The sequence below is a fragment of the Falco biarmicus genome, chromosome 1, assembly GCF_023638135.1.
Source record: "Falco biarmicus isolate bFalBia1 chromosome 1, bFalBia1.pri, whole genome shotgun sequence".
In the NCBI taxonomy this organism is placed as follows: domain Eukaryota; kingdom Metazoa; phylum Chordata; class Aves; order Falconiformes; family Falconidae; genus Falco; species Falco biarmicus.
In genome coordinates this window covers 27,196,793-27,316,455 of record NC_079288.1, presented here as the reverse complement: position 1 = coordinate 27,316,455, position 119,663 = coordinate 27,196,793, and the positions used below count along the sequence as shown (strand labels likewise).

Below are 119,663 nucleotides of genomic sequence, written 5' to 3'. Positions count from 1 at the left end.
CTTTATTTTTCTTCTATGACTTTTGAGACCACCCTGGCTACAGAGGAAGGTCTTTTCTCCCTCAGAGATTGTCTTGGGTCACTGCTGTCTTACACTCTGACTGTAAGACCCCCTGAGGTTGCCCAGGTTGTTCACTGCCTTCCGATGTGTGGCTTTAGTTCCTTGCTCCATGCTCCAAACGAGACAAGAGGCTGAACTAGGCTGTTCTGCTGTGGGTTTCACTGCTGTTAAAAAAACTACCCACGGATGGAGCCTGCAGATGCAGGAGCTCCAGGGAGCCACATGCCTCCACAGCTTTGCAACAGCAGCTGTGCATCCTCGTGGAGCTGCCTCCATTTTAAGGCAGGAGAAAGGACATCAGGTCTGGGTACGTCTGCAGGCAGTGGAGCAGGAGCATCTCCGCACCTGGTGCTGTGCCTGGCTGGGGCATGGTGCAGAGCTCATCCCACAAGATTCACTGCTGCTGGCAGCAGAGACCTGTGGCAGCCCACGGCCACCTCTGTTTCCCTACGCAGCATGCAGGATTTTTGACCTCTGGTGTGGAAAAGCACTCCCACGCAGCTGCCAAGCAAACAGCAAGGATTGGGCCTTGGAAGGAGTCATTAAATTGCTTTGCAGGGAATTATCCCAACAGTGAGCTCTGTTGGTGAGCCATGGGCGGCCAGGCTTGCCTGACACTACAGGCGTACAAGATTTGGGGCTGTTTCACTGCACCCAGGGGTGGGACGGTGAGACACCAGCAGCACTGTGGGGCTGTACTGCCCCAGGAACAGCAGGAGACGCGGCTATGACTGCAATGGGGTGACTGGGCTAGAACAGGGACCCATAATGGCAGGGTGTGTGGGCAGCCTGAGTCCTGAGGGATGGCTGTGGGCCCTCCCTTCCCCATAAATACCACAGAGCTGTTGGGCAGTGTGTGACCCCATCATTGCCATCTCCTGGAGGGCAGCCTTGCGCTCTGGGCACTGGCTCCATCACCCTTACACCGCTCCTACATTGAGCACTGCCTGGACCACAGCGTCAGCTGCTGAAATGTCCTCGTTCCCTCTCTGCCAAGGCAGAGGGAACCCTTAAGGTTGCTGCCAGGTCCTGCCCCTCCTGCTTGGTTCCTGGGCTGCCCTGGGGACCCTGGGGCACGTGGCAGAGTGCTCAGCCATCCTGGGGCTGCTGGTGGGGGCAGTGGGGGTGGTGCGGTACTCACTGAGGGGGGCTGACAGGGCCATGCCAGCAGTGCCAGGCAGCTGCACACCACATTGCCTGCCATCAGCTCCCTGCCAGCTCTGCAGGGATCAGGGAGACAACAACCTGCAGCCGTGCTCCTCTCACCACCCCCAAATTAAACCCCACCACCACCAGCACTGCAGGAACGGGGACAGGCTGGTCCCACACACAGCCTGGGGCTGGCAGAGCTGTGTCCTGCCCAGCCCAGACACACACGGAGCTGGCAGGAAAGGGAGGGCAGGGATGTGCTGGGGAGAAGGTGAAGGACAGGCACTGGCATGACCCTGTAACCCAGCAGGCGACTCTCTGGCACCCCCAGACCTGCTTTCTAGGCTGGATCCAAGCCACTGCTGCACCATTCCCTTGGGAAAAAGCTCTGCCCTTGCCTGCACAGCCCTAGCCTGCCTTTCCCCGCCTTCCCCGGGGAAGGAAATTCTGGAAGAGGAGCCGGGTGGGAAAGAAGGGGAAAGAGGAGGTAACAAGGGAAGGAGGTTGTGCGAATGGAGCAGCCCAGGGGAGAAAGCCTGGTGCAGGCAGGGAAAAAAGCCCAGGCAGGCAGGGCAGAAAGACCAGTGCAGGCAAGGAAGAAAGCCAGGTGCAGGCAGGAGCTGTGGGCAGGAGGAGGAGTGCTTAGCTGAGGCACGAAAATGTTTTGACAGCAGGCCAGCCCTGACGTCATCCAGAGCTTTCGGTTTCTTAGGAAATGACAGACCCGGAACTCAGATCTTCTGCAATAGCTGGAAGAGACACCATGGCTGAGCAGCAGCCCACAGCTGACAGCCCCGGCAAGTTCTCCGTCATAATTAGGATTCAGAATAGCAAATCTTTTGCAGTGCCAGTGTCTCTGGACGACAGTGTGCACGAGCTTAAGGCCAAGCTGAGTGCATGGGACTCCTCCCTGACCCCCGACGGAGTGAGGCTGATTTACAATGGCCAACCTATGGTGGATGACATGACCCTGCGACAGTATAACATCACACCCAACAGCTCTTTGTTCTGTATAAGAAGATGTAAGTGCAGGGTGGCCTGGGGGAGGTGGGTGAAGAGCGGGGAGTGGGTGCAGACTGGGGTGTCTCCTGAGGAAGGACCCCTGGCCAGGACCGCAGGCAGGAGGGAAGGGGCAAGGCAGCTGCAGCTGTGTGTGCACCTGGGAGCTACCAGAGTGTACTTGCACTGGAAGGTGGGAGGAAGGCAGGAGGGAAAGGAAGGACTTTGGACCTGGAAGCTGAGCAAGAAATCTGCTTTCTGCATGGCAGTGGGGAGGGATGGAGAGGTGGAAGCTGGGAGTGTGTTCTCAGCCCCACAGTGTGCTGCTTTCCTGGGATGGGCAGCTGGGTGGGATTCCTGGCACTGGCAGCTTAGTGCGAGTGGGCACAAACCAGCAACAAAAGGTTTCACAGCAAAGGCGTGAAGAAGAGGGAGAGGGTGGGCAGAGGCTGGGATACTCCTCTGGACATGACCTGTCTCCTGAGGTCTCCTCTGCTTTGTCTTGCTGTTGCAGTGCGAGGTGGTGGTGGGTATGTTGACTATGCATCTGCATCTTCAGGTAAGGTCATGCCCTGGTCCTCACTGACAACCTGGTGCATCAGGGCTGGTGGAGCTGCACAGTGATGAGCGTAGGACCCCAGCTCAGTGGATAGTGGTGAGCGTGTCCCAGCTACAGTTCGTGGAGGAGAACATGGAAGTTGTGGTAGATGTGGGAGCATGCAGTGGTACATGAGGGGACCAGTGTGGCTAAGGTGGTCAGGAAGGGTGGGTGAAGGCTGTTTGAGGATGGCTTCTTCTCCCAAATATGAGGCAAAAATGACGTCTTCTTGTTGTTCTGGTCACAGGCTTAGCCCCACAGGCGCTGTCGGTAGGCTTGCACAAACCTCTGACAGACGAGGCCTCGAGGAGCACAGAGGTGAGGTCTTGCAAGACACAATGCCTGAGGCTGGGGTGCCTGAGCAAGGAGCGCTGCACCACAGGGCTGGGGAGGAAAGCACAGCTGTAGCATGTGGGCTCACAGTCTGCAACCCCCCTGCGGACGGCAGGCTTGACATTGCCCGCTGCCACTACAGCACCTCTCTGGGTGGTAGGAGCTGGTCGACACTGCCCTCAGTCCCAGGATGGGGATCCCACCATGCCGGCAGGTCTGGCAGGCACAGCTCCTGCACCAGCCTATTTCCCCCCTGCAGGAGTGGGGAGCAGGGCCAGTGCTACACTTGATGCCGGGGATATTGCTCCTGCTCTTAGAAGACCCCTCCTCCTGACTCCAGCAGTCAAGCACAGCTGGAGGAGAGAAATACAACTTGCGAGTGCTTTCCCCTATGTTTCCCTCTGCAGAAGAGCTATCGCTGCGTGAACCTGGCCTCACCACGGCCGGCAAAGTTCTGCTGCTGCATGGTAGAGGTAAGGGCTTTGCCGGTCCTGGCAGGGCACTGTCACACCCAAAGGAAATGGCACAGCAGGATACCTGGGACTGACCCTGGCTGTCACCTGGGAGGTTGGATGTGCCTTCAAAATCTGTTATTCACAGGAATTCTGCATCCTCTGGAAAAGTCCGGTCCCATTTGCTATGCTAACTCAGCACAGGCTGCCCCAGTTTTCAAGTTTGTGGGAAGACAAATTCCACTTCCTTGCATCCCACATTTTATTCTCGCTGCTGAATTTCATCTGCCTGTGGCCATTGTCCTCTCTGCTGATACACCATGGCAGAGGGGGGATAGACCAGGCTTCACTCACAAGAAAGTCAGCAGCCAACAACATTTTTTCCCTCAGGAAATGGAAACTTTCCTATCTGGAATTCCCACTTGCAAAATAAATCCTAAAAATGAGTAGGTGCAACATGTAGTTTGGGACTCTCAAGCTGCTGTGTGTCCACCTGTTATCTTTCCTACAGATGCTTGGGGGATGTATGGACTAACTGATGCCTTCCCCACCCCAGTGGCATCTACTTAATCAGTCCTCTTTGCTGTGCCTGTGTGCAGGGTACTTTTGGGCACTGCTATGGGGATCCATGTAAAAGGGGTCATGAGCCTCAGACATGGCCAATGCTTGTTTTGGATCCCAGGGCAGAGGAGCTGCCAGTCAATGATTTTTCTGGCCTCTTCACTGATGAGAGTGATGGCATTCTGGGCAGCGGGCAGCTGCTACTGATCCCCTGCTGCTGCTTGCGAGGCTCCAAACTCCCATGCCAAGCTACACTGTGCTTCATGGTAAATCCCAGCGTGTCTCCTGCAAGCAGCACCCAGTGCAGAACACCCTATTCAGTCCCAAACTGTCCACACTTTTGTTGCAGAATCTTCCAAAAGTGATGCCGGAGATAATCAAAGACTTTTCCGAGTTCCACACTGGGTACCGGTAAGAGCTGTCGGGTAGTGGGAGCACCTTTCAAAAGCCCTGTCTCAGGTGGCATAAGCCTGTCTTCTCTCCCACCTGCAGAGCTTACCTCCCTGGTGCAGGCATCTTCCAGTGCTCCATCACGGGCCTCAGCTTTGAAGTGAATTCAGAAGTGACCATCACCTACAGATATGACACCTGGACTGAGCACCTGAGCAAGGCTGACCAGGAAACATGGATGCCCGCTGGACCCCTCTTCCACATTGAGGTGCAGCCCAGGGTCGTGCAGACGGTGTATCTCCCCCACTTCATCTGCCTGGCAGGTACAACAGCTGCAGGGACCTGGGTCTCCCCACCCTGGCGACATATCCAGCTCCTTATAGATGTGTCTCCAGACAGGGCCAAATTCTCCCTTCCCTCTGAGGTCCTCTGTACTCCCTTGTGTTCCTCTGTTTTGCCTTGAAGGTATCCTTCATTCTTCTCTCACTTTCTATCAAGCTTTTCCAGTGGTCCCTTCCCCCGCTCCTGCTCCACACCACCAGCTCCTCCTTGCCTGCCCTCTCCTCCCAGCTACTGTGACGACCCCCATACACTACCCCAATCCAGCTGTAGATCAGCCCCCAGGCTCTCCTGGAGAGTTTCTCAGCCCTCTGCTGCATCTATGGCAGCTGTGGATGGCAATGTCTGTCTCTGCTTGGCTCCACTGGGACAGGAGCTGGCCGGCTGTGCCCACTCACAGGCTGGACCACTCTGGGGTGGGATGCAACAGGTCAGAGCTGGCCCAGGCAGAACAGCAAGTGGAATGAAATTGTCCATTTTCACTCAGGCAATATGAGGAGTCACAGGGCTTGGATCTGAGCTCTCTGCACTCTAGTGCTTTTAATGAACCACTGTTAATGAGTGGAGGAGGAGCACCAGCACCCATGGCTGGGCTGCAGAGTGTGCAGAGGAGTCCCAGTCCCCTGTGCTGGGGGGCCCTGACACAGGCACTGGGTGTGCTGGCTGAGGGACTCTTCTGGCAAATCCATGTCCTCTTCCAAAACAGAGCATGCTTCTTGTTCCATGGCTCCGTCTCCCACCCAGGGCCTAGCAAGCAGCCATGTCAGTCAAGAAGTGGCTCTACACACTCTTCACTGACACCGCTGTGCTAAGCCAAATGTTGTAATTATATTAATCTGTCAGGTTAACAGCTAAGTGTGCTCCAGAGATAATCCAGGTGACTGGCTGTCAGCAGAGCTCTCTGACCCAGTCATCCCTAGGGATGTCACCTCAGAATGTTTGGGCTGTTCTGGTGACCAAAAACTGGAGTGAATCACCACACAGCAACCATCTGCCTCCCTGGTGTGTGGTGGTGTGATGCTTGTATACAGGATGCTGCATGGGTGCGGTCTGACAATTTTCACGGTCCCAAGCTGTCACCTCCAGATACGAAGTTTTCTGAGCCTGCAGGAAGATTGCCAAAGGCCTGCAACTCCCTGCCAGACCCCAAAAGCCCAGGACACACATGGGACTTAAAGCAGAGCATGTCATTGTGTATGACGTATGTCTTCTTTCTGCTGCTAAAGCCTTAAAGAGGAGGCAGCCTGAGGTGGTACCAGGACGACTAACCAGAACCTCGGTGCCTTTGCTGTCTCTTGCAGAAGGTGTAAATACCAGCCTATGCTCCATTGCCCATTTTGAATCTGAGAGGATGACCCTGAAGAAACCAACCAGACTGATCGCTTTCTCTGCAGTCCTGGAGAATCCCAGCTTCTCACTGCTTGGGGTGCTTTGGAGGAAGTTACGTTCAAACTTAAATTCACTCCCTATGCACTCCTTGGTGCTGATCTTTCAGCAGCTCAATGCTGCAAATACGACTCTTCACCTCTACCTGATCCCAGATGACAACTCTGTGAAGCAGGTAAGACGGAGGGAGCTTTTCTGGGTTAAAAAAGGATATCTAGGGTGGCTGCAGTAGCGGGGACTGTATTTGATAAGCAGAGATGCCTCCCAGTTTTTCTGCCACCAGCATCTGATTCACATATGGTCCTGTGTCCCCCATCTCCCACCACAGGACAGCATCCTTGCTCCTGCCTCCTCCACTATCCTCTTTAATGGATGCCTCCAGGAATCTCTGTGTTTTTGTCCAGGACTGCATGTCCTAGCATGAGCGAAGCCATGGCACGGGCTGCTCTGCCACACAGAGCAGACGTAGGACTTGCTGGTGACTGCCAGGCATGACAATAGGTGGCTGCACACCAGTGGCTCTCTGTTGTGTGCAAGCCCTTACCCTCTTTCAGAGTGGCAGTGCTTTACGCTGCCCACGTTCCTGTCTGCACACGGTAGGCTCCTGCCTGCGCTAGCGGGAGCTGCCAGCCCCTGCGGCACAGCACTGCCTGTGATGCACACCCAGTAGTCTGCTCTGACTGGGCTACTCTCTTCTTGACTTTCCAAGGGCTACCCCAAATTCACAGCTCTGGTTGTTTTGTTTTCTTTTCTCCTTCCTGAAAAACAATGCTTGATGTTTACAGGCCATTGAAAAACAAGAGAGGAATTGGAATTCAAAGTTTATTCCCAAGCCTCCTCCACTCAACCCTCTGTTCTTTGGCTGCGTTTACCAGGTGATCAGTACAAAATTTGTGGTGATAATGCCTGAAGTAAGTGGGATTGTTCCCTTTTGTTTTTTTAAAGTGAAATAGAAAATAGAAGTCTCTGTCTTCAGCCATATTCTGCTACCAGAATCTGTCTCATGAGGCCCCAGAGCCAGAGGTGCAGGCAGCTGTACTGTTTACAAGTGGCAAAGGTATTTCACGATACGCATCCCCAGAAAGAGCAGGGAGCACACACCAAAGCCCAAAAGGGGCTGCATTTGTTTTCCCTTAGGGCAGAAAGCATGATGTAGGACTTGTTGGACTTACCACAGCTGCATATCAAGAAGAAATTTCAGAGGTGTTGACTCAGGTGTGGTCCCAAGTCCTTCATCTTCCTCTCCTCTGCAGTGAGTTTCCTTTAGCTTAGCAGCAGAACTGGAAAGACACTTTCTCTCTATGCCATGAGGATGTGACATGATTTCTTTCTCTGTTGAAACTCCATTTGAGGATTTCTGACTTTGAGCACCATGCCCTCTGGCAATCAGACTGCAATGGCTGGGAAAATCTGGGAAGATTTGGCCATTTAGTCCTTGTGGTTACTTCTTTTAGACAGAAACTTGGGACATCCTGAGAGCAGCTGATTGACAGTCCAATGGCATGTTCATGGCTGGTTATGAAAATCTCCTTTCATAGGTCTGCACTCCACCATGAAAAGGGAATCAGAAACTTAGGTCGGATGGGACCTCAGGAGGTCTCTGGTCCAACCTTTTGCTCAAAGCATGTGAGTTTTGAAGTTAGATCAAGGTGTTCAAGGCCATGTCCAGTCAAGGTTGAATATCTCCCAGGATGAAGATACTACAGCCTCTCTGAGTCTCTGGTCCAGTGTTGTAACACCTTCCTTGTGTTTTTTTTCCCCTGTTATCTAATTGGAATTTCCCTTGCTGTGCTCTGTTTGCCTGTGCCTGCTGCCTCTTGTCACATCACTGTGCACCTCCGGGAGGCTGGCTCTGTCTTTTCTTTAGTCCCCCTTCACACAGTTAGAGACAGTGATCAGTCCTCCCCGTGACTTTCTTTTCTCTGTGTTGAACAAACCCAGTTCCCTCTGCTTCTGCTTGCATATCGTGCATTCCAGCCTGGAGCTGGTCTTGCTCCAGGATGTCCATGTCTTTCTTGTACTGGGAAGCTCCAAACTGGAGCTGGTGCCCAAATGTGGTCTTACAAGCACTGAACAGAGGGAAAGAATCCCTGACGTCACTGTGCTGGCTGTGGTCTTGTTAATACAGCCTGGGGATGCAGACTGCCTTTGCTGCCAGGGCACACCACTGACTCCTGTTCAACTTGCATGCGCACCAGGACTCCCATCAGTTCTTCCCTGTGAAGCTGCTTTCTGTGTCCACCCAGAGCTCAGGCTCTTGTCTGGTGTGAGGCTATTCCATCCCAGACACAGGACTCTACATTTACCTTTGCCAAATTGCATGACCTTCCTGCCAGCTAAGTTCTCCAGCCTTTCCAGGTTCCTCTGAAAGGCATCCCTCCCTCCAGCTTATTCATCACTCCCCCTTGCAGCTACAAACCTCTGCTGAGCTGAGCACAGCCCCAGACAGGCAGGGCCTTCAGGTTAATTGCGAGAGAGTCTTAAACCCATGAGCCACAAGGTAGAGTTTGGGTTTCCCACTTCCTGGACTGACCAAGTGGTAACTGGTCACTCTGCCTTGAAGAGCAGTTGTGAAGATGACAGACCCAGGCTCTTGGCAGTGTCAGGCAAAAGCAGTAACAGCTGTGAAGTTGCAACCTGGGAATTTAAGGCTGAATGTTAGGAAAAAATTTATCACTTGGTGGAGATGCAGCCATCAGAGAAGGTTAGAAGGTGGTGAATCTCTGCTCTTTGAGCTTTTGAGTACACAGCTAGATAAAGTGCTGGCTGAGCAGATCCAGACTTGACATTGGTCTGTCTTTGAGAGTTACATCAGATAAGACACTCCAGAGGTCCCTTCCAACCAAAATTTGAGATATTGGCAGAACAGCAGAGTCCTGACGTACATCTTCCTTTTTTTCTTGCTGGTAAGGCCAAGAAACACAGGATGATGTGTGTGAATTCACTGCAGCTCCCCACAGTGAGAGGCTCAACTTGTTTCTTTACCATTACAGGCACACTTGCCGTTTTGCTACAAGAGTCCAAAGGAGCAGCAGCTCTTTGTTGAGATCTACATCAGGAACATGGCAGAGGAAATTGGACTCTTTATGACAGACACACGCAATGGCGCTGTGGTCTGGAGGGCATCACTGAGATCAGGTAGGACCAGCAGGTCCCTACAGGTGCTCATTCACCTTAGCAAAAGCAGAGGTGCACCACTCAAGCAGACCTCACCCATTTTGTGGTCATCATCCACCTGTCCTGCAGGGAAAGCAAACCATGGGTGTACAGCAACTGGCCACTGAAGAACAGGGATCTGAAAGGATACCCCAATGTCAGTAGGCTGGAGCTTCAGATTTCATGTAGAGTTTCAGATGCTGGGGTTTAAGAGAGCGTGACAGCACTATTGGTGTCTCTCTGTTCTCTTGGTTAATGTTTGCATAGAAATCTAACTTATTTTTAAAAGCCTGTTAATGTAATGAACACCCATGGATGTGCTAGTGCAAACACTCTGTGATGCAGACAAGGTAAGGAGAATACCAAAATGTTAGTGAAAATCAGCATCTTAAAAACCTACATGTTCCAGCCAGCACTACTCTTCTAGATTTGCTAAGTGCAACAGCAGTGTGTGAAACAACGCCCAGAGCATACAGGATCAGGGCAAGGCCAGGTGGACCAGAGTGCCCTCATCACGTGTCTCTGCTCACAGCAACATCACAAACATGGCACCCAGCAAGCCTGCTGATGGTGTGGGGACTGCTCTCTTGTGGCACCGAGAAACCATTGCTTACAGCTATTCTGCTTTAGGGCTGGCTGTGCTGGCTCGGGTCCCATGTAGAACTTCAGTCAGGACAGCAGATGATGGAGGCAGGAGCAGGGTTAGGAGTGGTGGGTGCCAAGACTCGTGTTCACGTGTCCTCGGGGAGGACAGAGGTGCACCCAGCTCCAAGAGCTGCAGGCACCTCACTTCCACGCCTCTCTGCCCAGCTGCTGCTGGGCCAGCTCAGCAGCCACCACACATACTGTTAACTTCAGGCAGCAGCACCCACCGGTGGGGTCCCCTGTGGGAAAGCTTGGCAGAGGAGCTGCAGGCAGCAGCATCTCACAGGCACAGGGTATGGTACTGCTCAGTACGCCTTGAGACCTCTTCATAGTTAGTCTAATGCAGCATCCCCTAAAAGTAACACCTACAGCCATGCAGAGCCCAGGACCTTCTATTGAGTTCTCCACAGGTGGGCAGGAACAGCAGGAGGAACACCTAAAGGCTTCATGAAGAATTAGGCACCTCAGGAAGGTGTCGTGGAAGATTAGGCACGGTCAGTTCAGTGGCAGCATATTCAGTGATCTCTCTCTCTCTTCCAGGTGATATTAATCTTCCTGCCTCTGTCTCCAAGACCTTCTCAGGTCAGTACAGTGTTTCAGAGCTGCATTCCTAGAGTTTGAATCTATTTCTTTGGAGCTCACCAGCCTCTGGTTTAAAGCAGATATCAGCCTCTTTTCCCATCCTTATGATAGTTTCTAGACAAAAAGCCTTGAAAGCTGCAGCCTCAAACTTTTGCTCCCCCCTTACTGGCAGCATGCTCTGTGCCACGTGGGTGGGTAAAGTGGCATGGTGCTGGTGGCCTTCCAAACTGGTTTGCCTTCTTTGGGGACAGACATGCTGTTGGTACAGAGAATGACTGCAGCTAGTACAGTTCATGGTCCACAAACACTATTTCATCAGTGTTCTAGCAGGTGGTACAGCTGCTGTATCCCATACAGCCAGCCTGGCGGCTGATGGCCCCTGTGCCGAACGGGAGCATTTTCCAAGGGACTGATGTCCCTGGGAAGGAGCCTGCGACCAGGCATTGGCAGAGGGGACAGCAGGGCCACCTTTACAGCAACTCCAGGAGTTTCTGGCCAAGGGGCTTTGCTTTCCACCTGCTTCAAATACAGTAACAACAACATGCTGCCCAGCAGTTCTACAGGTATTCTCCCAGCCTAATTTCTCCATGGCCACAACACTTCATCATTACCTCTTGCATCACATCTTACTAATGAAAGGCCAGATCCAAGAGGACACCCAGGCAGCTAAGTCACAGGTTGAGGCAGATAGGCTCAGATAGACACAAATTTGGACATTTCAGTGTTACTTCTTTTTGCTGGCCATGCATGCAGTCACCACATTGGCCTACAATCTGCCCAAGAGCACCAGGAGAGTAGGGTGGCAGACAAGAGCAAGGGCAGGACAAGGGACAATGGTTTTAAACTGAAAGAGGGCAGGTTTAGGTCGGGCATAAGGAAGAAATCTTTTACACTGAGAGTGGTAAGATGCTGGATCGGGTTGCCCAGGGAAGCTGTGGGTGCCCCATCCCTGGACACATTCAAGGCCAGGCTGGATGGGGCTTGGAGCAACCTGGTCTGGTGAAAGATGTCCCTGCCCATGGCTGGGGGTTGGACTAGGAGATCTTTAAAGGTCCCTTCCAACCCAAGCCATGCTGTGATTCTACAAGGAGATGCCTGTCTGTGTGCCCACTTCAGCCTTGTGTAGGAGGACTGGGTGGAGGTTTGGGAGGAGAAGCCAAGCAGCGCTGCCCACTGCACTGACCTGCAGCTTGCTCAGTGCCCCGCTGGCATTGGCTGCCTTTCTGGGCTCTGTTTCATTACAAACTGCTTGGCAGTCCTGTGAGATTTCAGAGCCTTGAGCAACCTTGTGCTCTGAGTTAGGAGCTCCTCACCTTGCAGGGCCAGGGGAAGCACAGTAACTTCATGCCCAGACACTGTAGGAATCCAGCTGGGGACAGTTGCTGGCAGCTGATGGGAGCTGCCACCTACCTCACCTCCCTCAGCTCCCGCCCCCTTCCTTGCTGTGCCTCCAGTGCTCCCACCACCGGTGCAGTGGGTGCCCATCCTTCTTGGTGGAGGAATGGAGACACGTGGCTGTGGGGCAGGGTGTACAGCCATGGTGTCCACTGTCTTAGGATGCCACATCCTGCAGCGTGGCACTCAGCTGTGGCTGCCTGGCCATGTGCAGCACAGCAACATGAGTTTGGTATCGGCTAGGCACAGCCTTCATGAAGAAGTACAAGACTGAGCTTTGCTCCAGGATGAGCCAGCTGTCTACCATTCTGCTACACTTACGGGATGTAAACGTCATCAACAGTGAAGAAGAAGAGGAGGTGCAAAGTCAAGTTACGCATCAAAGGAGGAACCAGGTTTTGCTGGAGCTTATTGAGAAGAAAGGGCTGGAGGCCCAGGAACAGCTCTACTGTATCCTCCAGAAGAAAGACCCATACCTCATTGCAGACCTGGAGAAGTCCAACTAGGCCTGGGAAGGCAGGCCGCTTTTGCTCCCATTTCTCAGCTTACGGGAGCAACAGAAGGGCAGTCAGGTTTAACAGCATATGGATCCTCACTTTTCAAGGCAAAATCCACAGTGCAAAGCAGCGATAAGCTGTCTGAACTGTCCGGTCTCAAGCCTGCCTTCCTTGGCTGACTCAGCTGCCAGCACTGGACAACCAGTGTCATGCCAGAGACTGGTGAGAAGCTGCTGGAACAAGACACTTTGATTCCTGGTCCAGTGCCAACACCTTGGACCTGTCTACTTCCATGAGACAGGGCCTCTGCCTCTCCAGAAGCTCCATGCAGCTGCTAGCAGAGGAGCTCCCATCGCAACAGATCCCTCCAGCTCAGCCTCCCTGTCCTCAGTGTCCACGGGCACCTCTCACAGCTGGAAGAGAGGAGCTGCTTTACCAGGCAGAGCTGTCTGCAAAGGCTTCTTCTCATGTGCCAGCCACAGCAAGCCAGAGATGTTGATGTGAACCCATATTAACATTAAACCTTCCCCTCGTTCTGCAGTCTCATTTACCCAAATGACTAAAACTCACTGAAGGAGCAAACAAACATCCTGACTCCAGCAGCAGCAGCTGTGTGAAGGAGCTCCTCCCAAAGAAGACACAAAAAAGAGCACAGATACTAGATAAAGGTTCATGCATCTTCAGGGAAACTCCAACTCAATGACAGCCCCTTTACTTCCAAAAGAAAATCAGCAGATTATTTTTATATCCTATTCTTTGCATCCATAAAGTCACTTCCTTTCTGGATCATGTAGATGCCTTCACTGATGGCATCCTCCTGCTGTTGAACACGCCAGTCAGGGCAGCAGCAGTCTGCTCTGGTGTCCAGTATCTAAGAGGTTTTTTTTGGTCAAGCTCAAGTGCAATTCAGACTTGCCTAAGTGGAAACAGCAACACAAAGGAGCTTCCAGGGAGCGTTGAGTGAAGCGGTCCTCACCGTATGCTCCATGACACTGCTGTCTTAAGTATTGCTTTATATTTATTCCTCCTCTTGAACCTGGAGCACATCGCTGCTGAATAATGCTATAAGAGTGTGTCTCTGCCCCGTTAAGGGTTGACGCTCTTCAGTGCAACTAGGGATAGTATGAAAAGGAGGAAGCTGGGAACAAGACCATGCAGGGACACAGACCTGACCAGCAGATGACAAGGGAGGCAGTGAAGGGGACCAGACATCACCACTCACACTAATTCCTTGGCTATCCAGAAACCACACTGGGGCTGGCCCTTCCAGGATGATCTGCCTGGGCTTCCCAGCTGCTGAGTGTATGATCCAGGGAGACCCTGGACATGGGCTGGGAGGGGTGCAGGAAAGGACCTGTGGGCATGGGAAGGGGAAGCAGGAGGAACAAAACAAGGGGAGGCAGAAAGTGGTACAAAAGGGGCCACTCAGGTATAAACCAGGGCTGGTTTGGCTGGGCCCTGTGCCTGATCACCACAGTCTGTCCTATCTTTTTATATTTTCTTATTAAATGTTTTTTTAAACTATTTGTCTGCCTTGCCTCACTCTGCCCAGTGCGAGGGTGTGCTGCAAGGGCCAAGAGCCAACTGCTGGTGAGACCTGGGTCTGATTCAGGGGACCTGGTGTCACTGCCTGGAGTGAGTGGTGTCCCAGTGCAGCTACTGGAGTAAGCGGGGTCTTTAACCTCCAGTCATGGGGTGGGGATGGTGTCCCCAAATCTAGGTACTGGGGGGACACACCAGTGCGAGGTGAAGGAGGGGCTCTGCGTAGCAGGAGCTGGACCCTGTGTCACAGCCTGCGTGTCTGGCGGGGGGGCAAGAGTATCTCCCAAAACCGTGGGGGTGGGGTGTGCCTGTGTATTCACCAGCAAAATTGGAGCTGGACCAGCTGCTGAGTGAAGGACCCACGGGGTGGGGCTGGGGTCCAGGCAGGGGTGCCGGGGAGACAGAGGGGCCACGCTGGCGCTCAGGGGACCCGAGAGCACACGTGCTTGTGAACCGCGAGCGTGTGTGTGCCAGCACCAGTGACCTCCCCCGCCCCTGCCACCCCGGAGGAGGAGGGGCTGGGGCCGGTGTGTGATTTGGGTCCTGCGCATGGGTGCTGATGACGGCAGCACCTTGCCTGTAGCCAGCTGAGTCCCGTCTGTGTGTCCTGCGTATGTCCCGTGTCTGAGTCCCCCGTCTGTGACCTGTGTCTGTGTGTCCCGTGTCTTTGTGTCCCGTCTGTGTGTCCTGCGTCTGTGTCCCATCCCTGTGCATGCCGCGTCTGTGCATCCTGTGTGTGTCCCATCTCCGTGTCCCATGTCTCTGTGTCCTGCATCGGTGTCCCCGGTGTCGATGCGTCCCACGTCTGTGTCCCGTGTCGCTGTGTCCACGCGCGTGTCCCGAGGACCCGTGCCCCGCTGCGGGCCGGCTCCGCGGAGTCGAAGGAGGCAGCCGCACGCCCCGGCCTGGGCAGGCCCCGGAGTCCCGCGCCGGGCAGGGCTCCCGGCGTCTCGGCGTGTACGCCCGGTCCCCTAGGCGGCTCCTCCGCCTCTCGGGGGCGGGAGGGACCTTCGCCGACCAAGGGGCGGCAGCTCCGCCACGGGAGCAAGGGGCGCCCACCCACCGCCGCAGCCCCGCAGCGGGCGGCACCGGGGGGCGGGGCGCTGCACGCGGCATTGGCGGGAGGTGCCGGTGGGGCCGCTCTCTGATTTGCGCTCCCGCCGCGGGGCGGGGTGGCTGCGCTCTCGCGGGAACGGAACGCAGCGCGGGAAACGCTGTGCGGGGTGGGCGGGATGGCGCGGGGCGGCGGCAGCGGGCACCCCGGGGCAGCGCGGTGGGGGCGCCGGGAGCCGGCGGAGGGGGCTGAAGGCGCGGCGGCCGGCAGGGACGATGGACCCGCGCTGTCCGCTCTCAAGCGCCTAGAGCGATCGCAGCGCACGGACCGGCTGGACGCGCTGTTCGGTTTCGAGCGGCCAGCGGAGCCCGGCGAGCGGACGGGATGGCTTATCAACATGCACCCGGTGCGGACCGGGGGGGCGGGCATCCGACGGAATGGAGTCCCACGGTGGAGGGGGCCGTCCCACGGGGGGGCCGGGGGAGGGGAGTCGAGTCCCACGGGGGGAAGGGAGTCCCACGGAGGGACGGGGGGGGCCCACGGAGGGACGGGGGGGGCCTGAGAGGTCTCGCAGGAGGAACTCCACTGAGTCCATGGTGTCTATGGGCAGACAGAGGTGCTGGACGAGGACCGGCGGTCAGTGAGTGCTGTGGACTACTACTTCATCCAGGAGGATGGGAGCCGCTTCAAGGTGGGTCCCTGGGGAGGCTGGGTGGGGCAGAGGGTCCCACGAGTGGACCCGCCACCATCACCCATCTGCTGTTTCCTAGGTGGCCCTGCCCTACAAGCCCTACTTCTACATCGCCACCCGGAAGGTGAGGAGGGGACCCTGGGAGGGCTGAGGTCTCCAGGGTACAGGGCAAGCAGGTCGCTGGGGAGCTCAGGACCTGGGCAAACTGCTTTGGGACCATAGTCTTTTGAGAGACAGAGCCATGCTGCTCAGCCTCTGTCTCTCATCAGGGCTGTGAGCGAGAAGTGTCCTCCTTCCTCTCCAAGAAGTTCCAAGGAAAGATTGCAAAGCTGGAAACCATCCCCAAAGAAGACTTGGACCTGGTTGGTATTACTCTGCCCTTTGTGCTCTTGAGTAGTGGGGGTTTTGTTTTGGACCTGAAGTAGGAAGGGACTGACTAGTGAAGGGAAACCATGCTTGACTTCAGCCTCTTAGTGCTGTTTGTGGTGCTTATCAGAAATGGGTTAATTAAGGCTAGTTGCTGATTGGTAGTAATTACTTTCCTTGAGCACATCAGCTGTTTCACTGTGTGTTCAAGAAGTTTATTTGCAGGAATTAATGATTGGAGGAGGAGAGGGTACTGTGGGAAGAGGAGGATGCTCATTCTTGACTTCTCTTCCCTGGGTTGAATCCTGCTTGTGGGCCTGCCTGCATGGGCAGCAGGGCTGGCTGGGCCCTTGCTGTGCAGCTCTTGAATTCTTCCCTGACATGCCCACCAGGGTCTCTTCTTGGTGCTTGACTCTCCCACCCACTGGCACCTTTTTTTGGCCAGTTCTTGCACCTGCATCAGTCTAATCTGCCTTCCCCACCCCCCCTTATGCTGACCATCCCTCAGTACTCATCTTCCCTGAGCTGGTGTCTTGCTGCTTTGCAGCCAAACCATTTGGTGGGCCTGAAGAGGAACTACATCAAGCTGTCCTTCTACACAGTGGATGACTTGGTGAAAGTGCGGAAAGAGATCTCTCCTGCTGTGAGGAAAAACAGAGAGCGAGACCAGGCGAGCGATGTCTACGTGGCCATGCTGTCAAGGTGGGAGCTCTGCTTAGGGTGACTGGTCAGTCCTTTGTGTTAATAATTGGATTCCCTTAACTGTTTCTTAGCTGTCCTCAGAGAGGCATTGTCCTGCTTGAGGTCTGACCCCAGCTATGCCTCTCTGCCACCCATCTCTGAGATGGTTCTTCTAGCTCAGTGCTGCACATCAAGAGGCCCAAGAGCCTCTGGGATGTGATGTGCTGTGGTGGTACCTCTGCCTTCCGGTCGAACAGATGCCCTGTCCCTGAGAAGGGATACCGAGAGGCACCGGGCAACCTTCTAGCTGTAACTAAAGTGGAAAAAAACCCCAACAAACATTTTCTATCTGAATAAAAAGCCAGGCACTTGTTTACAAGATTGGAAACACAGTTGCAGATATGAAAAAAAAAAACAACTTTGTTTTTGAAGTCAACCAGAACATACACATGAAAAATTTGCCCCTCTGGTTTCCTGGCCGTGCAGTCTGATTTCAGCTGAAACTTGAGGAAGAAGAATTGAGCGACAAGCACTCCTTGCTCACCTGGAAGGCATGCCATCCCTGTTCAAAGTGCTTCCCAGGTTGCCTTGTTGTGCTTAGACTCATTACCTTACTTATAAATCTAGTGCTGGCAGAACGATTCACTACACAATCACCCAGGGGTTTGTCTGGCTGTGCATCTGAGCAGACACAGCTCACAAACATGAGAAAAGGTGAATTGAGATGGGAGTGACAGGACTGCGTCTGCTGTCTGTTCCGGGGACACCTCTGCAAGCAGGGTGTGATTGCATGGTGGGGAACAGTTTCCTGTTCTCTCCTGTCACTGACTCCTGCTGCTGGGTGTCACCAGTGCCACATGGCTGTCCCTCGCAGCCAAGCATGTGAAGATGTGTGCTCCAGTAAGGCAGCTGCCTCGCTCTGCTCCTTGCAGCGCTCTGAGCGGAGGCAGCCTGAGCACAGATGAGGAGGGGATCTCCAGAAAGGTTGCCACCCAGATGGACAACATTGTGGATATGCGGGAGTATGATGTACCCTACCACGTTCGTGTCTCCATTGACCTGAAGATCCACGTGGTGAGTAAGGAATAGGGAAGCTGAAAGAGCTTCACTTTCCTGCTGCTCTACTCCTGAAGTGCAGGCAGGTTGGAAATGTTTTCTTTCCAGGATCTTTGTAAAGGCATTGGTGACAATAAGTTCATGTGTAAAGCTTAGTCCTGTACTGCTGGGCCTTCTCCTCAGTTAATGACATGCAGAAAAGTTAAATGATTGATGCACCACTGCAGTTTGAGCCTTTCTTCTGGGCTGCATTTAATTCATGCAGGACTGTCCCTAGCAGCCAAAGCGATGCGAGGAGCTGGCCCCACAGTCAGGCACTGCCCGCCCTCATCTCTTGACAGGCTCACTGGTACAACGTGCGATACCGGGGCAGCACTTACCCCCCTGAAATCACCTGCCGAGATGACCTTGTGGAGCGACCGGTGAGCATTGGTCAGGCAGGCATTGGTCTGACCAGGTGCACGGCTGCTGTGTCTGGTTTCCGATGTGCTGCTGGAGTCACTGTGGTGCGCAGGGGGAAAGCTTTGTTTCTGGGCTTGAGTAGTGATTTAGGGGTTGATAAAGAAGACAAATGACATGTCTAGAAGACATGGTTTGCTTGCTAGGCTAGCACTGGGCTTGATGGGAATTGCTCTTTACAGTCAAGTCATCTTTAGAATATTTTCTAATGGATTTGGTCCTGCTCAGGATCCTGTTGTTCTCGCCTTTGACATTGAAACTACCAAACTCCCTTTGAAGTTTCCTGATGCAGAGACAGACCAGATCATGATGATCTCCTACATGGTTGATGGGCAGGTAAGGGAGAGCAGAGTGGTTTCCTCCACGCTGCAGCCAGCAGCAAAGCTGGGGAGCAGGCCAGTGTTTCACCTCCACCCCAGCTTGCTCCAGGTTTGCCTTGCTGCCAGTGCTTGGTGTGTGGCTGTGGAAATGAAATTAAAGTCTGAATGATGCATAAGATAATTAGTTTTGTGATACCAGTTCAGGTTGCTGGTGTTCCTCTGAGGGAGCAGTTGTAACCTGGAGACCACAGGGACAGTCATGTCCTGTGTTGTCTCCCCATGGCCTCCTTAGCCAATGGTCAGCAATGGTTCAGCAGATGACTCCCAAACAGTTCTTCCCCCTTGACAGAGCTCTGGCTTTCAAGAGGAAAATGTCCCATTGTTTGGACAGCATTTTCGGGTTGCCTGCAAGCCAAGTCCTCCTAACTGCCTCCTTGTCACCTCCCTAGGGCTACCTGATCACAAACAGGGAGATCGTCTCGGAGGATATTGAAGACTTTGAGTTTACTCCCAAGCCAGAGTATGAGGGTCCATTTTGTGTCTTTAATGAACCAGATGAAGTAAGTAAGTTCTGCCCAGCAGACTTTTACTTGCCTGGGGCTCTTGTTGGCCAAAGAGAACAAATCATTTGGTAGGCTCCCTTGCTGGGAAACACAGTGGGTCTGGCAGGGCTGGTCATGCTTTCTTTTTCTGGTAATAAGGGTGATAGAGGTCAGGCTTGGGCTAGGTGTGGAGGAAAGGGGAAGGGTGGAGTAAACTGTATGGTATCCATGACCTGTCTGTGGAGGAGATGAAGTTACTTTATATATGTATTTCTTCCACTCTTCTGTTTCAACCTAGGCTCATTTAATCCAGAGGTGGTTTGAACATGTCCAGGAGACCAAGCCCACCATCATTGTCACATACAACGGAGACTTCTTTGACTGGTAAGATCAGGAATGAAAACTAAGCTGGCAAGGTGTCATCTGAGCTGTGGGGCAGGGTCAGGGACCAGCCTCAACATCCTTCCATAGTTCACACAGTGGTGATGATGTATGATCCATACCACCTGTCTAGTCAGTTTGAGCACCTCACAAAATCCTGTGGTCATTGGCTTGGAAATATGAGCTTCTGTAGCATCCCATCTGCTTGGCTGGGCTGCCTTAAACCCTTGTTGAGGTGGCAATGTTGGTGTAACAGATGACCCCAGCCTTGGGAGAGCAGGGAGAGGGTCAAAAGAGACCCGGAGGATTTTGGGGAGGGGGGTGCAGGCAAGCCTTGGGGAGGTGAGGGGAGAGCGACCATGTGCCTCTACCTCCTGGTGCAGGATGTAAGCAAGCAGCTTTGCTTCTTGGGTCATGCTGCAATTCTGTCCTGCAGGAAGTTTTGTCAGTGGCCAGATGGCACGGATAAATCACAAGAAAAATTCTTTAGATAGTTTCTAGCAAAGCAGTTGCGAAACCGTTGTTGGAGGTGAAGGGAAATGGCTGTTCTGTTCCTTCTTTTCATGCTGCCTCTTTCCCCAGGCCCTTTGTAGAATCAAGAGCAGCAGCTCATGGAATTAATATGTATCAGGAAATTGGGTTTCAGAAGGACAGCCAGGGAGAGTACAAAGCATCCCAGTGTATCCACATGGACTGTCTAAGGTACCAAATGCTGCTCCTCTACTCTATAACTGTGTCTTTATTTCTTGAATTTGTATAAAATACCTGCACTTGTATTTGAATACGGTCCTCCTGCCTTGTTGGAAGCCTTCATGTTTCACACCTCCCTAGGCTGGTGTGATAGTCCATTTCATGTCCTACTTTCCCTTGGCACTGTACGTACTGCAGAAGCTGCTAAGCCTTCCCTGTGAAGGGCTGTCAGGGCTGACTCTCTCCCTGTAGCCTGCTGGTGGCTGTCCTTGGGTGTTTGAGGTCAGGTTTGGGGGAGTGGAAAAAGGGTGGGATAAGATCAAGCCATTGGAGTAGGGAAAGGACTATATCCTAACCCAGCCCCCACTACAGCTAGAAGAGGAAAGACACTTTCTGGGTGCATGGGGCAGAGAGAAGTTGGGGGGTTTATGTGGGTTTCCTCCACTGGAGCAGTGTCTGGACTTTGGAGAGTGGCTGGCTGTCCTTGCAGTCCTGGTAGTGTCTCCTCCAGTGGCTAAATGTTTAACTTAGAGCCAGTGAGGGAGCTGGAATGTGGTAATTCTGAGCAGTGATGATGGTACGGATAGCGGGGTTTGTCCTGGTTGGGATTTAAGTGCATTGGTAGAAATGTAGGATATCTGAAGCTGAGCAGCCTCTTACTCATCTGTGCTTGGATGCTCAGCTCTCGGCTGTCCTTGGTGAGAGGTCCCTTTTGCAACTGAGGTCCTGTTTGCAAGCCTGAACCCCTTTTTGAAGGGCAGGGCTGGTTTCTTTGCATGAACTGGTATTTTCATGGTTCTGTCCAGGTGGGTGAAGAGAGACAGTTACCTCCCAGTGGGAAGTCACAACCTGAAAGCAGCAGCTAAAGCAAAACTGGGTTACGATCCAGTGGAGCTGGACCCTGAAGAGATGTGCCGGATGGCTATGGAGGAGCCTCAGGTATTCCCTCCAAGTGCTGTATCTCCTCTGAGCAATTGGAAAGCAAGCCTAGAGCAACTGCAATATGATTGCATTGTTAAAGTGTTACAAAATGTTTTTGCTTAATGCAGTGGGTTTTGCGAAATTAACTGCCTGCCTCCCCGATTGCCAATGCCTTAGAAGCAGTTAAGCTTGTGGGGAGAAAGGGATTTCTTTGAAGTGTTTCTAGCACTGGCATTGAGCTGTGTATTTTCTGTATTTATTTACATCAAGGCAAAGTGGCAGGCACCACCTAAATTGGAAATGTCACAAAGAGCCATGATTTGCTGGAGGGACAAGGAATAGGTTTAGCACTCAAGGTGTCGTGGGCAGGGGATTTCTGCTGGAGCAGCCTCCTGATTCCCATATGAGCGGTGTATGTGCCATGAGCTTATCCTCCCCATTTCTTCTCATACAAAGCTGATGTATCATGGTGTAATTAGAGCTAGAGCAGGATGTCCTCTGAAGCAAACAGATTATTCGTTACTACCTAGGATATGTAGAAATGCACCTTTCCCTTCTTCCTGCCGATAACAATCGTGTCTAGCAGGAAGCAATGAAAGATTGTCATTGAGCTACTCCATCACGTGTGATTGGGATTAATTTGCCTCATACCCTTCCCCAACAGACCCTGGCCACCTATTCGGTGTCTGATGCAGTTGCCACCTATTACATGTATATGAAGTATGTGCATCCGTTCATTTTTGCTTTGTGCACCATCATTCCCATGGAGCCTGACGAGGTGGGTGCACTCCTGAAATGACGATTTCTTTGTTGGGTGAAGAGCCACATCTCCCACACCGCATGGCTAAGCCATGGACCCGACTCCCACTGCCTGGGCACTTTCCCATCTGTGTCAGGGAGAAGGATGGATTTGGAAGCTACTCCTTTCTCTCCATAGCCCCAGTGTGTTTTGAGAGATGTGTCTAAGAACAAGAGACCTGAGGGTCCACAGTAAAGGCTGGAGCAAGAATGTATGGTTGGTGCTACATGCTCAGCCAGGATTACTTGTAGTCATGCAAAGCTGGGTCTCCTGATGGCTGTTGTCAGCTGTTGGGAGGATGTGCTAAGCATGTAGGAAATGTCCCTCTCTCGCCATCTGGTTTAGCTTACAAAAGGCACTTGACAGTGGAGTAGCATCAGGAGATGATGGCAGCAGGGGTCTGGAGGTCTTTGCACTGTCCATTTGGAGACAATGCAAAGACTGGAGGTCTTTGCCTGCTCTCCTCCCAGCCGACACAAAGGAGTCTGTGTTGGTTTCTCACTTGCTCCCATCACATTTGCCATGGGCTGCAGTACTATCTGCTGCATGGTCGCACGTGTGTCACCAGCTGAAACAGTCTGGCTTGCTGATGTGGCTGTAAGGCCCATCTGGTCCCACCAGTGGTGGTACAGCACTGCTTGCTGAATCGAGTTTGGGTTGGAAGGGACCTTCAGAGATCGCCTAGTCCAGCTCCCTGCCACAGACAGGGACACCTCCCACCAGCCCAGGCTGCTCCCAGCCCCGTCCAGCCTGGCCTTGAGCCCAGCCAGGGATGGGGCACCCACAGCTGCCCTGGGCAGCCTGGGCCAGCGCCTCACCACACTCTGTGTAAAACATTTCTTCCTTATATCTAAATCTACTCTTCTTGAGTTTAAAACCAGCTTTGATGTCTCTCCTTCAGGTGTTAAGAAAAGGATCTGGGACACTGTGTGAGGCACTGCTGATGGTTCAGGCCTACCATGCCAACATAATCTTCCCTAACAAGCAGGAGCAGGAATTCAACAAACTTACAGAAGATGGTCATGTGCTTGACTCGGAGACATATGTGGGAGGTCATGTGGAAGCACTGGAATCTGGTGTCTTCCGCAGTGACATCCCCTGCCGCTTCAAAATGGTAAGGGGCCAAGGCAGCCAACTGTTGTCCTCACGGAATGTGGCAGTGAGGAATAACATTCTGCTGGTGTTAACATCTCCCGCGTGTCCCTGCTGGGCTTGGGCAGACCTTGAGCACCTGAAGCTGCATGGAGCTGGGCTGGGGAGGATGTGGAGGAGGCCTCCAAGTGGCTGTCTGTGCTTCGCTGGGAGAGCAGGTGTCATATGTGTCACGTACTGGAAGCAAGCCAGACCTTGTTGACAGCAAGGGAGACTAGCGAAGTGGAGGTTTGGGTCTGGTTTTGAGCCAGTGGTTCTTGGAAGATATGCCTCTGTCCCCTGTCTTGTCCTCCCTCTGTCCTTCCACCCAAACTAAGCTTCTTCTGAACCCTTCCTGGGAGTCTTTCATCTCTTTCTGGTTCATGCTGCTGTCTCTGCAACCTCCCCCTTGCCCTGCTTCACTGCTATCTTGTGTTCATGGACTCTTTTAAGTTTTCAGATGTGGTTTCACTCTCTGCTGTGAGATGCGTCACACTTAGTGTGAGACGCTTTGGTGGATGGTGGATATGATCTAGTGAATGATCACAGGGGAGCACATACTGGGTATATAAAAGGATCTAGACTAAGTCTGATTCTTAGGACCCTTGCACCAGCCAGCATACAGCCGTGAGAGGTGCAGCACTACCAAACACAAATGCAATTGGCTGCTCATTAGCTGCCCTCATCTCTTCCTTTTGTTGCTTTTTTTTTTTTTAAATCTGACCTGGTGTCGGTGGTCTCAGCCCTGCCTGTGTCTCAGTATGATGCCCTACGCTGAAGGGCTGTGCTTAGAGCTCCTCAAGTCAGGCAGAGACATGAGCAGCAGGGCAGGAGCTGCCAGCCTGCAGCTGGGGATGGCTGCCCATGGTCTCAGTGCCATTCCCATGCCCCTGCAGAATCCTGCTGCCTTTGACTTCCTGGTGCGGCGTGTGGAGAAGACGCTGCGGCACGCCATCGAGGAGGAGGAGCGTTTGCCGTTGGATCAAGTCACCAACTTCCAGGAGGTACGTTGCCTGTGGCATGGCTGGGCTTGGCAGGGAGGGCTGAGTTGCAGCTTTAAAGTGCCTGTTCATCTTCATTTTGTGCTCTACTGAGAGAGACCAAGAAGCTTATCTATGGGCACCTGCAGAGTAGATGGTGTTAAGGGATGTTGTAAGCAGCCGCCACCTCCAGCAGCCCTAGCCAGGACACCCCTGCCCAGGTGCTGAAGTCCACCCCGGGGATGCAGGGTCTCTGTCCTGGATGAGGGATGCGGTTCCTGCTTTCCTCTTTGCATGCTCAACCAGGAGCAAAGCTGTGAGACAGGATTTAGTGAGAAGACAGACCCCTCAGATATCCCAAATACTTATGTTCCTCTCATTCACGACTTCTTAATGGCTACAAAGCGCAGGTCACCCCTCTCCAAAGCTGAGCCTGGAGTTTCTTGGGGGGCATCATCAGTTAGTGACTGAGGACTTCTGGTCTTTGCTGTTGTCTCCTTTAACCCATTTGTACTGAAAAGGTCCTTGATCCGAGTAACCTTTAGGAAGTAGTTGCTCTCACCTTTCACAAGTAAAGCCTACCTTGGAGGTCCAAAACCAAACCTAAAGTACTGGTTGGTGATCAAGGAGTCCTTCCTTAATGCTGCTCCTCTGGTCCTTTAAATCCTTCCCCAGAGTCTGTCCCTGTCCAGGAGTAAAGGACCAAATTCAACAATTATTTGACTTTTTGTCTCGCCACAGGTTTGTGATGAAATCAAGGTCAAACTGAATTCCCTGAAGGATGTTCCAAACAGAATTGAGTGTCCCCTTATCTACCATCTAGATGTGGGGGCCATGTACCCCAATATCATTCTGACCAACAGGCTGCAAGTGGGTAACATCAACCTCATCTCTCCTAATTTGTCTTTCAGATGACCTTAGTGATCCCTCTGATTGGATCCCCTTAGCAGCAAGGCCTGAACTTCTGGCTCAGGGCAGAGGGATCCTATAAGGCTGGGTGTGAAATTCACTCAGGCTGCCGTGATGCCAGCTGTGCTGAGGCTGAGCTATTGTTTTTGTGGGTGTTGTGTTCCTGAAAGGTTCTGGAAAGGAATGCTCACCGAGTACCATCTCTGATGTTTATGTCTATGCTCTAGTGCCACCCAGCACCTGTGCTGGCATGAGTTGTCATTTGGAGAGCTGTCCCCTCTAACACCTTTGTGTCTCTTGCTCATGTCTAGCCCTCAGCTGTGGTGGATGAGGCCACATGTGCTGCCTGTGACTTCAACAAACCAGGTGCCAACTGTCAGCGCCGGATGACTTGGCAGTGGAGAGGAGAGTTCAGTAAGTACAGTAAGGACCGTGCAGTCCAGCCTACAAAGATGGAGACTAATTCCTGCTTCTCCCTTGGGAAACTGATGGCTGCCCTCCTCCGCAGTGCCTGCCAGCCGCAGTGAGTATCACCGCATCCAGCAGCAGCTGGAGTCGGAGAAGTTCCCTCCCCTGTCCCCTGAGGGAGCACCCCGCGCCTTCCACGAGCTCTCCCGGGAAGAACAGGCCAAATATGAGAAAAAGCGGCTGGCAGGTAAAAAAAATAATAATAATCAAGCTCATGATCTGGAGCAGTTTTGCAACCTAGACTGAGTGGTGCTTACCATTGATTACCTCTCTTACAGCTGTGGGGTGGGTTCAGACTGGGTCTGCTCTCAGACAGCCCTTCTCAAGGATGCTGGGGGCTCCTGTGTGCTTCCCAAAGAGAGGTCAGGCACTGGTGCCTGTGTCAGTTTTTCTCCTTTTGTCTGTTGAGAGCTGTGGAGCTCTCCTGTTGAGAGCTGAAACATGAATGACTTCTCTTTTTTTTTTTTTTTTCTTTTTTTTTTTTTTTTTTTTGGAAGGCTGCTAGTTTAAGCCTGTTAATGAAAGGGAAACATAACGTTATCCCATCACCTGGCGTGCTACTCTTCAGCAGAACCATCTAGCTGGCTAGGGGCAGAGCCTGGGTTTGTGGATGGGCCATACATGCATCATGAGTTTTTCCCCCACCTGTCCCTGTTTCTCCATAAGGAGGTACTGTTTTCCTCTGTGCTGGTGCCTTCCTTCCGCTCCCTTTGGAGCAGGACCATCTCCCTGCTTACCTGTGCCTGATGCTTAGATGTCTCCCTGTTCATACTGTGCCCATCCTTGAGAAGCTCCCTCTGCCTTTTCCCTTGACTAGATTACTGCCGCAAGGCGTACAAGAAGATCCATGTCACCAAGGTGGAGGAACGAGTCACCACCATCTGCCAGCGAGAGAACTCTTTCTATGTGGACACAGTACGAGCTTTCAGGGACCGCCGCTACGAGTTCAAGGGGCTGCACAAGGTAGCAAGCTCAGTCTCTGGTTTAACTTGTCTTGCTAAGGCTGGGGACCTCTTATCTCTCACCCAAGATCCAAGCCCTAAAGGATTGCTCTGTTCAGCCTTCGTCTTTGAGAAGTACGTGGTGGAGCTCCTGACAGCTGTGGCTGCTGCCATGGCATTTACTGCCTCTGTGGTGCTGTCAGAAACAAAGCTGCATCTCCAGTTTTCACTGGGTTTAGCAAATCCTCATCTAGTCTCTGTTGTGATATATCTGATCTGGCTGGGTTCAGTCTAGACCTGGCTTCTCTGCTTGTCTCTTCATGTAGGAAGAAAGGTCTAGACCTTGCGTTAAGGAACCGTTGATTCCAGGAGGATGTTCTAGTTCTCTGCTGATTTAGGTTCATGCTAGAGGAGACCAGGGCACATTATTCTTGGAGTGTGTTGGAGGCAATGACAAGGCCCTAGGACTCTGCCTCTGGTGGAGTTAATTAACAAGCCATTTGCTTTGTGGTTACTCACCGCTGCCTCTTCTGCCATGAATCATGGAGCTGGCCAAGAGGCTTTTTCTGCACAGGTGGTTTTGCTATTTAGCCAGAACATCGTGGGCTGCTGCATGCAGCATGTTCAGTTCTGGCCTGTGCATGTGGCGCAGCACAGCTGATGCAGACAGGCAGTGCTGCTGGTGCTGATTGAACTCTGATCACAGCCAGATTACTATTGGTGCTGCAGGTTCCTCCTACTGTGTGGCAAAGTGCCTCTGGCCAACTCCTGCTCTGCTGCAAAAGAAAAGGGAATGTTCAGCTCATGCTACTGATCTTTGGCAAAGATACCATTCTAGAGTTGTCATGCTATACTGGGACAGAGGGGGAGCCGGTTGGATACCACCAGTAGCGATGTGTGGGATCATCCTGACTGCCTGTGGCTTGCAGGTGTGGAAGAAGAAACTGTCTGCCGCGGTGGAGACAGGAGATGCCTCTGAAGTGAAGCGCTGCAAGAACATGGAAGTCCTGTATGACTCCCTGCAGCTGGCCCACAAGTGCATCCTCAACTCTTTCTATGGCTACGTCATGCGGAAAGGGTGAGTCTCCCTGCTGGGTGATGCTGGGGTCCTCTGGAGAGGACCCTTGGAAACTGGGATTGTTCTAGGGAGACTGTCACTTGCTGCTTCTGCAGCACCAGGATGAAGGTGAGTGCTGCCTGCAACACTCTTCTCGCTTCTACCAATGACTTCTCATCCTAGAGACTCCTGCCAGACATTAAGTGTTGGGCATAAGTGATGGGAAGCCTGTCTGTTAGTGGGTGTCCAGCTTTTCTGAAGCATCATAACTAGGCCAAGGAGAACTATATACTGAGGGCCAGTGTTGATGGGTTTCTTGCCCTTCTTACTCTGGAAGTCCTCCTGCCCTTTCTGTAGCTGGGTTTGGGAGGGAGTGCTTCATGCTCTTCATTCCTCTGCTCACAGAGCTCGCTGGTACTCCATGGAAATGGCTGGCATCGTATGCTTCACAGGAGCGAATATCATCACTCAGGCCAGGGAACTGATCGAGCAGATTGGGTGAGTATGTGCTGAGCTGGGGAAGAAAGGTCTGTTTGCATCTGGGACAGATCTGGGAGCACATTGAGCTTTTATCAGTCAATGTTGAAGATTCAGATTTCTGGCACTGGTGTGGTTATTCTGTTGTATTGTGAGGGTTTGCTTTGCAGAAGGGACCAAGTGGATGAAACAGGCTGCTTTTGCCTTTATGTGGGACACAGAGCTGATCCTCACCCATCATACGCTCTCCTGACAGTGACCTTCCTTCTTTAGGAGACCTCTGGAACTGGATACTGATGGGATTTGGTGTGTCCTCCCCAACAGTTTCCCAGAGAACTTTGTCATCAAGTCAACCAATGCCAAGAAGCCAAAGGTGACAATCTCCTACCCAGGTGCCATGCTGAACATCCTGGTGAAGGTGAGCTTTGTACCCATCCCGGCCAGCTCTAAGTCTGGGGAAAAAGGAGGTGGAGGACTGATGATGGAGGAGGGCCTCTCCCATCTCTGCACCCTGTGTAGTGAGTGGGACGTTGGGGCTGATGGTTCTGCTTGCTGCACAGCTGCTCTCTGCCCCAGAGACCACCTGACAGCAGAGGGAGAGGCTCTGATGTGCCTGCAGCAGAGAGGGTGGTGTGTAAGAGGCCAGGGCTGATGCATGCTCACCTGTGCAGGCTGGGAATCTATACTAGAGCAAGGTCCAAACCCATCCTCTGCTTGCTCCAGGTTCTTTAAGACAAAATAACATAATTTTAGGGTCCAAAGCATTTTTCTTTTCAACAGGCAGGTTAGATGTCTTGATTTTTGAGTCCCAAACTGTGCTGTAGCTTTCAGAGGGGTGGTCAGTGTTCCCTTTGGGCAGGGTGTGCCCAGGGGGCATCTCCTGGTGTAACCAGCCCAGCTGTTGAGTGAAGCTGTTCTCCTGGGGCTGTGCCCATAGGAAGGCTTCACAAATGATCAGTACCAGGAACTACAGGACCCAGCCTCTCTCACCTATGTCACACGCTCGGAGAACAGCATCTTTTTTGAAGTGGATGGACCGTACCTGGCCATGATCCTCCCAGCTTCCAAGGAGGAGGGCAAGAAGCTGAAGAAAAGGTGAGACTTCAAGCTTGAAATATTATCAGTTTCCCCAGGTAACAGATTGAGGGTCTGTTTCCCTTCATGCATGCAGGGTACGTTGGTCCTTGCATCTGGAGCTGGCAACATGCTTGATTTGCTGGCTTTAAATGGGAAGTTCCTTACACTAGATTGTCTTTGAATCCAGTTATACACTTGCCTCCAGTGCCACGCTATGGCAATAAATTCTAGAAGATAACAGCAAACCAACGTTTCTCCAACTTGGTGACCAGACATGATCTCCTTGTTTGGCTCTGAGGTGTGCTGGAGAACTTTGACTTTCCTTCTGAGGACTTCCAATGCTGTTTATATTGAAGTGAATCCGTTTAAATTCACCAATTCCTGCCTTCCCAGCTCTCAGGAGTTCACAGACCTCCAGTAATGCTTCTCCTAGATGTTTCCCCTTCTCTGTCTGGAAGAAGGAACAGGTCCTGCCGTTATTGTCAATTTACTGGGTAGTTGTACTCAAACTTCACTGATCTCCTCCTAAATGGGAACACAAGCTAGAGCAGTAGCAACCACTAGCTGGAGGGGTGCCCACAGACCTGGGTCTGGCTCCCAGAAATGCTCTCTGCCCTCCTGCACCCTCTGTCCTTACAGCCTTGTGCTTAATGCCCCCTTGGATGAGCTTCAGCACCCACCATCTCCTGTCGGTGCCTTTCTGCAGGCAGCGATTCCCTGCCACAGGAGTTGAGGTCATGCCAGGAGCTGAGCAAGCTCTGTTCTTAGGAATGTTCTCTCGGGGGCCCGTTGGTTTCTTTTAGTGTGGGGATGATAGCAAGTACATTTATTTATTGGTCACTCTCCAACTAAAACAGCCTGGAGGTGGCTAGCAGGCACCATGGTCAGTGAAGGAAGAAAAGGCTGTGCTCACAGGAACGTGGTCGGGTGGGAGAAGGGCTGGCTAAGTGATACAGGCTTGAGTATCCCTTCTCTTCTCTTAGCTGATGCTCCCATGCATTTTTTCTTGAGATGTACAAATATTTGGGAGAGCTGGGAAATTAAAGGGAAAAAAAAAAGGGGGGGGGGGGGGGGGGGGAAGATAAAAGGAGAGAGGGTGTAGTGTTCCTGTAGTCATGTCATGGCTACATCCAGTTTCCTCTGAACTCCTTTGCCAGTGTGTGAGCTGACAAAGTTTCCTTCTTTTCTCTAAACCTCTTCCTAATGTCTTCCTCCATCCATTTCCCCACCTGGGGTCTCGCCTCCCGTCCTTTAATTGCATGCATTAGGATCATTCTCCCAATGTGTATGGATGAGCTGGGGCACAAGCTGGCATGCTTTTGCAGACCAAGTTGTAAGAGTGGGTAGAGCACCTCTAGATGTTCCAAGATGATCCTAGTGTTGAGCAGTGCGGCTCTGCTGAACGCGCCAGGTGGCAGCATGGTGGCATGGGGAGAAGCATCCTGGCAGGAGGGGCACCAGTGGCATCCTGGAGTATGTGTCCCTTGGTGCAGGCCAGGTTTTGCCCAGGCTCTATCCCCTAGGTATGCAGTATTCAATGAGGATGGGTCCCTGGCTGAGCTGAAGGGATTTGAGGTGAAGCGCCGGGGCGAGCTCCAGCTGGTGAAGATATTCCAGTCTTCTGTATTTGAAGCCTTTCTCAAAGGCAGCACCCTGGAGGAGGTCTACGCTTCTGTGGCCAAGGTGGCCGATTACTGGCTGGATGTGCTCTACAGCAAGGTAAGCGCAGTTCAGCATGTCTGTGCTCCCAAGGTGGAGCCAGAGAAGAAGTGGCAGAGCTAGTCAGGCACTGTGGGGAGGGTGGACTTCACTTGTGCAGAGTGGTGGTCCGCTGTGCCTCTGATGGTCAATTCCATCATATTCCTGCTGCTTCGGTTCTCTAGGGCTGCCGTCTTTCAGTGTGAGGGCTCTTCGTTCGGGTGTAACTGTGGGTGAGCAGTGTCCTTCTGCAGTCATCTCCTTAATGGAGCTGGTTTGGTGGCCCTCGTACCCCTCAGACACTGGCTGAGAGCATTTGCTGAGGCAGGGAATGACGGAGCCACTTGCCTGGGGAGTGTTTTATGAGAAGCATGGAGCCATCAGCTATACAATAACTGGGGAGAGCAAAGAAAATGTAAGAAACTGGGGGGTGAGAGAGACTGAGAGCGTGGCTGGGTCCTTCCATTTTGCAGTGACCTTGTACAAGTTCTTGGTGAGCCTAACTTGTGTGTGCTGCATAAAGCAGTGCTGCCACCCCTGTGGCATAAACCGATGCAAGCCTAGGATCCATGCTCTCCCTTTTCGGTAGGTCACGTCATGTCAGCAGCTGCAACAGGGAACAATTCCCAGGTTCCCCGTAAAGAGCCACATTGGCTGGGTGCAAGCACTCCCCATATCTGACAGCAGCAAGGTTCAATCATTAGGTTCTCACTAGCTTTGTGGTTTTTTCCTCCCCCTCAGGCTGCCAACATGCCTGATTCGGAGCTGTTTGAGCTGATCTCGGAGAACCGGTCTATGTCACGCAAGCTGGAGGACTACGGGGAGCAGAAGTCCACCTCCATCAGTACTGCCAAGCGCCTGGCCGAGTTCCTGGGGGACCAGATGGTGAAGGATGCAGGGCTGAGCTGCCGGTTCATCATTTCCAAGAGACCAGAAGGGTCTCCAGTCACTGAGAGGTAACTCCGTCTTGAAGGGCCCAGGATTTTTGAGTGTGGGTGCAAGCAAAAGGGGAAGGGCAGAATAGCAGGAGGCGAGTGAGCCAGGGTGGCGTGGCCAAGCAATCACCCGTCTGCCATCTCAGACTGAGCAAGGCTAGTGATGAGTACTGCTGTTACGACCACTGCGTGGTGGTCTCACAGGGGTAGGAAGAGAAGCTTTGGAGGGTCTCTGCAGGCTGGGAGAAGGGATAATGTGCTGCCAGGACCTTGCTCTGGGTGGGTAATAAGTGCTTCACTGCCTTCCCCAGGGCCATCCCTCTTGCCATCTTCCAAGCTGAGCCCAGTGTGCGCAAACACTACCTCCGAAAATGGCTGAAGAGCCCTTCGCTGCAGGACTTCAACATCCGTGCAGTGAGTGGCGCATCCCTGCAGGTGGCCCCTGCTCCAGGACAAGGGCTCATCCCTTCAGGGGCCCAACCAGGGCAGAGGCTACTCATGCTTGTGAAGTGGGGTGCTGGGGGTGGGGGTCCCAGGGAGATGCTGGATCCTGTGTCTAGTGGCCTGCTCAGCTTTCTTTGCTACCTGCTGCTCTGCCTTCTTCACAGATCCTGGACTGGGACTACTACATTGAGAGACTGGGCAGCACCATCCAAAAAATCATTACTATTCCCGCAGCCCTGCAGCAGGTACAGAGATGTGAGGGGGCAGGAGGAGGGCTTTGGTCAAGGGGCTCAGTGTGATTTGGAGATGCTCTCCAGGTAAAGAATCCAGTGCCACGGGTCCGGCACCCAGACTGGCTCCACAAGAAACTCCTGGAGAAGAACGATGTGTACAAACAGAAAAAAATCAATGAACTCTTCACTTCCGAAGGCAAGAGACAGGTAAAGAGGGCAACAGAAATGTGCTGGCTGTGCTGGTGGGGTTCTTCTGCAACCCATGTCCTCCTCCTTTTGTCCTTGCTCCCTCAGGTCCTTGCCAACCAGCCCCCGGAGGGGACACCCAGCTCACAGATGGGTGACATAGAGGACTTTGGGGCTGCCAAGACCTGTCAACCACTGGTTCCCATCACAAATAAGCGGAAGCGAGTCCCTGAAGCAGAGGAAAGCCAACAGATGTCTCAGTACCTGGAGATGTCCCAGTCCTGGCGAGAGATCCTGGGTCCACCTCCGCCCCTGGGCACAACCAAGGTAGGTGAAGCAGACTGGGGAGGAGATGTGCAGATGGGGCTGTGCTTGCCCACCCAAGCAACTTGGCTGCTGCCAGGAACAAGATGTGGGTCTCCTGAAACCTTCTGCAGGCACATGGCTCAGGGCTACAAGAAATATGACCAGGAGATGGAGAAATATAACCACTGATGGAGAAAAGGCGGGTGGGGGTGGCTTCACAGCTAGGGCAGGAATGTGATGTGGGAGTGGGGGATGGAGGGCTCAGTTGTATGACGTAGTACTGTGGGGCTGGGAAGCCTGTGTTGGTTTCTGGCTCAACTCCTGCATGCTGTCACCCTGCTCAGGACGAGCAGCTGGTCTGGCTGCGTTACCACCAGAAGAAGTGGGAGCTGCAGGCGCGGCAGCGGCGGGAGCGGCGGAAGAAGCAGCGGCTGGAGGACAGTGGGGTGACAGCAGGTGGAGGAGTGGTCCGCGATGCTCTCTCCAAAGGGCTCAGTAGCTACCTGCGTAGGACGGCACGCAGCATCCTGGATTTGCCCTGGCAGATCGTGCAGGTACTGGGGAGGGGACCTACCGCAGAGGACACCCTCGGGGCTTAAGCCCTGAGTTTACACTGTGTGGCCAAACAGTGAAGTTCAAGGACTGCTGACCCCAATGCCACTCTGGTGTTAGCCCAGCTGGGGCGGCAAAGCCTCAGGCTCACGCATGTCTGTATGGAGCCCACATGGTCATTCTTGGGGTGAATCTAGGACATGTGTGTAGATCTGTCAGTGGGGCAGCTCTGGTTCAGCCTGTGGACAGCACTATGCAGTAGTCACAGAACCACAAAAACACCAGCTGAGGTTGGAAGCAGCTCTGGGGTCCATCTGGCTGAACCCCCTGCTCAAGCAGGGCTACCTAGAGCCAGTTGCCCTAGACAGTGTCCAGATGGCTTTTGAGTACGTCCAAGGTATGAGACTCCACAACTTCCCTGGGCAACCTGTGCAAGGGCAGAGGGAACCTCCTGTGTTCGAGTCTGTACCTATGGCCTCTGGTCCTGCCACTGGGCACCAATGACAAGAGCCAGGCTCTGTCCTCTCTGCACCCTCCCTGCAGGTGTTCATGTAGATTATGTAGATTGATGAGATTCGTCCCACCTGAGCTTCCTCTGCTCCAGGCTTTCCTCTTATGAAAAATGCTCCAGTCCCTTCTTCATCTTTGTGACCCTTCACTGAACTCTTCACCATGCCCATGTCCCTCCTGTACTGGGGAGTCTAGCACTGGGCACAGTGTGCCTGTGATGGACCTAGGATTCCAGTGATATCTGGAAGCAGCCAACGTACAAACGCAGAGGTAGGGTGATGCCATCCAGGCATTTTCACAAATCCTCATTACGCATGGCCATCTGATCCCAGCCCCTTGTCACTCACTTCATCTTCCAGAAGGGCCTTCAGAGCTGCAGGCAGCTCTTGTGCAGGCAAGAGCCTGAGGTGGCATGGCTGACTTGGCTGACATCAAGGGTCAGCTTGAGTTGGCTGGGCCAGCCTTAGCCTGGGATAGTAGCAGGACACAGGGACTCCAGCGCTGAGATCAATGACTCTTCAAGCTGCCTGCTGTCTTTGTGGCCACCAGTGGCCATATAAATCCACATAGTGTTCCACAGCTTAGATGTAAGCACTGGCATTGGAGCTCCCTGCTAGCTCTTAACTTTGTACCCCCGTGTCCTGCAGATTGCTGAGACCAGCCAGCCTGGGCTCTTCAGGCTGTGGGCGATAATTGGGAGCAACCTGCACTGCATCAGGCTGAGCATCCCCCGTGTCTTCTACGTCAACCAGCGTGTCCCAAAGCCACAGGAGGGAGCAGCCTATAGGCGGGTGAGGACCTGCCCCTTCTGGAAGGGGAGACAGCCACCTGTGATGACATAAGGTGTTTCACCTCTGCTGCGAGCAGATACTACAAGCATCTGCCTTGGAAGGCCTCACTCTCCCTCTCCACAGATGTACCTCATCCAGTCCCCCTGCTAAACGCAGCCTGCCCAGAAGGCAGGTTGTGGGAATTTGTTACATGCATGAGTGTAAACCACTGATTTCCTTAGAAGGGAGCACCAGGAGCTGGGCTGGCTCAGACCTCTGCTCCTTGCAGCCTTTAGAAGTACCCCAGCTCCTGGCAGTGGTGCCACATGGTGTGACATGCCCTGCTAAGCGCCTCCCTTGCCTTGGCAGGTGAACAGGATCCTGCCACGCTCAAACATCGTTTACAACCTGTATGAATACTCTGTCCCAGAAGACATGTACCAAGAGCACATCAATGAAATCAATGCAGACCTCTCTGCTCCGGACATTGAGGGAGTGTATGAAACACAGGTAACTCTTCCAGGTGCTTGTCTTTAAGGGTTGCTGAGTGGCAGCTCATTAGCCTGAGTGCCAGTGGTGCAGGAGGACACCTGGCACTTAAAAATTCAACAACTTGGTGAGATACCAAGAATCAAAGACCCTGCACAGCAGAGTACTGGGGAATATACTCACGTTTGCATGGGCAGAGATACTGCGTATCAGCATGTGGCTTAAGGCATGTCAGGGAAAGGGGGTTCGGTTTATTTGGGGGAAGGCAGGCATTTAAGCAGAAAGAGTGATCTTCCTCCAAACCAAACCTGCACCATGCTGCTGGTGTTTGAACCAGAAAAGATAAGGGATATTTAGAGTATAGATAGGGGAAAACCCAACATGTGTGGAGTCATACCTAGATCAGGGTGCCCTGTCCCCTAAAATGAAGTTATAAAAGCTTTAGAAAGAAGAACAGGATAAAACTTGAAAGTTTGGGAAGAGCAAGAACAACCTAAACAAAGTTCAGCACAAAGCAATCAAGCCAAAATTAAATTTACCAGGGCTATTAATGCTGAAACCCTGAAAATGAGAGTGGGAAACTGGAGTACCTGCTCCTAATGAGGACACTGGTTTGTTCAGCAGCTCAGAAAATCCTGGTGACAGGAATTTAATCAAGATGACATTGTAGCGCCAGGATCTGACATACATGGAAGTGGCGGAGTAGGTTGCACACCATTTTAAGAGTGGAGCTATATATTAAAGGAAGCATGACAAGTAAATTTGCTACTGAATTGAAACTTAAAATTATTATGGATCAAAAGTCTTTGCCTAAGTGGGACAAGCTTGGTGTGAATGGTGCTGCTATTAGCTACAAAATGCTTTCTGAGATGCAAGAGGCTGCAAGGGCAAAAATAACATAAAGTTGGAAGACCAGCTACCAAAGTTAGTGGTATAACCTGGGAAGTGTTACAGTGGGGCATGGTGAAAGAAACCCTTTTTAGCACTTTACTGCTTTTAGAAAATTTGGATAAATGTCCCACAAGGCAAGGCACAACTCTTAGTTTAGTAAGCAGTGCCCAAAATTTATTTCAAACTACTCTGCCAAAGTGACATGTACACAAATTCATCATACCTGCAGGAGATCTTCTGGTAGCAAACCCAAGTCCTCTCCACTACCATAGTGTTTAGCAAGTGGGGCTAAGTAAAATCAAGCAGCGGCTAGCTAAGAGGAAATTAAAATTATCAACTGAAGTAAAACAAGGAGCATGAAGATATTTTAAACATGTAAAAGGGAGCAAGATGATTGAGGGGCTGCAGCATGTCTTGCAGGGGGAGGCTGAGCAAGCTGGCGCTGTTTGCTATGGAGGGGAAGATGCTCAGGGGACCTTCTTGATGGGAGGAATAAAGAAGCGGAGCCAGACTCTTCTCAGTGGTGCACAGGGAAGGAGTGGCAGGCAGTAGGCACAAACTGAAATGTGTGAAACTCTGTGTAAGCATCAGAAAAAACTTCTGCGATGGTGGTCAGGCAGGTAGCCCAGAAGGAGATACAGAGAACCCAGATGGACACAGACCTGGGCAAGGAAAGACCTGTCTTGATCTTTAAACATCTGCAGTGCAATTCTGAGCACAGTCTCCAAAAAATGTAGTGGGATTAACAGAGGAGAGTGGTGAGGAGGATGCGAGGATGGGAACAGCTTCCTTGCAGGGGTGGGGCTTAAGGACATGGGAATGCTTTGGCTTGCTAAAGAGATCTGAAAATGGGGGATGTGCTCTAGGGGTCTATAAAGTCAAAACTGACATGAGGGAAGCGTGATTAGGTGAGGAGCGTTTATGGCTTCTTACAGCAAGTCATTCAGGTGCCTTTTGCAGCAGTGGAGTTTGCAGCTGTAGGGTTGATTAAACAGGGCAAATCAGTGGTGGATCTCCCTCTGTGCCAATTATTTGGTGGTTCAGGTGAAGGTTTTGTCTCAAAGGAGAGCCAAAACACAAGTTGCAGATCTGTGAGATTGCCCAGATAGCCACACATCCTCCAAAGTACCTGCTGCTGCCCTTGATGGTGGGATCCGAAGCTAGGTAGGAATGCAGGTGAATTAAGAAACCTGTTCTGTGTCTCCAGCACTGACAAGGGTGATAATACCAAACTCATGCTGGAGGCACCTCTGGTATGTCCTACCTGTGGCTTTTAAGCTGTGTCATTCTAGGCTTGAAACACCCAAAAGGACTTTGGTAGCGGAATGTTGTTCCACCGTGTCTCTCCCCGTTGTTACAGGTGCCACTCCTCCTCCGTGCCCTGATCCACTTGGGCTGTGTGTGCACAGTCAGCAGGCAGCTGGTTGGGCACCTGGCAGGGCGAGAGACTGAAACTTTTGACATTGAGCACCTGGAGATGCGCTCGCTGGCCCAATTCACTTACCTGGAGCCAGGTGAGGCACCCTGGGAGAGATGCTCCTGGCACACCTGGGACCTGGTGCCCACGGGCACCACTGACACTGTATGCTGTGTCCCCCTAGGGAGTATTCGTCACATCTACCTCTACCACAGCTTCCAGGGCAGCAAGGCACTCTTGGGTCTCTTCATCCCCTCGCAGCGCAAGGCTGCTGTCTTTGTGATGGACAAGGTAAGGTGGGACTCCAGAGGCTGGGGGACTCGGGATGCTGGTGGATGAAAAGCCAGACGTAACCCGGCAGGGTTTGCTGGCAGCCCAGAAAGCCAACCATGTCCTGGGCTGCATCCCCAGCAGCATGGCCAGCAGGGCGAGGGAGGGGATGCTGCCCCTCTGCTCTCGTGAGACCCCACCTGCAGCGCTGCGCCCAGCTCTGGGGTCCCCATCAGAGGAAGGACGTGGACCTGTTAGAGGAGGGACACCTCCTGTGAGGACAGGCTGAGAGATTTGGGGTTGTCCAGCCTGGAGAAGAGAAGGCTGCAGGGAGACCTTAGAGCAGCCTGCCAGTGCCTGACGGGGGCTTATGAGAAAGATGGGGACAGACTTTTTAGTAGGGGCTGTAGCAATAGGACATGGGTTAATGGTTTTAAACTAAAAGAGGGTGTAGATTCAGGTGAGATAAAAGGAAGAAATGTTCTACTGTGAGATAGTGGAACACTGGCACAGGTTGCCCAGGGAGGTTGTAGGTGTCCCATCCCTGGAAGGGCTCAAGGCCAGGCCGGACGGGGGGAGCTCTGAGCAGCCTGATCTAGTTGCAGATGTTCCTGCTCGTTGCAGGGGGGTTGGACTAGATGGCCTTTAAAGGTCCCTTCCGACCCAAACCATCCTATGATTCTACCCTGGGGGTCAGGCAACAGGAGATTTCTCCACGCATCGCACATCCCTGCTGCAGTTTGGCAGGACTAGTGGAAGGCATCACATGATATACAGAGGGGAGAGGACTGCGCAGGCTGGGGTCCCTCTCCCCCAGCTCCAACCTGGTCCCCCTTGGGTGCAGGTGCGCAGCAACCAGATGCCGAATCTCACCACCCTGTTCTCAGCGGAGCGCAGTGCACTGCTGGAAAAGGTGGGTGAAGACCTGCTGCCCCCAGACAAGCACACCTTTGAAGTGCGTGCCGAGACCGACCCCAAGGCCATCTACAGAGCCATCCAGCGGCTGCTGCTGGGCTACAAGGTGAGATGAAGGCGTGAGGAAGATCCCCATGGGACCTTGTCCACGCAGGCATGTGGGAAGGGGAGAATGCTGTGGAAGGCACTGGTGCACCATTTCCTACAGCGCCTGTATGTAGCTGCTGGCCCGAAGGTCAGGGTTAGAAGTGGGTGTTGCTCAAGGGCTTTGCCTTGCTTGGGCTGGCTTGCCTAGGGTAGTGCCAGCAGTGAGGTTACCTCAGCATCTCCCCTCATCCCTGTGCTCAGCTGGAGAGCTGGTTGCATGGAGGTGGGTGCTTCAGAAGTGCTGGGTTGTGCTGTCCCCACCATGAGGTTTCCTGCTGAGCAGAGACACTCGCTGGAGAAGTGCACCAGGACATGTCCTCCTTCATGCAGGACGAGCACCGGGGCCCCACACTGGTTGCTGTGCAGTCTAACTGGGACCTGAAACGGCTGGCAAGTGGAATCCCCATCATCAAGGAGTTCCCTTTGGTCCCCATCCGGCTGGTAGATGACATCAACTACTCGGTCCTGGACTGGCAGCGCCATGCTGCCCGCCGCATGATCCGCCACTACCTCAACCTGGACACCTGCCTCTCCCAGGCTTTCGAGATGAGCAGGTGCCTGGGGTGGCCATGTTTCCCTGGGGCTGCTGTGCCCTTGGTGGGACCACAGGAGGCTGCCTCATTCCTGGAGAGGACAGACGGGGGCCCCTGTCTTTGCAGCAGCGCTAAGCCCAATGACCATTTGCCTGTCTGTGCCCCAGGTACTACCACATCCCCGTTGGGAACCTCCCTGATGACATCTCTACCTTTGGCTCTGACCTGTTCTTCTCACGCCACCTTCGTCGTCACAACCACTTGCTGTGGCTCTCGCCCACGGCCCGCCCGGACCTGGGGGGTAAGGAGGCTGATGACAACCGCCTAGTCATGGAGTTTGATGAAAGAGCCTCCGTGGAGATAAACAACCCTGGCTGCTACTCCACAGGTGAGGAGGAAGTAGGGTGGTAGCACTGAGTAGGGGCAGAGCTGGATCCTGCTCTGCAAGCCCTGTGGAGGGATGGATGCAGTCTCTAAAGAGTCTCTGTGTTGACAGTGGTCCCCAGCAGCTTTAAAGTTGCAGCAGTGATGTGGGCAAGGGGCATGTCCTGGGGGCAGGGAGGTCTCACCTGCAATTGTGTGCAGGCACCTGAATACACGCTTTTTCCCAGTTCATGGCCACGGACAGCAACACAAAGACCACCTGCAGTGTGTCAGCCCAAGGACAGACTAGCTCAGCTGGTAATACCTGGTTGACCCTAGGACAGGTCTCTCTCAAAGGGAGAAGCAGCTTGAGTGGTAGTCAGTTCTTCTGAGCTCCTCTGCTGCAGCTTCCAGAAAAAAACCCAGAGGGTTAGCAGATCTTGTTGAAAGACAAGTGCTGGTCAACACAGTCTAACCTGTGAAAGCATCTCCCCACTTGCTACAGCAACACCTATAGATTACCCTTATAACTGTGAAAAGCACTTCTGGCAGAGGGGCAGGGAGGATGTCCTCGTTTGTTGTTTGCCCTGCCTGCTGAGAGGTTGTGTTTGCTGTTAGTGTGTCTGGAGCTGGACATCCAGAGCCTGGCTGTAAACACAGTGTTGCAGTCCCACCACATAAATGACATGGAAGGAGGCTCCAGCATGAGCATCAGCTTTGACGTGATTCAGCAGGCATCCCTAGAAGACATGGTGACAGGGAACCAAGCTGCCAACATCCCAGCTAGCTATGATGAAACTGCCCTGTGCTCCAACACTTTCAGGTATGGCTCTAGAAGCTATCAGGAGATGGAACACCTGGTCTCCATCCTGGCAGGTCCTTTTCCAGGGTCCTGTCTCTCATTCCCTCCAGACTTATGCCAGCAATGGGGCTTGTGGAGTGCTCCCAAGTATAAATTCAGATCTCGAGGGCAGGGCAGGCATCTTCTCCAACAGGCTTTTGAAGATCCTGGGCTCAGAACTGCTTGGTGGCTCAGCCAGCAGATGTACAGGGATGTTGGTGAAGACTTTGTCCTTTCTTGTTTCTCCTTTCTTCATGCTCCACCAGGTTATAGAGGCACATATTTACCCTGTGGCTCATGGGCCAAGGGCTCACATGTCTCTGCTCTGGGTCCTCCAGCATACTGAAAACATGTTCCTGTCTGGAAGGGGGAAGGGGTTGCTCATGGCTGGTGGGGTGATGCTGGTTGCTGCTCCCTGGCAGGATCCTGAAGAGCATGGTGGTGAGCTGGGTGAAGGAGATCACGCAATATCACAACATCTATGCAGACAACCAGGTCATCCACTTTTACCGCTGGCTCCGCTCTCCTTCTTCCCTGCTGTATGACCCCGCGCTGCACCGCACACTCCACAACATGATGAAGAAGCTTTTCCTGCAGTAAGTGAGACCTGGAGCATGCCAGGCTGGTCAACGCAGAAGGGACAGGTGTGGCATTAGTGACCAGGGTGCTGCTGGCACCCACAATCACTCTCTGCCACAGCCTCCAGAGAGGTGGGCAGTAGGCTGGGCCTCCCATACTGTTCATACTGTGTGGTGAGCTCCTGTGCATGCCATCACTGATATGCATGACTCCTGACTGGGCTGGATCAGCATGTCCTCCAGAGGTTGCATCTGCTCCTTGGTCTTTGCTTTCCTGCCTGCTGACTCGTGCTATTGTGCCCTGCCTGCAGGCTGGTGGCCGAGTTCAAGCGTCTGGGCTCCTCAGTGGTTTATGCCAACTTCAACCGGATCATTCTGTGCACCAAGAAACGGCGCATCGAGGATGCTATCAGCTACATGGAGTACATCATCAACAGGTGGGATGTGCTTGCCTAGCTCGGCCTGGAGGTGAAGGCTTTCAGATGATGGAGCTGAGGCGGGGCTTGGGGCCAGGAAGGAAGATGCTGATTTTTTTGCCTTCTGATGTGCCTCAGCACTGAACTGATGGGGGTTTTTTTCCTTTGGTGAAGCTACTGAAGGGACAAAGCTTCCCAGTTTTCTTGCTGTCATGCCTGGAGTAGGGAACTGTCCCTTAGCTGTCCTCTATAGGTAATATTCCAAGAATACCCATAGGATTCAATCCAGAAGAGACCTTCAAGAGAACCTAAGGTGCCCAGCACCTCATCCCCTAGCTGGGTCTCAGCATCCCAGCCATGGTGCAGGCACCAGAATAGGGACCCAAGATTCCTTGGGCATGGCTTCCCCTGGGGTGCCCAACAGCGGATGGGAGAGGGGAACCCCCTTTCTCCTTGCCAGCACCACCTCCTTCCCAGGCTGTTCCACAGAGAAGGCTCCGAACTACTAGGGACAATGCCAACGCTGTGGCTGACTGCAGTCTCTTTCCTCCAGCATCCATTCCAAGGAGATCTTCCACTCCCTGACCATCTCCTTCTCCCGCTGCTGGGAGTTCCTGCTCTGGATGGATCCAGCAAATTATGGAGGTATCAAAGGAAAAGTGAATCCTTGCATCCACTATGGGGAGGTAAGAGACAGAAAGCGGTCAGTCCTCCCAGAAGCAGGGTGCTGGGGGCTGAGCTGAGTAGGGAGGTGCTGGCTGGGCATGAGGAACTACTGTGATGTCACTGGCTCCTCCAGAAGGACACCAGCAAGAGGCAAGCATCGGAGGAGGAAGACAGCGAGGAAGAGGTGGCAGTGGAGGAAGAAGAGGAGGAGGAAGGGGAGCCGAACGTGGAAGAGCAGCTGGAGAACAGCTGGAACATCGCACAGTTCCTGCCCCAGGCTGCCTCCTGCCAGAGCTACTTCCTGATGATCGTGTCAGGTGAGCTGTCCCAGCGAGGGGAGGGGACAAGGGGATGGGGTTGCTCGTGCCTCCCTGGTGCCAGGGAGAGCCTGCAGCAAGGTGGCTGCTGGTGTGGGCTGGAGCTGGAGCCTTGCCTGTTTCTCCCCAGCCTACACTGTGGCTGTGTACCACAGCATGAAGGAGGAGCTGCGACGCAATGCCCCTGGGAGCACCCCCATCAAGAGGAGGAGCACCAGTCAGGTGTCCCAGGAGGCACTGGGGGAGATGGGGGCCATGCCTGGTGAGTGCTGAACCATGGGGGTAGTCCTGGTGCTGGCAGAGCCACTCACCTTACTGTCCTGATACGCCATCATACGGCTGAAGCACTGTCTTCTCTGTCTCTCTAGGCATGATCGCTTTCTCGCAGGACTACGTGGCCAATGAGCTCACCCAGAGCTTCTTTACCATCACCCAGAAGATCCAGAAGAAGATGGCTGGTTCTCGTAACACCAGTAAGCCGTCAGACTTGTTCCCGGTGCTGCCTGGCTCCTACTTGCCACTCAACAATCCAGCTCTGGAGTTCATCAAATATGTTTGCAAGGTCAGCATGGTGGGCCAGGCCCCCTTTCTAAGGGTTTGCAGCCAGGGCTCAAATTCTGGTCCTTGGCTATGGCTCAGATTTGCCACGGCTTCCATCCAGGAGTGATCTACAACCAGTTTGTCTTGCCCATCCGTATGAGGTCACGAGGATATGAGCTGTCCCAGTGAGGACACTCTCCTCTACTGGTAGGCTCATCTGGCTCTTATTCTTGTAGGTCCTATCCCTGGATGCCAACATAACCAACCAGGTGAACAAACTGCGCCGGGACCTGCTGCGCCTCATCGAGGTGGGCGAGTTCTCAGAAGAAGCCCAGTTCCGGGACCCTTGCCGCTCCTATGTACTCCCTGAAGTTATCTGCAGGAACTGCAACTTCTGCAGGGACTTGGACCTGTGCAAGGACCCTGCCGTCTCCCAGGTGCAGCCTCTTTTCCTGGGGACACCAGAGGCCCCAGCATGGCAATGCTGGAGGCGGGTCAGTCACATTCCCCATCTTCTCAACACCAGAGTTGCAGCTCTGCTTGCTGCTGGTGATCAGCTTCACCTAAAGGCTGTTTTCTGTTCACCTCCTTTTCTAGCAGCTCAGGTCTGAGCTGAGCACCTGTGGCTTAGGCTGATGCTGTGTCCTCTCCAGAAACTAGACACAACATCTCAGTGCTTGGGACTCTTGGTGCTCAGCTCCTTCCTCTTTGCCCTTAGGATCGGTTGGTGCTGCCTGGCTGGGTCTGCCCCAACTGCCAGGCACAGTATGACTTCGATGCTATCGAAACAGCGCTGGTGGAAGCCCTGCAGAAGAAGCTGATGGCCTTCGTGCTGCAGGACCTGGTGAGTGTAGGGCTTCTCTACTCTGCCCCTCCCCCTGGCTGGTTGAGGCTGGACACATTCACTTTGCCCCTGGCAGAGGGGCTTGGCCTCGTCTCCTGTCACACCAAAAACTCCTTGGCCACCAGGTGTGCAAGAAGTGTCATGGTGTGAAGGAGACACACATGCCCGTGCACTGCAGCTGTGCGGGAGACTTTGCCCTCACCATCTCCTCCCAGGTATGCCTGCACCCTCTTGCCTGGCCCAGCCCCATGCCAGCAGCTCTTAGGGAGACAGCAAGGAGTCCCGCAGTGCCCCGTTTCTCCTCTGCCTCTTTTCTAACTGCTTATCCCCTGGGACCTGCTGTGCTGCCCTCTGCCCTACCAGCCCTGCCTGGCCCATCCCCCTGGAGCCCCTTGCTGCCCAGGAGTGCTAGGAAGCCTCCCTCTCTGCTCCTTTCTCCCCAGACTTTCATGGACCACGTCAACGTCTTCCAGAACATTGCCCGGCACTACAACATGGCCTACCTGCTGGAAACCATCGAGTGGCTACTGTGCAACAATGCCCAGCTCCAGTGAGGTGGTGGGCTGCTCTTCCTGCCTGCACCGTGCATCTCGCTGTGGGAGAACAGTCATGGACCACTTGGCCATGAGCCAGACCTCCAAGAAGCTGCACACCCCTCCTGCGGTGAGGGAGGGAAGGCAAGAGCTGTGCCAGGGACTGCTGTGGGGGTCTGGGGGCAGGAGGGGCTGGAACTGTGCTCCACAGGTCTGTGCTGGCCCCCAGGTGTGGTTTTAATGTTGTACTTCTATAAATAAATGGATTGTAGAAGGCAGGTGTGGTTTCTGGGGGGGTGGGAAGCAGGGTCTGTGGCCCCGTCTGGCAGGGAGCAGGGGGGGGGCAGGGGGCAGGGCCACGTGGGTGGTGGGCGAGCTGAGCCCAGAGCTCTTGCCCTGCAGTGAGACCTGGGCTGCTGTGGAGCAGTGGGAGGGGAGCGGGTCACAGCAGAAGCAGGGAGCTCCTGGCTGCTGCGGGGCAGGGAGCAGGTGGGACTTGCCCTGTGGGAACCCACGGAGGAACTGGCAGGGTCCGAGGGGCAGAAGCAGCTGACCAGGTCCGTGAGCAGGCCCCAGCTAGAGCAGGCATAGCAGGCGTGCCCAGGGTGCCCCAGGACTGGGTGCCCCGGGACTGGGTGCAGGGCACGAGCGCTCTCCCTGAGAGCTGTTCCTCCTGCTGCTGTCGACCCTCCATGCTGGATGCTGGCACAGCCATGGCAGACCCTGCTGCTCCCTGGAGGAAAGGGCTGGGTGCTGGCCAGGCTGGGCGGTCAGAGATGCTCCCCTCCCACCCTGCAGCCCTTCTGGAGACCCTGGGTACGGTGGGGGCAGGGCTCTGGCAGTGCAGCAGGCCCTGGGCTGCCTGCTGGGAAGTGGGGACCCAGAGAAGAACTGGGCTCTGGCAACAGGCTCCTGTCCCATCCCTGCCCACAGGGACGTCCTGGGCAACCCAGGCTGCTGGCAGGGCAGGGGCAGCCAGACCCCTGTGGAAGGGCCAGGGGGTGCAGGCCCAGGCGCCTGGAGATGCTCTCAGCTGCCATCAGGACAAACCAAGACACACACAGCAGCTCTGGCAGAGGAGCCCAGTGCGGTACTCGTACTGCGTGCACAGCCGGGCGGCAAGGGGCAGCTCCTGCCTGATGCAGCATCATGCCCACAGCTTTCCCAGGCAGGCCAGGTTCTGCACAGGGCAGAGGACCCCCAGGTGACCTAATGCACAGATGTCCTTGAGGTTCCCCCGCCAGCCTGGCGCAGGGAAGAGAGGCGGAGGGATGGAGGGCACAGCTGGTCTCCTGGTCCTGCAACTGCAGGGAACTGCTGGCCAGAAGCAGCCGTGAGGAGCCCTGGCAAGAAGCTGTGCTCAGTGCTGCAGAGGAAGGTGAACGCCCTGCGTGGACCTGTGCCCATCTGCCTGGGGGGAACACTCCTTCCAGCCCCCAGAATGGGCGATCCACTGTTCCCTGAGCATGTAAGAAGACTTGGGGCCTGGCCCCCCTAGGGCTGCCATAGCTCCAGGGGACACCAGCGCTGCCCAACCACCTCCCTCCCTCCCTCCCCTGGAGGCACCTCAGAGGCTCCCCAGCATGGACATCTGAAACAGTTTTCTCCTTCTAGTAGGTTTCTCTCATCCCAAGTAGCCACTAAGATCTCCTCCAGCTGCCTCAGTTGTTGGGGGCTCTTTTGGAGGAAACTGCCTCCTCAGGGATCCACCTGAGACTGTTCCCAGGCACATCCCAGTCTTTTGACATCTTACAGGGACCTGAGATGCCGAGTAGCAGCCCCAGACTCTTCCAGGGATGCTACCTGAGAAGCTTTTCCTCTTTTGGAGGAAGTTGCCACTGCAATTTCCCCATGTGACAGCGATTTTAAGACCACCACTGCACATGGGCCCTTCCTTAACAATTTCTGTTGTAACCTGAAAAGAACCAAATATGAACCACCACCTACTGAATCACAGGATGGTTTGTGTTGGAGAGGATCTTTAAAGATCACCTTGTCCAACCTCTTCTGCTGCAGGCAGGGACACCACCCACCCCCACCCCCCACCCCCCCGGCCCCCAGCCCAGGCTGCTCCCAGCCCCGTCCAGCCAGGGATGGGGCACCCGCAGCTGCCCTGAGCAGCCTGTCCCAGCGCCTTGCTGCCCTCACAGGGAAGAATTTTTTTCCTAATTTCTTATCTAAATCTCCCCTCTTTCAGTTCGAAGTCTTTCCCCCTTGTCCTATCCCTACGTTTCCTTGCAAAATGTCTCTCCAGCTTTCTTGTAAGCCCCCGTCAGGCACTGGCAGGCTGCTCTAAGGTCTCCCCGCAGCCTTCTCTTCCCCAGGCTGAACCGCCCCAGCTCTCAGCCTGTCCCCACAGAAGGGGGGCTCCAGCCCCCTGATGTGTGTCCCACCTCTGGACTCACTCCTGCCCTTCTGATGTTGGGGACCCCAGAGCTGGGCGCAGCGCTGCAGGTGGGGTCTCACGAGAGAGAGCAGAGGGGCAGCATCCCCTCCCTCGCCCTGCTGGCCACGCTGCTGGGGATGCAGCCCAGGACACGGGTGGTTTTCTGGGCTGCCAGCAAACCCTGCCGGGTCATGTCTGGCTTTTCATCCACCAGTACCCCCAAGTCCTTCTCAGCAGGGCTGCTCTCGAGTCCCTTCATCCCCCAGCCTGTATTGATACTGGTGAGTGCCCTGGCCCAGCTGTCCAGGTTGTAGTGTCGCCCATAACTAAGAAAAGATTAGTGACAAGTAGCTGAGAAAATATTAGCCACATACTCGTATTGAAACACCATCAGTGTGAACAGCCTGAACGCTGCAGCAGGGACTGCTGGCAGTATAAAATTTCCCTGCCTGGTTCTTGACCCCTCTGGAGAGGCTATGGCCCTGGAAAGCACACAAGCAGGATGCCAAGAGGAATCTTCCACCTCCACAGCATAGGCATGGGGAGATTTGCTGTGATCTCCATTCAGCTCATTATTCTGAGTCTGAAAGAGTAAATTGTTGCAGTTTCTCTTCTTGTAAAACCTGGCAGTAGACATCCAAAGCTTCTTCCATCACCATCTGAACTAGCAAGATTAGACCCCCCCAGAAGTCCTTGGCTATTCTGGGGTGCCATCACAGAGGGGTGGCATTGGTGTGAGGAAGGGCACCACCAGCCCATGGTCCAGGTTAGGGGACAAGCTGATTTCTTCTGTTAGACTAATTTGGAGTCTCTTCCTTGCAGCTTAAGAATTTGCACTGAAACCCACCGAACTGCCACCAAGTGCAGCAACCCTGCTGAGGAGGCACCAGCTGGGTGCTCACCTAAGGGAAGGCTGCAAGGGTGCTCTGGCTGGTGGAGCCCACCAGGGCCAGCAGCACAGCCCAAATCCTCCCCAGAAGCCTCATAGCCTCCGTCCTGCTGGGATGCACACAGCCGTGGCATGGGCAGCTCCATGGCATGGCTCTGGTTCCCCTCAAGTGCAATTTTAGGCTTCCCAAAAGGACGGCACGTGGCCACAGGAGCAAGCAGGTGGTGTCACGCACCCACTGCATGGGTCACCCAGCAGAGATGGTGGCTCTCAGGAATCCTCCATCATTCTTCAAGCAGGAAAAAGCCACCCACAGTCAAGGCAGCGCTTTCAGTTCAGCCACAGCCAGTGCAAAGGGACACAGGGGGCCCAGACAAGAGATGAGGCAGCTTGTCGGGGCCTCCCTTGCCTCCAGGCAAGACAAGCCCCCCTGCCCAAGCCTGGCTCTATGGGGTGTCTCAAGCTCCATCTGGGGACCACACCTGCACCTGGCTGGTGTCAAAGACAGTGGGTAGGGCCTGGAAACAACACAACCCTGTCCTGGGTGGTTGGGCTGGGGCAGTGTGAAACGCTTCACCTCCTCAGAGCATCACCTCCCCTGCACCTGTCACAGCTCCAGGTGGTGATCAGAGCTATCTCCATCTTCTCCGGTCCACCTCATCAGCCCACGGCCACAAAGACTTGAGGAGCCCTCCTGTGTGCATGTGCAGTACAGCCCCAGGATGTCCTCAGAGGCACCAACATGTCCTCACTGCCACCAGTGCCCCAGCACAGACACCACTGCCCACTCACAAGCTGCAGCAGGCGTGGGGCACCCTTCCTGCTCACCCTGCAGCCCCCTGAGACCCCAAGCTTCATGCAGCATGGCAGCTGAGGCTGAGGAAAGGCTATCCAGCATTAGGCACACGATACAGAAGATGAGGAAGACTGAGAAATGTCCCTGCTGCCCAGGGAGGTCCTCTTGTCTAGCTCCCAGGTACTTACTGACCATGGTCCAGGGTTCAGTTTGCCCACTTTCCACTGTGGGACAGGAACCACGCCCCTCCCAGTGAAGGAAAAACCTCTGCTGGGAGCAAGCAGCTCACCACAGCCCAGCACTCCCTCCCTGCTCCTGGTAATGCTGCAGCTGGCCACCCGCCACCTCGGGACCGATACAGGGAAAGTGTCTTCTGCAAGGCTCTCCTCAAACAAGGATGTTTTTACGGTGTGTCTGAGGAGGACAAGAAAGAAAAGAAAATTTATCTGAAATACAGAGACCAGGATCTGTAGGAAAACAGCCCACTGGAGAGACCTCACAGGTGCCGTTGGCTCTGGGTCTCCTGACAATCCTGTCTGTTCCTCACCCTCAGTGTGGCTGGGGAAGGGGAGAATAAGGATGCTTAGTGGTGCAGTCTCTCCAGGAATGTGTAAACACTTGACAAGGGGCCCTGCTGCCACCAGCTGCTGCAAACCAGGGTGCTGCCCAGAATGTGCAGCTAACCCAGCTGCAGTTTCAAAATGAAGTCCGCGCTCTCAACTGCAGCATCAGCCTCTCCTTCCCCCTTGTCTGAACCGAGCGATGCTAAGAGCCCCCGCCCCTCCTCCAGTGCATACTCACTCTCCCCCTATGCTTGGCATACAGAGATTGCTTTGCAGGCAGTGGCCACCTTCTCCCCATCACCAGCTCCAGTGGGAACAAGGACCTGACAGCTCTTACAACACACCGGCTGGGATGAACAAACTCGCTTCTGCCTTTGAGAAAACACACTAAAAGTGCAGGTCTCTGCAGAAAGCAGTGGGAAGGACACCCCACCCACCACCTCTCCTCCATTCCTCTGCACTCGAACCAGGAGGCAGGAGCAGGTCTGGTGCTGGAGGGAGCAGCTGGAAGGAGGCATGAGGTGCTAGTGGGGAGGTGGAGGGTGGCGCTTCACGAGGCCAGGATGCCCCGGGGCTTGCTTCACCTCCTTCCACCAGACCTCCACATCCCACTCGGCCAAGGCTACGCACCAGCACGGCAACACCAAGGAGCACCTAGTTCTACAACGCAGCGCTGACGCGCCCGGAGCTGGGAAGCCCACAGGCTCCCCACGCCGAGTGCTGCTGCTCTGCTTCCCTGCCGTGCTCACCGGGAGGGTTTTGCACCCGTTGCTTGCTGCATCCTCGACGGCTCGTCCTGCGCGATGCCGGCGCTCGGCTCCGACCTTCAGCCCCGGCACCGTGCCGGGCATCCGCTCGCCTTCAAAGGCTGCGGGGATGCGCATTTCGGGTGCGCTGGCACCGCAACCCCTCAGGGGCACCGCAACCCCTCAGGGGCACCGCAGGTGGCATCGTGGTTTATACCAAAATCCTCCCGCGCCCGCCTGCCGTCGCCCCCCGCCCATGGCGCTCGCTGCCCCGCGGGCCGCGCCCTGCTCCCGGCGCGGATACCGGGGGCGGGCGGGGCGGGGGGCTGCTGGGCAGCTCCCAACGAGGGGGTCGGGGTCGGGGTCGGGGCGGGGGAGATGGTGCGCCGGGGCGGAGCGACGGTCCCCGGGCTGTCCCGCGGCGGAGGCGGGGCCGCCGGCCGCTTATAGCGGTGCGGCGGGGCTGGGGGCCGCCGGCCGCGATGGAGTACGCGGAGGCGGAGGAGTACTACTACGGGGAGGAGGTGGCGGGCAACGCGACGGGGGAGGCGTGCGAGTGGCAGGCGGACTGGGAGGCGTCCTTCTCGCTGCTGCCTCTGCTGTACCTGCTGGTTTTCGCCCTGGGGCTGTCGGGCAACGGGCTGGTGCTGCTGACGGTGTGGCGCGGCCCGCGGGCGCGGCGCCGCTCCGCCGACGCCTACATCGGCAACTTGGCGCTGGCCGACCTGGCCTTCGTGGCCACGCTGCCGCTGTGGGCCGCCTACACGGCGCTGCGCTTCCACTGGCCCTTCGGCGCAGCGCTCTGCAAGCTCAGCAGTTTCCTGGTGCTGCTCAGCATGTTCGCCTCCGCCTTCTGCCTGGGCGGCCTCAGCGCCGAGCGCTGCCGCGCCGCCGCCCCGCCGCCCCGCGCCGCCCCCCGCCGCCGCCCCGCCGGGCTGGGCCCGCTGGCCGCGCTCTGGGCGGCGGCGGCGGCGGCGGCGCTGCCGGCGCTGCTGCTGCGGGAGGCGCGGCGCGGCCCGCGCAACCGGACGCTGTGCGAGCTGGCGGCGGGCGGCGCGGGGCGGGCGGCGGCGCTGAGCTTGGGCGCCACGGCGGTGGGCTTCGCCGCGCCGCTGCTGCTGATGGCCGTCTGCTACTGCTGCGTGGGCGCCGCCGTCCGCCGCCACCTCCGCCCGCGCCGGCGGCTGCTGCGGCTGATGGCGGCGCTGGTGGCCGTATTCGCCGGCTGCTGGCTGCCCTTCCACCTGCTCAAGAGCCTCTTCGCGCTGGCGGCAGCCGGGCTGCTGGAGCTGCCCTGCGCGCTGCTGGGGCTCATCGCCCGCCTGCACCCCTACGCCACCTGCCTGGCCTACCTCAACAGCTGCCTCAACCCGCTGCTCTACGCCTTCCTCGACGGGCGGTTCCGCGCCCGCTGCCGCCTACTGCTGGGGCAGCGCCGCCCGGCCGCCGCCGCCGCCTCCTCGACGCCCAGCGGCCCCACGCAGCGCTCGGAGCTGCCCCCGGCCGGCACCAAGCTGTAGCGCCCGCGGCCACAATAAACGCCCTTTCCGCCGCCGGAGCCCGCTGCCTCCTTCCTCCGGCTGCGCTCGGCGCGGCGGCCCCCGCCCGGGCTGGGAGGGCAGGCGGAATCCGGAGGGGGGGGGGGCGGGACCCGCGGCTCCGGTCACCTGCGGGCGCCCCGGCCCCCGCCACAGCGCCAGGGACGGCTCTGGGCCTCCCGCCGGGGCCGCCGCTCTTGCCAGGCCGGGGGCAGCCCCTGTGCCCACCCCGCCCGGGGACGTGCCTCCCTCCCCCCCCCCCCGCGGCGGGCCGGGGGGCGCTGGCTCAGCCGCCATCACCACCCAGCCAAGCCACGGCTCCGTCGGGGTCGGCCAGGCAGCGTCCTGTGCCCTGTGTGCCCTCGGGGCCCGGCCAGCCCGTGTAAGCCGTGCCTGGGGGCTGCTTGCAGCCAGCAGCGCCCAGGGGGCTGCCAAGAGCTGGGAGGGTGCGGGCGTGCTGCCGTCCCCCCCGGACAGGGCTGTCCCAGCGGGGCCCTGCAGACCACTGGACCCTGTGCTCCAGCAGCTGGGTGGGTTTTCCTTGAGCTCAGGCGAGCCAGCCTTTCTCCAGGCACCATCTGGCACTTGAAGTGTCCTCCAGGCAAACCCTTCCCATGTCCAAGGGGTGACACCTGGGCCCCTGGGTGTCTGCCTGCTGAACTGGTGCCAGGCGGGCAGCACCAGGGCTTTGGAGCGTTGCATTGAGTAGAAGAGCTGCCGATCCCACGCTGCTCAGGGTGAGCCTGCCCTGATGCGGGCTGTGGTGGTCTCTCATTTCTGGAACTCCATGGATGCATTGCCCCTTTCCAGCTGGCAACAGGCAGCCCTTCTGTGGAGCCTAATGGCCACCTCCGAGGGCTGAGCCCCTCAGAGGGTGCGGGCTCTTGATGGTACCGCTGTGGGTGCTGGGACAGGACCAGCCAAACCTTGTGGTGAGGACGCTGCCTCACCAGCGAAGCTGCACTAGAGAAAGCTGGGTCTGAGCTGAGCAGACACCCCGCATGGCAGCACTGCATGTGGGGGACAATGTGCTTTCTTCCTCCCCTGCCCCTGCAAATCCTGGCTGAAGTTTTTGCTGCCTTGTCTCAGTACCCAGATGTACTTCTGCGGGTACAGTCTTCCAAGCCCAGACCAAAGTGGGTCACAGCTGTGCAGAGTGACAAGGTGTTCACCTTGAAGCCGTGTACACAGCGGCACAGAGGAGTGTCAGGCAGCACAGACGTAGGTGGGACGTCCTCAGCCCCACTGGTCTGGACAGGACATCAGGGCAGTGTAATACGGGCTGTAAGCACTGTACCTCCCAGGTACCCTGTAGCATTCCCTCCCTGCTGCTGCTCTCCTGGGGCGCTGCTATCCCTCCATCCCCATGCCAGCCCAGGGCACCAGCACCAAACCGGGACAGGCTCATGGTCCACAGCCTCCAACTGCTTCTCCTTCCCCTTCAGCTCAGCTGGGCAGCTCTACCTAACCAACAGCAAGGTAAAAAACCCTCAGATGCTATCTGTCCTTCCTTCTGCCCAAGCCTTGCTTCCATAAGGCTGCAGACTTTTCTTTCCTTGTGAAATGCTTGAACCAGAACGCTTGGGACATCTGCCAGGGCAGCTGCAGACATGGCTCCAGACCACATGAGGGGAACATGAATACAGGTAAGGAGAGCCCTTGAGGAAACGCTGAGGGTGCAGGGGGGATCCCAGGAGGGGCAGCCACTCACCACAGCCCCCTTCCTCTGCAAAAGCACAGCAGAGAGGAGATGGTGACAATGGGGCTGGCAGGTGGGAACCATCCCATTGCAGGCACTGCTTCCCCTGGAAGGAAGGCCAGGAAGGGGGAAAGTTCACAGCCCACCTGCCCTTCAGGTGGCCCCACATGCTTGAATTCACACCAGTAACCCGCTCTGTCCCCAGACGCTCTCTGGAAGCCCCACGGTCTGCGTCCTACAACAGTGCAAGATATGCCTGCTGTCCTTGGCCCCAAGGCACCTGCTCCACACCAGCCCTGTGGGCTGCCAGGCCTCCTCCTGCACTCCAGGGACAGAGAGGGCTCTGCAGTCAGCCTTGCCACCCTTTGGGGCTTCCCCTGGGGAAAGGTCAGAGTGACGCTCAGGGCTGGAGCCCATGCAGAGGCAACTGGGACCAGTCCCACTGTGCTCCCACAGCTATCACAGCCCCTGTCCTAGGTGAAGCCGTGTCAGACCCATCTGTCCTCCAGGCTGGTGGCCACACAAACCCTGAGTGTTGGCTGGTCAGGCGCAGGGTAAACATGGGGATGGGCTGGGGCCACGCAAGGCGTAATCACACCAGCCAGGGCACCTGCCTTCCCTGCTCTGGCATGCAAGCCCCTGTCCAGAGAAGGAGCAGAGACCACTCTGCATGCTTCCAGGGTTTCTGCTCCGTGTGTCCACTGCTGTGTACTAGCAAGATGCATCCATGCTCCTGCTGCCCGTGAGTGCTGCATCCAGCTTCAAAACCAGCTCTCAAAGCTCAGGCTGTCTGGGCAGTGGTTGGTTTGGACCTACAGCATGCTGCAGGATGGGTTTGGGGGCAACTGAGCAGTGGTGGGGCTGGTCCTGCCCATGCCACGGGGCAGAGCAGCTCTCCTCTCCAGCTACCACTTTGCCTGAAGGCAGACAAGCAGCTCTGGGGAGGAGAGGGCTGCTAGGAGCAGACAGTGATGAGCCCATGGACCCACCTAAGCCAAAGGACAGCAAGGCAAGAGCAGGATCTGGGAGGAGCAGTTGGGCGCTCGGCCCAAGGCACCCCATGAGCCCCAGGGTGGCTGCAAATGTAGGAGCAGGGCTTCCTCCCCAGCACTGCTTCCTACGTTGAATGCTCAGTCACATCCTCTCCATCTCACTGCAGCTGCCTCCTGACACACCCCCCAGAGAGACATGCCTGTGCCATGGCACTCCAGGAGGGAGCTGGGCTGACAGTGGGGGTAAGGGGGATGTGAGAATCCTTCTGTAGTCATGCTCAGGTGCTGCAGGGTGGAAGAGGTTTTAAAAAAAAGCCAACAACCCAGCCTGCTCCAGCCATCCCCTGGATGGGTACATGGGATGGTGGCTTGTGCCAGGCAGGCCAGAGGCAAGAGAGGGGAAACAAAGGCATGTGGAAGTGTCAGCAGCCCAGGGCCAGCACCTGCACCTTAGCACCCACTGTGCTGCGCCATGGGTGAAGCAGCACCAGCATCACTGCTCCGCCCCGGCAGCTACTCCTTCCCAGGCTGGAGCGGCTGTGCAGAGGATGCCCAGCTGCCTGCAGGGCCCAGGACAAGGAGCTGCTGGCGGCTCCCAGTGCTCAGACAAGGGCCCCACTGTGTGCTTAGCCGCGGGCAGCCCTGGGCACTGCCACACCTTGTCCCAGGGCTGGCTGTGGTGCTGAGTGCCTGCCTTCACTCCTCTGGGGAGATGCCAGCTGACCCTTTCAGGGTGAGGGAAGCCGCTTCCAGGCAGCTGCAGCAGGAGTTGGCGGCTGGCAGGAAAAGGAAGACTTTGTCCCCTTGTCTCCCAAAGAAATGTGACAGAGCCAACAAAGGCAGGGTGGGGGTGCCCTGGCAGGGGACGGGGATGCCTGTCCCCCTGGGGGATGTTTCCCTGGAGACAGGGCAGCACCAGGGGCTGATGCCTCCACACGTGTCCTGTGTTCCCAGGCGCTGGTGGCTCCTGCACAAAGAAGCACTTGATGAGCTGGTGGCAGTGCCCTCGCTCAAGGGGTCCTGCCATGCAGCCCACGCCTGGCAGCTGAGCTGGCAGCTTCACCTCAGCCTGGCTGACTGTGGCCCAAAGGAGGCAGAAGGGGAATGGCCCTGGTGCCAGGGCCATGCTGGGCAAGGAGGGCATGAGGCCACCAGATCTGCAGCACCACAGCTGCCCATGCCTGCCTTGGCAAGCAAAACGAAAGCCACTTACTCCGAGAACACCCAGGGATGCAGGAGCCAGCGTGGTGGCACTGGTCCTTAGCCTGGCTTCTCAGCAGCTGTTTTGCAGAGGCCAGCCAGACCAGAGCACACCTCACCGTCAGCACACGCAGCATCAGCTCACTCAGGCACCCAGCCCCAGGCACGGCAGCCCTGCACACGGCCTTGCAGCACCATCACTGCTTGCTGCAGGCAGACACAGCTTCTCAGAAAGGAGAGACAGGGAAGACAAGGGCTGTGGGCTCGGTGCACCATGCAAACACCCTGGACTGGTATCCAGCCTCCCTTCCAGGCTGAGCCGAGGCTACTGAGGTTTCTTCTTCCAGTCCCAGCTGCCCGTGTCACTGGGAGTCAGGCTTCTCCTTCCCAAAGAGCATGATGGGCTCTGCAGCACCACGCTCCTGCTGTACTTGTCTAACTCAGCATGTCCTGCCCTGCTCAGATGCTTTGCTCACTGTGCTGAAGTAACAGCAGCCTTAGAAGGCCTTAATATCCCCAACCCCTTCCTCCTTCTGGAGCAGCCAGTGGTAGCACCCCGCAGAGAGGAGCTCCCAGCAGGATGAGGGGACAGTGTATTTATGATTTGTTCTGCTCAACAGGCTGCAGCCCAGGGAGAAGAGGGAGCATTTGGGGGCTAGAGTGGCCCAAAGCACCTGGTTTCTGCATGCAGTGAAACCGCATGGCAGGGACCCCTGGACATGCAGCCTGGGCTCACAGAGGTCCCCAGGAACCTGGTCTCTTATGCCACTAATGTGGCAGGTGCCCAGAGTCCTCCAGGCCTCCCAAGGCATGATGAAGATCTTTCTTGGAGCCTTCCCTCCAGTGCAAGTCTAAGAGGAGGGTCTCCTCTGCAGCTGCTGTGCAGCTGCAGCTTTGCTGATGAGAAAGGGTATAATAGCAAGATCATTCAAGAGCTGCCTGTCTGGTCTCACCCCACAGAGCAGGCACTCGTCAAGTTAGGCCATGTGTGACCAGGACTGGTGAGGCCATGAACAAATTCAGATGCTGCTAAGAGGGATTTCAAGATACCTGGTGCTCTTCTGAGTATATCAAGATACTGTGGGGCCTGGAGACCAGCAAGACCTTCTTGGCAGAGAAGTCTGCTGTGCCTTTCAGGTAAGGCAGTGGCAGGAGACTGGCCGTGCCCCACTGCATCAGAAAGAATAGCCCTGTAGGGTAGCTGAAAGCAAGTGGCACCCCAAAGCCCAGCTGATCCTTGCTACAGGCTGCAGGAACAACTTGCAAAAAACCAGGAAATATTGACCCTGTTGCTATAAAATCAAACCCTGGATCTGATGCTGGTGATGTGGAGTTTCGAGCCTCCGTTTAAGGAACAGCAGCAATACACAACCCCTCAAAAATGTGCAAGCAGGACTGTGTCCCTTGTACTGGGAGAGGGACCAATTGCCACGAGCTCAGGTGTTCCTGTTCCACTCTGCAAGAGAAACTGGGCAAATCCGTACATGGCGGAGGATCACCAACAGAGAACCCTGGTTCCAGGTTAAGGCTGGCACTTCAGCGAGGGAAGCAGGAAAGGACAATCATGGTCCTGCTGACAGAAGCCCCAAAAGGCCATGTGCTACAGCAAGGAAGAAGCTGAGGCAGTCAGCCTGGAACAATAATCATCACAAGACCTGAAAGTTCATGCTCAAAAAGTTATTTTTCCCCTCATTATTGTGATGGGTTGACCTCGGCTGGACACCAGGTGCCCACCAAGCTGCTCTGTTACTGCCCTGCTCAGCAGAATGGGGACAAGGTAGGGAATAAGATGAAAAGAAACTCACGGGTCATGATAAAGGCAGTTTAATGAAGCAATAGCCAAAGTTGCATGCGTAGAAGTGAAGATAAACAAAAGATGTTATTCTTTACCTCCCATCAGCAGGTGATGTCCAGCCACTTCCTGGCAAGCAGAGATCAGTGCACATAGCTGTTGCTCCGGAAGACAAATGTAAATAACAAATGCCCCCCTTCCTCCTCCTTTCTCTTAGCTTTTATATCTGAGCAGACATCATATGGTATGGAATACGCCTTTGGTCACTTTGGTCCAGCTGTCCTGGCTTTGTTCCCTCCCAAGATCTTGCCCACTCCCAACCTGCTGGTGAATGTGGGGGGGAGGTTGGAGGGACAGCGCTGACGCTGTGCCAGCCCTGCTCAGCAGCCAAAGCAGCGGCGTGTTATCACCACCCTTCTAGCTGCCAACACAAGCACAGCGCTATGAGGGTGCTGTGGGGCTCAGCCAGACCCAATACAATTATTAAATACATAAATTAACAACCTTACCAAATAGAAATATGTATGCTACAAAGTATCTAGGTGACAGCTGTGGAAGGAGTTTCCAAAATGGATGACTGTAATGACAGGCATAAAGGATTGACTTAAGGTGGTCTTACAGAGGGGATGCTGTACAAACTGCAACTCATGTACTTCTTAGTATTGCTAGTGTAAGAAACAGCTGGAAGCGTAGAGGAAGGCTGAGGAAACTGAGCACAGACACGGTATCAACAGGCTTAACTGTAGCATAAAGGTCTAACTGCCAAGGCTGTAGCAGGCGAGAGACCTTCAATAGGCAATTGTAACGGCCTCCAAGGCTGCAACAGGGACATCCTTGTTAGATGCAAGGGACAAACACACTCACTGGAGAGGTGTGTGATGCAGGAAAGTGGTGCAACCCTCCCCCTTGAAGACTTTAAGACCTCAAGTGGAAAAGGTCCTGAACAACAAGATATAGCTTTTGAGTGCACCTTGCTTGCAGCAGGCTATTTAAATAACCTCCAGAGCTCATTTCGTTCCCATGGTTTTTCTGGACTACCAGAAAGGTTTTGAGAATTAAAAACTTGGTTTATTGGCACTTAGAAGTTCTTGGTTTGCTTTTCCAAGAAAAATGGAAGTTTAGAGAGGACACATCAATTTTACTGATGAAAGTAATGCAGGGAAGAAATGTAACTCAAAAAAAAATTTGGTACAAGATCAAAAAAATGAAATGCCATTAAAAAAAAAACAAACCAAAACCCCCAAAACCTGGAAATGAGAAGTTTCCAGAGAATAGAGAAACACTGAGTAACACCTTCCTAACAGGAGAGCAGTAGGGGATCAAACTATGTGCGGAAGCCCAGGAAACATGTAAGAGCTATTTATCCCACATTGGTATACTCCGGGTGTTACAAATGAAAGCTTGCAAGCAGCACCATCTCTGAACTGTATTTTAATGAAATCTGGTTCTTCAGAATTTCTGCCGGCCAGCTGGAAAGGAAAAAGATTTATTCATCTTAATATAAAATTCAGCTTCTACAGAAGGATAATTTTCATCTGAAGCACCATGTGCCATCACAATTAACAAAACCTCCACTAGGTGTAAGGAAATTGAGAAGACTGGCAGAGCTTGCTTCTGCATTGAAGGGATGCTGCCACTCCCTTACCTACATTTATACCAGGATGTCCAGGCCCAGATTCTGAACAAATGCAGTCAGTTTCACTGTGTGCTGCTAAAGGAGCTGGAATTCAGGTAATAAGCAAAAGTCTTCCCTCTCTTCTGCAGTGCTTGGGAGGACTTGGGAGTTCTCGGGAGTTCTCCAGGACTACAAACCATTACTGCTTAAGATTTTCTGTGCAACAGATATTTAGTTTGGATTTTTTTTCCCCCCACAAACATCTATTACACATTCCGCTGTCAAAAGAACCCCAATGATCTATTTCATTTGATGTTCCTGAAGTTGGGCACCTCTCAGTCACACTGCATTTCTTCAAACCACCAGGCTGTAGGGGACTTCGGCTTTCTGAGCACCAAGTTCATGGGACATCTTGCCCTAGTAGACTGGAGAAGCTGGCTAGCCAGCGAACTCAAACCGAGTCACCTTGGCCAAAAGCAGTCTGCTAGGAGCTGTAGTGCAGTCTCCAGCTGGGAGGATGAGGGAAAGGCATTGTCCCTGCTGCTGACCCAGGGCCAGATGTGACTCAGCAATGCAGGGCTCCAAAAGCTCCAAATTCCAGCACTCTTAATAATAAACTACCTGGATGGAAGAGCAAGTTGATCAAAGCAACACAAACCTGAGAGAGTGACAACAGAATAGAGGGTCACTTTATTTTCATCTGGTTGAGGAGTTTTTCTGCTGTTGTAATTATGTCTCAAAGAAATAGCAGCAAAAGTGTGGAATAGGGTGACTGCTAACAAAGAATCTGAACTCCAGCTTTCCACCCCTGATGATCACAATCCACTGCAAGCAGCCTAGGAGGCCATCATCTTCTAAAAGTATCCTCAGCCTCTGACTGCTAGCATGGTGACAATTCCACCTGCTTACAGAGACCTCGTATTCAGGAACCTCACGGCACTGGCAAGTGCCAATCCCCTACCCTCAACCCCCTCAGAACCACCGAGATTTCATTCTCTCTCACACTCACGCAGGGACTGTGTTTTGATCTCCTCTGTGTAGCTCAAACTCCTGACTTGGTTTTCTCTAGCCCAAGTTCAGTATCTTTGAACTCCAAGTACTGATCACCTCTTCCATAAGTCAAGGCTTATTTTTAAGTTGCTGCTAGGTTCTTAACTAAGACAACCTGCTAGGCAGGATGCTCTGGTCTTCCAGGTTTTGCACATGAATACACCCCAGATGCAAAGAGGGTACTCACACTTTTACCTCACTAAAAACCCACAGCAACCCTCTCATCATATCAGGCACAGTTCCTATTTCTTTTAAAAATAAATATTTATAAACAAAAGGAAGATATTCAGATAACTACAACGTTAAACGTTTTCTTGCCAACAGCACAAATGTCTTTTTCATGTGAAGTCACAAGAACAAGTTGAACACCAACACAAGTAACTGTCTAAAAGCTCTCTCTGCTCATCAGCTGCCATAGTCCTCCACTGCAGGAAACCACATCTCCCATCGCAGCAAACAGCTCCTCTGTACTTCTCTAGGACTTGTACTGGGGCTGCTCAATCTCCTTTCGTGATCAAGTCCTCGATATATGCATCCAGTTCATCATCTGTGTTAATATCAATGTCCTAAAACCAAAGGCACAAGAAATACCAGTGAAAAGTGAATCCTGAAGAGCAGTGCAAGGACAGACAAGACAGAGCGGCACAGTATCCTCTACAGCAGGGGTCCTCAAACTTTTTAAACAGGGGGCCGGCGTGCAGATGAAGTGGCAGGAGGTCATCTGTGGCTGCTTGGTTTCCCCCCCCAACCCCCGGCTGTGGGGGGGGCGGGGCGCGGGGGGGTTCTGTAAATACTGGGCGGCGGGACTGAGGACCCTGGGGGGCTGTATCCAGCCCGCGGGCCACAGTTTGAGGACCCCTGCTCTACAACATCTGTCTTGGTCAGCCTTTACTACACTCTGCAGGTGCTGGCATCTGCTCTGAAAGCATCACCAGCTTTCCTTGTCAGAGTCTGACAGAAAACACCTGGAAGCCAGTCGGCATCTGATGCTCAAACAATGCACTCAACACATTTACTGGGCTGATCTGGGTCAAGTCAGTTGGGATTTTTTTTAGCTTTAACACACATTTTCCTAACAGGGAGCAACTACTTCCATCTGCTTTCACTAGCTTCCCTATTTGGTGCTCTTAATTTTATTGAAAGTAGTTTCGCATTTAAAGTTGATTTATTTAAAAAGCTTTTATTTAAATATATATTTGCTATTTAGATTTAATATTTAATAGTATAATTAACAGATCTTACCATACAATTTTTTGTATTTTTATTTGTTTAATGGATGGGGTTCAGAATCTAACACCACCTCTGTGCCTAAGAATGGGGCAGAAACCCCCTGCAGAACACTACCTACACCCAGGGAAATTCTCCCGCAGTCCCTATGTTTCATAGCAGAAAGCAGAAAACAAATAGAAGCTGTGTTCTATTTACATGCCATGAAAAATCCATCTGCAAAAAATTAACACTCATCAGGAACCCAAGACCTGGATTCTAAAAGGTGGGTAGTGTCAGCACTGCACGCTCAGCTGCTTCTGAAATTCTAAGCCAAGCTGCACCCAACTGAGGAAGAACTGAAGCCCAGTTAAATGCTGGACTAAAACATCTCAAGTGCCTGGAGGGGCCTGGCTCTGGGGAAGGTTGCTACTAGTGATTTTGCACCGTTGTGGTTTCGCACCCCTTCCTCACCCACCTCCTGCACTTTCTGCAGAAGGGCCACGATGTTGGTCCTCAGCTTCTGCAGTTTCTCCTCTGTTTCCTTCAGCTTTCTCTCCAAGTTGTGGAGGTTTTCTTCACAGGCTTTGGCCCGGGCGTCAGCGCGTGTCTGATATGAATTGCACAGGTTCTGCAGACCTATCTCATACTGTTTGAAATATTCTTTCTGTAGAAGACAAAACATAACAGATGACATGTTAAGAAAAAGCACTGAGCATCAAGAAAATGCCAACAGTCGCAGTCAGCAGTTGCAGCTTGTAGAAAAGCCCAGCTACTGGCACCCTGTGACCAACCACCACCAGCCTAACATCGTGCCCCTGCACGCCCTGCCAGAGTAGTTAACCATGCTCACATTTGCATTTCTGATTTGCCTACTGCAGGCAGCACAAAAATCACAATGGTTTTTACATACCTCAAAGACCAGAACTGCAACAAAAGCTGCCTGAATGCAGATTAAGGATGCAGCATGTTTTAAAAAGCCTAAAACCACAGTTATGCTGTCAGAAAGATCTGACAGCCTCTGTACACAGTGAGTTTCCTCAGTATAGACCACCCAGACAACACAGTTTATTACTGCAAGGCAGGAACATCTACCCTTGCAGAAAACTCCAGACAAGATCTGCGCGTCCTGTGGAAGCAGCAGAGGACCGGTAACGCAAGAAGACGTCTGAATTAACAAAGAGGAAGAGACAGGAGAGACTGCCAATAAACAGATGGTGAGTAAGGGAGCTGGGCACTTTGTAGACTACCAAGTAAGGCTTACACTGCTCACCTACAGATGCCTCCTGAAAAGGCCTCCTTTTGTCATATGTCAGAGAAGACAGAAGTCAGAGAAGCCAGTACAATTTCTCCATGTTTCAGCCTGCACTGGACCTTCCAACACCAGCATGCAGATACGGGTGTAGGCTCAGCCCCAATTGTTCCTTGCTCAAATAAACAAAGGCCACCCCAAAAGCCTTAAGATGTAAAGCTGAGTCACAGGTGATCAGCCTGCTCACCTGCAGAAGTGTGAGGGGAGTTGGATTCCTTGTTCTCCCCCATTTTTAAGTTAGATTTATAAGGCTGAGGGCAAAACGAACAGGTATGCCTACATCCTATTTCTACAAACCTCTAACCTGGCCTCTCTTTTTTAAAAGCTTAACAGCAATGGACAAGTCAACAGCCTTCCCACACAGCTGTATGGTAATTACAAAAATCCTCAGCAACAACTGCCAGAACACCTAAGACATGTTTCAGAGGCTCTCATTTTTTTTCTCAGCTACATTAGTCTGTTAAGGATCCAAATAACCTTTTGAGAGTGTGATCTTGCACCAACAGGATGCACACTTGCTGTAGGAATGGAATGTGTGTGTGGAAAAACCCCAAACTTTTCTAGAAACACTGAACTCACCAAGGGAAATGCCAGCAACCCTTCTGAGCTCATGGAACTCAGCTCCTTCTTGGAGATAGGAAAGTTCGGAGGTAGGAAGTACCGCAAAAAATTTCTATGCAGGAAAGAAAAACACAAAGCCAGAATTGGGAGTTTAAAAGACTAAAGCCATCAGACTGCAGCAGCTCACAAGACCTGCAGTGAACCCACCGAAGGATGTGGACTAATAAGTCTACTGTTTCTTGGCTGCTGCTGGGACCAGTGGTGTCTGGCTCAATTCTGACACAGTCTGAGGTAGAAGGTTCAGCCACAACAACCTGCTCTTCCTGCTGTGTATCTGGAGCCTGGTACTCAGGAGAGGGAGGCTTCATCAATCTCACATCCTCACTGCCCTTCTTTACCCTGGAAAAAAAGTATTACGGGAAAGTCAGATATCTTTTTCTATACTGGCCATACCTGAAACACTGTTAACAGCTTCATCAGAACCTATATCCAGGTGTCAGTCTGAGACCTCTAGATTACACAACAGCTACCTCCATAGAAACATCACATCAAAGTAATGGGCAGACTGTAGGGAGCCTGTCATGCTCATTCCTTAAGAAGCAGCTGGACAGTCGTGAGCGCACACACGCTTCCTGACATGACAGCAACATACTTGTTTTCAGCATCTATGGAAGTAAAATGGGGTATTCCTCCTAAAAGCAAAACAAGTCTCCAAAAAGCAGCAGCTAGAGATAGTTACCAGCGATCCCTTGGTGTGGTGTCTGTAGGAACATAATCAAACTTCACCTTCCACCGTACTGCATGCTTGCCCATTTCCACAGCTGTGACACGGCCTGTGAACCACTCCTTGTTCACACGTACTTCCACATGCATCCCTTTATCTGCAAGGAGGGTGACAGTAAAGATGTTTGCAAACATTCATATGCCAGAGAGCATGTTCTGCATGAGCTGTAGAGAAGACAGCCACCCTCAGCAGGGAGCAAACCTAAACCTGTGACAATTCCTTCAAATGGTACGTAAACCGTAAAACCACTGTACACAGTTCAAGTCCTCCTTAGAAACATTAAGATGCAAGGAAATTATACAGCGTTTTCAGACAGAACTGTACTCTGGGCTGTTTCACACGGGCTTTCCAGGCTTGTGTGGCCACTAGGACAATTTGCCATGTGTTCCTAGTGGGTCACGTTCCAGACAGCTCCTTGGGAACAAGCTCAAGAAATGCCCTGCTCTGGCAGAAGGTGCAATACCACACTGGCTATCATCTTTCCTGGGGGCCCCTCAGCTCCTCTTCTCTCACAGCAACGCGGCAGGTCTAGATACAGTCCTCAGCATTTCCCAGCTAACGTAACTCCACGATCCATTCAGTTTAGGAAAAGTGAGAATGACATCAGTCTACACCACACAGCCAAGCATCACCCATTAACGTCATGCAGCCCTCAGATTACAGATCTTCCCACACCACAACTGCCTCTTGCCTAATCAAGGTGTTCCTGGCCAAAATGTTTCATGCAAGTTAGTCATCTCGTAGTTTGTGACCCAAATTTACACATTCTTATTTTAAAAAGCTCATTAATGAAATCACACATTTAACCAGTGAGTCTAGTTCTGCAAAAGTCCTTTTCCACTGTTAGATACCGGAGGCAGTTCATGGGTTCATTTCTCACCTTTCTGAGCTTTCTTCAGTTCTGCCAGCTCTTCTTCCCCAGCACTGTCTGTAAGCTGTGAGCAGGGAGAGATCAGATTAGCTGCCTCCCACCAAGATTATAAACACTTGACAAATACTTTCTGCTGGGGAAACCAGTGCACTCTCACCTCTACCACCACCTCACTGGAATCCTTCTTTTCTTCTTTCACTCCCACAAACTTGCCCCGTTTTGTTTTCTCCTTCTTGTGCTCCCCCTCCTCCTCAGACCCATCCTCTGCGGTGTTCAAGGTCCTCTTCCGAGTGGAAGACGCCTGCAGGAAGCAAACAAGCTCTAGCTGTAATTCCAGCATGCTACCAACAAAAACTTTTTCAACCAAGTTAAAAAAAAAATCAGCACTCAGTATTTCATTTGATAATTAATTAGCTTTTCCAGAAAGTTTTAGCAGGCATTACGTGATCATGCAAACGCTCACCCTGCCACTCCACATTATTTTTTTTCTGGGGAAACAGTCTGGTCTAACAGGAAAGAGATGAAACAAGTCTTCAGGAAGGATGCAGAATGGCTCCCTAACCCAAGAGTAAAGTAAAAGTTTTGTCCTGTGCAGGGACTACAGTGCAAATCCCATGCAACAGAGCAAGACAGGCTATGCAGAAAAGAAGGTAAGGAGCTGACAGTTTTCATCCCATAGAATCTCACCTGTGGGCATTTGACAGTGGCAGATTTCTTTAGTGCAGGCACCTTAGCAGCTTTTGGACTGGGTGCCTCATGTGAGCTTTTGGGGTTCTGCAGGACAGCACAGGGTGGCTTCATTGTTGTACCTGGTTTGGCAACAGTTTTTAAAGTGCTGTTAGACTTTCCAGCTGCCACAGTCTGCTGCTGTGTCTTGGAAGTGCTTGCCTCCTCCTTGGAGAGCATGCTTGCCAGTTTGGGAGTGCTGATATTCGGCCAGGCTGAAGAGCTCCTTTTCAGCTGACTGATGGACTTAGGAAGAGGTGTAGGTGATGGTGGTGGTCTGCTTGGAGCGTTCTTGATTACATCAGGTAAAGGAGGAGATCGTGGGCGCTGAGGTCGGGTTTGCGACTGGGTGTCCTGAAATAAATGAGGGTACAGAGAAAGGACAGAAGAGTCAGGCACTGTTTTTCAGAGCAGTTAAGGACAGCACAGAAGAGTATAAAGCCTACAGCCATATCCCATTTACCTCCCCTGCAGGCCGTGTGGTCACTTCCAGAGGCAGTTTCTTTAAGTCAGCTTGAGACCGAATTGGAGTGGTTTTCTATTACAAAAAAAAAAAAAAAAAATCAGAAAGGCCACCTCTAAAAAGCTGTCAGGGCCTGCCTGAACCCAGCCCAGCAAACAGTTTTCCAGTTTAAAATCAAGAATTATAAGGCATGCTCTGTGTCCTTCAAGAGGCATCCCTTCAGAAGAACACAGCAGTTGCTCCCATTTTCTTAGCAGAAAATCAAATGCAAGCTGAGATGCTTGTTTTCTGTCATTAAAACAACCCCTACCCCATACGAAGGAGCACAGGTGGCATTAGAGGCTGAGACAGATGTGACTTGGCATCAACCATTGCACTAGGAGGTCCCTCAAACCTGCTGTGCTTAGCTTGAGACCTCTAGATTCACCTGCAGAGCTTCCAGCTTTTCCTGCTGCTGGCGGATTTTCTCTGTTAGTTGTTTCTGCTTTTCCTCCTGTGATTTCAAGTCTTTCTTCAGAGTTCCCAATGGTACCTTCTGCTTCTGCTCTGCAGCTTCACACCTAGCATGAAGGGAATGCACGACAACCTCAGCAATGACAGCAAACTTGCACTGTCTCACACACACAGCACTATCCCCATATCCCATCCCAAATGCAGCAGTAAAACCGCTGGGAAATTAATTAATGTGTTGCTCCCTCAAGTGTGCAAAATGTCATTCTTGGGCTCAATGCAACTCAGAGGTGTTGCTGCAGTTTGCGTGTCTAATGGGTTGGAGCAATAGTAGCAATGAAGACAATTGCAAAGACCCCACTGAACATACATTGCTACCAGCCTGCACTTATGACTGTTCTTCAATCGTTGTCTATCTATGCTACCTACATTAAAATTAACACGCAGAAATTAAAGCTACAATCAAATTTCTAGCGACAGTGCAGAAAAAACATAAAGGAACTTAATTTCATCAAATCACTGGTTGAGATTGGAGGGGCCTCTGGACGTCATCTGGTTCAACTCTCTGCTCAAGCAGGGTGACTTGGAACTGGTTGCCCAGCCTCCCTGGGCAACCTGTGAGAGTGCTTGGTAACCCTCACTCACACGGAAAAAGTTTCCTGATGTTCCAGAGGAACCTCCTGCATTCTGGTTTGCGCCCACGGTCTCCAGTCCTGCCGCTGGGCACCACTGAGAAGAGCCAGGCTCTGTCCTCTTTGCAGTGTGCCTCCAGGTGTTTATATATATATTGAGATCCCCTTCAGCCTTCTCTGCTCCAGGCTGAACAGCACATCCTGGTGCCTGGCATTGTTCCTCATCAGGGGCAGCGCTTTACAGTTCTCCTTGTTGAACCTCATGAAACTCCTGTTGGCCCATTTCTCCAGCCCATCCCGGTCCCCCTGGATGGATGCATGAAACTCTGGCACTATCAGCCACTCCTCCCAATTTGGTATCACATACACATTTGCTGAGGGTGCACTCTGAAATTTATATATTTCACAAATGCTCACCAACATGTCAGCTCCAAATACATATGTCATCACTACTTTCTCACAGACCGTGAGCACAGCTTAAAGGGACAAAATTACTGCCTATCCCTCCAATTATTCTCAAAGAACAGATGACCAGAAAAATGAAAAAAAAAAAAAAAAAAGTGTAGATAAAGTTTTTATATTAACTGATTCTTACCTGTCTTGTTCAGGATCAGGGTTCATAGAGCACACCCAGCTATCAGGGTAATTCTTCTCCACTGAACTCAGCTGGAATGGGAGAGTCCGCCATTTCAGACATACATCTGTCAGACAAACACTTTGCAAGTCAGGAATATACAGCCTGAGCCAAAAAACCTTTTTTTTCCATAGCATTTCTCAAGCTCATTTAATGCCCAAGGACCACATCAATTCTTGCTTCATGCTCACAAAATACTAGGAGGAAGATCTCAAATCTCGTACAAGGCATCCATAATGAGAATCTGATGAAGTCTGGCATCAACAGATACTACAGGGCCTCTCACTGCGGCAGTGACAGCACGATGAACCAAACTGAACAGCCAGTCCTCAAATCACTACTCAGAAGTCAGGCTGTCTCTTACTGATATGAACGCAAAACAAGTCAGAGATTTACTCACTAAAAAAAAAAAAAGTTACAATAATAATATAATAGATTTCAGATGAACCAGGAATTTGGCTTCCAGAGCATTGCTGGCCTACCATGAAATCAACAGCTTACAAAAACCACATTTTGCCAAGAAAATGCAAACATTCTTAAATCAGGCTCTGGAAGGATGGACAAGAATAATGACATCAGAGGACATGCATAATGACAGGAAAGCCTCTCCTCTTTGGGAGGAACTTGGAAAGGATTGAGGAAACTGTCAAGGCAGGAGAGCCTAACAAAATAATTCCACAAGACTGGCCTCAAGAGCCCTTGCTACGTCCTGTCCTGTGGGAAGAATGAAGCTGAGGGAGTTTGGTGTCACTCTACTAGGAGACAAAGTGTTGAAGATCTCCCTTCCCGCAAGTAAGTGCTCAACCAGAGCTGTTTAGAGGTGCACAGAAGAGAACTCGAATTAAATTTGAAAGTCAGCTGTACATGGTTCTCTTCTATGCTCACACCCACTACCAATTAGCAAGCCAGTGCGTCAGAACACAAGTTACAAGTTACCCCATGGCAGGGGTCCTCAAACTATGGCCCGCGGGCCAGATACGCCCCCCCAGGGTCCTCAATCCGGCCCCTGGTATTTACAGACACACACACACACCCCGCCGGGGGTTGGAGGGGGAAACCAAGCAGCCGCAGTTGACTGCCTGCCACTGCATCCATGCGCTGGCCCCCTGGTTAAAAAGTTTGAGAACCCCTGGCCTATGGGAAAGTTTCAGATCTTACTCTAGTGCTGGAATGGGTGGCTTTGGGCAGTTCCAGTTCATATGCCATTTCTAAGCCCATTCTCAACACCACTATTGGCCACACCTGCCCTGTTCTGTTAGGGCACCTGAAGAATATCATGGTTAGTAAACTGTGCAGGAAAGGAACCTTACACCAAGATGTCCAAGTGTACCATCAAGTGCTGACAAAGGCAACTCACAGAAGGAGACAAGCCCTAGAGGGGATAATGATAGTGAAGCTTGCGTCAAATCTGCTGCCCAATTAGCTGCTCTCTAACTACAGCCAGGAGTCCCTCCTCCCTTCCCCAGGAAGGACCAGCCTCCTAATCCCAGCCTGGTTAGACGCACCGCACTGAATCGTGGTAGGGATCTCCATGGCTCTCCGGCGCTTGTAACGCAGTTCACTAGATGGAGGCTGGTTCCAGTTTGCTGACAAATAACCAAACTCATCCCAGAACTTGATGATACCTCTCTGAGCTGGAAAACAAACAAGCCCCCGCTCAGTATGGAGCCATTTCCACAAAAATCACCACCTGCACCCTTAACTGCTCTCCCCCTTAACTGCCTGCCAGCCACCAAAGCTTCCCATTCCAGCCCCTGGTAATCGTGAAGCTTCGTTACCTATGGCAACATCCTTCCAATACTGAGCCAAATGCTCTCCCATGGCCTTCAGCAAGTGTCGATACTCTTTGGCATCAGCAAAGTCTTGTTTATTATGGGTTGGCTCCAGAACTAAATAGGGCACATCCACCACACCTACCACTCCACCACATGCCCTGGAAGAGGGACACACAGTCACAAACATCATTAAACTATGACCAGGTGGTTGTTCAGAGAAATAGTATTGAAAATAGTGGGTTACACAGACACTCACTCACTTACCCATTCCTGCAGCAGTACTGGTTTTAGTTTATCAGCTTTGAGCCAGCATGCAAAAAGTTAGGTGGGCTCAATTATCTGTATTTGCTTTCAAGACCTACCCTGCCTGGAATCATCAGCCCCAGATGCCAGCATTGAGAACAAAAGCCTCATACAGCTGCAGGTATGACCAAAATCTGTGCAGAGAGCTCTCTATCATGAAATCAGGGAAATACTGGGCAATATTAAATATAATTTATTTGTCAGAATACAAACTAAAAGCTGACAAAATGAGTAGCCTCATGCTCATGAAGATAGATTAATGCAGAACAAGGTTATTGCACAGCCTAAGTTATACGTAGGAACATGCCAGGCTTAAGCAAAAAGGTTGTTGCAAAATCTCCAGGAACTCACATGCCACCCTCCAGCTGTGGGCCAACCTTCTCATACATCTTTATCAGGCGACTGCAGTTATAAATGAACATGCCATCCAATTCGCGCTGCTCAATATTCACACCAAAGATAAAATTCAGTTCTTTGGGTTCCTTCAGCGCTCTGTAAGAGTATGAAACAGAGCCTCAGAGATGCTGAAAATAAAACTATTTTTTGCCATCATTAGACAGACGGTACAGGCATCCAGCACCTTTGAGTGTTACGGGTTTACTAACAACTGCCCTGTATCTACTATTTCTAAAACACATGAAGCACTTGTTGAATGTGCATTACAACTAAACAATGAACAAAATACAAAATCTTCGCAATACAGACACCAATTTAGGCTGGACAGTATCTGTTCAAATAATTTGGATATGTTTCCTCCTTCAGGAATGGATTCTTGTTTTTATTTCAGATCTGCTTGTTCAAAAAACTTTCAGTTACCTAGTTTTACAAAAGTACTGTTAAGTACAGACTGGTCCTCTCCAATGTTATTTTGGTTTGTATCTTCCAGATGTAGATCTCTATGCTAGATAAAGCATGGAAATGAAGACTTTGATCTGAAAATACAGTCTTGATATTCAGATTCTGGGAAAGTTCTCATCATTAAGTTTTACAACACCATTAGTCTAAGTTCAAAAGCTGGAGGACATAACACACAGCCCAAGCAGAGCATTTTTCCTGGAAATGACAGTAGAGCAATTTGCATGATTGTTACTTTATCTGTACAGCAGATGACTTCAACAAAAGTTGGCCTCAGGTATGTTTGTGAGCACATACAGATTTCTGAATCTGAATCTCTCATAATCAGGAATTGTATCTCCCGCAATGCAGAAAGCCTCAAGAGATTTAGATCTCTTTGCACTGTAAATCAACCAAAACCCCTATGTCTCACAAACAGAACTACTGCTCTTTAACAGACTAAATTAAGTAGGTTCCACAGCTTCCATGAAAACCATACTGAGGATTTTCATAACGAGGATCCTCAGTTTCAGGCTGATGGTATCATCAGATGTGAGCTCCTAACTTTTAATTATTGCAAAGCACGGTCTATACCTTTGTCCTACCCACACCTCTCATTTCTGACCTCCCATATTTTTCTTCCCACATCAAATTCTTAGCACTTATGTGCTTTATCCCAATTAGGAATTTTACTTCTGCTTAAGTGATCAGTTGAAGATAGTGGAATTCTTTAAAATGATCTGTTGACTGTCTACTAATATTAGATTAAAAGAACCTGAGCTGTGCATGCATGAGGACTGCACAATAATAATCTGCAGATATAAGTAAGATGTAAGTCTGTCTTAATGGTCAAGCATTGCAAAATAAATCCCTGAAATAGATTCATTTCAGGTTCACTTTCTGTTTAAAGCCATCCTCTTCCCCACACAGATGTATAGGTACTCCATAAAACACCTTCCTTTAAAAGATGACTCTAAAGTTACTAGGAAAACACCTGGAATAGCAGCCTTCAGTAATTTTAAACCTAAACATTTGCCAAGAGGTATTCTGAACACTGCCAACATAGAAGCCAGGCTAGAACGTTACCCTCTTTGTCTCAGCTCATCTAGGTGGATGCCTGTGAGTTGAGAGCGTCAGTAGGTATGGCAAAACACCCATCTCGGGGATTAATTTTCTTTTTCTAACTTCTGGAAAAGGGTGTATAGCCTTAAATTTCAAGTAACAATGTGCACTGACCTACAAAACATTAAGGGCATCTCCTCATTTTTATCAAAGAGGACATGAAGTCTAATTGTCATCCAAGTGGTGGGCCAGGATTTTATTACTAAGACTTTGGAATCTGTCCTATCTGCTGGATTTATAACCTGACCCTACGCAGGCTTTGGAAACCAGAAAACATTTCTGTCCTTGATGCACCCCGCACCAGAGACACAGCAGAAAACTGTCCTAGGACATACTCTATAACTGAGGCTACAGAAATTGTTTCATATAGAAGGTTTCCTGTTATACACATTTTTCAGGTGTTTCTTCTGTTTTCTGGATAAAGTGCATGATTATGGAAAAGCCTGACCCTCTGAGCTGCCTCTGATCACTGGTAATGAATGCAGGGACATAGGGAAATTCATATACCCGCCCAGAGCTGGCAGAGCACGCAGCAGCTCTCCCGGGAGAATGTGTGGCTGAGTCTGTACAGAAACCTGGAAAAGAGGCCTTTTCCTCTGGTTAGCTGTTACATACATCTATTTTCCTCATCATCACGTTTGAAACCTGACTAGAGATAACCTTCTGATGTATCTACAATTGGGGTACTCTTCCAAACCAGCTGAACTGGTTTACATTGTGTGGCCTACAAACCTTCTTAGATACAAATGGAAAGAACTGCTGAAGAAAACTTGGAATCTCCCAGTTCCAACTAGTCAATAAAGGGCATTTTCAAACAAACTTGTATTGTCCAAGTTGTTTGTTTGTTGTTCAGCTTTCTAAAAGGAAAAAGTATTTTTCCCATTGGTAGGAAGGCCAGACCATTCACAAAATTTCACTTTGTGCACTAATGTCATCAAAACCAAGAATTAAAAGACAAGTTGTACATGGAAAAGTGCATGGAAGCTGAAAAAAATAGTTTCTCCCAAGAGTTTCTGCATTCTTCAGATCACAGCTCTAGCACTTTTAAATTAAAGCTGTATTTATTTATTTATCTTTAGCATCTTAAGACGCATTCGATCTATCTCTGGCAACAAGTCTGGGATAGTTCTGACCTAAGCATCCATGTAAACTAGCATGCAAAACAACTAGGTGGGAAGAGAGACTTGGTATATACAAATCCCTAACTTTCTCAGACTCGGCATTTGTTTTAAGAGCGTTTGTTTTTCATTACAACTTCATTTGTGAAATGCATATGACAAATTTGCAAAAAAAATGCATACAGAGAGTGAAATATTCCTGTGAATATATCAATAGTGAAATTAATTGCAACCAGAGCTAAGTTAGAACAATGTCTTGGGAGAACAAGCCAAATCCAAAGATGTCTTTCAGCAAGAGGCGGATAGCAGAAGAAACCAGAATACCAAACTCAATCCCCTTGGTTTAACCACTAGGGCATACAGGATGGCCACAGACATTTAAGTGTTGAGCAGGAGGGCTCCCTCCACCAAACAAGAAAGCAGGAGATACCTGTGCATGTGGAGTGAACAGCTTGGGAAAATCAGAACTCTGAACCACCCTGCACTCACCGCTGCTTCGCATCCTTGATCCTTTTCTTCACATCGGCCTCTCGGCGCATGGTTATTGCAGAGTTCTGGACTTGACGTAGCGTCACCTGCAATGAGGCATCGCACAGTAAAACTGCTGCTGTGAAATTCATGAAATTAACTCACTTCTATGATTTTTTCCCTCTTCAAAAAGATATCAAAATATTTTAAATGTAAAGAATTCACAAACGGTGGAGGGTGACAATCAGCACGCCTTTACATTTGAGGCAGCACTTGGTGCTGGGTTGTTAAGTAGCTACACAGCTGCTTGGAAGAAAATGTCTAAATATAACTAAACACCTAAGGTAACTGAAACCAAAGGGTAATGGAGGCACAGGGAAATCTCCAGGGCACTTGCGTACTGTTGTTTCCATTAGATGCAAACAGGAAGCACAATGATTTTAAGCTGGTGTCACTTGCTGACCCCACCTGGCATCCTTGCAAGCCCTCTTCCCACCCAGCAGCAGGTTGGGTCTCAGCATTTGCCCCCATCAAGAGCCACAGCCCCACTGGGAGAAAGCAAACAGCCCATCTCCAAAAGATCCTGCTCAAATGCTTCAGAGCCAGCTGCGCAGGTAGGGTGAGGGAACTGTTAAAAAAAGCACCCAATTTTACTTCTGCTCAAATGCCTCATGTTCCCTTGGCCTCTTCTGCAGAGGCTGACATCAAACGAAGTGCCTGGGGGCTGGGGGTTGCCTCTCAGGATATATTGGAGGTTGTGGGCAGGGAAACATCAGCACACTTCCCACTTGAGCTGGAAACCACGTGTAGACACTGAAGCACATCCAGCAGCGATGAGACCACAAAGCTGCCTGAACAGCGCTGGCAATTCACCACTGACTGAAGTTGCCACCTGCTTAACCTACACACCAGGTGCTACCACTGGGTGCTGACCAGCCAGCACTGCTCCCAAGCTGGCGTTGCTCCAGAGACACCACTCTGAACCATCCCTCAGTGCCTAAAATGTGACATGCTGCCGAAGCACAAGGCTCACCCTGGACTCCCATGTAAGATCACCTCCTAGGCGCAGCTCAAGGGCACGGGCTTTACTCTCCGCCTCACGAGCCTTCTCCTCCGCTGAAACACACAGGGGGAAAGAATGTTGTTAACTGTTCAGTAAAGACAGTGTATCGTAAAGCATTCACCTGAGGAGACTGATTTCCAGAGAGGCTTTGCTGCACTGACATGTACAAACGTACAAAGGTAACCCAAAAAGGTACAAAATAGAACCTTATATATGAGTGGGCGACACCAACACGCCATCTTAAACTTGCTCAGAGGTCACAGTCAACACTGTCATAACAGCAGATCTAAACTCTGCAAAAGCATGTTTAAAGGAAAGATGCAGGAGAAGCTAGTAAGGAACTCGAAAGACTGAGGATGCAAGTGGCCCTGCCTCCTCTGTCCAGAAGCATGAAGGCAGAGAAAGGCTCTCACAATACAAAGACCTAGTTCAGGCTTGAAAAGGAGTCAGAAAGGTCATTTTCTTGCAGAGATGAAGGGAAAGGACTATTCCCAGACATGCTTTTATCTTTGGTAACTGCTAAATTTTGCCTGGAAAAAGACAAATCTGTGCTACACATAAAACAGGACAGTGTTCTGAAAACCTATCACTACACCTGATCTTTGCCCGCACCAAGTTTACCACTTAAAAGAAACTCCCCTTTTTGCTTCTCTCCCAGGCTATTACCAAGACTGCCTGGCAATAGGTATACATCACCCTAGTATTGCTTAAGATTCATTCAATAAATTTAATTTTCAGCAAGGAGGTCCCTTCCTAAAATTGAGACACAACGGGCTTTGGTAAATTAGCACCATGTGTCTTGCCACCTGTATGCTCTCCAAAAGCACACTGGCTCATGTTCCCTTTCAGGTCAGAAGCCTGTTCTGCTCACAGCAGTACATGAACTAGATGGATGAGTAATCTTGCTCCATCCCACAGGCTACGGCAGGGGTCCTCAAACCACAGGCCACGGGCCGGATACGGCCCCCCAGGGTCCTCAATCTGGCCCCCGGCATTTACAGACACCCCCCCGCCGGGGGCTGGGGGCGGAAACCAAGCAGCCGCAGATGACCTCCTGCCACTTCATCCGCGTGCCGGCCCCCTGTTTAAAAGGTTTGAGGACCCCTGGGCTACGGGGTCACTGTCTCGCAAGTAATGTCCTGCTTGAGCAGCGAAAGCCAGAACTGCAGCTGCCACCTGCAAGCACCTGCCTTGGGCACGTGTGCTGCAGATGCAGCCCTGCGCTGCAATGCTCTCCGCACTCACTTCTGAAACAGGAAGCAGCAACATGGCAGCTTTCATGAACTGCAAAGATTTCTAACAGAAATAGACTGCTATAAATAAAGTATGAACAGAAATGTTTACATGCAAGATGACTAGAAGAAACAATCACGCATGGGTTAAAAGGCTGGCATGTGCTGACAGGCACAGACATGACTTGTGTCACAACTTGTGCCATTATCCATCATATATGAGAAGTTCTGACAGTCTGGTGAAGTCCCCACTGACTGGAAAAGGGGAAACAACGCCTATTTTTAAAAAGGGGAAAACGTAAGACTCCGAGAACTACAGGCCGTTCAGTCTCACCACTGTGCTTGGTAAGATCATGGAGCAGATCCTCCTGGAAACTGTGCTAAGGCACATGAAAAATAAGGAGGCAACAGGTGACAGCCAACATGCCTTCATTAAGGGCAAACCATGCCTGACAAATTTGGTGGCCTTCTACAACAGGGTTACAGCATTGGTGGATAAGGGAAGACCAACTGATGTCATCTACCTGGACTTGTGCAAAGTATTTGACACTGTCTTGCACAAGATCCTTAGCTCTAAATTGGAGACATGGATTTGACAGATGGACCACTCGGTGGATAAGGAATTGGCTGGACAGTTACACTCAAAGAGTTGCAGTCAACAACTCAACAGCCAAGTGGAGATCCGTGATGAGCAGCGCTCCTATGGGGTCAGTATTGGGACTGGTGCTGTTTAACATCTTTGTTGGCAACATGGACAGTGGGATCAAGTGCACCCCCAGCAAGTTTGCTGACAACACCAAGCGTGTGTGGTCAACATGCTTGAGGGATGGGATGCCATCCAGAGGGACCCTGACAGGCTTGAGAGGTGGGCCCTTATGAACCTCAGAAAGTTCAACAAGGCCAAATGCATGGTCCTGAACATGGGTTGGGGCAATATCAAGCACAAATACACGCTGGACTGAGAATGGATTGAAAGCAGCCCTGCAGAGGACTTGGGCATGCTAGTGGACAAGAAACTCAACATGACCCAGCAATGTGCACTTGCAGCCCAGAAAGCCAACCATGTCCTGGGCTGCATCCCCAGCAGCATGGCCAGCAGGGCGAGGGAGGGGATGCTGCCCCTCTGCTCTCTCTCGTGAGACCCCACCTGCAGCGCTGCGCCCAGCTCTGGGGTCCCCAGCATCAGAAGGGCAGGAGTGAGTGCAGAGGTGGGACACATATCAGGGGGCTGGAGCCCCCCTCCTGTGGGGACAGGCTGAGAGCTGGGGCAGTTCAGCCTGGGGAAGAGAAGGCTGCGGGGAGACCTTAGAGCAGCCTGCCAGTGCCCGACGGGGGCTTACAAGAAAGCTGGAGAGACTTTTTATGATGGTTTGTAGTTACAGGACAAGAGGCAATGGCTTTAGCCTGAAAGAGGATAGACATAGACTGACCATAAGGAAGAAATGTTTTACAGTGAGGGCATCGAGGCGCTGGCCCAGGCTGCCCAGGGCAGCTGTGGGTGCCCCATCCCCTGGCTGGGCTCAAGGCCAGGCTGGACGGGGCTGGGAGCAGCCTGGGCTGGTGGAAGGTGTCCCTGCCCATGGCAGGGGGTGGGAACTGGGTGGTCTTTAGGGTCCCTTCTAGCCCACACTGTTCCATGATTCTATGATTTTGGAAATACAACTGGAACGCAGTGAGGGATGGTGTGGCTTACACCAAGGCAAGCAGCAGGCCTGCACCCCCACAGCCGGCAGGCAGCAGCACGACTGCAGCACACCCTAGGAGCTATCTCCCTCCATGCTCTCCCAACAGGCAGACAAACTGCAGCTGTGAGACACCCAAAACAAGGAAATACAACAGTGGAGGAGTGACCTTGCTTAAGGTTTATGGAGGATGAGGTAAGCAAGAAGATGGCAGGATAGCAACTGGCTCTCAGAATTACCAAGCACCTCCCCAAAAAGCAGCCCTCAGTTGCCAGCCAGAAGGAATCCAGATGCTGTAGCCAGTGTTTGATAACCTGTATCCACCGTCCTCCATGCCATCCATGGTCAGTGTTACTTGGGAAATGCAGATTTTTGGTGCGTGCCGGTACAGAAATGCAACTGCGCAGTCAACTTACAGTATTACAGTAAAAATCACTTTTCCTTTCTAGGCAGTGTTCTGTTTGAGTTTTGCTCCACCAGTTCCCACAGCAGCACGCTCTGAGGTTCACAGCAGCTTACCAAGCAAGTCACAGCACAACTGCACTGTGCGACCGACTTCATCATCAAGAGTCAGCTTGGCTAAACGTGAAAACACAGGAGTTTGGAGACTCTTTAAAACACTTGGTCCATTTAAATTGAAGCTTGTACCATAGGAGCTGGTGGGCTAAATGCAACTGTGTCTGGAGGGAAGAACACAGCAGTGACCCACAAAAGGCACAGGTCAAACCTGCTCTGCTAACACAATGATAACTGAGAGGGCATGGCTGACAGGGAACAACTCCCAGAGTCTGAGGGCTGAGGCTCTGAGGCTCTAATGGGCAAAATGCATGCCCTCAGCAGGACAATGAGCATACAGCAGCTAGAATCCACATTCATGTCCTCCCAGGGGACAACAGGCACAGCATACCCACAGTACTGCCAAGCAAGTCACTGGACACCCTAAAATACTCTGGATGAACATCCAGTGCAGAACATAGCTCTTAATGACTTTCAGTGTTGGACACCCATGTAAATCTTCACCTTTTCTGTTTGTTTGCTTTTCAGTCTTTGTAAGAGGATTTCTTGAAACTAAACAATGGCAATACCAAGATGCCTTGGTGCAGCATTCAGTCTTGGTTCAGAAACAGATGGAACGCAGCTGATGACTTTCACAACTACCTTGCCCAGGAATGGTACTTTTTTCTTGAGTCCATCTGCTCACTTAGGGATCTGGACGCTACAGCTTATCGCATGAGGCAGGAAGTCAGTTTCCAGGGAATGAAGAGTGGCCTCTCTTCATCTTAAAAAATATGTATGTCTTCACTCTTGAGCCATGGCTCTTTCTGGCTATGCCCAAGCCATTTCACCAATAGTCACAGCTGCCCATACATCTTTTTTTTTTCCCCTTCCCCTGCCACAGGTATTTTTCAGTTATCATAAGTTTTGGTTCAACAAGCTCATAAGCTACTTCCAGAGACTTATCAATCCCTCAGTAGAGTTCTACAGTATGGTGGATTCCAACAGATCCCTGGCAGGCAGCCATGGCATATTGGAACTGTGGTTACATCAGCTGAGACCCACAAACTCTCACAACGCACCCCCAGTTTTGAAAGAAAAAACTAAATCATTCCCTGGAGATGATCCCTCCAAAAAGTGGTGTGCACCCTCAAGAGAAAGCATATGCTGGAGATGACAAGAAATTAATCTTTGCTATCAACAGCCAAACAAGAGAACTTGGTTGTTACAGATTAAATTCATTTTCCTAGAAGCAAAGAAATGAGATCTGTGCCATTGAAGCTGAGGTCAATGCTACAAAAACATTTTATTCCTGGAGGCTTCATGTGACCAAATCTTGCAGAAAACAGTCTGAGGTCTGCTGTGAGTTTTTGCCATGTTCAAAGCCATTTGCTCAGCACCCACTTCACCACTGGAGGCAGTGGGCTAGCTTTGGAGGTGAAGATGAGTTTATGTTTCCATGCCAATGGTATCTGTTCTTACTTAGCACTGGCACACCGAATGACAGTGGTGTTCTGTGTCAAATCATTAAAGCTCACCTTGTAAGCATCACAAAGGCCTCATGGACTGCTGCAAGAAAGAAGTCTCTCTAAATCATGCTATTTGCACCTTCTTGAAAGGCAATGCAAGTGTGTGCTGAATGCCTGCTTTGGCTATAGGACTCAATCTAAAAAATAAATTCATCTATGAGGACTGAGGCACAGGATAAAATCTGGTTAAACTTCATAGTTTCAAGTCTATCTTGTGAGGTTGTACTTCATAAAGGAGGAATAGGGAACATAGCAATTTACACAATTTCATTTTTCTGCTTTGCTTTGGGCAGGGTCAAAATCACACTGCCCTTAATGACTGCACAAGCTGAATGTTGCACCATCACTTGTAGAGCTGACCTGCACACACATACATATGTGCCTGGAGTAGCTCTTACACAGGGAGAGGACACATGCCTCTGATTATTTATGAAGGAGAATTGTGAAACCTATCAGAAGATACGGGTCAACATGTCTTACAACTTCCAAGATTCATCCTTCACTACAGCGTTTCCCCATCAGGGGTTACTGAGACCACTTTGTATGGTAAATTTGTGCAAATTTAATGAAGTTATACGCTATATTTGTATGTCTATACAATTTCTATATGCTGACTATCCAAATGTCAAATTGGGTTTCTCCTGAGAACTACAAGGCTTCATAGGAAGGGAAGACTAGATGGACAAAAGGCAAGTCCTGAAGGTGAGAAAGACCCAAGAAACAAACCAGGACGCCCCTATACACCCAGACCCATCACTTTACATCAAGTGACAGAATAAAAATCTGTTTTTTGAACAACTGCCTCAACAGGAAAGGAGCAGAAGGAGAACAGGACCAAAAGCTAATGATATGCAAAAGGTGGGAGCAGAACTGCAGGGTAACAGTGTGACGGTTTAGCCAGGCTTCTGATGGAGAAAACGGTGGACAGCTGTGACTCTAAGGGTTATTCTGTACATGTATTTCCCAGAGGAAGTGGTCTTAGGGAACAATGCATTCCTTCCATTACATGGAAGTAAGTCTGGGTCATCTGCAGTCGCTCTAACAACAAATTTCTTGAGCAATCATAATGACCACAGAAGCAAGCAATTTCAGGTCATAATCAGCAAGGCAGACTCTTTCAGTTCTTTCCTTCACTACAGTAAAATGAGGATGCATGCATACCCCGAAGACTCACCTATCCTCGCCATGTGCTCTGCTTTCTTCACCTCTTGCTCTGCACGGGTCTTGAAACGGTTTGAAGTATACTTGTACATCCTGTGATGATCAAAACTTATTAATCAGCAAGCTCAGCAGTAAGGTCAAACCAAGGTTTCATCACTGTATGAGAGAATAAGGTGTCCGCTTACTACTCTACTCTTCTCGATAGATTCAATATACAGAAAAGGAGGTATACATATCAGGAACTGGGCGTTTTTGGATGCAGTTATGCAAAAAATTTTAAGTCAAAGATGCTTTAATAGTAGCTACAACCACAATACCCTCTTCTGCTTTAACCAGCAGGGGCAAAATATATCCATATTCTTGGAGGAAATACCAAAGTTTACAGGAATAACTTCTTCAGAAGTAGAAAGGAGGAGTGAATACATATGGAAAGCTTCTCAAAAATCTCCCACTACTGATAAACAACCCTTCTTTTCTCCTGCAAACAGCTGTCCACAGGTGCAGTCTGACAGTGCCCACCTCCATGCAGGGCTAGCTGAAAGCCTCTAAGTAGCAGAGCAACTCTCTGAATGGAGCTTCAAGTTTCATTTGTAAGCTCTCACGATATTTCTGTATGCTACACATCTGACTCACAACTTTGTAAACTGTGCTTGAGCTGTAGTGGCTTGTTTCACCTTCCCTATATCATAATATGCCAAATGCCGATCACAGTCTGATTGCTACAGAGCCTGTCACCTCTGTGCAGAGGCACATAATTGGGGAAGAGATGAGAACACCAAGAAGGATGATCAGAGCCTGCAGGAACTCAAACTGCCTTAAGACACAAGGTTTGGGATGTATTGAGAGGAAAATCCCATCCCAAATAACTTTTTCATGAAAAAATAAGCCTCTTCAGCATTTACCAAAGCCAAAGCCACTAGAAATGCTGTTTTTACAGAGAGAGGCAGAAACACATAATGATGTAAGGCTTGATTGACCAACTCATTAATTAATGTAGGAGGAAACACGTTTATATCCCAGTGAGAGACAAGGTACCCTGAAATAAGAGATAATCTATCAGGATCCATGAGAAATCACCTTGCACAGATGAAAAATTTCATTTAGGTATGTTTCTGTGGGTGAGCACACATGGATGTTGATACTGATGTCAGAAGCAATTTCACCAACAGAAATCCCTTTGTCTCAGATCCAGAAAATTCACGCCACAAGCACAGTCCATTTAAATACAACTCTGTGTTTACTAAACTGATTTTCTGCTATTCAAAAGGATCTTTTCACTGGGGAAAAAGCAGGCAAGTGGTAACTCTTCCAGAAATCACCGAGTAACCATGTTACAAGATGCAGACTCAGGTTTTTGGTGGCGCCATCTCCTCAAATCTACTTAAGGGCAATTAAAGCTACCTGGGGCCAAGAGAAAGAACACATTCTGAAAACCAGACTGCTTTCAACACAGTGGCATAATTAAATTACCTCATCCATATCCCGCCTGACTTTCCTGACAAAAAAAAAAACCAAAAAAACAGCAGGATGAAGCTGAATTATCTTAACACGACCAGCTTGTGAGGCAAGGCAGTACCTGAAGGGGACCTTATGGACAGCACTCCCTTTGCAACAGGGTGCAGTGCAAGCAATTGTAGGGTGTCCCAGACAGGCATCATGAGCCATCGCCATGCCTGCCCTCCTGTTTCTTTTCCAACACCAAAAGACTTCAGCCATAGCCAGGAAAACCTCTATTGAAGTGTCCTGGAACAGCCCATCTAGCAAAGACATACAGAAACAGGTCAGACAGGCAAGAAGTCCACAGGACGGAATAGTAAAACACCCTCTCCCAGCTTTCAGATGTTCATTACAACTGCCATGGAGTGCCCTCATGAAAGGACACCCTTGCATGTGGCCTGGTTACTTCTGTCTGTATGGCCCACACTGCTAAGCAAGCTCAAAAAGTTACTGTGGAAAGGAACAGATGGAAGAAATCCTTCAGGAGACACAAACCATTCCCAGGGAGGCTGGTACCACGGTATCACACCTGCAAACACTGGTGAAGGATCTGCACAAACCCAGCCTGCCCCTGGAACGTCACAGGCTCCAGAAAGGCATGGAGAAGCTTCTACCCACAGAAACACAGCTTCCAGAAAGGGCAGGTGACCAAAGGAAAATGAGTGCCCTACCCAGGAGACAAGCTGTTATTCCTGACAAACAGTAGAACAGCTGCAAAATCTCAGTTTTCAGTAGAGGCACTTCAATACCCTGAACTTCCATTCTTTGTTCTCTAACACCAATACATTAACCTGCAGACAAGCCACTGCACAAGCTTTTCCTTCAGAGAAGGTGGCAATCTGCCTTACAGCCCTACTGTAGGAGGGGAGCCGTCACTACCTCCTGAAGGCAATACTCCTGAACAGATCTTGAAAGCAGACCAGAGGGCAGAGAGACAAGCCAATGGCTGCACCTACCAGTGCCCAACATAAGGCATGAAAGCATCACTTCAAACAGAAAGACATCAGGCCCAAAGTTCACCAAGAAGTACGTAAAAAGACCACAATCAGGAGATATTTGTCAGCTCATCATCAGATAATTCCTTGCCCTTTGCATGCCAGGCTGGCTTATAACAGACTTTCTTAAAAAAACCAAACAATATGGATGCACAGAGGTGTCTCCATACTGACAGATGAATGGCATTCCCTTACAGTAGTTCACTGACCTTTACCAGGAGGATATGAATAAAATGAACAACTGTTTATGTTCAGTCATCATGACACTTTCCCAAACACTAGCAAAGAGCCTTAAATACATACCATATGCAGCACACCATCCACTTGGGCTGTAAGAGAGGAGAACCTTCACTGCCTACTACCCATTCCTTTCGTGGACCAGGAAAATTCAACAGTTACCTGGCCTAGGCTACTGAGGCTCTGCAAAAAAACAGCTATGTTGAAGAGCTGAGCATTGCTGCTGTATCAGTTGTCCTCTAAAGAAACACCTTAATGGTGGTACACTTCTCCCGTGCACCCCCATACAAACTGGAGTCCCTGGTCAAGTGCAGTGGAATAGTATTAACCTGCAGAGCCCTCAAAGCCCAGCAGCTACATGGGGATGTGTGAGCTCTGGCTCCAACTCTAAAGGGAAAATCCAGGGCATAAGCAATACTTTTCAGCAGGTTCAGGGAGAAGATTCTCAGCAGGTTCTGTAGCAGAAGAGTAAGTCCACTCTCAGAATGGACTGATTTACTGGTTTTCCCTTGGGAAGGAGCCACCCAGGGCAGGCTAAGCTCTGCTCAGGTGTCTGAAGGTAAAAGATCGAGTTTCCACAACCAGGGCACAGTGTAGGCACCTACCCCAAGGGCTATGCTGGCTCTTAGAACCCACAGTGAAGGCTTCAATGGCTCGTCCCAATGGCCACACAGCTTCTAGAGCCCAAATCTGCCATCAGGAGTCTGAGACCAGAAGGAAGCAGTCTGGACACTCTCCAGAAAGACCCAGTAAGGCTACAATGATTGCCTGGAGTCCAGGAAGGGCTACACTGTGCTCTACAGGAAGGCCTTGTTTGCACAGTCTTTATTACTCTGCTGCAGAAGTGAGGATTTTAAATGTAAATTGCTTTTACAGTGTTGGGGAATTTTTATTGGCCTACCACCATAAGCAGATCTACAAGGAGTCTGCAAACATGCAGCACAAGCAGATTTCTTAGATACTCCTGCACCAGCACTGATCCTATGAGTGTCAGCATGGAGCACACCTTAGTCCAGCGCTGGGTTCATCCCCCAGCACCAGTACCAGCTCCATTTACCACAACTGTCCCCTGAGCATTGTCATGAGACAATACTGCAGCATTTCTCATCTCACAGCCAGTGTAACCCTCCTTCTATGGCTGGGCCTTCCTGCCCTCCAAGCCAGACCATTTATTGGTCATGAATTATCATCGCTGATCAGTTATAGTTCAAATTTCCCCTTCTACAGCTGCAGCTATTCCCTAAAACCAATGAAAAGCTGATACAGAATTTGTGATAGGGATCCAGAAGAGCTGCTGTCTAAATTGTCTGAAAATACAGCCTCTTTTCAACAGAAAACAGTCCTATGGTATAGAACAAAATTCTCATACCCCTCCCCAGGCATCAACTACTGACCACTTGGAATAGAAGATAATGAGGCAGATGAACACATGGGGTGACCTAGTCCATGTCGTATTATCATGACAATGCTAGCACTATCAGCAGTGTTGGCATTCTGCCTCTGAGTCTTGTAAGAAGATGGTTTCTGATGAGATAAAAACCTGTGCCCTCCTCCTCTGCTTTTTCTCCATAGTACTTTTGCTGGACTGTGGCATAAAAGGAAGCAGCACATGGCACTCACATGTAAGTAAAACCCAGTCAGAAATTCATATTCTCTACCCAGCAAATCAGGATTTTCAGTGGCAAGTCAAGCAGTACCTCCTGACTGCCTTCTACAATGAAATGACTGGCTTGGTCAACAAGGGAAGAGCAATGGATGTAATCTCTCTTGACTTTAAGCAAGTTTCTGACACCATTTCACACATTCTCATTTAATAAGCTGAAGAAGTATGAGCTTGACAGACAAACCATGCTGTAAGTTGAAAACTGGCCAGGCTCTTAGGGCAGCAATCAGTGGTGTGACATCAGATTGTGGTCAGTAAAAGAATCTGCTGGGTTGATAGCAGGCCCATACTATTGAAAGACTACTGCAATCTGAAATGCTATATTAAAACAATCCACAAATATTCTATAAAACTACTACTATTTTATTAAGACAAACCATGTTAAAGTATCTAGAATGCAGCCTGTGTGCTCCTAAAGACAGAAGAACACTATTGCCTCAAGCAGATTTAAATACATGTTTTTCTTTCCCCTCCCACCCTTACAACCTTTTCTAGTTCCTGCTAAACCAACTGGCAGCACACCTCAGCTCATTTCACATTTTTTGTTTAAGGGAATTTAAAAGGAAGACAGGGAAAGGTATTTCCAAATCTCTATTCCAACCCAGATCAGCTACACATAAAAGTTAATTTTCAAAGCAACTGTTTCAAAGTGCTCAGCCTAGTTTCTTTTCAGTAATAACTCTAACACCTACCATACCTATTTCCTTGTCCTACTTAAAAAAGTTACCCAACAGTTTTGTATGGTTATGGCATTTTGAACAACAGGTATCTTCATTGCTTTGTTTGCTCTGAAAGGGAGTAATATTGCACAAATTACTCATTCAATTTTCAAAGGCTTAGATTTTCTACTACCTACCTCTTTTTCCACAATGTCAATCCCACATCCCATTCTATTACAATCTGTTTCTGTTGCTTTAACATGGAATTATGCAGGATACACCTGGACAGCAAAATGCTAAACCTCTTCTGTAAGGAAAATCCAAAAGGTCCCACACATTTGCGGAATTTGGGTCCAACACTCACCTTGGTTTGTACAGGCAGCATGAAAGTCGTTTGGTTTGTACTTTGTGTCCATTTATGAAGATCCTCATCCTGGGATCAATATAAAGCACAGCAGCATAGGCACGGAATGAGCGGCGCTCAGGCTTTCTGCAAGAGAGGGATGCTTACAGAGACTGAGCAGTTTGTTTAGCATTTCCTGGTAGGACTACCAGCTCCCAGTCTGGCCCACATAGCCCAGAGATGACTCCACCAATTCACCCCCTGAGTAATCAGTGTCTCTTCAGTCAGTGCTCCTCTTGGAGTCTCTTTCAGTCTGTGTTCTGCTTCCTCTTTCCTTCACAGTTTTTCCCCCTTCATTCCCCTCCAATTAAGAAGAGCCATTACATACTACTGTCACAGAGCCTCCTCCCCTATCCAAACCAAATGAAGAAATTTCTCCATGGACAAAGCTTCTAAGACTCTCATTTCCCAGTAAACTGCTACCTAGGAGCCAACTGACCAACAGAAGCACCTCCCCACACTTCTCTGTACTACCCCTGATGTATTTTAAGCACCTACAGCAGGATTCACACCTCGTGCAACTGTTAATTTTACCATCTCCACTCACAGCCATCTACTTCAAAACACACCAAAGAGACAATCTTCTGCAAAAAACCTAGGTAAAAGGGAAGACCTTTCTATTTTAATTACCATGCAGCTACACTGCAGCTACACATAATTTTTTTCTACCAATGTCTTCTACAGACATTTTCTATTGAGCTGTACATTTTAAATACTGTTACAAAACACTGATGCACATATTACTGTAGCATGAGAAGGATGTTTTGTATACAGCTGAATAATAAAGGTCAAACCCATAAATTGGACCACTTAACACTGTGTGCCCCGCTTGCTAGTGCGTTCTCTTGCCCTTTGGTTAGTCAGGAGTAGGCTCTGACAGAAACTGCACTCATCACACACAGAAATGGTATCACAAGGTCAGGAGGAAGAAGCTCTTTCCAGTGATCAATGATAATCACGAGAGCTCACCAGCAGGCACCAAAGAAACTGAGAAGCCTGTAAAATCCATGGAGATCCCCAAGTAGTTTGCTGCGTCTGTGTTCTCCATAGCATCAAGCTAATACAACAGAAATAGCGAGGTTTACAGTGTTTGAAACTGTATTTCTAGAGGAAATTCAAGCGCTTCAGGGTAGAAGCATGTAATCTCATAAAAAAGGTGAAGCATGCTAGTTGTGCCCATGGAGTTCTGGGGTTTAATAAAGCATTTGGCTCAATTCTGCTCAGATTTTCCTTTTCAGGCTACAAGAGAACAACCCAGCAAACACCCAGCTCTCCCTGAACAGGACCCTCTGCTCCTCCAGCTGCCCTCTGAGTACATCCCTCCTCCTCTGCAGGGAAGAAGTCCAGGAGCTGAGGAGCTGTCCCTCCTCCCAGAAAGACATGGCGATACATCCCACCTGCACCCACCCATACCATTCACTCATGGAGGATGATCTGCACAGCACTTTGCATTTTGACAGCATTAATTTAATCACAAAACTGAGTATCAGTTTGAGAACTGCACAGACTCATGGACAGCTGTCATTCCAACAGAAACATCTTTGTTGAGCGGAGAAAATTAAACTTATAGCTTAGGGCTCCTTTGTTTTAAGGTCCTTAAAGAAGGGTGTTGAGTTTGCTGCTTTGACTAAGCTGAGACAAGCCAATGCAGGCATTTACATCAAACTCTACCATAACACACGCAGGCCATTTACATGCATGAATTCCAAACTGCTAAAGAACAAGCTAAAGATTTTCTGAATTCTCCAGTTTCCCATAGAAAGGGAAGCTTTTAAAAAGCACATGCACACAGTATATAGCCAAACTCTACACATAATTTAATCTGAGCCCAAGAGCCTGTAACACCTATCACACTTACGTTCCTTCTGGAGGTGTTTCTGCCATCTGAATGTCTCGGGGATCAGAAGTCACATCCAGCTCTGGCTCTCCATTATCCATTAGTTTGAGGTTAAAGATGATCACCAGGGTGCCTGAGCAAGTAACAAGTTGATCAGGTGAATCCCAGCCAAACCCCAAACACCTTGGCTGTAACCAGCATCGTCCATACGTACCCTTCTCACCACGTATTTTACTAAACTGCTCCATCACTTCCTGTTCTGATTTGAAAGGTGAATACTTGTAAATTAGCTCCGTCTCAATAGCAAACTTCTCCATGTTGTCAGTCACAGACTCCCGGCTTCGTGCGTTCCAGGTTGGCAGGGGAACAATAACCTGCACATCACAACGTACCAAAAGCAACTCAGGCTCACCGACTCTAGTCAGCCCCTTCTGCACATCATAGAGAGACTTACCCCTTCCGACAGCCCCCTAAGTCACTGCAAGAGTCCTTTCTAGCTTTTCAGTGGTTTGCAATTCTGTCAAATGCTCAAGGAACCCTCTCTGCCAGCCTCTGCGCTGCCTTCCCACAACATCTAGTCTTACACTGCACCATTCCCAAATAACCTGTATGGTACTGCCTACTCACACACTTAATGTCATTTTTTCCCCCTCCTTTTTGTAACAATTGCCATAACACTAAAAAACCCCCCGGACATCGCTTCTTTAAAAATGTCAACCTCTGTGCTTAACTTCTCTCTTGAACTCAAATATCCGTCACTCATATTTATCCTGAACTCACTATTATTTTTATAGGATTCTAGCAAGGTTATTGGTGTTTTATGTCATATAGAACAAAACCAAAGAATTATAGACTGAAGCTGCCTATTAAGGACAGGGACTCTTGTCCTCACTTTAAAATTGAGGTTAAGCCAAAATTTCTGTCTCCAGAGCCACTGTGGGAACTGTATCACTGTTCCCAATTTGCTTCAACCATCAGCTGGCCACTAGCAAGCATTGCTCCCTCAGCAGCTTCTTTGCAGAGATCCCTCATTATCACAATGGAAAATGCTTTCTTAGATACTATCCCAGTGCAAATGCAAAACTTTTCACTATTGGCTTTGCCTGGAAAATGCTTGTACTCAAGCACAAAAATACTTCCATGTTAAGAGTCTGGATACAGAACAACAATGCCTGAATTATCTATTAAGATATAAAAATTTTCAATAGGTAGAACCACACTGATTATTTTATTTAAAAGAAAATAAGGATCCAAAAGAAGAGACATGCCTGGAGTTTATGACCTACGGGTAGCAACTTCAATCACACCTTTAATTCTTTACAGAAAATCAAATCAAAGCAATAAATTTAAATACATCTCAAATTCAAATTTTGTGGGAAAAGGAAACTGAAGGAAGTCTGGGCTTGTCCTGAACTCAGCATAAGCAACTTTAAGCGATTGTCACAAGCCCTTCAAACTTGTAGTTTAGAGAGACTTCTCAAAGAGAATTAAAACCAAAAGGAAAAAATCTTTGATGACTTTGCAGAACCTACACAATTGTATCGCTGAGAGAAAACCATACACTGATGCAACCACAGTGGCAACTGGCACTGACATAGACTCTTCTCCTGTGAAAGCTGGGGAAGTTCAGTTGAGAGAGCATTCACCATTATTAATTCATTATGACAAAGTACATGCAAACCTCATCAATGCCTTCTTCCTCATGGAATGTCCGTGACAAGAGAAGGCAAGTCATGGTGTTGTTTTTCTTTGTGAACAGGATAAAATCCTTCCCAATCCGCATGGAACCCCTGGAAAGATTTCAGGCTGCATGTTACACCTGATGCACAACACTTTCTAGAAAGCAGACCACATTGCTGAGTTTTCTTGCCATTATGTTCAATTATAAGATGCCAAAACCAGGTAAGGCAGAAGAAGAGGGCTTAAACAGCAACCACCATTTCTAACTGAACATCACATTCCTTTCAAAAGGCATCTCACTCTGGACAATTTCATAACATTTCAAAACATTTAACACTAGTCACAATTAAAAGGTGCAGAAGTACAGTGCAGCGTTCCAGGCTCACACCATGTAGAAAGTTTAAAAATACCAACAAAGCTGGCTTTTTTCTAAATCTAAAAAAATTACTAAGGTGAGATGTGACAATAGCCTTCAAATATATGAGCAGGAATGTAAGTGAGAAAGCAAATGCACACTTAATTTTGCTGTACACAGAATGAATAGCAGCAGACAAGTTTCTGGGAGGCAGACAATTTATTTTCCAATGTCTCACTTGAAAGATTCACTGACACTTCGGCTACTGCAACTTAGCAGCTAGTTGTCATGAAAAGGGACAGTCCCATCTTCCTCCCCACTCTTCTAACCCAACTCATCCAAAAAACCTTAACAGAGAAAAGTTAACATTGCATTAAAGGCAGGATTAGCGTTCTGTCAGTTCAGTTTTCTTTAATTGGCTTAATTCAATACCAAAGCCCACCTTTTGCACGTTTAGGCTTTAGTCTGTATTTCTCAGCTGTCATACAGTATGCTTCTTGCTCAAGGTTAAGAACAGGGCAGAGATCTGTCCTAGAAGTGCACAGGAAGGATCTGGGATCTGTTCTGCACTGAAGCTGGATCAATAGTATCTCAGGATCCCTCACATCCCCTTTTTTTCTTTCCCCTAGATAACAGAGGCACACAGATTTCCCTGTAGGTTGCACATAAATAATCAAGCCACATGGAACAACGTAAAGGAGAACAGCCAGTCAGAGCAAGCCACAAAAGCCCTTTAACTTTCTCAAAGACATCAGTTCACCACAGCACACACCCTTCTCTTTCCTAGCAAATCCCCTTCAACCAGTAAGATCTCCTTCCGTCTCTGTTCCTCTGCCACTTAATCCCACTCCTTTCATTCTTTCCATCATTCCCTGTCTTCTCCATGCATTTGTTTGATTTAAGAGAAACAGAAAAGGTTTAAATCCATCTGACTTGCACCAGACAACCTTCCTACTGAGAGGCTGCAGTACTATTTTGCTCCAATTTTACCATCTGGCTGCCATAGCCATATTAAGGTTCTGTTTCCTGCTCTTTCATTTTTTTTCCCCAGCTCTTATCTGTATCCTCTGCATCATGCAAACACAATGGCAAAACACTGTAATCAGCTTTGGACAGACTTCTCAATCACTGAAGAACTACAGCAGATGTTCACAGAGTTCCTGGCTACCAAACCATGGTATCTTTATTTAGACTTCATCTGCTTCTTCTTTTTTTCTGGAAAAAAAGATATATACCTCCCAGCAAAAAATACATTTACTATCTCAACCCTAGCCTCCATAATCTAAGGAGGCTGGCCTTGTTATACGTACGATTTCAAGCCATTCCCATACTGCCCAATTTGAGTTGACTCAGGTGATCGCTTGGCTGATTTACCAAATTGGATAACACTGGCAGCTTCATCTAGAAGGAGAGACAGGGAACAAAAAAAGTTTATTTTAATATACAGATGCACACACATATCTTTTCACTATTTATTCACCACTGTAATTAGCACAAATACTATAGCATGGAAGAGGCCAGAAGCCCAAGCCAAGGTCTCATCCTGAAGCTCTACCATACAGGCCTGTAAGATACACACTGTTCAATTGCATTTACATTATCAAAAGCTTTGTACAGATGCCATCATGCTGACAAAAACAGTTTCAAGTTTCAGACTAGTCCAGTGCCCTGTACGAAGACATTTATTTTGAAAAAAAAATGTCCACAAGATGATCTGTTGTGTCCACTGCAATTATCAACGTGCTCATAAACCAAAACACACCCTGGGACACTGCAGGTCTGCTGCACTGCTGACACCACAGATTTGAAACTATTGGCACTAGAGCTTAAGTCAGTACTGCAAAAAACGTCTTGAATTTGGGATAAACATTACTTTTTCTTCATGGCATTGAACCGAACGCTATGATTAATGAATACACCAATAAGACAAAAGTTAATTTTTGCAGAAGATTGCTGGACTACTGACAGCAGGACAACTGTGGGCAAAAAGGCAGTACTATCAAGTACCACAGCAATTAATGGCGTATTTTATTAGCAGAGGACAAAATTAGATGATGGCTCTCTGTCATTTTTAGTCCAAGCCTTTCTATTGTTCAAGGCATAAAGCCTTTTAATATCATCCATAAGACAGAACAATTCCTCTCCCTTCCCCCAAGAGATAGCAATCATTTCACCATGGAGTTTGCTGGGAGAAATGAAATGCAATTCCAGACAAGGAACACAAAGTGCCTTAACAGGAAGGCTAACAACAATTACAGTCCTCAAATGCGTACACAAGCTGTGAGCACAGGACATCACTCACGCCACCAGCCAGCTATGCGGAGGCTGAGCCGGTAGAAAAGCTGGATTTAAGCATACAGGAGACTCACCCCGCTCCACTAGTGCGGAGTTTTTACAGTAAGACGTTCAGCACTAAACCACTGTTCTAACACAAAATCACTGAGGTGGGTGTCAGAATGCCCTTTTCCATTGAAATGACACTCAGATTTAAAGCCACAAATTACAAGGGTGAAAACACAGGAGAACAACTGTGCAAGCACCTCGCTGCCTCAATTCAGTATGTTCATAACAGAGGTCTATAACTATTTCAAACCTAACCTTTCACTGCATGACAGCACCTCTTCCTTTCCTTCAACCTACTATAGTGTTTTCTAGCTAAACAAAGTAAATGTTAGATTCCTTCATATTTGAGATCTGGGTAAGGATATTGATGATGATAATAGTATTATTACTACTACTGGTGTCAGTTTTAAAGACTGGTCAGAAAAGGGGTGGGGTTGAGAAGGCTAGTGGAACCCTTCTGCTATACAAAAAGTTGTATCAGCAACTGGTTTTAAGAAAAGCCTAAAAAGGGTAAATTGTGCGAAGCAATTCCTCTCTCAGAAATGGTGACCATAGGGTTTATCACTCAATGTTAGACGTCCGAAAGCACCCTATAAAGATTCTTCTTTCTGGGCAGAGGGACAAAGATGATGCTGAGCAGAGGGGACTACTTGGGATCATCTCTGTCTGCTCCAGGCTTGTTGTCTTTGGAAGAGACTTAATCTTTACCTCCTCCCAAGAATCAAGGTACAAACAAATTTTTTCCAGCTGTTTTGAGTTAGCACTCTGGAGGGAATTTCACTTAAGGCTATTTTAGTCACACTGTTTTCATTTTGTGGTGTCTGAGTTACTGATTTAAAAAAAACCCAAACCCCCTGGCAACAAAAATGGGGGGTGATGTGTTCTATGCCAAACAGACGAGAAAAAACAATCTGAAGGAATTTGCCCCAAGATGGCAGATTGATCTTCAGAGCCCAAGAAAAGGAATCAAGGGCACAGATAAAACCTTTCCTGGTCAGAAACATCAGATGCCTGGGATGAAGAACTGGGAGGCAGAGCTGTTTAATTCCTGACTGTTGGTCCTCCAGGACAGCAACAGAGCATCCTCCTGAGCGACAGCCAGGCTTCTGCAGCACAGGCTGGCTGACACACAACACACTGCTGACAGTCCTGCAGGCAGCTGCCCGCTCCCCCACTATGGGTCACAAGATAGCCACTGAAGTCACCTGGCTTCACCCATTCAGGAGAGTCCTCTCTTTATTTTCAAGTTCTCCAGCTCAGAATACACTAGAGGAGTCCCGATTCAAGTACAGAAAATTATCCCTCCTGCCACACCAGGAGTACTGTGTCCAGTTCTGGTCTCCTCAATTCAAGAAAGATGCAGACAGACCGGACAGGGTCCAAAGGAGACGATCAAAGGTGCGAAGAACCTGCCCTATGCAAAAAGACTGAAGGAGCTAGGTCTCTTCTTGGAGAAAAGAGGGGTCTGGGGGAATCTCATCACAGTATTCCAGTACTTACAGGGTGGCTACAAAGCGGATGAAGGCTCTCCCTTCACAAGGAGCCACACGGAAAAGACAAGGGGCAACGGGTACAAGTTGCACTGGGAGAGGTTTCAACTCAATACAAGAAAGAAAAATTACAGAGTGAGAACAATCAATCACAAACCTCGCCAGGGATGTGGTAGAGTTGCCATCGCTGGAGGTTTTCAAGATGAGATGGGACAGGGTACAAAATCATCTCATCTAGGCTCCCTTTCTGACGAAAGGTTGGAACAGATGATCTTTGAGGTCCCTTCCAACCTGGGCTGTTCTATGGTTCTGATTCTAAAATGCAGCTTAAAGACTTTTCTTCAGTCCTTGAAGAACACAATTAGAGATCACTTCCTAAATTAAGTTGTTATACTTTTTCAACCCACAAGTTGATTCATTAAATTCATGCAGCACCTTCAGAGCCCAAGCAGCAGATAAAATTCTCAAGCCTAAGTATCCTCAGTAGTGATACCCCTGACAGTATAGAAAATCCTGACCTAAGATGTGCTGCATGAGATCTGTTGTTTGTTTTTCTAACTGACTCCTATTTAGTTCCTTATGAAAAAGCCAAACTTTTGGGCCAGTACTATCATCCTAATATCTCCCTATGGGACACAATACTTTTATAGAAAAGACCAGTACTGCAGCCTCACTGAATCCTCAGATCTTTTGATAACTTATGACTTTACTGCATAAGATGTTTGCAGCTTGAATACAAACCTATTTTAATTTTCAAACCACACAATCCTTAGTGACCATTAGGAGAGCCAATGCAGCAAGTTCTCAATGGAACTGTAGTAGGAGCTACTTGACAAACACAACTAGGTTTTAGAAATGCTAATCACTTATACTTTCCGCTAACTTTAGTTGAGGAGCTGCCATTTGGCTTGACGCTCAGGAGCTATCAGAGGACTCAAATTTGGCCTATTGCCTTGCCTTGCTATACTCTCCTCTGTTTTCACAGCTTACCAGACAGATCTAGCTGTCCAACACAGGACAAGACCAATGAGAGAACAGCAACAGGACAGAGTAACACAGAGGATGTGTTAATGCAACTGTTCATTTAAGCCATTCAGCTCTTCCCTCTGTGTGAAAGCACCCAGAGATACCTGGATTCGTTTACTCATGCTCCCAGATGACGTCTCACCCAGCCTTCTAAGCTGTCCTTTCAGTGTGCTCAGGAAGATCATGTTAGTTGGGGCTCCAAGAGCACTACAGCAAGTCACCTAGTTATTCTTTTCAATGTCAGCTTTATGTACAATAAAAATAATCCTTAATTAAAACTATTATGCAGAAAAAGAAAACATTCCCAAGCTCTGATCTCTGTGAAAGGAAGGTCTGTATGGATGTTGATGCTGTTTTCAAAATAAGAAGGGAGAAAAGTCCAATAAAAGGTTTTCTGCTGATATCTCCTAAAATCAGCTTTCAGATAAGAGATCTTCAAGATGTTTTTAAACTGGTAGATCCTGCATTATGGGAAATTAAAACTCAAACCCCTACAGCCAGAGACAGAAACAGAGAGAGGCCCATGTAGGGAGTTAGAATTACAGACCCTCCCCAGCCAATTTTGTCCATGTTGACAGGCAAACAGTACAGGAAATCAAGTTTCTACCTGGCTGCCCTTGGTCAACTGACATACTGTCCTGATTTTGGCTGTGATAGAATTAGTTTTCTTCTTAGTAGCCAGTGCAGTGCTGTGTTTTGGATTTGGTGTAAAAACAATGTTGATGGCACATGGATGGTTTCAGTTGTTGCTGGGTGGTGTTTGTACTAGGTGAAGGACCTTCTAGCTTTTTGGGCCCTGCCAGTAGAGGGCTGGAGGGCCACAGGGAGCTGGGAGGGGACACAGCCAGGACAGCTGACCCAAACTAGCCAAAGAGGTATTCCACACCATGGGACATCATACTTGGTACATAAACTAGGGGGTGGGCGTGGGGTGGCTGGAGCTGCCGATTGCTGCTCAGGGACTGTCTGGGCATCGGTCAGTGGGTGGTGAGCAGTTGGTACATCACCTGTTTTATTTTCTCCCTTCCCTTTGGATTTCATTCCTCTCCCCTTCTCCCTCCTTTTCATTATAACTGTTATTGTTATTATTTTGTCCTCCTCGGTTTATTTTATCTCATTTATTAAATTGTTCTTATCTCAACCCTCAAGTTTTACATTCCTTCTCAATTCTCCTCCCCACCCCTCTGAGTGAGAGGGTAGTGAGCTAGCAGCTGCGTGGCGCTTAACTACCAGCTAGGGTTAAACCATGACACTTTCAAATGCATATCAAGCTTACTATGACCACTGAGTGTTAAAAGTCATGCATCTGCATCAAAACAATGTCTCAGACTACTGAAAATTAAGAAGTAATTTTTTTTTGAAAGTACTAAACAAAGTTGTATACAGGTTTTACATTCTGAAAAGCAATGTCCTGGAAAGGGGAAAAGAGAACTTCATAGCCTATTTAAAATTAGTTAAAAAAATGGGTTTTTTCATACACAGAATGAACCACACCGATGCAAGCATCCAGACAGGCAAATGACAGAAATTATATGATATTTGCTGTATATGATGTATAGTGCTACAACCCACAGTACATGCCAATCTCCTTTACAGAGTAACTCAGACTACTAAACTCAGGATAAAATCCTTCAAGATTTAGCAGAAAGATCAGTCAAAAGAAGCAACTTAATACTTAGGCAACACTTAAATCCCACTTTGTCACAAAATCAATAATATGGGAGAAATAACAGCATAAAAGCTGCTGTTAGACTCTGCAGCATTAGAACAGACATTTGTCACCTTCCACTCTTGATCCAGAGAGAAACATGTAGTTTTCAAGACATGCAGCAAAGGTTGTATTTCTTTCCCCTGATCCAAAGGCTTGTGAGAAGGCCACAGTTAAGCCTCTGAAATTGTTTTATGGATGAGGCTTAATTGCTTCCTTCAGTTCCACTGGTGGACAGAAAAGCACTCTCAGAAGACCTGTTTAGCATCACCAATTGCATTCCTGAGAATATACAGAAAGCATCTAGAGCTCAAAATAAATTCCTTCATGCAGGTCTCAAACCTTTATATCAAAAAAGTTAATGTATTTTCATAGCATTAATAAACAGAATTAAACTTTGTACTGGTTTTGGCTTGGATAGAGTTAAATTTCTTCACAGTAGCTTGTACATGGCTGTGTTTTGGATTTGTGTTGTAAACAGCGTTGATAACACAGGGATGTTTTAGTTACTGACGACCAGCACTTACACAGAGTCAGAGCCATGTCTGCTCCTCACCCCACCCCAGCAAGCAGTCTGGGGCGCAAAAAGAGCTGGGAGGGGACACAGCCAGGATGCCCGACCCCAACTGACCCAAGGGATATTCCAGACCATATAACGTCAGGCTCAGCAATAAAAGCTGGGGGTAAAGAATGAGGAAGGGGGGGACATTCAGAGTGATGGAGTCTGTCTTCCCAATAACAGTTACACGTGATGGAGCCCCGCTCTCCTGGGGATAGCTGAGCACCTGCCTGCCAATGGGAAGCAGTGAATGAATTCCTTGTTTTGCTTTGATTGTGTGCGCAGCTTTTGCTTTTCCTAATAAATTGTCTTTATCTCAACCCATGAGTTCTCACTTTTACCCTTCCAGTTCTCTCCCCCATCCCAGTGGAGGACTGAGCGAGCCGCTGTTTCCAGCTGGGGTTAAACCACGACAACCCTTTTTGGCGCCCAACATGGAGCTCAAAGGGTTTGAGATTACGACAGATTTGATTGGATATGCTAGATAGTAGCTGAACAGCAATAACCAGTATAAATTGTAACTGGCAGGCTCCTCTGCTTGCCTTACTGTATGGTAGAATCTAGTGCTTGTTAGCGGCTGCCTTTTGCTTTCATTGCTTGCTGTACTGCTTATAATCTGACTCTGCTGTGCCTGGGAACATTTTGACAACAGCAGTGCTGATATGCCTGGGCTGGCAGATGGCCAGGGCATGGCTGCTGTTCCTATGCTGCTATACTGGACAGGCTGGAACTCCAGCGTGAACCTGAATCGAAGGGACTCTGACCTGTGCATGAGTCCACACAGAAGCAGAACACCCCGAAGTGTCTGCAGTCATCGACAAGTCCATGCCAGAGTAAGTACATCTCAAAGTGTCTGCGGCCATGGTTATGCCTGTGCTGCAGCAGGTATACTTCTGAAGGAATTGTGACCTGAGGATAAGTCCATGCTGCAGCAAGTACAGCTTGAAGCATCAGTGGCTGTGAATGAGGTCACGCTGGAATACCTCAAAGCTACAGATAAGCCCACAACAGAGCAGGTACACCCCTGGAGGAACTGTGGCCACGGATAAGGCCACATTGGAGCAGGTACCTTCCTGAAGGAACTGTCGCTGAAGGCAAGGCCACGCTGGAGCAGGAGTATCTCTGAAGGCATTGTGGCCCATGGACAAGACTGTGCTGGAGCACATGCACCTCAAAGCAACTGTGGCTGTGGATAAGCCTACACCACAGCAGGTATGCCCCTGAAGAGACTCATAGATAAGGCTCCACTTGGAGCAGTTACAACCCTCAGGGACTGCAGTCCATGGATAAGTCCAAGCTGAAGCAGGGGCAAGGGGAAGTTCATTGCAATGTTAAATCCTATGACCTGGCCCAATGGGACCGGGGTAAAGATTGTAATGGAAATACCTTTAAATTGTTGTAACACATGATTTGAGTTACATGTTATGCAATTACTATAGTAGGAACCACCAAGAAGCAGTGCAAATGCAGCAGTGACCTGACCTGGGCTTCAGTGCCCACTAACTCCATGTAACACACTACCTCTCATGTCCTGAGCAATCACTGTAACAGATTGAGCACAAATTCATGGACTAAATGAACTCAGTGGGCATTTGTGGACATTTATGGACATTTAACAGACATTTCACAGGGGTGGTCCATAGACTAAGGGAATGATATCTGTGTATATATCAAAGAATGTGAAGAGGGAGGGAGTGGTTAATGAGGATGTATTGGATAATACGTGACCTGAGCATGATGTAAATGGTATGGAATAAGGGGTTGAGAATGTACTGGTCTGGGCTGGAATAGAGTTAAATTTCTTCACAGTAGCTTGTACATGGCTGTGTTTTGGATTTGTGTTGTAAACAGCGTTGATAACACAGGGATGTTCTAGTTACTGACGACCAGCACTTACACAGAGTCAGAGCCATGTCTGCTCCTCACCCCACCTCAGCAAGCAGTCTGGGGGGCAAAAAGAGCTGGGAGGGGACACAGCCAGGATGCCCGACCCCAACTGACCCAAGGGATATTCCAGACCATATAACGTCAGGCTCAGCAATAAAAGCTGGGGGTAAAGAATGAGGAAGGGGGGGACATTCAGAGTGATGGAGTCTGTCTTCCCAATAACAGTTACACGTGATGGAGCCCTGCTCTCCTGGGGATAGCTGAGCACCTGCCTGCCAATGGGAAGCAGTGAATGAATTCCTTGTTTTGCTTTGATTGTGTGCGCAGCTTTTGCTTTTCCTTAATAAATTGTCTTTATCTCAACCCATGAGTTTTCTCACTTTTACCCTTCCAGTTCTCTCCCCCATCCCAGTGGAGGACTGAGTGAGCAGCTGTGTGGGGCTTAGTTGCCTACATTAAACCACAACAATACCACACGATCTTAAAGTACCAAGGGATCAGAACAAAAATGTTAGCCAATGCTTATTTACCCATCTGCCCCACCTTCTCCAAAACCTTCCAGTTAAACCCAACTTTTCTGCCCAGTAGAGAGCTCCTCACAGGATTTACCCAACTTTAAGACAGAAAGAAAGTGTCATGGCTTGACAGTGCTGTTCACTGATGCTAAAGCAAAGCAAGAAGGTTCTTCTCCTGCTAGGTACAACACGGATTTACATCAATTCTTACGACAAGGCAGAAGTACATTTCTTACATTCTTCTCACACTTAAAAAGTGTCCTAAAATCTTAGGAGATTTTATATTGTAAAGTATTGATTTCAATCACAATGCCAATGATGAAAAAAAGGCAAAATGCTTTCAAAGCTTTCAGTTTCAGCCATGGCACACTTTTTTATTAGAGCGGAAATACACTAACTGCTTGGGAGCCTCTAATGGGACAATGGCTTATGTCCATCAAAGCTTGTGTGTGTTCCCTTTTCTGGCTACACTATTCTCCCTCCATCCCCAAGGCCAACTTTGGTGCACTGGAAAACCACAGGCCAGGCTGACTGAACTCTATAATGGAGCAAACCAGTTTTCTTTTGGCCAGATTAGTTTTCTGCAACTGAACAGGTGAATAGTTTGATATATGATACAGTGTGAAAGAGCCAGTGGAGAGGCAGGAACATGTATCCAGGCACGGAACATGCCCCTTTCAACAGAACCAAGTTGTTAATTCAGCTTAAGCCATAACATGAAACCTCAGCTTGAAAATGCAAGTGTAACTTCCTGTCACTTACTTGAATCCATTCCCGTTCCATCATCCAAAAAACACAGCATGAATCCACCTCGTAGGTCTTCCCGTCGCTCTACAAGACAGGAGTTATTCACTACTCCCACAAGCAAAAGTTGAAAGTTCCATAAAATGGAATCAGCGTTCATGACAGAAGTAACACAACAAAGAGGACTTTCACAACCCCAATATGGCTAAGCTGTAAGAAGAAGCACCAGATTTTTGTAACAGAATAACTAGAATTTCTCCTGTACTTTAATCTGTGCCTAAGTATATGCTACAAGAGTATATTGTAAAAGCAGGTTTCTTAAGCATCCAGTATAAACAGCTACTCACTTTACCGGACCTCAGCTGAAGGCTGATCTAAGTGCTTGCCCAAGTTATTTGTAAAGGTACTATTTTTTGAAAGACAACAGGCACCTTGCACAGGACAGACAGTAGAATAATTGAATAATTTAGGTTGGAAAAGACCTTTTAGATCATCGAGTCCAACGATAAACCTAATACTGCCAATTTCACCACTAAAATATGTCCCTAAGCACCACACCTACCCATCTTCTAAATACATGTAGAGGGTGACTCAACCATCTCCCTGGGCAGCCTGTTCCAATGCCCAACCACCCTTTCAGTGAAGAAATGTTTCCTAATAGCCAAACTAAAACTCCCCTGGCACAACTTGAGGCCATTTCTCCTTGTCCTATCGCTCATTACTTGGGAAAAGAGACTGACTCCCACCTCACTGCAACCTCCTTTCAGGCAGTTGGAGAGAGGAATAAGGTCTCCCAAGCCTCCTTTTCTCCAGACTAAAAAACTCCAGTTCCCTCAGCCACTCCTTGTAAGACTTGTTCTCCAGACCTTTCACCAGCTTCTTTGTAGCAGCTTTCACCAGTGCCATTCTTTCAACATGCTCCAGCACCTCAATGTCTGTCTGGTGAGGGGCCCAAAGCTATGCACAATGCTGTGTTCAAACACCCTCACTCTTACTTTACCAAGTACAAGACACATATGCAGCCTAAATCTACGTTAACTACTGACTTAACTGCTAACATGCAAGGAAACAGCAGGAGTTACTTACCAGTATAAATATCTATTCTCGTGGCATCTGCATCTCTACAAAGCAATAAAAACACTATCAGTATACAAATGTCAAATAGTAAAGATGTTAAAATCCAGACACATGCAATACTTTCCAAAATGCACTGGCTGCACAGATCAAAATCCACAAAGGCCCCACAGTCAGCACTAACAGACAAGTTAAAAGACATATTGTTCTATTTTTTCCTACTTGAACTCAAACTCCAGCACAAGACATTACTGCCACACAACTACAGTATCACTGGCTTTTTAACAAGAGGGGGGCGGGGGTGTCAAATAAGCACACACTTCTGAGCTCCCTCCTGTATGAAACAAACAATACTGACATTTTTTCTGTCAAGCTGCTGATGGTAAGTTTAAGAACTCACATAAAACTCCATCCAAATACATTCAAGGTTGTCATAGGAAACTTTCATGTTGTTACAAGATCATTTAAGTAAAGCTCTTCATACACTGTGCACCCTCCTCTGTGTTTGAAAAAGCAGCATATACAGCACTACTTCCCTCTTCTCAAAACCATTTTAAAATTTATTTTTCATGTAGATTGTCACATACCCTTGGTTTGCTGATCAGAAGAGTGCAGTTGTCATGTTATAACAAAACCTTGTTTCCCAAATTCCAAAGTCACTTTTTCTTGGTATCTCCAGCCAAGTACCACTACCTTCTTCCCAGAAGGCCAACCTCTCTTTTGTCAGAGAAGGAACCAAGAGGTTGAAGAGAAAACCACCCACCGATCTCAAGGATGCTGCTGTTAAGAGAACGGCAACAGTGCAGGCGCACACATGGCTGTTTTTTCCTACACAGAAATCTTCCAGTTTCAACTCCTTACATTACAAACCACATAGTGTGACAATTCATGCTTCATAGAAAGTTATCCCAAAATATTTCCATAATGCCTCATCAGAACATTTTGTGCAGCTCAAGAGATAAGTATGCAAGGCTTCCCAAACGCAAACCTGAGAAACGTGGCCTAAAAAATTCAACTTCCAAATATCAAGCCTCTTCTCCAGCATCACAATAGCTCTAACTGTTCCTGCTGTATTTTTCAGCATCCTGCTTCTATTTCATTTTCATCCTACCACCATACTTGATAGTAAGAGTCATGGATTATCTAAGGTATCTTAAGAGAGCTCCAGCAATTATTATTTTACCAATTTCTTTAAACAAAAAGGCAGACTTATTTTGTGTGACTTCTAACAATCTCCCTTCCAATATGAGTTGTTCTATGACCAAGTCAAACTTATCTTTTCAGGAATAATACTTTTTTTTTCCCCAGGGGGTAGATATGGTGATATAAGAGGACCAAGGGAAATATTCATACTAAGCTACACAGAAGTCTTCTATTTTATATTTTTCGTTAAGTCTACTAGAAGTGAAAAGTGTTCAAGCTCAATAGACAGACAGGCTAATTAAATCTTAACTGAATTCACCTTGGGAATTAGGCACTTTCAGGTACATACCTGGCATTGTCTACAAGTTCAGCAAGGGCACCAAACAAGAACTCATGGGTAGTTCTGCAATGAAACACAGGATCAGCAGGGTTAACACAGACACTCAAAAAGAGAGGCCTTTAAATAAAGAAAAACCTCAATCACATTTTAAACAAATGCAATTGTACATCTCCAATGCTAATGTCTGCCACTGACAGAAGACTAGAAATGAGCCTTCTACTATCTACCAGAGGCAGACACGCAGCAGACAAGCTGCCCCGTGGAGTCTGATTTGACAAACCGCTGCTCACTAAGGTCTAAAATGCACTGCACAGTAAACGAACACAGCAGAGAAAAAATATTGACCTAATGAACCAACCTATGAACCAGCCATCAATTCATATAAAATCTTAATTATTCACCAGTGACAGGTCTGCTCATGGCAGCTAAACACTGCCTATATGTGAAACACAGACAAATAAGGATTATGCACAATGTTCATCTCCCCCATGCACATATTCACTTTGCAGAAGTTATTTCTGACAGGGAGATGCTTCCAGATCCTGGGAGACTTCCAATAGCTGCAACTGTTCCTAATCCAGAGGAGCACAGTCTTCTTCCACCACTGTATGATACCCAAACTCAACACTAAAATCATCTAGCTGGGTGCCCCTTCAGCACAATCTCAAAAGCCATGTTTAGTTTCCAGCCTCTTAACTGTCACCTTTTATAAGCACCACCTGTTCGAAAGTCATTAGTTAGTGCCTCAACCTTGAAAGAAGATACATGGTGAGAAAACCTTAAAGAGGTAATAAAGTCATTACAATACATTATCTGCCAAGATGTAGTATCTCCACTGAGTGCTCAACTTAGTGACCTATCTTCAAAATCTAACAATTGTTTCAAATCTCAATAAGCCACATCAACCCCAATACAAACAGCAGCTACAAGACCTGGAAAAACAGTTAGTGCAATCTGTTGCTTCTCTAAGATGCTTGATGAAGAGATCAAATCCTGAGAAACGTTTTTATCAACATGTTTCAGTTTACATGAAACCTCTTCACATACAATGTGTTTTCACTACTACACAAAAAGGCCAAGTGACCAAACAGAAAGTGACTTACTCATATTTTCAGCTTCTTAAGAACTGATACATAGGTACTTCCCACACACAAAATATATAGCTGTCCATAATGCTAATAATCACAAAATAAACTTTCATACCCATTGCCACTGTCATGACACCTAGCTCATCAATGCAGCTCCAATCAGAAGTAAAACACATTAGATTTCACAATTATAACTAGAACCACGAGAATGGAGATTTCCATCTCTGCAAGCTCCCACTTGCCTAAGCAGAGACAAGAGACAGAAGGGAATGGTTTTTGAAGACTACCTTCCCAATCACAAAGCTTCCACAGAAGCTCAAACCTGGTATTCTTTCCTTTGAGCACAATTTCCTGTGCACAGGTTTCAAGTGCTCTCTCAAGCCTACAAGCACCTATTCAGTTCCAAAAATCAACATCCCAGCAGTTTATTTAGGAAGTAACCCATGTCAGGAAAAATCCATAAGCAAATGCATGCTTTAGCACTAGTAACTGTGCTTTGCTAGCAGCTTTTACTCTAGAATTTAAAGAATGCTTCAACTTAAGGAAAAGGTGCAAATAAGATACAAATAGGGACTTCCAAAGAAAGATATTGGAACAAAATAGCTGAAAACATAGCTGCATATAACAAGAGGCAGGAGAAAAAAACAGCCTGACACCACACTCAACTTGAAGATGTACCAAAACTGGAACCTCTTGTGCTGACACAGGCAAAGTGAAACCTTGCTACAGGCAAGTGAAATCCAGTCCAGCTATTATTTATCACTAACAAAAGTGTATATACACTAATATCTTCTCTTCAGTATATTAATCTCAACACTTACACTGAACTTGTCAATATCAAAGGGTTTTGGCCCGATTCAATCAGCTCTGCTTAAACAAAAACCATGGTTTTGACTTTTACAGTCAGAAGTACCTGAAATACTTAACATCCAGTTGGTGACAGTGTTCCCTCACCTCCCAAAAAAACACTTGGGATTATTTTACTTACAATATAAGTTTAAAAAAACAAAACAAAACACAAGGCAAGCTGTTGACAAAATGGAGACTATTAGAGCTTGCACATGACCTGGAAACACCTAAGCATGAGCTAGGTGCACATCATCAGAGGTAACATACCTCTATCAGTCAGAGCACTTGAAATACAACTACTACTGATCGTACAACTGATGATAAGATATGGGGGGGGGGGGGGGGGGGGGAAGTGTTATCAAAATCTGAGTCTCAGTGACAACTCATCTTGGCGGAAGCACTCTGGTTTAGACCTTCCTAAACTTCCAACTTCCATTTGAGACAGCTCCAGGCTTGACAAGAAACAGAACAGGGAAGTGCAATGCTTCCAATTTGTTGAAATTTGGATTACAAAAGGTCAAGTCAGACAATTCTGTAGAACATGACTGATTTCAAACACCTCCACAAACAACCATTTGGAGTAACCATTTGGGAAGAAAAGCTTGTTTTGTGAGCAGTTCTTGGAGGATCATCCTTGTTTGAACCCAGTTGAACTCCTGATCCTGCATAGTCAGACAAGTACCTAATTACTAATGAAAGATGTAGGACTTCATATTTGTTCTGAAGAAGGCTACATCTAGGAAAATGTTCAAGTGTGGCCTCTGCATCAGAAACAATAGCTATCCTCTCAGCACTGCATGATTTCAGGCCAGAACAGAAAACATCCACAAGAAGAAATGGGAGAGCTTAGGGGGTGGGAGCTTGCTGGTCTGTTATTACTAGTATTCCTCAAGTCCACCATTCAGTCATTTTGAAGTCTTTCTGTTTCAGTGATCTTCTTCCACTTGAGCTGTATTGAACAGGACAATTCTAGTTACAGAAAAAATACTCAAGTTCAATCACAAGCTAAATCCTTCCTACTGGCAGGAGACAATTTCAGCTGTTCAACTTTCAACAAATTCCTTCAATCTTGCATTACAAATATCCAAAATATGCAAAAACAAGTTGGTTGGGCTCAGGTGTGGTTTTGTAAGCATCTCAATGAATGGCTTTGGAAGCATCTTAAAGCTACAGCAATTCAATTTTAAGAAAAACTAATGGGAAGACAAGTAGATGGCTCTGGAAGTCATAAAAACAATGCACAGGTAATTTGCACATGCTTACACACAGTGATTTTCATTCTAGGATCTAAAAGAACTTTCACATAGAAACATAGAATGGTTTGGATTGGAAGGGACCTGTAAAAGCCATCTAGTCCAACCCACAGCTGCAATGAGCAGGGACACCTTCAACTGGATTAGGCTGCCCAGAGCCCTGCCCAACCTGACCCTGAATGCTTCCAAGGATGGGGAATCTACCACCTCTCTGCACAATCTCTGCCAGCACCTCACCACCTTCATAAAAAAATTCTTCCTTCTATCTAGTCTGAATCTACTCTCTTTTAGTTGAAAGCCACTATCCCTTGTCCTTTCACTACAGGCCCTACTAAGAAGTCTGCTCCCAGTCAACTACTCATCAAGAAAAGCACTGGAAAACTTGGAAAAGCACAGTGGTATTTTTATTTTTTTACAAAATGGCAACAGAAGTGATTCAGGTACTTGCTGTGAAATTTGCCGTCAGGCATGGAAGCTTTAAGAAGTTGTTGGAAAGATCTACAGCAAGTCCTCAAGTTCAGGGACCAGATAAACTGTCTTCTGTAAAGCACTTCAGACTGAGTAGTCTGTTAGACGTACTAAAACTTTTCCTAAAGTAAGTCTCACAAAAGGAGAAAAAAGTAAGCCATGGTTTCCTTCTGCACCTCAACAGTTAGATGGATGATTTTTAATGGCTATTTTAAAGTACTTCTACCTCCATGACCATAAGAACATCTTTAGCACTGAAACAAAATTTTTCTGAGATGGTATGGTTTTCCTCAGCAACAGAGAATAGTCCAGAAGACAAGAGTCTCTATTATCAGAAGTCTTACGCTGTTCTTTGGTTGGTTTTGAGGTTTTTTTTGTTGTTGTTTTTTTCTCAGGGGAGCAGGGCAATTCTTTATTTGTCATGGGTTGGTAGGGAGTTTGGTTTGGCTATTTTTTGCTTTTAAAATTATTTCCATTGTTTCCATTCCCATTCTTAGGGAAGCATTTAGCTTGGGCGTTGATCTTCGAAAGGCTCTTCATTCACGATGGACAAGAAGCCCTGGCTTTGGCTTATTCATATGCTTTAGCTTCCAGCTCCCTCTAACAATTCCGTAATGCAGTTATGCACTGCAGACATGTAGCACACCAGAAGTAGACCAGCAACATACGCAGAACAGAAAGTAAGGTGGCAACATGAAGTAGCTTTAATATTTAATACTCCAGAGCAGCAACAACACATCAGCCTTTTCTGCAGCACAGACATTATCTTCTTAATAAGATGGCGAGTTCTGGTGTTCTGCAGGCAAACACAAACTGCTGATAGAGCTCTGACATACAGTCTTCTAATCCATAAAAATGTTTGTTTCCTGCCACTGCACATGCAAATTTCACAGATCAATCACAGACCAGGAACATGGTTCAGTATTGTCCATCATCTTCAGGCACTAGACTGCACTCTGTGTGCAACTGCCATCAGCCAAGCCAGAAAACAAAGCCACAGGTCATGGACCCAAAGGCGACACCAGGCTGTTACTAGGTTTCTTCTCCTGTGCAATAACCCACTACCTTCCTGATCTTGAACAAAAACCAGATCATAATGCTCTTGGCACATGTGTAGGTGAGATTAGTCTTACTTGCTTTTGCAGATGTATCATGTTACCAACAAAGCCAGACAGATCTACTTTGAAATCAAGTCACTCCTATTTCTGTGCATGAGAAGCCTTTAGATTGCTGCAGACCACTGCTGCCCCTCACTCTAAGCTTGCCTGCACACACTGAAAAGGGAAATTAAAAGATAAGCCTGCACTTTTACTTCTTCTTCTATTGATGGTAACAATAAGACTCAACTCTTCCAAAAAACATTAGATGACAAGCTTACACTGGTGACCAGTTGATCAAAAAGAAGAAATGCCAAGTGTCATTCCATGTTGTTCTTCCAAGGCAGCTCAGCCAGAACAAAACTTTCTTTTAAACCCTTCTGTGCACAGTACCACAAGGTCCAACAGGCAGGTCTCAGATGGGTGCTTAACCCTGCAAAGCACCGATTCCTGGTGGCGCTTCCCATTTTCTAGACACGCACTCAGAAGTAATTCACTTTAAACAAGAGCTTTGCCTCTTCTCAGATTTTATTTTGGGGCATTCCTCGGTGACGTGCAAAAGCCACAGCAGCTTCAAAGAGCCGACCAAAAGAAGGATGCCATGCTCCTGCTCGAAACACACCAGCACAAAGCACCCAGGTGCGAAGGCGGCATGATGCAGCAGAGGAACAGTGGCCTACCTTCTGCGGGGAGCGCAGGGCCGCAGGAGTGCACCTGGCCAGCATGCCGCATCCGCTGCCTCCCGCAGCCCTGGCACCTGTCCAGTGCCCGCAAGTGATTCTCTGCGAACCGCAGGCCCATCCCCCGCATGACGGCAGTCCCGCCCGGGCGTGTCCGGCCGCGGCCAACAAAGCACCTGGGGCATGCGAGCCGGCGGCGCTGGGGCCGGCCGGGGCAGTTCAGCCCACGGCCCGGCCTCCAGCCATGCTCGCCCGCCACCGCGGGCACGCAGGAAGGCAGCCCGGGGGCGCAGGCAGCGGCACCACCCCACCGAGGCCCTGCCCGGCGGCCGCGGCGCGGCCCGGTACTCACGAGTTTGTGTGCAGGTACTCGAAGGTAAGCTGGGCCCGGTTGAGGCTGCTGTAATTAGCCAGGGCCATGGCGACGGCCGGGCCTGGGCCGCGCTCCGCGTGCACCGGCGGCCCCGCGCGCCTCGAGGCCTCCTCGCCCGCCGCCCGCTCCCCACCCCCGCCGCCGGTTACCGCCCCCGCCGAGAGGCCAGCACCGGGCCGCGATCGCCGGCCGCTCCCGCCGGCCCCTCTTTGTCTCCGCCGCGGCTACGATCGCGCCCCACCGCCGCCGCCGCCGCTGCCGCCCGCAGCCGCCCCTTCCCAGCGGGGCGGGGCCGGGCGCTCACCGCCCATTGGCCGGGCCGCGGCACGTGACGGCAGAGCCATGGCGCGGGCCGCCGCGGCTTCGCTGCCGCCGCGTGACGGGCGCGTTGGCCGGTGAGAGGCGGCCGCGGGCCGCGAGCGGTGGCCGGGCCGTCCGCGAGACCCGCCCCTGGGCCCCTCCCGCCCCCGGCGCCGCGGGAGCAGCTGCCGCGCCCGGCCCGCCGCCTCCTGAGGAAATGGCGCCGCAACGGTGTGCGCGGGCGCGGGCGGCAAGCGGGGAGGGCGGGCACCGGGGCCCGGCGCGGCCCCTCGGGCTGGGGAGGCGGCCGCGGCGAGCGGGACTCGGACGGCCCGGCTGACGGCAAATCCCGAGGCGGCGGAGCGGAGCAGGAGCGGCCTTCCCGTCCCCCGGAGTCACGGCGGCGGCGGCGGCGGTGGGCGCCGTGCGGGGTCCGCCGCTCCCCCCGAGGGAGGCGGCCCGCTGGGGGGACCTGCCGCGGAAGCCCCTCGGCTTCCGGCCTGGAGCGTGCGACCATCAGCGGCGGCCGTGTCCCCTGGGGAAAGCCCTGGCGAGTCACTGAGGAGAAGCGGCTGAACGTGCCCATAACTTACTAAACCGCGTTAACAGAGAGGGTATATAAAATCAGGAATATTCTCACTTCAGCCCCGTGCCTTTGACTCTTCTTGAAATCCGGAGGGACTGAGTGAAGTGGGGCTGTCCTTGTTTTCTGCGCACACATTGGCCCTCTCCAAACCACAGGCAGAACCCAGGAATCCCGAAGGTCAGAAATACTTTGCCAAACACTGGAGTTGCCTGATGGAAAAGCATGCCAAATTCTCCTGAAATGGACTTTAAAACAGGATGGCTGCATCTCCTGTGTCTCAGATAATAGGAATCTGAACTAAGGATCCAAAATCTGAAGGAATCCGGTCTGTGCAGAAACTGATGTGGTGTATCCAAGCTATGCAGTGAAAAGTCAAATTCAATAATCTGTTAATTGTGATTGGTGAATGGCTAAAAACTGAGCTTCATATTTGAGTTGCTCGCCTCCCATTTTGTTTGCAGTACCTTCTGGTCCATGTGTTTGCTGTGCTGGGAAGTGAAGTTCTCAGGTCAGATCTGCAGACTCATCAGCTCTGGCTTGCATACCACTGGGGACCCATTTCACACATTTAGTTTTGTGCATCCTCAGTTCAACTGTTCAGGTCTAAAGATTCCTTCAAGCCAGCAAGTCACATCGTTCCTGCTGATGGGAATTGCTCTGTGTACATATGTAGTCATCAAGTCACTGCACATGTATGCGCAGTGACTCTTTTAGGCCTTATCTCTGAGAAGCTATGAACAGTAGAACATCAAAGCTGCATGAAAGAATTAGAAAAATTACTGGGAGCACCTGTGTTAAGGTGTCATTACATTTTATGGCAGAATCTAACCTATCTACTTGAGTCTTCTAAAGGTTGTAGCATCATCTATTGTGCTCAGCTTTTATTTCACCATATTGCAGTCAGTATCAGAAGTTCAAAAGCAATATAAATCCCATCAGTGTAAAGGCAAAGTAACTACCTAGATATGTGTTCCTAAGGAACATGAACCTGAACTTGTGCATCGTATTAGCCTTGCCCCCTCTTCAGTACTCTGGGCATCTCCTCTTTTCCTAACAGAAACTTTGTCTCATCGTCTTAGCTTCATGGAGGAACCAGTATTCCTTTCCTGACATTGGGGAGGTTGACAACATCAGCAGAGTACTGCACTGCGCTGGAACAGAGCAGTTGGACACCTTCCTGCTGGTCCCATGGGATCTGACCTGCTCCTTCCATAGGATCTGACCTGCTCCTAGCACTGGCTGGCTGAATGCCACTCCTTTCCATCTGGCCCTTCAGTGAAGACCAGTACATTGTAGTTTCATTTTATTTGGCCATTCCCAGACAGGAAATTATTTTTTTCCATCTCACTATTTGATGGTGGTGAATTCCATGTCTTTTTCATTTTCTTTGACAAAAGTGAAATGAAAATTTAATTCTTACTCTTTCCATAGCCGTTCTGAAGTAGGTTTCAGATTTGTTTCTGACTTCTGCTCTTTGGTCTCTCTTGCCCAGGTCTTGAAAGGATTGTGTCATTGTTCACCGGCCCTCTGAGCTGCCAGACATTATCCCAAGGAGTAATAAAATTAATTTACCTTTTGAAAAACAGCTTCATGCCACAGCTCTGCCTTGGCCACAGCAGAGCTATTCTTTGGAGGGAACCTGTCTGTGTCAGTGGATGGAGATATGATACACTCTTTTTGCATGTGTGCTGGTGGTGCAAACCGCTGAATTCCTCAGTGCTTTTGAGATGGAAGTCTTCCTGCTGCAGATTGACATTTACCCTCTTTTGGGGCAATTTTTTTTTGTCTTGGAAACTCTCTAAACTTGTTTTAATTGTTCTAAATCTCTGTTATATTGATTATGATAGGCAACTTCCTTCCTTCCCCACCCCCCACACACACACCCCAAGCCCCCATCTGCTACCTGCACCATTTTCCCCGAGTTCCTGTTCAGCACCAGGGTCTCTGCAGCCATCTTATGTGAATGAGCAGAACAAGTCTGACTTCTTAAGTGTCAGAGGCAATATCTTCTCACTCTTGAGGGGCTCTTGTTGCAGCAGAAAGCAGCAGTTTGCGCTGGTGCACTTAACTTTCCTGATAAATTACCTTTGAATTAGTGGTTTGTCCAGCCAGCCCATGTGGAGCTTCAGGCAAACTGTTCTGCTCTTCTTTAGCACATGGCTGAGTTTCTTACTCTGAAATAATCCACAAATCCCCTTGTAAATCTAGTCTTTCGATTGCACACTGGTCAAATTTTGTGTTTCTAGGTTGGGGAGTGACAGTTCCCATGCAGTCCTCTGTAGTGTTTGCTGGGTCCTTAGTCTAGTGTAGTATTTTGCTAAGCCTTTTTCCACTGGAGTCTGGGCCATAGCCTGAGGTTGTTGAAGAGTTTGTGGCCCTTGTTCTGAAACTTGGGAGATGACTGCTGCTGCCACCTGTGTGGGCCTTGAATCAACGACTACTCTTTTTCTCTCATGATTTTTAAGAAGCTGAACTTCCAAGCCAGTGGGTCACCATATTGTTAAGGACTACAATATTCTGCACCAGACAAGTGCCATGAGTGTAGCAAAGTGTCTTTTCCAGACTTCTGTGAGGTTTCCTGATTTAACTGTTAGTAGCTGTATTCTGTGTTTATGGAAATGTAAACCTTTGCATTGTATAAATGAGGTTTTCACTATCAGAGTGAAATAATCACTGCAGGTGGTGGAAAATAAATTCTTGATGGCTTACTAGTCCTTCCTTAAAATAGCATCCAACACTGTCTTTGGGTACAAGGTCTTCTGTACACATGACAGAAGTTGCTGAAGTTCTAGGTCTGAGCATTCACTTTAGAGATACTTTTCTTTAAAAATTGCTGGGCAATTACAGGCCCCAGTAACCTAAGTGGCATGGATCTCTTTTCCATTGCCCTGAATTTATAGAAGGAGTTTCAGAGTACCTTCCCTGTGAAATCATTATGTTGGCTCACAGATTTTTGGTTCATTCCTTCACATTGTGCCACTCACTGGCTGTGCTACATGAAGTACTCCAGTTAGCTCCTTGTACAGAATGGAAACTCCCTGCCATGAAATACGCTACTTCTTCAAAAAAACTTAAGGTTTCTTCTTTAGGTGGAGCATGCCTGCCTCATTCACAGAGAAGAGCTGCATTATTCATCAAAACATTCTGCCGTTTCTTGGGTGTGAGTTGAATCTCAGGGTTGACTCAATACAATACAAGAATACAAGCCATAAAGAATTTAGAAGGACTTGTTTTCCCCCTGGGGCTTCCTGGTAAGGAGTTCTGCCTTATGTGACCTGGGGTAGACTTGTTTCTTGTCTTCACAGTCACATCTGTTCAGTCTTTCCGTCATTCATGTCAAGTAGCAGAGCAATTTGCTGACTAAATGCAAAAGAGTCATTAAATGAAACCGCTCTTCATGAAGTGTCTTTTTCTCCTGTGCTAGGAGACCTAAATCCCACCTTTCTTCTCTCTGGAGCAGTTATTTAATGAGTAGTCAGTGAGTCCGTCCTTACAAGACATGCAGACCGAGATGTTCAAATGTGAGTACCTAAACATGTATGGGAGTCGCTGGCATAAAAGTTCAGGCACATTTTCCATAGTGCCACGTGTCAACCTCTTGCTTCTTTGTCTCCAGGGAAGGCCACACCGTGGATTTGAATTCATTATTTTGGTCTAGATACCATTCTCAGTGAGATACTGGCTGTCAGAAGTGACTTTGTAAATGAATTTGCAGGAGAATGGAAAGGGTAAGAATAGATGAGAGCAAGGAGACATCTTGAAGTGAGAACCATGAAACTGTCAGCAGAATGGTGGATGGTGAGGATCCTCCACTGTCAGTCAGGCTTCCCCTGTCCTGAGTTCAGCTTTGATTAGTGAACTAAGCAAAGAATGGAATGAAAAATAAATGAAAAAATACAAAATATCCAGTATAACATTACTTCACCACCTCAGGCAGAAAATACTTTCTGTCTTTGTGAGCAAGAAGAGCCCGTGAGAAGCTAGTAGGAGAGGAGTGATGGTGGCTTCTTTAAAGAATTTAGCTGACAAACTCAGAAGAGTTACAAATGGCATGAACATCCTAAGTTGGATAGTTTTCCACAGGGATGCTGAAAAGGACCCACGCCTGGAGGCTTCTTTCTTTCTAAGCTGTGATTGCATGACGGTTTTAGTGGCCTCTACTAACAGGAGAAGCCATGCAGGTGGTTTAACAAGGTGACTAAAGTAGCAGAATTTATTTTTGTTCAAGAGTAAATAGATTTCCATGTCTCATTATTTGAAATGTGTGGACTATGTTACCTGTGTGGTTTTGTTCAGACTGTATTTGTAAACCAGCCTGGCGGATGTGCCTAACATGGGCAGCTCAAGTAATTTCAGTTTGGCAGACTTGCAAGCAACTGGAAACATGATCTTGTAGTGAAAAGCTTATAGAAGTCTCACGTGTGGGTTCCTCTGAGAAGTAGCATCTGAGTAGATGCAATTGTGACATGAATGAAGAGATAAACAGCTCTATGGCTACATCTGGTACAGAACACGCTTGGGAAGTGCTAGGGAGGGAGCAAGGCTCTACAGATTTCTTCCCATTAAAATATCTCTCAGTGATGACTGGCAATAGATAACTGCCTCTCTAGTATGTGCTGTGAATGCTACCATATGTTAAACATCTTTTGTCATCTCTGGAGGTGTTCATCTTCCCTAACTTTAGGTGTAGACATATACAAGGTACACCAGAACCCTGGACTGCCCTTCTGCATTATGTGAAGTTGACAGCGAAGAAGACAGGCTCGGCTGCCTTGGTGGGAGAGAACGAGGGGAACTTCACAGATGCATAGCATCTTCTCTGGCATGTGATGGTTTGCAGGAAGCTCATCAGTCTGACAGTTGCAAACGTTAAGGCAAGAGATGTTGTGAGGAGCAAAAGTACTGTAGCAGCAGACTGTAGCAGAAAGCTGTCAGTCAGCAGTGTGTCAGTACACAGCTCCAGAGACTGTCCCTAGCCTGAGCAGGGGCTGTCAGGAGCGGTTCTTGGGAGGCAGAAAAAAAATGAAGCTGTGGAGCAATGGCATTTTTTTCAGCAACTTCACCCTGAAGTTGTTCTTGTTGTTCAGATCTTTCATCCAGACATCATTATTTTCATTAAGAGAAAACAACTTGGGAAGGGTTTTATCAGCACATATCAGGATCATCTCATGTGATGGTTTGACCAGTCCTCAGCAGTCATGTAACCCCATCAGTGCCGGATTTGGAGCATGTGTGGAGACGTCACTATGCCTGTTCAATGCATCTTCAGCTCCCCTTCTTCATGGGGTCTGGCTCTGTCCTGCAGTAATGATCATTTGGGTAGTACGTGTTCTTTTTTCACATGAGCCTAAATATTTTAAAAAGATAAAGACCTTTTCTCAGTAAAGGTGGCTTTGCCTGTGTGCCTTGCCCAAACTCTTTCTCTCTCCACTTCCCACCTAACCTGACCTGACAAGGAAGAGCAAAGTATCCATAGACTTACAAGGAGTGTGGTAGTGGCACGTTTCCTACAGGCATGTGGGGTAGTGGGTATGTGAAAGCCAGTGTAAAAGAGACTTGCCTCCAGTCTGCACTGAAAGACAGCTTAGATGCTGCAGCAGCTGTGGCAGCAGTTGAAATGCAGGAAAATGCAGCATTAATGACATCAATGCAAAGTTGCGGGCAGATGGCTGGCCCTGGCCTGAGGTTGAGTGGAGGGGTGATTGCCTGGTGCTGCAGAGAGTGGAGAGGCTAAAGTGGGGCCAGCCCTCACCGCAGGCTAAGCAAACAGAGCAAGAAACAACCAAAGAGTTGAGAGGTAAGTGTCAAACCTTCGCTGGATGGGGAGTACCTAAAGGCAGTGCTGCCTGAATGGGATTGCTCACCAAGGCTGTGGTTGCTGAACAAGGGTGCAAAATCACCAAAACTTGAGCCTGTGGGTGAGCAGGTGGGAGGGGGAAAGAACTGGGATGCAGTGTTGTTCATATGGCAGGGGGAAATGGGGGCAAAATAGAGGACAAAGCAAACAATGTGGTTAGGGCTGTTTGAGGCCAGGGTGGACATCAGATCAGATGCAGTCAGGAGAAGGACAGTAAATCTGCTGTGACATTATAGGTGGGTTTGCCTTGCTTCTGCAGCCAGGGGGACAGGATGCAGCCCCCAGCATCACTGAACAAGTTCTTTGATGATGTCCACAGCGAGTGTGTCTCAGATTAACATCTCAGTTCATCTGAATCTCGGAAAAGACCTAAGGAATCTCACTGGTGTCCACATTGTCTGCAGTCTTCCATACAAAGAACTGGAGAACAGAGAACGTCACAGAATGCCTGCTCCTCACGCCTCAGAGAGAGCTGCCCACAGGCCCTTCCCCAGGCTGCTGCTGGCAGTGTCTTTTTGAATTCAAGGCAGTACTTCTCCTCACAGACCCCACAACAGATTCCACAGCACATGCAGGCATTCGGCTCAAACTGGGAGTTGACCCTTGCCAGGAGGAGCTTCAGCATTTCCAGACAGCAAGCATATGTGCCACCAGACCTGCCAGTGCCTCAGCACCACCAGAAGCCATCCTGGCTCAAAACCCTACGTGAGGAAGCTGCCACAAAAATGAGGGAAGACTTTTGCATCAGGAATGACGCAAGGCTTTGGTATACTGTGTTTTCAAATATTTATTTCAGTATTCTAATGTTTTATTTGAAGAAAAATATTGTAATTGGCCGATATTCCACAGAATCTAAATATTTTGCTCTCAGACAGACAATCTTGCCCCACTCGCAGAGATCTGATTCTTTGCTGATTACGCAGTTCAAGCTCTGGGCATGATGAGGGCTTCCCCCTACTCTGCCATCTGTTTAGACATGACTAAGGCCTTAATCCAGCTACTGCCTAGCAAGGGGGAGAAACTACAATTTATCCTTGGTTAATCCTGAAAGATAGCTTTTCATCTGACAGGCTTTTCCACTGATGGCAAGGAAGATGAGTGTGCACATGAGGATGGGACAACTTGGTGGCAAAAGCTGAGCTTCCCTGTCCCACCTGTGCTGGCTGTGCAGGGACAGGGCATTTGCCAGGTACAAGGTGCCCCTGCAAGAGAGGCTACACGATCTCAGAGCTCATGCAGCATGAGGAGACCACAGAGTGGTGGGGAGCAGGCAGTGTGGACTGTGTGCCACATCTGGGGCTTGAGGCTCTGCAAAGCTGAACAGCTTGTGGAGGGTTCTTGCCTTCCCTCTGGTTTGGCAAGGGTGTCAGCGATTTTGTAGAGCTGAAAGGGTTTCAGGCATGATTCCTGCTGCGGAGAAATAATCCTACCTTACACCCAGGGATCTGCTGTGTGCTGGTTTCATGGTCCAGAGATACAGCAGGCAGAGATGTATGCAAGCCTGTGCCGAGGGTGCTGAGGGCCCCACTTTTGCAGGACTCCCATTGGAGCATATGTGGGGCTGGCCCTGCTCTCCCCTCTCCTGAGCCCATGGCAGAGTTGAGGTCAGGGTGCCAGGCTGTGGCTCTTGGAATGAGCAGGCACCAGCTCCCAGGCATGCAGACAAGTGAAGGACAGCTTGCTTTTAGGAGTACTGATAGCTGATAGGAGTTGGACATCTTTTGGGCGAGCTCTTCCCTGAAACAAGGAGAAAGATGCAGGGACAGGAGGCCCGACGGTTCAGGCTTTGGAGCAGCAGTGTGCAGTGTGTTGGGGCAACCTTTGCCCAGAACAAAGAAGCACACAGCTAAGAGTCCACCATCCCAGCCTGCTGCTGAGCTGTAGCTAATGAATTCTGGACTAGCTAGAGATCCCTGCTGCCCCTGAGGGGCCATGTCCTTCATAGGGCCACCAGGCTAGGCATGGTGTGTAGTTGTTAAGGGGATCTGGAGTGATGGTGTCCTTAATTGCATGTGGTGGTTGGTGGAACTAGCTGCCTACTTTCATTGCTTCCAGCAGGACCAAAAGTATAGGGCGGTATTTGTTCTGTGGTGCCTCTTAAGTGACTCATCTGGAAGTACCCACTGTATTTAAATGGGGTGGGTAGGAAAGTCCATAGCATCTTAAGAATTGTGGAAGAGGTTTTGTAACATCGGCTGGAGACTTTGATGCATATTATGGTCTCAATTACTGTTGCTGATAGCTTTCATCATTCTGCTAGGTTCACTTTTCCATGTGTGCCTGGGCCCAGGAAACTGTAACAGGTACTGGGGGAAGAGAAAGAAGCTTGTAACAGCAACCTGTTGATTTGCAGGATGGCAAAGGCATATACATGTGTAAGAATGAATGGTAAACACTGCAAAGGAATCAGGAGAAGCTTTGCTTTGTGAGGGCTGTTTTTTTGTATCTTGCATCACAGTTGCTACAGTGGAGACAGGAACAGGCCATATTTTGGGTGGCTGGCAGAGCAGCTGCCCTGAGGGACCAGACACTGCATGAGGGGCCTCCAAATGTGGGCAAAACTTGTGAGAAATGTCAGAGCTTTTGTGAAAGGTTATTTGTGGCGTACAAGGCACAGATTTTGCAAGGATTGTGAAGCAAAGACATTTATTGTTAGTTAGTTACAGCTTTTCTAAGTTCATACTCTGTATGCACCCTGCTAAAAGCTTTACTATTGGTCAAACTGTATTGTCCATACACCCAGCCGCTGTTCACTATAGGCTACTCTTCCTTATCTTCTAGAGGTGAGATCACATTCCTCCTTTGTTTCTGTCTCATCTGGGTTTCTTCTCATAATCCCTCAAAGTTATTTACCTCTTTGCTGCAGGATCACAGCTGCACATATTCAAAGCAAGGCCACACCTGCACATTATCAATGTCAAAACAATCCACTGTCTCTGTTCCCTACAGTTATTGTAAGATTTCTGCATGTGCCATTATGCCAATGAGCAGATAGAAGAAATTGTGTAGTGGTGGGTGATAGCTGTCAGTCACACATTTCTTGCTACAGTGCATTTTGCTGTGAAAGGTGGTTGGTGTTCAAGAGGTATCTGTGGGGATGTCAAGATAGCAAAACTCCTCAAAAGAGCAAACTGCAACATTTAAAACTATGAATGTAAAATCCCCAGTGGCTTTTGCGAGTAAAACTGGAAATACACCTAGGAGAAGTCCATCGGCCTTGGAGGGTGCTATGAGTCATCTGATGCTGGGAAGGCTGGTGTTCCTGCAGGGAAGTTTGTTGCTCCTCTGCCCAGTGCCAGAGAAACCCTTCTCACTCTTTTGCTTTGGATGGAAGATAAATTTTTAAATTACTTCACAGTCACCTCCAGTAACTTATTTAAGGGAGATCTATTGCATGTAACAGTCTCTCCTCACTAAGGCTTTTGGCACTGGATCTTTGAAAGGTGATGGTGGCAGAGGCAGGAAGTCAGAGAGACTGCAGAATGCCACAAACAGGAGGCAGCTGCTCTTCCATTCCCATGGTATGATGAAAAAGGATGGAGAAACGGTACCCTTCTGGGCAGAGCCTTTATATTGAAGGAGAGTGAAGAGCCCCCAAGACTCAAGAGCAGGAAGGCCAGGGGGTCCGGCCAGGATGGGGTCCGAGCCCCAGCAGCATGGCCAGCCTCAGGACCACTGGATGCACTCTGCAGCCAATGTTCATGTCACTAGCTGAGCTGGAGAGCATGCAGCTGGCTGCAGTGCTGTTGGAGCACCAGCAGCTGGCTGCAACCACATGCAGTGCAGTGGCAGTGAAGAACTCATGTGCTCATCTGCATCTGAGTTGTTTACAGCCTAAGTAAATGGAACAGAAGCTCAGCAGTCCCTGAAGCGCAGGATCTGCTCTTGGACTGGAGTACAACGGTCAGCTGTAACTGAGTCACAAGGAGTACAGCGCTGGTTTGGAACATCCACACACACTGGAGCTGCAGATGACCCCAATTTAGCAACTGAAGCGGGAACTTAGAAGAATGATCTCCAGAAAAGGAAAGGGTAGGAAAGCATGTCGTAGCAAGCCAGGGAGCCAGCAGAGCCACATGGGGTGCTGGTGGGAGCATTGCTGGGGGATAAGGATCTGTTCGTACCAGCTTTGCAGTAGATAAATTGACCTTCCATCTCCAAAGTGAATTTGAGACCATTTATGAAATACAAAGTGGTGTGCTAGCAATCTTTTTGTGTGTGGACAGGGCATTTCAATGCAACATAGCTCAGCCTGCCTGCAGCAGACTAGACATACAGACAAGGATTAAGAGTCCAGTGCAAGACTTGGCAGAGCCACAGCTGGGCAGGGAAGACTCCTGACCAGGCAGCTATTCAGTTCTTTCTTATGTAAGCTGTCTAGACCAGACAAGTAGAAACGAAGCCAACCCTGGCATAAAGACTGTTTGCTCCCTGCACAGATGGTCTCCATCCTGGTCTCCAACCTACAGCTTTCATATTTGAGCTTGTGCAAAGCAAGGGGGTGAACAGAAGGATGTTAGTAGTCAAGCCAGCTATGCATCAGAGAAAAGTCTATGAGCAACTATAAAAATAATAAGAATATTAACTAGTGAGATTTATTACAACTAGGAAAACATTTGATGTTTTGCACACAGCAGGTACAGTGTTGCCAAGAAACGTCTCTTCCCAGTGAGCCTGTGAGACTCATGTAGTGCAAGAAGCACCAAGCTGCAGGAGCGGGGGAGGATGGTCCTGGGGAGGAGTGGCCCTGAAGAGCATGCGCACAGTCAGAAATATTCTGCCAAGTTTTCTT

The 119,663-nt window shown here is 49.8% G+C and overlaps 4 protein-coding genes across 10 annotated transcripts; 3 read left to right on the top strand and 1 right to left on the bottom strand.

The window, feature by feature from the left end:
* The first annotated feature begins 1,920 nt into the window (after positions 1 to 1,920).
* Positions 1,921 to 14,066, top strand: LOC130147535 (caspase recruitment domain-containing protein 8-like). 2 transcript variants are annotated; one of them, XM_056334841.1, is made up of 11 exons: positions 1,921 to 2,231; positions 2,723 to 2,767; positions 3,054 to 3,124; positions 3,547 to 3,612; positions 4,502 to 4,563; positions 4,645 to 4,865; positions 6,183 to 6,442; positions 7,053 to 7,178; positions 9,261 to 9,405; positions 10,609 to 10,650; positions 11,971 to 12,282. In XM_056334841.1, exons 1-11 carry the CDS (start codon positions 1,925 to 1,927, stop codon positions 11,988 to 11,990), a joined length of 1,365 nt encoding a protein of 454 aa, XP_056190816.1. In that variant the 5' UTR covers positions 1,921 to 1,924; the 3' UTR covers positions 11,991 to 12,282. The 2 variants fall into 2 exon arrangements, with proteins under 2 accessions (XP_056190816.1, XP_056190805.1); XM_056334830.1 differs by lacking the exon at positions 11,971 to 12,282 and adding an exon at positions 12,289 to 14,066 and having other exon boundaries at positions 1,923 to 2,231.
* A 1,235-nt stretch (positions 14,067 to 15,301) lies between these two features.
* Positions 15,302 to 44,752, top strand: POLE (DNA polymerase epsilon, catalytic subunit). Of its 2 annotated transcripts, XM_056334805.1 has the most exons (48): positions 15,302 to 15,544; positions 15,749 to 15,829; positions 15,909 to 15,953; positions 16,099 to 16,191; positions 16,743 to 16,897; positions 17,809 to 17,950; positions 18,274 to 18,354; positions 18,620 to 18,727; positions 19,161 to 19,271; positions 19,552 to 19,637; positions 20,217 to 20,336; positions 21,131 to 21,263; positions 21,910 to 22,023; positions 22,946 to 23,158; positions 24,072 to 24,179; positions 24,897 to 25,025; positions 25,376 to 25,478; positions 25,573 to 25,719; positions 26,350 to 26,495; positions 27,403 to 27,551; positions 27,936 to 28,028; positions 28,281 to 28,425; positions 28,945 to 29,102; positions 30,608 to 30,803; positions 31,524 to 31,738; positions 32,029 to 32,131; positions 32,326 to 32,406; positions 32,479 to 32,601; positions 32,689 to 32,907; positions 33,231 to 33,440; positions 34,596 to 34,739; positions 35,088 to 35,228; positions 37,459 to 37,612; positions 37,700 to 37,806; positions 38,630 to 38,806; positions 39,178 to 39,401; positions 39,548 to 39,768; positions 40,362 to 40,566; positions 41,007 to 41,180; positions 41,474 to 41,599; positions 42,132 to 42,264; positions 42,378 to 42,561; positions 42,692 to 42,823; positions 42,930 to 43,123; positions 43,338 to 43,538; positions 43,820 to 43,945; positions 44,071 to 44,160; positions 44,389 to 44,752. In XM_056334805.1, exons 1-48 carry the CDS (start codon positions 15,317 to 15,319, stop codon positions 44,497 to 44,499), a joined length of 6,879 nt encoding a protein of 2,292 aa, XP_056190780.1. In that variant the 5' UTR covers positions 15,302 to 15,316; the 3' UTR covers positions 44,500 to 44,752. The 2 variants fall into 2 exon arrangements, with proteins under 2 accessions (XP_056190780.1, XP_056190790.1); XM_056334815.1 differs by lacking the exons at positions 15,302 to 15,544; positions 15,749 to 15,829; positions 15,909 to 15,953; ... (1 more) ...; positions 16,743 to 16,897; positions 17,809 to 17,950 and having other exon boundaries at positions 18,275 to 18,389.
* A 2,473-nt stretch (positions 44,753 to 47,225) lies between these two features.
* LOC130143891 (apelin receptor A-like) lies at positions 47,226 to 51,416 on the top strand. Its single transcript, XM_056326845.1, has one exon. The coding sequence runs from the start codon at positions 50,341 to 50,343 to the stop codon at positions 51,376 to 51,378; it is 1,038 nt and encodes a 345-aa protein (XP_056182820.1). The 5' UTR covers positions 47,226 to 50,340; the 3' UTR covers positions 51,379 to 51,416.
* Positions 51,417 to 59,361: 7,945 nt separating this feature from the next.
* Positions 59,362 to 108,416, bottom strand: MORC2 (MORC family CW-type zinc finger 2). Of its 5 annotated transcripts, none has more exons than XM_056326983.1 (26): positions 108,301 to 108,416; positions 102,330 to 102,383; positions 100,850 to 100,884; positions 99,782 to 99,850; positions 90,802 to 90,892; positions 89,138 to 89,246; positions 87,671 to 87,830; positions 87,478 to 87,589; positions 85,581 to 85,706; positions 80,179 to 80,258; positions 74,037 to 74,119; positions 73,025 to 73,110; positions 69,813 to 69,953; positions 69,162 to 69,316; positions 68,889 to 69,017; positions 67,345 to 67,450; positions 66,095 to 66,227; positions 65,668 to 65,742; positions 65,166 to 65,558; positions 64,636 to 64,779; positions 64,488 to 64,542; positions 63,563 to 63,704; positions 63,031 to 63,222; positions 62,842 to 62,935; positions 61,429 to 61,617; positions 59,362 to 60,310 (listed from the first exon to the last, which is right to left on the bottom strand). In XM_056326983.1, the coding sequence occupies exons 4-26, from the start codon at positions 99,819 to 99,821 to the stop codon at positions 60,242 to 60,244; spliced, it is 2,904 nt and encodes a 967-aa protein (XP_056182958.1). In that variant the 5' UTR covers positions 99,822 to 99,850; positions 100,850 to 100,884; positions 102,330 to 102,383; positions 108,301 to 108,416; the 3' UTR covers positions 59,362 to 60,241. The 5 variants fall into 5 exon arrangements, with proteins under 5 accessions (XP_056182958.1, XP_056182937.1, XP_056182947.1 ...); XM_056326962.1 differs by lacking the exon at positions 108,301 to 108,416 and adding an exon at positions 108,108 to 108,274; XM_056326972.1 differs by lacking the exons at positions 69,813 to 69,953; positions 108,301 to 108,416 and adding an exon at positions 108,108 to 108,274.
* Positions 108,417 to 119,663: the final 11,247 nt, after the last annotated feature.

Excerpts from the sequence above, each read along its gene's own strand:
- POLE (XM_056334805.1), top strand. The coding sequence starts at position 15,317 with ATGGCGCGGGGCGGCGGCAGCGGGCACCCCGGGGCAGCGCGGTGGGGG. Across the intron at positions 21,264-21,909 it reads TGGCTATGGAGGAGCCTCAG|ACCCTGGCCACCTATTCGGT; the intron begins GTATTCCCTCCA and ends CTTCCCCAACAG. Across the intron at positions 23,159-24,071 it reads TCCCCTGCCGCTTCAAAATG|AATCCTGCTGCCTTTGACTT; the intron begins GTAAGGGGCCAA and ends ATGCCCCTGCAG.
- LOC130143891 (XM_056326845.1), top strand. The coding sequence starts at position 50,341 with ATGGAGTACGCGGAGGCGGAGGAGTACTACTACGGGGAGGAGGTGGCG.
- MORC2 (XM_056326962.1), bottom strand. The coding sequence starts at position 108,175 with ATGGCCCTGGCTAATTACAGCAGCCTCAACCGGGCCCAGCTTACCTTC. Across the intron at positions 102,384-108,107 it reads GAGTACCTGCACACAAACTC|AACTACCCATGAGTTCTTGT; the intron begins GTGAGTACCGGG and ends GTTTCATTGCAG. Across the intron at positions 69,317-69,812 it reads CCACAGCTGGAGGGTGGCAT|GGCATGTGGTGGAGTGGTAG; the intron begins GTGAGTTCCTGG and ends TCCCTCTTCCAG.
- LOC130147535 (XM_056334830.1), top strand. The coding sequence starts at position 1,925 with ATGACAGACCCGGAACTCAGATCTTCTGCAATAGCTGGAAGAGACACC. Across the intron at positions 6,443-7,052 it reads ATGACAACTCTGTGAAGCAG|GCCATTGAAAAACAAGAGAG; the intron begins GTAAGACGGAGG and ends TGATGTTTACAG. Across the intron at positions 7,179-9,260 it reads TTGTGGTGATAATGCCTGAA|GCACACTTGCCGTTTTGCTA; the intron begins GTAAGTGGGATT and ends TTACCATTACAG.